The 142,500-nt window shown below is 43.4% G+C and overlaps 1 protein-coding gene and 1 pseudogene across 3 annotated transcripts; one reads left to right on the forward strand and one right to left on the reverse strand.

The window, feature by feature from the left end:
- Window positions 1-25,423: 25,423 nt before the first annotated feature.
- LOC308417456 (replication factor C subunit 5-like) lies at window positions 25,424-26,394 on the reverse strand (annotated as a pseudogene). The gene has a single exon. The product of its transcript is annotated as a replication factor C subunit 5-like (transcript).
- A 29,354-nt stretch (window positions 26,395-55,748) lies between these two features.
- Window positions 55,749-65,685, forward strand: DACT1 (dishevelled binding antagonist of beta catenin 1; the record flags this gene model as incomplete). 2 transcript variants are annotated; one of them, XM_080929130.1, is made up of 4 exons in its annotated part: window positions 55,749-56,072; window positions 58,443-58,572; window positions 59,344-59,499; window positions 62,832-65,685. In XM_080929130.1, the coding sequence occupies 4 exons, from the start codon at window positions 55,749-55,751 to the stop codon at window positions 64,649-64,651; spliced, it is 2,430 nt and encodes an 809-aa protein (XP_080785256.1). In that variant the 3' UTR covers window positions 64,652-65,685. The 2 variants fall into 2 exon arrangements, with proteins under 2 accessions (XP_080785256.1, XP_080785257.1); XM_080929131.1 differs by having other exon boundaries at window positions 62,928-65,685.
- Between the last annotated feature and the right edge of the window lie 76,815 nt (window positions 65,686-142,500).

Raw genomic sequence — 142,500 nt, forward strand, 5'->3', positions numbered from 1 at the left:
TTTATTTACTGTATTTTCCAAAGAACTTCATGTTGGTCTCGACCAAATGTAACAGTCTGTCTTGCTCTCTTAATGTTTTTATAAATCCTTCTTTGCATTGCTAAATATTCTCATAATTACATTGGAAGGATGAGTGTGGGTTGAATCCAGCCCTAGATGGTTTGTTTGTGGTACATAAAACAATGTATTCACAAAAGGCATATTTATCTCAGGTAGGCAGTGTTTATTGGTCCCTTTATCAATTATTGTGGTGGTTTGAATCAGAAGTGCCCCTGTAGGCTCAAATATTTGCTTGGTCCTCATTTGGTGGAACTGTTTGGGAAGGATTGGGAAGTATGGCTTTATGGAAGAGGTGTGTCATTGGGGTGGACTTTAAGGTTTAAAACACCTAGGCCATTCCCAGTTAGCTAGCTCTTTGTGTCTGTCTGTCTGTCTGTCTCTACTCTCTCTTTCTCTTGCTTATGAATCAGACATAAGATCTCAGCTACTATTCCAGCACCATCCCGGCCTGCCTGCTGCCATGTTTCCCTCCATAATGGCCATAGCCCCCCACCTCTGGAACTATTACCCCAAATTAAATGCTTTCTCTTATAAGTTGCCTTGGTCATGGTGTTTTGTCTGGGCAATAGAAAAGTAACCAAGTCCTGAGTGGTTTGGTGGAAAGGAAGCCATTCCTACCCATCCAACAGACCAGGCAAACTAAGCCCCCCGATTCCTTCTCAGTGTTGTACAGGACACAGAATTTCCTGTAAGTCTGAGAAAGCTAAGGAAGGGATTTATAATGAGTCCCAGGAATAGTTTCAACTGCATACATCTGGCCAGGACACAGGAAATAGTGAAATACACAGCTGGTGTGGCCAATCCATTCATCTGTTTACTTACAAGGCATCTACATTATTCAGGTGTGTAACTGCATGTACACACCATATTTGGAGCAGCAAGTAGCATGTGTGGAATGCTTCCTGTGTGTATGTAACCTTCGTGCCATGAACTTCATGACTTCTTTACTGTTCATAACCCTCCACAGTAAATACTATGCTCCTAATTTCAATGATGAGGAGCCCAAAAGAAACAAGAGACAAAGTAACCTACTCAATAGCACCCACCGAACAAGCTCCAAAGCCACTCTCACCCCTAACCTGTGAAAATTATACTCCACTTATCCCCCAGGGATCAGGTACCCAAAAGATTTTTTTTCCTTGAAGCCAGGTAGCTGATCAAATAACATCCCACCTTTCCTGCCAAATTGTAAAAACACTAAGATTATCACTATTTTCAAATGACTTCCAAAGGCCAGACAGCTTCATTCGATGAACTGGACAAACATTAGCTGGACACGGTCCAGAGCCCAGCGTGTAGGGGCTGAGTCCTCACTGACGCAAGAGGCAGGAGCGGCGGATGCAGTGGGGATTCGAGCCCGGGAGCGAAGCAGTTGGAAAGGTTGCGTTTCTCTCTCCACCTGGCATCAATTACTGACTTTCAGCAGAATATTCCAGATGGGCTAGTTTCTAGGAGGAATTCCAGGGTTTAGGTTCTGATGGGGGGAAGGGAGGAGAAGAATCTGGTAAAAGAGCTTGAAAAGGCTGTTAGACCCCATCGATCAGGTACAAAGTAAGAAACTGTGCCGGGTGCTTTCTGTTAATTGTCTATTTGTTTGCAAGCAGAGAGATGGGAGCCGGAAGACAGTAACCATTGCCACACGATCTGTTTACAGGATCAAAGCTCCAGGAGGCAGAAAGGGTATCCTAGAGTAGGTCCGCGTAGCTGATGGATTGTTTTGCATATTCAGGAGCTTGAACTGTACCACTGGGAAAACGCCAGCTCCCTCAAACTTAGTCACAGCGGCTTCTGGGCTGCTGGGTCTGTTCAGGGACGCCGACACTGTTCACAGGGTGAAGCTGCTGGAGACGGATCATGTCCCTCGTGTAGGCTGCAGGCGCCTCGTGTTTCTTAGGGGGAAAGTGACACATTCTTGGTCCCACTAAGTTGTGAGTAATATGAAAATGATTAACATTTTCTGGTGATACACTTTCTGAAGGGCTCTCTGTTAGCTAATGACATCTAAAAACAAAACAAAACAGAGTCTACAGTACAATGATCTTACTAGAAAATAAAGTTCCTTGAAATAGTTATATATGTAGAGTCAACAAGAAAGAAGGAAGTATCGAAACTGTGTCCCTCATCATGTCCCAGAAGGAAGACCAGTGAGGCCAGAGCCACTGGACTTGTGCTGTTTGAAACTGGGGTTGGTGGCACCCATCTGCAATCCTACTACAAGCAAAGCTCAAGCAGGAGGATTATGTTTGAGGCTAACCTGAGCTAACTAATAAAAGTCCCCACGTATGTAATCTGGTGAGCCAGGCATGATGATGGCACACACCTTTAATTCCAGCACTAGAGAGGCAGAAACAGGTGGATCTCTGTGAGTTCAAATCCAACCTGGTCACATATTTGATTTTAGAGCAGCCAGGGATACAGAATGGGACTCCTTTTGGGGGTGGGGGAGAAAAAGGTAATTAATTTAAAACTCCAAATATAAAACAAAATAATATTTTAAAAAGCCTATATTGTGCTACTTCAACAACTAAAATATTTTTTTTCTAAAAATATCATGTGTAGCACATAAGGTGCTTGACTTCAGTTATTTTAAAATATAGGATTCTCATTAATGCTTTAAAAGAACAACTCATACAGTGCTGTGTCTTTAAAAGAAAAAATTTAAATGACAGGGTAGTCTGGGATTAGAATCTCCATTAATGCTGTGGTTGTTCGCACTAGGAAACAGATAATACTTTGCAAACATCTCATGACTTTTTTTTTTTGTCTTCCACCTGCCCTGCAAACATTGACTACTTACTACCAATGCGGCATGTGCGCGAGCGTGCGCACACACACACACACATACACACACACACACACACACACACACACACACTGTTCCTGCCTTCAGGTGTACCAGAAGAGGGCATCAGATCCCATTACAGGTGGTTGTGAGCCACCATGTGGTTGATGGGAATTGGACTCAGGACCTATGGAAGAGCAGTTAGTCTTCTTAACTGCTGAGCCATCTCTCCAGCCCTGCCTACCGTTCTTAATTGTTTATGTTAGCATTTTCTTCAGCATTTTTCAGTAAGGCAGAAGGCAAAGGTGCTCAAAGTGAATGGCTCTTCTAGTCTTGTTAAGGAACTTACGGACCAAAGAAACCTTAAGATTTCTTCAAGAGATCCCGAGAGAAGGAAGCAAAATGACGATCTCAAAGAGACTTCCAGAAAGATTCCAAAAGGAGGTTCCCTACATCTAGGGGCAGGTCTATGGATCCTGTTTGAAACAAAATGGACCATACCCAGTTACCTAAAAAGCCAGTCCTGGGAAGGCACATTTTTCTCAAGAAAAGGCTCCAAGTAGTTTTACAAAGCTCAGCTAAACATACAGGTGCTCGAGATTACGGTTCATCACGCATAGTTTCAGGCCCAAACCCAGGAAGTCCTGCTGGCCAGAAAAGAAACCTCAGCATGTCTTTCCCACAGGAGTAGTGCACTCTGTAATCCACACACACACCGGCAGCCTCTTCTCTTCAGTTTCTTAGGTACTAGAATTTGAATCTGGAATGTTCCCAATGTCTCATGTGGAAGGCTTGGTCATTTGGTGATTTGGTGGTGACAGAAACATTAGGAAGTAGGGCTAGTGGAATGATGTCATCTCATCCTGGAGCATACCATTTTGTTTGAAGGAATGTGGACTTTGGGACTTTGGATTTGGAAAGCAGTGGAATGTTTTGAGTGGGGATTAATAGGCCATCCTAGTAGGAATAGTGAAGGCATTGGTGCTGAGGGTGGTTTGAACTGTGGGGGCCTGGCTCAAGAGGTTTCAGAGGAGAGGAATATTAGTATATGGCCTAGAGACCTGTGTGTGTGTGTGTGTGTGTGTGTGTGTGTGTGTGTGTGTGCGTGTGTGGTATTTTGGTGAAGAATAGCTGCTTTTTGTCCTTCCCTGATGAGTCTGCCTGAGACTAAGTCTAAGGTGAAGAGAGTCAGATTAATTGCACTGACAAAGAAAGTCTCAGAAAAGCTCAGCATAGATCATTTTTCTGTGGTTCACTTTCATGAAGAACATTTTGGTGAAGCGTAGCAAGCTTTAAAGCAAAAAAAAAAAATACAAAATATATGGTTCAAATAATAAAGGGCCACCAGAAAGAGAAATGGAGCTGAATCCAGTGTTTAAGGAAATAAAAGTAGTGGTGATCTCAGAGCAAGATCCCACCCAGCTAAGCTTATTGCTTGTGTGTGCAGTTTAACAAGGAATAATTCTGTCATGTTAGGTGTCGTTACTCAGTTATTGTTTTCATTTAGACTTTTAATCTGGAATGAACTACAATCCAGAAATGGAGATCACTCTTGTGGTCCAGATCTTGAGGCTGGAAAACACAGACTTTTGGTTCAGATCTTGAAGAATAGTGGCCATGAAAAGCTTAGGCCCAGCCATGGTGGTACTCACCGTTAACCCCAAGAGACAAAGGCAAGCAGATCTCTTAGTTTAAGGCCAGTATGGGACAGACCAAGTTCTAGGTGAAGAAAAGCTAAGTGTGGGTGTGGTGGTACATGCCTTTAATCCCAGCATTTGGGAGACAGAACCATGCAGATTTCTGAGTTCAAGATCAATATACAGAGCAAGTTCCAGGAGAGCCAAGCTTAGGCAGTAAAGGAGTTGGAAAATGGAATGCTAGTGATAATGCAATAAAACATGGGGGCCATGTTCCAGCCCCAGCAAACAGTAGAACTCAGCAGCTTTGGCCATGTGGCTCTGGCTTTAGAGTCCAGAGTAAAAGGGAATACTGGGAGAATTGATGCTGGTTATCTGGAGCTAAGAGATTAGTGGCGATTTAAAAGAGACCAGAATCACTGAAGTGAAATCTTCTTAGGAGCATTTTCTGCAGCTGGATTTGGTAATGTGTAAGAGTTACTCGGGTGGTACTGGTTTTGAAGGCATGAAGGGGTCATGAAGAGCAGCTGAGGCTTAGCACTGTGAGAGGCCATAGGCCATTGGTGAAAGTGCAGCCTCAGTTGTAGTTGATGACTCAGGACTGAAGGGATCATGCAAAGAAGCTGAGGCTTAGCACCATGAAGAGAGCCTATGAGAGGCTCTTGGTAAAACCTAGTTGCAATAGAAGACCCCAGTGTATTGGAGATGCCAGTACCATGGGATGATCATCAAGGACAGTAGTGACAGTGGAGTGGAGCCAACCAGAGCCTAAAGTGCTACAGAGGGCAGACCTGGAGAAGTGACCCAAGCGCTTTGGAGGAGCTCAGGAGATCATGTGTGGATCCCAGATGTTGGAACAAGAAGCTGTAAAGTTGAAATTGCCTTGGAGACCCCAAGATGCTAGAGATGCTGTGAGATACCTGCCGAGGAAAGCTGCTAACAGGAAGTGGAACCAGCCTAAGCAGCTGGGATTTGCCCAGCTAGCTTCTGATCTTGCTTTGGTTCAGTATCTCCTCACTATGATATTTTAGAATGGTAATGTATATCCTGTGATGTTGGAAGTACGTGATCTACTTTTTTATTTTATAAGGGATTACAGTTAAGAGATGCATGAATCTCAGAAGAGACTTTGAACTTTGAACTTTTAACATTGCTGAGACTGACTATGAAACTTTTCAAGTCTGACTAAATATATCTTGCATTATGCTATGCCTAGCTACGGCCCCATAGGCTCATGTGTTTGAACATGCCTATGGGGGGTCAGGGAGTACAACATGATGGTTTAAATATGCTTGTCCCTGGGAGTGGCACTATTAGGAGGTGTGACCTTGTTGGGGTATGTGTGACTTTGTTGGAGGAAATGTGTCACTGTGAGGTGGGCTTTGAGACCTTCCTCCTCCTAACTGCCTGAAGGTAGTCCCCTCCTGGCTGTAGTTGGATCCATATGTAGAACCCGCAGCTCCTTCTTCATCACTGTGTCTGCCTGGACTCTGCCAGCCATGATAATAATGGACTGAACCCCAGAACCTGTAAAGTCAGCCCCAATTAAATGTCCCTTATAAGAGTTGCCATGGGGCTGGAGAGATGGCTCAGTGGTTAAGAACACTGACCGCTCTTCCAGAGGTCCTAAGTTCAAATCCCAGCAAACACATGGTGACTCACAAGCATCTGTAATGGGATCAGGTGCCCTCTTCTGGTGTGTCTGAAGAGACAGCTACAGTGTACTTACATATAATAAATAAATAAAGCTTTTTTTTTTTTAAGAGTTGCTTTGGTCATGGTGTCTCTTCTCATAAATGGAAACCTCAACTAAGACAGTGAGAAAAGTAAATTTTGTCTTAAAAAACAGATAGCAAGAGGAAACAAGGACTTTACCCCATACTTGATACTTCACAAATTCATGCTGGATCCTTGCCCACACCCACTTCATGGTACTAGGATTCTGCATCTTTGGCTGGGGCCTCACTCTACTAGATGATGCTCTCTTCTATTCTTACTTCCCCTGCACCCAGGATCTTCTCCCTTGAGTCCCTGTTCTTAGCCATTCTGTATTCCGGTTAATTACTGTGCATACCGTGGCTTAGCATATGGCGAAGCCTCTATGGTAAATGGATCTGCATTTGAGCTCTGCTTCTATTCATTTCTGTCAGTGTGACTCTGGGTGTGCCATGCAACCCTGCACTTGTGAATTGTGTTTGTAAGCACAGTATGGACTATGTGTGAGATGCTGTGTCCTAGCATAGCTGTCACTCAGTGACGACTGTTATTACCTCTGGCCTTTACACCAGACTTGTCACAGAGTCAAGTTCCCAGTTGTTGTCATTTGCATTCCAACCAATTTGACTAGCATCCCTCCTGGCTCAAGCCAGGACACTCCTAGTTGGAACACTTGTCTCCCCATAGCCGTCTCTGCCACCTACACCCTGACCCTGCTTTATTCCCAGCGTGAAAACACATGCAGATGTATTTGTCTCGGGATACCTCAGCCTGGTGGTCCTGCCACACCCCCAGGTCTTCCTTTGACTTGGTTTAGAACATAATGGAGCCACATTTGCATTTTGAATTTTTAAATAATTTAGTGTCCATCTGGAGCGTTCTCATTGAAGTGTTATTTTCATATGCACGCATGTTTATCTGTTGAAGTTGGTTCAGTTTCCCCTCTGAAAAAACAACTGCTTCTTGGTTTGGAAAGAATTACCTACTGCTTTTGAGTACTAACCATTGACTTCTTAGGGGCCAATCTTAGGCTTAAAGAATGCCTTGGCGTTGTTTTATTTAAAAACCCATTTCCCAGTGCTGAGCACTGGAAAGACAGTTCCACAGGGATTTCTGTTCTGGGTACAAATCAACAAGTGTAGAATTGTTGTCCTTCTGGTGACATCATTGGCAGTCTTGCTTGTTCGTTTGCACTAAACCCCCTGCCAGGGCTGCAGAAGTTGTGGTGACAAGGATGGAACAATTTTTAAATCTTTTTATTATCATTCCAAGAGTGGTCCTCAAACGCAGACAGTAGAGGATGTCAGCAGGTCCACAGGTGTTCAGGTGACATCACATGTGTATACTTATAAGTGTACACATAAGTGTGGTGTGTGTGTGTGTGTGTGTGTCTGTGGTGTGCTTGCTGTGTGTGTGGTGTGTGTGTGTATGTGATATGCATGCTGTGTGTGTGATGTGTGTGTGTATGTGATATACATGCTGTGTGTGGGGTGTGTGTGTATGCTGTGTGGGTTGGGTTGTGCATGCTGTGTGTGGAGTGTGTGTGTGTGTGCTGTGTGGGTTGTGCATGCTGTGTGTGGGGTGTGTGTGTGTGCTGTGTGGGTTGTGCATGCTGTGTGTGGGGTGTGTGTGTGCTGTGTGGGTTGTGAATGCTGTGTGTGGGGTGTGTGTGCTGTATATGTGGTGGGGGTGATGTGTGTGTGCTGTATGTGTGGTGTATGTGTGGTATGCATGCTCTCTGTGTGTGCTGTGTGTGTTGTATATGTGTATGTGGTGTATGTGCTGTGTGTGTGTGTGGTGGGGATAGTGTGTATGTTGTGTGCGTGCTGTGTGTGTGGTACATGTGTTTGTGTGGTGTGTGTGTTTGAGGCTTTGTGTATATGTGGTGTGATATGATGTGTGTCAGTGTGTGTGTGGTGTGTGTGCAGTGTATGTGTGTTTATGTGTAGTGTGCATGTATGTCTGTGGTGTATATGGTTGTATATGTGTGTGTATGGTATATGCATAGTGTGCATGTGTGGTATATGTGTGATTTGTGTGTGTATGCATATGCATGCATGGATGTATACAGTGTGTGTGTGGTGTATATATGAGTGTGTGTGCTTGTGTATGTGTTTGTGCACGACTTTTCTCACCAAGATCATTTTGTCATTTCTAGGTCCATAGATAAAATTTTAACAGTTGAAAGCTGATGGTATCGAACATGAGCGCTTGTCCCTGAGCTTGTCCCTGAGCTTGTCCCTGAGCTTGTCCCTGAGCTTGTCCCTGAGCTTGTCCCTGAGCTTGTCCCTGAGCTTGTCCGTGAGCTTGTCCGTGAGCTTGTTTGTCCTCTAACCATACACCGGCTGGGTCTCGTGAGATTTTGCTCACCAGGGTCTAATTATTTAGAGCTCTTCCTTCTGTAAATGTATTGTTCAATAATTCCTTAGTAGTTACAGGCCACCACATAGCTACTATGTCTAGCAAAGGAAGAACTCAATTCAGAGAATTTACACATGGTAGTAGAAACATCACATCAGATTGAAGAAAGCAGTACATAACCTACAGGCGATCTGTTGGACCCTTCACGGCTGTGGCTCGCTTTTTTTTTTTTTTGAGAGAGAGGGTGGGAATCTCACTATGTAGCCTAGGCTGTCTTAGAATTCACTATGTGGACTAGGCTGGCCTTGAACTCACAGAGATCTGCCTGCCTCTGCCTTGAGAGCACTGAGTAGTAAAGGTGTGCACCGCTGTGTCTAGACTGACAACTGCTTGGGTTTTTTCCTATACTGATGATGGAACTTACAGCTTTAGACCAGGCAAGTGTGGTATCAGCTGAGCATGCACCCCACCCATCAATAATGTCTCTGTCTCTCTCCGTGTCTCTGTCTGTCTGTCTCTCTCCTTGTGTATATAACAGTGAATTAATTAGTTACTTATAGAAATATGAGAGAAGGTTTCTTTATGAAGTATGGACAACTTGTCAGTGGCTAAATGGCTACAGAAATATCTCTCCTTCCCCAGCAACCACTAAACCAACTACATAAATCCTCCAGGAGGGGTATGACCTTGTGAGCCCCCTCCCATTTTCATGGAAGACAGGTAAATGGCCCAACAGCATCTTCCCATCCAGCAACGTCTTCAAGACAAAGAGTTTTCTATTCTCCTGTCGATATCAAAAGTTTTTATCTGAATTACATAAAATATATGCCTACACTTTGAAAACAAACCGTTTTGTGAACATTACAAAATGACGTCAGGAGTTTGATTGCCCCATGGGAGCAGCCTTGCCCTGTGCTAAGGGTGTGAGCTTTAATTCTGCCGAGTGTGGGAAGATTATCGGTTATATTCCCAGAGAGAGAAAATGTCCAATTTCCTCCCCTCTTGAGTTTTGACAAATAGAATACAATAAAAAATGATATTTTTTTGCTGCCCAAATCTGGCTATAAGCCTTAAAATATTTGTTATAGTTTCTTGGAAAGTTGCTGAACTCACCAAACAAAACATGATGATTTCAACCAACCTGTGATAATTCTGGAATTAACATGTCGTGAAGAAGCCTAATCTAGCCTTATGGAGAGGCCGCGAAGAAAGAGAGGCCTGCTGAGTCCCAGTTCTGCCAGCTTTCTGGGTGGCTATTAGACTAGTGAAGGAAGAAGCCATCTTAGAGCTGAATGTGCTAGCAGATGCCTATCCCAGTGTTAAGGAGGAAGAGACAAGAAGATCAGATGTTCAAAGCCATTTTTAGTTATGTAACAAGACCAAGGCCCACCTGGACTACATGTCTCAAAGAAAGCAGAGAAGCCAGGGCAGGTGAAATGGCTCATTAGGTAAAAGCCCTTGTCCTACAGGCCTGAAACATCCAAGTTTTATCCTCAGAACCCATATAAAGGTGGAGAGGACCAGTTCCACAGTTACCTGTGACTTCCACACAAGTATGTGGTCTGAGTTTCAGTGAGCACACAAACACACATACACGTATACACACACACACAAACACATATACACATACATACACACACACATACTCATGTACACATCTACACATACACATCACATTCATACACAGGGACATACATACATTTCACACATTCATGCTCATGCACACATACACACATACACGCATATCATACACAACACATATCTACACATATACAAGCATGCCAATATCCATATAAAAAGGTGCCTTATATATAATTCATTAAGAAAAAAAATCCAAGTACCCAGAAACAAAACAAAGCAAAAATAAACAAAACAAAACAAAAACAAACCAACAAAAAAATCCAAATTGGCCAGATAGCTCAGAAAAGACGGACCAATGAAGAGTCAACCGAGACAGACAAAAACAAAAACAACATCATTAACAGCATTAGTCGTGTTAGAGGTGCAAATGAAAACACTGGCATGTTGCTTCACACCTATTTGCTTAAAGTGGCCAACATTGGACACAGCAGTGCTGGCAAGAAACAGCACCCCATACCCCATTACATACCCTCGAATACAAGAACAATAGGAGGACTTCGGCCATTTGTTTTGTAAAAATTAAAAATACATACCAGCCATTCCGTTCTAGGCATTTACTCGACAGAAGTGAAAGCAGATGTCCACAGGAAAACTCGCACATGAGTGTTCACAGCAGTGTTATTTGGAATCTGCAGCATCTGGAAGCGCGTCGGCAGCCCATCGCAGACAACGGGGAAGCAGCTGTGTTGGATCACACAGTGGAAGGCTGCCGGGCGGTGGGAAGGGATGAACTACTGACACTCGAAACAACACGCCTCGATCTCAGAGTAAATCATTCTGAGAGGCAGAGGCCGTGCGGGAGAGCATGGCTTCCTGCGTGTGAAATTCTGGAGAATGCAAACTAATTTAAAGTGATTAAAAAATGGATTAGCAGACATCCAAGAATGGTGTGTGTGTGTGTGTGTGTGTGTGAGAGAGAGAGAGAGAGAGAGAGAGAGAGAGAGAGAGTGTGTGTGTGTGTGTGTGTGTGTGTGTGAGAGAGAGAGAGAGAAAGAGAGAGAGAGAGAGAGAGAGGGAGAGAGGGAGAGAAAGATCAGTTGTAAAGGACACAATCTACAGCACAGCCTGGAGTGATGAAATTTTACTATTTATTGTAGTTATGATTTGAATGTGTACCTGTGGCAGACAAGTCTAAGGTAATGCTAATTAATAATCTCTACCTCCTGGTGTCTACTCTTTGTGTAATCCTCTTTCTCAGAGGAAGTAGGAACTGTGACCCAATTCTGACCAATGTAGTAAAGGTGGCTGGCTGTCACTCCTGTGACAGTATCACATTATTTAAAACATCATCTTTGCAGACTGTATTTTGTGACTTTGTGTGATTAATAAAGTGGCTATACTGGAAAACCCAGGATAGAAAGGAATTAAGGGTGTCCGTTAGGACCTGAAAGTGACTAGCCAATAGTTATAGAGAAGTTGGGACCAGAGGGCTAGAGAGGTGGCTCAGTAGTTAGGAGCACTGTGCTTTTACACACACACACACACAATAAATAAATAAATAGATAGATAGATAAATAAATATTGAAAAAGAAGTTGAGGGTTAGAGAGATGGCTCAGTGGTTAAAAGCACTGAGTGCTCTTCCACAGGTCCTGAGTTCAATTCCCAGCAACCACATGGTAGTTCACAACCTCTGTAATGGGATCTGATGCCCTCTTCTGGTGTGTCTGAAGACAGCTGCAGTGTACTCATATATAATAAATAAATCTTTAAAAAAAAAGAAAAGAAAAGAAAAAGAAGTTGAAAGAAGTAGTTGAGGCCAGCAATCTTTCATTCATAAGGAAGTGTGTTCTTTCAACAACTTAAATAAGTTTGGAGCATTTTATTCTCTAATTGGCCAACTAGATGAGACTCTAAGACAACAGATATTTTGACTGCAGTCTTTCGAGACTGAAGCAAGCTATGCCTGCAGTCCTGACCCAAACTCATCATGAGATGGCAATTTTAAATCACTACATGTCTTAGTTACTTTTCGATTGCTGTGAGGAGACACCATGACCAAGACAAGTTTCAGAAGAAAAGGCCTATTGAGGACTTGCTTGCAGTTTCAGAGGGTTAAACAGAGTCCACGACTGCATGGCTGGGAGCACAGCAGCAGGCAAGCAGGCATGGAGCTGGAGCAGTATCTGAGACAACAACCTTGAGGCAGAGATAGAAAAGAGCTAACTGGGAATGGCTTGTGTCATCTGCTAACCACCCGGAGGGAAAGGAGCAACCGGGACAAATAGGTTCCAAGGAGCTCTGATCCAGCCTGAAATGTTGACGTGTTACAAGTCTTGGAGGAGAAACAAGAAGGTTTGGGTGGCTTGTAACGGGCAGGTAGCTGGGATCCTAGGCTTTGTCAGCCCTGGTGGTGGTGACTGCAGTAGCGGCATGAGCCTGGGCAGCCAGGCTGATTCAAAGTCCAGTGGTGAATGCCCCAGGAGAGAGACCTTGTCTCCAAATGTTAGATCTCAGAAAAAACAGCCATTCTCAGATGATCCTTAGTGCAGTAATGTGTACACTTTATCCCATGTGGACAGGGAGTTTATAAACATTGAGGAGTGGGGTAGGATTTAGGAGTAGGTGTTTTCTATTGGCTCAGTTTGAGATGTTAGTGATGCTCTGTTTGCATGGGGAAGGACTCTGGGTATTTTTCTTACGTGCCTTGACTGCCATGGTCTTCTCAGTGTCATGGGTACATGTTCCACAGCAGGTACAGAAATGGGTAGGAAGTGGCTGGACTTCTCCCAGTCTCAATTCTCTGAGACTCCCAAGGTCTGAGCTTACTCAATCTTAAAAGTTCTTTTTAGTGGCATAGAGCTCACTCAATCTTAAGACTTCTTATTTTTTAGTGACATGGTTCACTTGCCCTACAGGCCTGGGCTTTTTAAACCTCAAAACCCACTCCACAGTGACACACCTCCTTCAAAAGGCCACACCTCCTAGTCCTTCCCAAACAGTTCCACTAACTGTGGACCAAGCAAACACATATATGGGAGTTATTCTTATTCAAATCACTGTATTATATTTGTGATAAATTTCTAGGTAAAACAAAATTGATATGTCAGATATGTTCGTGCTAATCAAACTGCTTATTTTGAGACACAGCCTAATGTAGCCTAGGCTAACCTCAAACTCCCTGCATTCAAGATGACCTTGAACTTCTGATCCTTCTGCCTTCACCTTCTGAATACTGGGATTATAGGCATGAGTCAGCAGGCCTAGTTTTATATACATATGAATGATTATATATATATATATATATATATATATATATATATATATATATATGAATGATTAGAACCCAGAGTTTTCTGCTCACCCACCAACTGAGCTAAATCCCCTATCTACTTTTCCCATCAAAAAGTTGCACCAAATATAGAAGTCTCAAGAGGCGAAATTTTGGCAGAATGCTCATGAAAGTCCCCCAGGGTGAACACAGAGAGAGTAGAAAAGACTGAATCATAAAACCATCTAGAGATATACAAAAGCAGGAACCCAGAAAAAAGTATGGTAGGGTGGATGGAAAAAATGCTTTCAAATTGGTGGTTTTTAAATTTTCTTAGTGTATGCGCAAGTGCCTTGTTCATGTGTGGAGGTCAGAGAACAACTTTTGGGCATTGGTTCTGTTTCTACTGTGGATCCCAGGGATCAAACTCAGGTCTCTGTGTAACAGTTTTTACCCACTGATCCATCTCGCAAAAGTGATATTTCTTTTTATAACATACAGGGTCTTTCTACATAGCCTAGGCTGACCCAAGACTTGCAATCCTCTCCCTTTAGCCTGCCAAGGACTGGGTTGACAGGTGCCTGCCGCTACTGGGTCATCAATTTTCGTCTATGAGTTGACAGTATATTTATCAAAACCTTGATAGAAAGACATTAACAAGTGTTGGTGCTAAATTGGCATTTGGAACACCAGTGGGGAGACTCTGGGGTAGATAAAGGAAATGCTGGGACCGGTGTGAGGCTCAAAGGCTCAGATTGTGCTTAGTGTGTGGGGAGTCTGGGTGTAAACACAGCACTGAAGAGAGAGAGGGATGAGGAGAGGGAGGGAGGAGAGGAAATGAGGGAAGAGGAGGGAAGGGGGGATAGAAAGAAGTGAACAGGATGGGGAGGGATATAATTTTGAAGAGAGTTCTGTCTTAGGGTTTTAAATGTTTGTGTATAAACACCTTGCTTGCATGCAAGTACACAATACATATGCCTGTCGCCTGCAGAGAGGAAAAGGTTTTGGACTCCCTGAAGTTGGAGTTAGGGGCAACTGCAAGCTCCTTTGTGGGTGCTGAGGACTCAACCCATGTCCTCTGCAAGAGCAGCAAATGCTTTTAACCATGGAAATGTCACTCTGTTCCTGAGAGGGCTTTCTCAGCAGCCAGCTCTGTGGCTCTCTGCCTGTGGGCTCACTTCCCGCGACAGTAGATCATACTTCTCTTCTAGTGTATCCTAGCTAGTAGAAGCAAGAACCCAAGCTCAGAATATGTCTCATCATAGAAAAAAAGGACAAAATATCAGATGTTGCCAGGAGCCTGCTGAGGCCGAAGAAGCCTGCAGATTCAGCCACAATCACGGGTAGGCTGAGGCCCAAAGACAGTGCATGTCCCAGACCGATGCATGGTGCCTGCTTCGTATCTTTCAGCCTAAACAGAGCGTAACAGTCTTCATAGCCTGGTGAAGATGTTGCCCTGGATACCTCCACCTCCAAACTTCTTGTCATCACAGGACTTAAGCATAGTTCAGAAGGGTCGGGTTAGGTGTTGTCATGGAGGGCGATGGAAAGGAAGCAGAATGTGGCAGGGAGGGTGCAGATAAAAGAAACTAGTGATACTTTGATAAGATAGTGGAAAAATTGGGGGAGGAAGCAATCTTAAGTGTGGTGTGACTCTTGCAAACATTTTTCCCCCATTTCGGAAAGTGCAGGATGGATAATGGTCTTTTTTGCCTGTCCAGTCTGCAAAACTCCATTTTGACAAACTGTCCTTTGTGTGTGGCCCTGCTTTCAACTGTGGAATCTGTAAGGAGGTCAGATTTCTCTCTTGCTGCCCACCGGAAGTTTGATGTGACCAGGGCCCAGCCTTTGGGTGTGCCTTCTCAAGCCTGAATCCCGAGCTGTGTCTGTGACTGGTGCACTCATGCTGGTGGCCTCCAAGGTTTAGAGGTGGCTGTGACAGGCTGCAGGGTAACAGGAGAGACTTCCCCCTCTGTTCCCATGAAGATGTGACTTTGGCAGCGGCTCCTGCTGCACAGCCTTGAGGTCTGGCCCAGCCCGATTCTCCAACTTTCCAGATTATCCTGTGATTTACTTAATTCCTGTTTGGGGATGTGCTTTTTTTTTTTTTATAACTTGTAAGGAAAAATCCACACTCAGTTAACAAACAGCCTCATGGAATATTATGGACAGAAAGTCATGAGAACATTTCTGGTTCAGAAACCATTTCTCTTCCCTCCCTCCCTCCCTCCCTCCCTCCCTCCCTCCCTCCCTCCCTTCCTTCCTTCCTTCTTTCCTTCCTTCCTTCCTTCCGTCCTCTGGGGTTGAACAGTCCTATGTATGCTAGGCAAGTGCTCTATCACTAAGCCACTGTCAGCCCAGAGTCCTCTGTTCTCTTTGTGTGGCATGGTCAAAGCAACACAGTAAAGATGCCTACACGAGTTTCAGCATATGAGAGGGTCCCTGCAAGTGTCACGGTGAGGTAAGAAGGAGATCTTGCTCGGCTCAGCACTTCTAGAGTCTGACCCCAGGCAGTTTATTTTAGACATATTTAAGTCCAGTACAGGTTTGGGGAAAACAAGTTTTCTGGTAACAATGATCTCAATCCCATGTAAAGCTTAAGGCATGACTGCATTGAAACTCTTCTGCAAAGTGCATGTGAGCTTTACTATGAAGATGGATGGGGTCTATAGTGTAAGGGTCTAGGACCCAGTGTGATCTCTGACCAAAATAGCTTGGAGGTCAGCAGGCTATGAAGTACATGTGACATCTTCCTAAGGACGGGTTCTATTGACTGAGAAACAAAGGTAAAAATCCCAAGAGGAAGTCTGGCTCCTAAGGCCTGTGCATGGTTTTAATACCACGAGCCTACCGTTGGGAGTTGGGTGTGGATTGGGTGAGTTCCTTCAGCATAACACTGGGCACAGACCTGGGACTCAAAAAACGGCTATGTGGAGAAGGTCCAGTTCCTTAGAAATACATGACAGACCTTGTGACCCTCCCCAAATTTTCCTTCTAAAAGGGTCTGGTTTGGTCTAAGCTCTTGGAAGCCTTAAGTGTTCATTGTTGAGTCAGTGAGAGGGAACCAACTCTTACAAGCTGTCCTCTGACACCTACACATGTACCCTGGTGTCTGGGCACACCAACACACACAAAATAAACACATATAAAGTTATTCTGAAATATGCACTACCATTTAGTGGGTACGGGTGGGAGAAGGAATGTGGGAATGTGTCTGAGCACTTTTTGTTTTAGCACAGTTCCCCAAATGCATCCTTAAGACAAGAAGCTTGTGTATTTAGGGTGGTTGATAAAAGGAGCTTACTGATGTGTACCCAGGAAGCACTCTTGTGGGGAGAAAAGCTCATATTTGGACAGGGAGCTTCCACTCACTTGTGATGGGTCCACAATTGGCCATTTCCTAGTAAGAACTGGAGCAGTACTAGGTCATAAAGAAGAAGGGAAGGGTGGACGCTGTAAAGACCGAGTGCAGCTGATGGGATAAAAATACAAAAGGACTTATACGATGTGCTTGCAACTATGTGTGGTGATTTTTTTTTCCTTTTATGAAGCTTGCTTTCCAACGTATGCCAAACAAGGCTCATATTAGTGGAGGAAAAGAGGATGGCAAAATGAATTTTAGAACTTAAAAGAAAAAAAAATTATATATTCAGTCTTCAAAGCAACTTGCCCAGCTGTGGAAGGCCACCCAATTAGTCAAGAAGAAAAGGCATTTGTCATTGTGGCTGGTTATTTCATGTGCTTTAAAATAGAGGAAATCGTTCCAGTTGTCTTGCCAAGGGTGTTCAACCCTCCCATAAGACTAAAAAAAGGCAACTTACACCATCCAACAGCACGAGAAGACGGAATGGCGGACTGCCTTGCTTTGCACATGTTAGGAACATCTGGCTCTGCTCTGAGCCCTGGTAACTTTGGCAGTTAGCCGGTGGCCCACAAATTTAAAAACCCTCAGAGCCTCCTGTCAGGCTCAGCTATGGAAGTTCCTGGTGGCAGGACCACAGGGAAGTCGGACACTTGCAGCTGCCACCTTGTGGTAACAACATCCCTCTCTGACTGTAGACTCCAGACACTGGCTTTTAGAGATGCAGGTACAAGCCCGAGAATGCAGGGTATCATAGGTGTGCCCCAGATGGCTCTTCATCAGAGCAGCAACAGATGCATGCATTTGTTATTATTTATTTATTTATTTATTTATTTATGGGCATGCACTGTCACTCTTTTCAGACACACCAGAAGAGGACATTGGGTCCCACCACAGATGGCCGTGAGCCACCATGTGGTTTCTTGGAATTGAACTCAAGACCTCTGGAAGAGTAGCCAGGGCTCTCAACCGCTGAGCCATCTCTCCAGCCCATAAATAATTTTTTAAAGGGAAAAGAGAGGGGGGAGGTGATGTGACAGGCTCTCCAACTCTAAACTCCTGCTTCATTTCATGTGGCACGGGGTCACGAAGAGACATGCCTTGTGGCTATGTCACTCTCCAATGCTGTGACCACAATGATGTCTCTCATCTGACATGTTCATCTGCAATGTGATTCCACCCTCCCCATCCAGAAGCAGACTCTTGAGTCCAGGCTAACCATAGTGATTTGCTTGCATCTAATACGATATAAGGTGGTGGTTCTCAACCTGTGGGTCAAAACTCCCCTGGCAAACCTTTATCTCCAAACATATTTACATTACGATTCATAAGATGACCAAACAGTTATGAAATACACACAAAAATAGTGTTATGGTGGGGGTCCCCACAACATGAGGAACTGTATTAAAGAAAGGCTGAGACCACTGCTGTGGGGTAATTTCCCCCATTAGGCTACCTGCCTTTCCTGGAAGGCTTGCTCCCACACATTTTCTCTCCTGAAAAGCTATCTCCCACAACCAGCATGAAACCTGAACCGTGAAGCCTAACCCATGTGGTAAGGGCTCTCAGGTACAGGTCTCTGTCAACAGACCTCATGGAATTTGGCTTTTGGGATATTTTGGCCTATGTACCAAACAGCCCTGCAGGCGATCCCAGCTCCCTAACACTGTCAGCTGGTTCTCAAACACCGAAGGCCTCATGAGAGGGTTTCCAAGCAGTTCTCCCTAGCTGGGCTGCTGTTCGCAGCTGAAGGCTGCAGGGTGAAGGGGTCATTTTTCATCAGAGGTGTGGCTCCTGGTAGGTTGCCTGTGCTCTAGGGGATTGCATGCAGGCAACACTAATTGGAGTAAGTAGAGGGGGTAAAGAGGTGTGTGTGTGTACATATGTGTGTACATGGGTGTGTACATATGTGCATGTGTGTGTGCATATATGAGTGTGTGCAGGAGTGTGGGTGTGTAGGAGAAGCTATAAAGGATCTGGGTGTGTGGGAGGGAGGGAAGCATGTGATCAAGATATTTTGCAAACATGTATGAAATTGTCAAAGAATAGGTTTAAAATATTACTTTAAAGCAACAACCTAGTGAGACAGTGAATCCGTGTCATGCCATGTCCAGATGCCTGACCACAGGGCCCGTGAACATTAGGGTGTGGTGGTTGTCTGTCATAGTCCATGCACTGGCCAAGCATGTTCACAGGAATGGCTTTTTCTTCCTTCCTTCCTTCCTTCCTTCCTTCCTCCCTCCCTCCCTCCCTCCCTCCCTCCCTCCCTCCTTTCTTTCTTTCTTTCTTTCTTTCTTTCTTTCTTTCTTCCCTTTCTTTCTTTCTTTCTTCCCTCCCTCTCTCTTTTCTTTTTTGAAGTGGGGGGGGGTGGTTTGGGTGTGTGTGTGTGTGTGTGTGTGTGTGTCTGTCTGTCTGTCTGTCTGTCTGTCTGTTTTGTTTGTTTGGTCAGTTGGTTTTTCCAGACAAGATTTCTCTGTGTAGCCTTGGGCATCCCGGAACTCACTCTGTAGACCAGACTTTCTCCAGCTCAGAGATCTGCCTGCCTTTGTCTCCAGAGGGTTAGGATTAAAGGATTAAAGGAATGTGCTACCATTGCCTGGCCAGCAGGGTTTCTTTAACCCTGATCCTGCTCCCTTCCTATGTGCCCTATACTGTCTTATATGATGTGAAATTGGTAAGAAGAATAAGGTTATCCCCAACACACACGCACGCACACATGTGAGCGCACACATGTACACACACACACACACACACACACACACACACACAGCCTCCAGCACTGGAGGAAACGCTGTCTGTCTGTGGGACCTAACTGTCCCACTTACAGCACTGTGCAGCCTGGCTACGAAGGCTCCATGAGTGACTTCCCTCTTACGCCCTCTTCTGGCCTCCTTGAGTACTGCAGGCACATGGCACACAGACACACACGTGCGGACAAAACATCCAAACACACAAAACAATAACATGTCTGTGTGGGGTGGGGTGGGGTGTGTTTTAGAGTTTAAGCTGTATTCCACCCCCAGTTAGCATGGCCTTTTCCAGTGCCAGGAAGCCTAGGGATAGGCTCTTGAACCTCAGTTTCTTCCACATCAGGTTGGTTTAACTGGTGCTTCAGAAATGTTTTCGTTATGATATCCTGTGGCGAGCAGATTGGAGAATGGCTGTCAAAGCTCACTGCTTTCAATATATCGCCTACAGACCCTAGTGGAAAGGCCATCTCTAACCCTGGTGTTTAAGGTAACATGACCCCTCTAACACGATCATTCTCTATGAGGGGTGGGTTAAAGATGGCCACAAATTCTAATAGCTGTCCTATCAAGACTGAGTCTGGGTCCACACAGAAGGTTCAGTGTTTGCTTTGAGCAAGAGAAAATTCCAAGTACTTCTTGAGGTTGGTGGTATGGTACACAGTCATAGCTACCTAGACCCTCAACCTGTAGTATTTTCTTTACCACCAGAAAAGGCCTGGATTTGATTCTTCCTCAATCATGAGAGCTGAATGGAGCATTTCCAGAAATTCTGTGAGTCGTTCATTAAACAAAGCCATTATTAAACCTATATCTTAGATAAATATATTACATAAAGATCTATGTTTTCATCCTTCCTAGGTGTGGACAGCGCCATCAGTGGGCTGGGAGGTGCTCAACCATTAGGCACCCATACAGAATTTGCCTTTTGATTATGTTCAGTTTATTCACATAACATTCCTTACATTGCCTTTTTAACATGGAGGTTAAACAGACATCTCAGCAAGCAGAAACATTTGTCTGAGCAGACAGTGCCACTGTAGGCTTCCACTGGGGAATCCGCTCCAGCTCGGATGCTTTTGGAACTTGCTGCCTAGGCGTGACTTCTGCTGCGTCAGGCCAGGACGATGGCACTTGGAGAGGTCCCAGAAGACCCTTGAGAGCCTCCAGCAGGTAGCACTGACAGAGCGGGCATGTGAGAACTCATCGATAGTTCTGGAAACTTGAAGGTCATGAAGCCAGAGTCACACAGTGCCCAGTGTCAAAGTCCCCCTTGCTGATGGGTATATGGTATCAGCCTGGAGTCTTGGTTTGCCCCGCCCTGGGAGCGCAGCAATGTGATGCCACAGACTACTTCCAAAGCTCCAGTTTTTGTACCTTTTCATTGAACTGAAGTTCGCACTCCAGGGCTCACAGCTTGGGGCTAGTTCACTAACATCAGTGCCACCTTGAGGTTAGTTCATTAACAGGAACGTCTGCCTTGGGTTTGGCTTGTGTTAGAGCTACCTTGTGGCTGATTTACTGACATACTGAGGTTGCTTTGGTGCAGGCTTCTGCTTTTACAAGCACAACATCATTCCAAATTCACAAGTACAGCAAGTCCCACAAAAATAATTTTTCAAATTACACAAAATGGTTTCACTTACGTTCCTCACACTAGCCATTAATGTTTTACTGTGTGTTGCTTTTCTATGCTCTTGGGGGTGTTTATCATGTGTAGAGGGATTTTATAATAGTACATAATGTACAATTCCCAACCCGATGTCCACCGATGGGAGTAGCTTTCAACTGGTTGTGAGCAAAACAGCTGCATAAAGGAACTTATCAACTGCCTCACAGAAAGCTGGTAGTTAAACATGGCCGACACACCACGGCCATGGACCACTGTACTTAAGGCCATTGGAGACATCACATCTGTATTTGTACATGCTTGTTAGTTTGTTTCCATGGTAAATGTAAATTTTCAAGAGGAGCTTTGCCTTTCATTCACAAGAAAGCCAGGCACAGAAGATGCGCTCCCTAAACCGTCTTTGGACAAAGATGGTAATACTTTTCCATAATGAACGAGCAGAGACCCCTGCGCTGTTTGACACTTCCTGTTCCCTGGAGACTGTTTCCTTCACCCCCAGCATTCTACTGGTGCAGAACAGCGGCCGCCCCTCCACTATTCACTGAGAATCAAAGTATAGAACTCAAGGAGATAATGGTGTGTGCACTCAGGATGCAGGGGCAGGAAGAGCTCCTGACATCCAGAAGGTGAGGCAGGGGGATTGTAAATGTGAGGCCCATAGCAGCTACATAGTGAAACCCTTAAACAAACAAACAAACAACTGACTGGCCCTCTCAAAGCTGCTATCAATTGTCAGTAAGTCCTCAGCTAAGGACTTCATGCCCATCTGCCCTCTCCAAGCTCTGGCTTGAGCTTGATTAGGCCAAGTGTGTGTTGTCACAACCTCTGTGAGCTCACAAGTACAACTGCCTTGAGTTTGGAAGACAGTTTTCTTGTAGTCATACACCGCCTCTGGCTCTTACCATCTCTCTTCCCCATCCTCCATAATGATCCTGAGCCTTGGGAGGTGGTCTGGGACACTTAGCCAAGTTGTCACACTTAGCTCTGGCCTCTCATTCTCTGCATCTCGACTAGGGGTGGGTCTCTATTGCCGTTCACCATCTACTGTAAAAATGAGCTTCTCGGGCAAGGGTTGAAACACTACAGTGTCACTAGGAGATAGTTTAATGCTATAGTTCTGTTTTTAAACATTTAAAACAGTTTTAGGGCTGGGCAGGAGTCATACATGCCTTTAATCACTGCACTTGGGAGGTAGAAGCAAGTGGATCTCTGTGAGTTCGTGGCCAGCCTGGTCTACAGAACAAGTTTCAGAACAGCCAGGGGTACACAGAGAAACCTTGTCTTGAAAAACCAAACCAAACCAAACCAAACCAACCAACCAACCAACCAACCAACCAACCAACCAACCAACCAACTAACCAACAAGAATAACTAGCTTTAGCTGGGTGTGGTGGTGCATGCCTTTAATCCATGCCTATTTGGGAAGCAGAGGCAAGTCGGATCTCTGAGTTCAAGGTGAATCTGGGATATTAGTGAGTTTCAGGACAGCCAGGGATAGATACATAGTGAGACCCCATCTCTAATCAGACACACCAATAAAACTGCAGCAGCTTTGGTTTCCTCAGTGGGAAGAATTTCTCTTTTATAGCATGTGACACCCGAAACTCACTGAAAGGCAGGGTTGGACTTCTTTCTTTTGTTTTCTTATCCATTGTCCCATTCTTAACAGAAATTTGTTATTTGATACAGTATCTCCTACTTTCCTTCAAAATCGGTGTAATTGTTTTAATAATGCTATCTAGCAACAGTGTGAAGTAAGTACGGAGAACATACTAACAAATGCATGTGGCTCCCACCAGGACTTCCTAAATCTTCCTCTTTTTCCATTATTGCTAGACCTTTTGTCTTTTTGTTTGTTTGGTTTTGTATTTCTAGACAGTATTGCTCTGTGTAGCCTTGGCTCTCTCCTTTGTAGACCAGGCTGGGCTCAAACTCATAGAGATCCACCTGCCTCTGTTTCCCAAGTGCTGGAACTAAAGGTGTGTGCCACTACTACCAGCCTGGTCCTTCCGTTCTTAAGGAAACCTCAGATCACACACACACACACACACACACACACACACACACACACACACACACACATACAATCAAGCCTCCTCTGTGGCTTCCTTTCCTGTTTGTCACCCTTCCCACTGGCTTCAAAGCACTACTTCAGGAGTGACAGCTTTGTTCCAGAAGGCTCTCTCACAGCAGAGATGACAAATAGTCCCATTTACATCTTCACAGGAGTGTAAACTCCATCTTAAATGAGCTTCTGGATCCAGAGTCTGTGCCCATAGGCTGGCAACTGCAGCCTCCCAACATACATACCCCACCAACAGTTATGGGGGTTGTCTCCCAACATACATACCCCACTAACAGCTATGGGGGTTGTCTCCCAACATACATACCCCACCAACAGTTATGGGGGTTGTCTCCCAACATACATACCCCACTAACAGCTATGGGGGTTGTCTCCCAACATACATACCCCACCAACAGTTATGGGGGTTGTCTCCCAACATACATACCCCACCAACAGTTATGGGGGTTGTCTCCCAACATACATACCCCACCAACAGTTATGGCGTTGGCTCTGTGCCGCCCTGCCCTTTGCCAGTGTGTTGTGGCACGGCCTTTAGGCTCTGGGATTCTATATTCTCCATTGTTTTACTTCTGCTCAGCGTATAGCCTCAGACCTTGTTGATTCTCAACCTCACCCCCCCAAAACTGTCCCCACACCCCAGAACTTTCACTATTTCTTCCCTAAGGAGACTCCAAGAGCCCTTTTGTTACAGCCACTGATCTGAGTCCCAGAGGTACCCACTGAGATTTCTAGGTTCTAGTGTTTTGAAACAAAGGACACATGGATAGTTGGTAGAAACACAGAGAGACTCACGATGGAAGTACAGTAAAGAGGTGAGAATCTGTAAAAAGTAAAATGTCTGAGGCTCCAAAAGCTCTGGGTGCTTAGTGTGGGGTGTTTATAGGTCATTATCATATACTTGTATTAATAAATTGTCACATACTGTTTAATCTCACTGAGAAGAAAGGTGAAATGTGCGTCCCCCTAACCCCCACCCTTCAGATCCAAGCATGCTTATTCCAAGTGTCTTCCCAACCCGGGATATGCTGTCCTTCTAACCCTGGTTCAGGGAGAAAGCCAAGAGTACAATTATTAAGTCTTTGAGAGCAGCTAGAAGGTGAACTGTCTCCAACAGACCTTATAGTGTTCATCCCATGGAGTGTGAGGAAATCCCTCTTAATAAAGGTCAAAGTCAACCATGACCAGCAGGGCTTCTTCTCCTCTGACCTTGGGTGGTGAGCTCAAACCTCCATACCCTCTAACTGGGGAGGGTCCTTGGCAGACCTACAACTTCAACTTCCTCTTTTCCCCTTCCTGCCTCTCCTTCAACATGCCCCCAATAAGACCCCGCCCAGCAAGTATCTGGGATTCCTGAAATGCTTCTCCATGCAAATGATGTATTCACAGAACTTTACAATTCTAACCAATGATTTTCATTGACCCTGAAAACTCCACTCTCCAAGGTCCATATATACCACTGGTTCACACCCCCACCCAATAAAGTGTATGGGCACAAACCCACCCCGAGTAAAGGTGTGCACACAAACTAAGATCTTCTCAGAGAGCTTTTTCATTGTAGATCATTGGTCAGAGAAGTCCTTCACCTAAAAGCTGTAATATCCTTGGAGAAGGCCAACTGTGTTGTAATTTCTTTCCTATTTTCACAATAGAATTTAAGACCTGCTCATAAGCCTTCTAAGAGTGGAAAAGACCACTGCTTTGCTTCTGAGACAGGGTCTGTCTTACTATCTTGACCTGCAACTGCCAACTGCCTGGTAATTCTGCCTCAGCCTCTTGAGTCCTGAGGTTATAGGCATGTTAGCCCTTTGGGCAGAAGAGATTGATTTTGAAATTCTGTAACAAAATATTTGATCAGAAACCTACGAGCACCCATGTAGAGTTGAAAGACACTGAAGCGTACTCAGTCTCAACATTCTTCTGCAGCTGATTTTTGTCATCCCATCGAGGGATGGGAAAGACTAAAGCAGTCCTCACCATGGGGGCGGGGCGTTTTCCCCTTTAAGAGACAAGCGGCAGGGATCATTACAGTTCACAGTTGCTCTGTAGCTCCCTGCCCCAAACAGCCACAGAGAGCACTTCCTAAATGCCAGGGGAGAGACTTCTGTGACTGGTTTTATCCAGTGGCCCAGGGTAGCAGGTCCTCTGTCCTCCAGTCACCGATGGGCCTGGAGCAGGGGCCAGGCCTTGGAGCTTCTAGGCCTCTGCAACTATCAGGTCTCTGGTAACTTGAAAAGCAGCAATGAGGGAGCTCGGCTGTATCTTCTCTCTGGTGTCAACAGAAAGTCTGTTCTCAGTGTCTGCCGTTTTGGTCAATAAATGTATCCGAATGGAAGATGGAGAGTCAACTCTGAACAGACAAGTAAACCTCAGCGCCAAGGATACCATGCAGCGCCAAGCTCTTCAGAGTCTCCAGCTCCATGATATTTTTGTAAGCAGTGGTGAAGTCTTGATTTAGCATCTAGTCCAGAATGTTGGCAATCCCCGTCTTGAGTGGATGCTCGGTGCAGGTGTAGAAGTCTCCTCTCTCACCTTCCCAAAGGCCATATTGGTACTCTGCAGAATGATCAGAGCCCTTCGCGTGTCCCCACTGGTCAGAGTGACAGGGCCTTCATTCCATCTTCTCTTCTATCCACATTCTCTTCTTGTACTACAAGTTCCAGACGAACATGAGCTCGTGTGTCAGAGGGCCAAGTCAGAACCTCGTGCACCGTGACTGCAAGGCAGGGATGATCTTGGACGGGTAGTTACAGATGGGGCAAAACCTGTTTTCTGTAAACGTCTCAGTCACTGTCTCAAGGCGTCAGCTTCGTCCAGGATCACAAGCTTAAACCCTTTCTTGAAGATCGTCCTTGTGCTGGCAAAGCTGAGGATTGACCCCCCGAATGATATCAACTCCTCTGTCGTCAGAAGCATTCAGCTCCAAACTACGGAGCCGACCTCTTGATCTTTGTACAGTTGCTTGGCACAGCCAGGATGGTGGATGTCTTTCCAGTCCCAGTAGAAAAGGAGATGTGACAGGCAGTCTTCACTGATGAACTTCTGAATGGTACTCAGAATGTCCTGGTGAGAAAGGAGATCGGCCAGGGTCTGTGGCCGGTACTTCTCAACCCAAGGTGAGTTCAGGACCGGGCTGCCAAGGGCAGCTGCTGCAAAGGCGCCGTCCATCGTCATGACTGACAGATGCTGCAGGCCCGAGCATGCGCTCTTTAAACTTTATGGGTAGCCCTTGTTGACAGGTGTTCCCAGTCTTTCTATGTTAATCTTGATGCCACCCCCACTCCCTCGACACACCTACCTTCCTACTGCACTTTGGTAATCCAGGTGATGGGGGAAGGGCAAATTTGTGTTTTCCTATGTTTGTAGGGACATGAATCCCCACATACACGAGGACTCACCTGTAGGTCTGAGCTGAAGCAGAGTAGCCTCCTTGCTGGCTTTGTAGAGTCTATTTAAGGTAAGTGGAGGTGGCCGGGCATGGTGGTATTCACCTTCAGTCCCAGCACTGGGGAGGCAGAGGCAGTATGACTTTCAATGCAGTGCGAGTTCAAAGCCAGCTTGATCCGTATAATGATTCCAATGTTGCGGTTTATAAAAAGGTAAGAGGGACAGTTAAGATTGGTGGATGTGTGGTAAGGTATAGGGAAAGGGGGGTACCTCCGCGGACCCATGCTGAGTCATCCCTTCCCTCTAGGGGACCAGCCACACAACAATATTGTATAGAGAGGGGAGAGTGTAGGAGAGACAGACAGAGAGAGAGAGAGAGAGAGAGAGAGAGAGAGAGAGAGAGAGAGAGAGTAGAGGAGTAGAGGCCAGCCATGAGCACATGAAGAGAGGGGGAAAGAAAATGGAGAGAGAGGGGGAAGAGAGAGACAGGAGGACCGAGCAAAGAGCTGGAAGGAAAGAGAGCAAGAGAGAGTGGAGGGGGCAAGCAGCCCCTTTTATAGTGAGTCAGGCACATCTGGCTGTTGCCAGGTAACTGAGGGGCGGAGCTTAGACAAAATGCTAACATCCAGGCCAGCGAAGGTTACATAATGAGACCACGTTTCAAAAAAAGGGAGAACAGAAAAAGAAAAAGTGGCGAATCTTGAAGAAAACTACAGATGATATAACATAGGAAATAACTTATCTCTGAGATGAAATTTATTAATTCTGAACCCAAAGCTATCAAATATGAAAAATGCATAGGAAATGTGGGAGTTAATTTAAGTGACATCTTCCAGGTTTCCAATATCTGAAGAAAAAAAAAAGAGCCTCATTTCTCTAGGACAGAAAGCTGGGTTTGGCTTTTGATTACATATATATATATATATATATATATATATGCTGTTATTATTATTATTATTATTATCATTATCATTATTATTATGTGTGTCTGTGTTTCTCTCTGTGTGTGTGTATAGTTCTCTCCTTCCACCAGGTAGATCCTGGGGGTCAAACTCAGGTCATCTGACTTGGCAGCAAACACCTTTACCCACTGAACCATCTTACCCACCTGGACTTGCCTTAGTGACAAAGGACAACTTTCCCTTTACCATGTGCCAGGTGGTATCCATACCCGGACATACTAAAGAACCCACTCACTTGTCATCTGTGTCTTTCTGGTCCATGCATACGGGCAGGGTGCCAGCCCTGGTGTAGCACCCAGGGACAGGAAGTCACAGCTGTACCTGAGTAGACTCCTTAGCAAGTGCCTGGTACTTCTGAGAGTCATCTGTGTGACTTATTCCTTGCCATTCCTATAACAACCCTCTTGGGCAGGTATTATCATTATCCTGGAAATCACGCAGGAGGAAGTTGGGAGTCCCAGAGACTGATAGGAAGGCGTAGGATTGCTCTGTTCCTTTCCCTTCGGATCCAGTTCAATTACCATAAAACCACTTCGGCAGCCAGACTCTGCTAATAGCTAACTGTCTAGCAAAGGCTGCATTGTCTTTGGAGCCTTAAACGCAACCCTTTTAATTGGAATTGCTTCCTAATTCAGCTTCATATATCTCCCTTCCCCTCACACAAAAGAATCCATTGTGTGGTCTCAGGAACAAGCTGGATGCTCCTTTGATATACTTTGCATGTAAATGTAGGGAACAAGACTCATTTGATTCATTATATCCTTTATTGATGCGCCTGCAGCATTTTATTGGAGGTTTTTGTGACCAGAATTCCTAACAAAGGAGGGAGCCAGCTTTTAGGCTGGCAGCTCGGCAAGGGAGGATTTACCACATCAGACTCCAAAGGGGCACACCCTCATCGCTATTGTCCTCTCCGGCTTTTCAAAGGGCTGGGCGGTCCAGTAGCTGGCTCTTTGCTGTGGTACTTGATGTGTTATCAAGATGAGAGACGGAAGCAAGGTAGCCCTCATGTATTGGGGTGGGCAGTTTGCTAAAGCTGCCAGGAAAGCATTCTGGCTGACACCTTGTGTCTGGGATCAATGTGCTGGGTGTCCAGGATTTAGAACAGTTTTGTGCATCTGCTCCATAGGAGGCTGGTATCTACCTGTCCACCTGTAGCGATAGGCTTCAAGGGCTATTGACAGGGGTTCATTATTCCCAATACTCTTCACTCTGCAGATGTGCCTTAGTTTGTGGTGGGGTTTTAGTCTTGAATGAAAACACAGTAACATCCGTAACCTGCAGAACATCATAGGCCGTCCTGGGTTACACTGTCATTTTCCCTCCTGTGCTCTTTGGCTGCTAAGCAAGGATCGTACTGAATCTTGGTAGCTTTGGGTGTGACCGGGCAGAATTCAAAACTCAAAGTTGGCAGCAGGGCTTCTATCAAATACACACTGGGTTTGCACCACGATGAAGTCAAACTGGTTTAAGTCGGAGGGCTGCGTAATTCTGAATGGCACTGAGGGTAAAGAGGCATAAAGCCACTGGGCTGGACGTGACAGGACATTCTGCACCTGGAGAACCCAACTCTAACACTGCTTGCTGGGGGCATGCTTGTCTTCTCCAGTATTAGCTTACTTCTCCCACGTGTAGCTCAGCTTTTAATAACCGGGTTGCCTAACTATGCACCCCACTCAAATCTAATCTGTTTTACAGCAGAACTTCTTCAGACGCCAAGCTTCCCAGGGCACTGACGATGAGCTTCAATTGATGACGAAGCTGCTTCACAGCCTTCTAAGAACTAAAGCATCGACAACCGTTTGCTTTAAGTCGATTCCTCCAATTACGTGCCTAAGTCTCTTATAGGACACTAAAAATTACTGAGGCGTTTTCAAAACCTCCATGTTAGTATTCTGACTAAGCTCCGCCCCACAGTTACCTGGCAACAGCCAGGTGTGCCTGACACTATAAAAGGGGCCACTTGCCCCCTCCTCACTCTCTTGCTTCTCTCCTGTTCTTGTTCTTGCCTTCCCTTCCCCCTTTCCCCCATCCTCTTCCCTGCTTCTCACTACGTGTTCATGGCGTCCGCTTCTCTGCTTCTTTTCGCTCTCTCCCTCTCTCTCCCCCACGCCCCCCTCTGTTTTTCTCTACCCCTACTACCCTCTTAACTCCCCTCCCCATGTCCTGAATAAACTTTGTTCTATACTATAGAATAGTGGCTGGTCCATCAGGGGGAAGGGATGCCTCAACATGGGCCTGCCAGAGGCACCCCTTCCCCCACACCTCACCACACTTCCATAGAACATACCCCCCTCTCTTTATCTTTTTATAAACACACTGTTCCACATGTCAGTGGAGCTCAGTTCTCTAAATGGAGTAGACACAGAAGTGTTCTGCCGTGAGCGCAGGACTGCTGGCTTTAATTATCTGAAAGATCTTCCTATGTGTTAACTGTTGGCACATTGGGTAGGAAAGGTGCAGTACAGTCTAAGTAGGATTATCCTTCGAAGTCGCTGCGGGAGAGCCAGAGCGGAAGGCCCTTGGACACAGACACGCTGGAAGATAATAGCTCCACAGTTGTGTTTGTTTTCTCTGTGTGCTGCAATAACAAGCCCGACTTGAGTGGCGAAGCAGCTCGGAGGCCTCTGAGCGTGCGTGAGATGATGATCTCACGAGAGGTGGGCTTTATTTCCCACATGAAAAGGTTTCCTTTATTGCCTGTCTCAGGTCTGTTTCCCTGTTGGGAGACCCAGGCTGTGACTCCTCCCACCTGTGCATTCCCAGTTCGCTGTAACTTAAATGCCACCTGGCCCAGCGCTTCACTGGCCAATGGATAGGTTTTCCTATTTAGCTATTTCTTTTTAATCATTATTCTGGGAGGGGGGTTAGTTTTTGAGACAGGGTCTTTTCCAGTAACTCATACTGGTTTCAAAATTGACATTCTCCCTCAGCCTTCTGAGTTATGGAATTACAGGCAGGTGCTACCATGCCAGGCATTGGTTCTATGACATTTTCTGTTGCTGAGCAGCAAATGACCTGAAAATCAGTCCTGGAAGGCAGCAAGCAGCACTGCTAAGCTGAAATCAAGGTGTTGGCAGCCAGGGTCTCCTTGGAACAAATGTAGTCACAGTGTCTGGTAGCTGCGGAGTTTATGGTAGCATGCTACTTCAAAACCATTATTTTGACAGGTGGTGGTACACACCTCTAACCCACTTGGAAGGCAGATACCAGTGGATCTGAATTTGAGGCCAGCCTGGTCTACAGAGTGAATTCCAGCACAGCAGTCAGGGCTACATAGAGAAAGTCTGTTGGGAAAACCAAACCAACCAACCAAACAAGCAAACAAACAAAAATTCGAAACAAACAGGCCTGCCCCTCCTCCTTCCCCTCCCCCATTATTTCTGCTTTTCAGTGCTCCCTTTGAAGGGTTCTGATTGGGTCAAGACTATCTATATAATCTCTCTTGATTAATTTAAAGTCAACTGTCATAGTTACTGTTTTATTGCTGGGAAGAGACACCATGATGAAAGCTGCTTATAAAAGACAGCACTGGGGGACCGCTTATAGTTTCCGAGAGTGAGTCCATGGCCGTCATGGTGGGAAGCACGGCAGCAGGCAGGGAGAAATGCTGATGAAGCAGAGGCTGAGAGCTTATTTCTGTAACTTATATCCCAATCCATAAATCGGAGTCAAAGCAAGTAAGACAAGACCTGATATGAGGTTGGTTTTTTATTTTGTTTTTGTTTCTAACAGGGGTCTCTCTCTGTGTTAAACTCCCCCTCCCCCCCTTTTCCTGGAGCTCTCTCTCTCTCTCTCTTTGGAGCAGGCTGTTTTAGTCAGGATTTCTATTCCTGCACAAAACACCATGACCAAGAAGCAAGTTGGGGAGGAAAGAGTTTATTCAGCTTACACTTCCACATTGCTGTTCATCACTAAAGGAAGTCAGGACAGGAAAACTCACAGGGCAGGAACTTGGAGGCAGGAACTGATGCAGAGGCCATGGAAGGGTGCTGCTTACTGGCTTGCTTCCCCTGGCTTGCTCAGCTTGCTTTCTTATACAGCCCAGGGCTATCAGCCCAGGAATGGCACCACTGGCAATGGGCCCTCCCCCTTGATCACTAGTTGAAAAAATGCTTTATAGCTATATCTCATGGAGGCATTTACTCAAGGGAGGCTCCTTTCTCTGTGATAACCCCAGCTTGTGTCAAGTTGACACACAAAACCAGCCAGTACACAGGCTGAACTCATAGAAATCCTCCCACTTCTCAAGTGTTGGGATTAAAGGTGTGTGCCAGCATATTCAACCTTTTGGCTAGGGCTTTTGAAATCTAAAGCCCACTTCCAGTGACACACCTTCTCTAACAAGGAGGTCACATTCCCTAATCTTTCCCAAAACAGTTCCACCCGTTAGAGACCAAGTATTCAAATATATAAGCCTGGGGGGGGGGGATTCTCATTCTAATCAGCAGATTTGGGACCTTATGTAAATCTGAAAAGTCCTATGTAATGTCACTAAATTATAAGGGTGATGTCATATTTTCCATATTCTGCTGGTTGGAAGCACCTTTCAGGTGTGGTTCAATGAGTCACTTTAGATTTCTCAGGTCAAGCATGCACCTGTTATCCCAGCACTTGGGAGGTATGGGGTGGAGGGGCTGGAGCTCAGATCACCCTTGGCTAGGACACCAAGGCCAGTTTGAGATTCAGCCTGAGACCCTATCTCAAAACAAGAACACTAACCTACTCGCCCCGCCTCCCAAAAAACCCAAACAAACAAACAAAAAGAATTCTGCCTTCTACATTTTCTTTCTGGATAAGAATTAGAAAACTAGGCTGGTGCGTCTCTCTCTTGTATTCCAGACCGCAACATGGGATGGGGTTAGTGTCCAAGAAACACGTGGCTTCATCTATCCACACCACATTCAAGTCCCAAAGTCAAATGTCCCTACCTTAAACATTTCCTGTCTTGGATAATAATGACGTCATTGTGACTTTGGATGTGAAATTAAAAAGCATGTGTGGGCCAGGGAGATTACTCAGTGAGTAAAGGCACATGATACCAAACCTGATTACTTTTGTTCCCCGGAACCCAGAACCCACCAAAGGAGAGAACTGTCTTCTGCAGATGGTTCTCTGGCTCCCACATTTGCACCCCCCTCCCCCACAGCAACCAATTAACCAACCAACCAAATAAAGAAATATTCTTAAAGAGAAAAACGTGTAGATATTTCATTATTCCTTGTGTGGGAGGGAAAGGATGTCCTGAGTGAAGTTCTGAGTGGATATGTATTATTTGAACATGGGTTTGGCCAAGTCTGGGACCATAGTCTCAGAGACAAGAGAAAATGGTAAAGCCTTCCCCGAGGAATTATGGAGAATCCAGCAGGGTGTGCAGATAATATCCACCATCACCTTCTCTCACAGATATGTTCAACCTAAAGACCTCCCTACATAGAAAGTATCTCCATCAGAGACCCTACGCTCCTAGATTAAATGGCCTCCTTGTTCAGCTGTATGCAATGACATGCCTCTCTGTTCACAGATAGACTTTATGAGGCTCCCTCCATCAGAGACCCTGGTTGATCCAGTCCCAACCTTTCTATGTGTCTATGTTTTCTTCATTACCTGGCTGCCCCAGTCAACTCCATCCCTGGAGCCATGCAAGAATGAGGCACTAGAGCATCAGTTCACAACCTGTGTGCCATGACCCCTTTTGGGAGGATGGAGGGGTTACACAAAGGAAGGTTGAGAACCACTGCACTAGAAGTATCTAAGAGCCATGAAAGTGTGGTCTATGAACAAGACTCTTCTTCACCCTCAAATAGGAAAGCACATGAGTCTTACAATAAGACACCTGGGCATTTGGCCTCCCTTGTGTTTAAAATGGGTGTTCTTTCTCCTCTTTGGTACCCTCAAAGGCAAAATGATCCCGATGATGATTGGTGCTCATCATGAGACAGGCCCCAGCTACTATATGTGCTACAAATCATTTCTCCATAAACACTTCAGAGTGGGATTGCCTTCATTAACATGTGCCCCTCCTACTTTCCAATTAGCACTTTCTTGTTAGTCTGGCTCTGGCAATGGTGGTAAAGCTCCAATAGTACTCACAGCATGAGCAACACACCTATAAATAAGAGCTAATAGATCTGGAGGCTCAGAATCCATGCATCCAGAGATGTGCTATTGTGAAGAAAGAACGGAAGGAGAACCAAAGCCATTCGTGTGCATTCATTGAGCATCTGCATGTTCTGTGTGCATTTTCTCATTGCTACTCCAAGCATGGTCCTGACATAGAACAGCCTACCACCTACTGAACACAACTGTGTGTGAGCAAGTTACACATACTGTTGCTATCAATAGATGTATGCCATCATCTGTTTATCTGTCTATCATCTATGATCTATTTTAGTTTAATGTAGACAGTTTTTGGGTTGGCTTTAAAAGTTGCATACAGTTGGCTTGAATGTGGAAGTCCTGTGTTGTCATGAAGACTGAGGCAAGCCCTTTGTGGTCACCGCAAGCTCTTGTTAGGTGTTCCCTCGGGATTCTTACACTTGATGTAACGGACCCTTTAGATCTCTCCCCTGTCTGTCCCGCATACCCACGGCAGCCATGGAGAATACAAACCCTGCTCCTGAAGTAGGACTGGTATACAAGATAAAAATAAGAAGTAAAAGTCCAAGATGGCTGAGGGCAGGTATTAAATCAACTTTGGGCCTTTTGAAGTTGGGAACATGTGTGTCTGCCTGGGGCTCTTCCAGAGTCTTCCTCCCAAGGAAGCAGTCAGGTGGGCTGACTGTACTGTGCCCGGGACAGCAGCAGCAGCAGCAGCAGAGAAGTGAGCCTGGGGTTACTGGTCTCTTGTCACGGACAGCTTCATATTACATAGTTCTTCATAATTCTATTCAAAGTATCTCAAATTTAGCTTTGATTCCAAGTTTTTCCCCCCCTGATATCTTTCCAAACCATGAGCCAAGCTCCGGGTTTGAGTATAGGGTGCCAATCAAAACATGTCACTGGGGAAAATTAGTTCCTGAAAGAAATTGTTTCCTTCCTTATAGATGGGAACAGGCATTATTCACTGTATTTTAATGAACAATTATCCAGTCTACTGCCAGTTCTCATCTACCAGAGAAGGAGTTCTGATCTTCAAGTGAACATAGCCGAGCTAGTGTTCAGTTTCAGCATTTACATTCTCTCTACTATGCGGGTCGCTGTCTAAATCTGGACAGGTTTCCACGATGCTTCAAGCTAGCCACAGGAGCTTTGTTAGGGCCGTAGCAGAGGCAGAGCACTTGGGTTGTATGGATTTGATTCCCAGAAGTCACAAAATGAAAACCCAGGGAATTAGCCAGAGAACATGCTAAAGATCCAGCTATGGCATAGCACCTGGGAGACAACTTTTAATGAGTCCATCAGCACTCGGCCGTCTGGACTGTTGGTGCCAGATTATCAGGCGAAGGAGGCTGGGATGAAAGGGGTATCATGGAAGGGAGTCGTGAATGTGTTTTTCCTCCTCAGGACAATGTTGGACTTAGGGTGCTTGATTTAAGTCTTTAAAGAATAGGAGGGGGCTGGAGAGATGGCTCAGCGGCTAAGAGCACTGACTGCTCTTCCAGAGGTCCTGAGTTCAATTCCCAGCAACCACATGGTGGCTCACAACCATCTGTAGTGGGATTCAACGCCCTCTTCTGGTGTTTCTGGGGATAGCAACAGTGTATACATTAAATAAATACACAAATAAATACATAAATATTATTTAAAAAAAAAAAAGAGAATAGGAGAGTTGGGCTAGAGAGATGGCTCAGTGGTTAAGAGCACCAACTGTTCTTCCACATGGTCCTGGGTTCAATTCCCAGCAACCACATGGTGGCTCACAACCATCTGTAATGAGATCCGATGCCCTCTTCTGGTGTCTGAAGATACATAAAATAAATAAATAAATCTTTTAAACAAAAGCAAAGAATGGGAAAGTTCTATGAATGTCTTTATGCTGTATAGGTGGCAGGAAGCATCTGTCCTCTCAGGGCTGACAGAGCTACGGACCCCTCATCCTTCCTCCTTCTCCATAAGGGAAGGGAGCTCTATGATACTTTTAACATTATTGTTAAAAATTATTCATTTTAATGGGAGTGTATCTTGTCTTCATGTATTTATGTGCACCATGGTTGCCCTCAGAGGTTAGAAGAGGGCATCAGACCTCCTGGAACTGGAATTATGGATGGTTTCAAACCACTGTGTGAGTGCTGGGAATTGAACCCTGTCCTCAGCAAGAATAACCTGTGTTCTTAAGCACTGAGCCACTTCTCCAGCCCTGTTCTGTAATATTTGGCAGACATGCTTAGAGACAGTTTGTCCAGTGTGGGAATGCTCATTACCCACTCAACCTAATCAAAGCCAGCTGACCCATCAGCTGTTTTGTGTAATCTGATTGCACATGTCCATGCCTCAGTCTAGTGCTTGTAATAAAGATCACTCTGAAAGGAATACCTAAAGCTCATCATCTAAATGTGGACACTTTGAAGAATAAAGAATACAGTATATCTGTACACATCAATATAGTTATGTATTATACATTATATGGCTAAGAGTAGAACTCAGTGTCAGAACTCCGCCTATGTGCAAAGCCTGGGCTATCCCTATTGCAGGGTGTGGTGATGTCAACACTCAGAGGCTAAGGTGGGAAGGTTGCTTGAACTCAAAGGAGCTTAAAACCAACCTAGGCAACAAAGCAAGAACCTGTCTCAATAGATAAAGAAGTACATAAAAATGCAATATAAGCTGGTGTGGTGTTACACCTGATCTTGAAAAACAAACAAAAAAAATGTAATATATGTATAACATAAAATGGAAAACAGCATCATCACAATTTTTGGGGGCTGGGGGAGTTCAAGATAGTGTCTCACTATGTAGCTCTGGCTGTCCTGGAATTCACCCTGTATACCAGGCTGTCCTTGAACTCACAGATATCTACCTGCCTCCACTCCTAAGAGCTGGGAGTAAAAACGTGTGCCATTATGTCTGACTTTGTTTTCCTTTTTAATTATCCTTGATATAATGTGATTTAATACTCTATCTAATATGTCACTTGGTGTTTCTCTTGTGAATATATTTTTCAATACGGTTCTATTGAGTTAAAGTTTTTGAAAAAATTTCTCATGTTGCCCAGGCTGGCCTCAAACCTGCTATTTAGCTGAGGCTGGCCTGGAGCTGATCTTTCCTACTTCCACCTCACAAGTACTGCATTTATAGGTGTGTATCCGTACCTGGACATGAAGACTCTGAGGAGGAGCCCCGGTGACTGCCGGTGGTAGGACGGGCTGTGGTGAATAGAGAATTTCACTTAGATTCAGTTAAAATTTTAATATTTACTGCAAAAAAAATTATGCTCAATAAAATATTTATCAATTTAATTTTACTTGAATTTTCAGAAATAATTCAATTTTCAGTGAAAGTAGAATATTTCAGATCAATTTGTTTTCACCAGGATCGTATTTCTCTATTCATAGAATTTCAGTAAGCGATTCTTTTTTAATTAAAAAAATTCTTTGAATAAATTTGTCTCCATGACAACTCCACTCCACCTTTGAGACAGGATCTTAGTACGCAGAATCAAGCTGGCCTTAACTCAGAGACCCTCCTGTCAGCATGCCTGCCCCCTCCCCTCTTGCCTCCTGAGTGCTGGGATTAACAGCCTGCACCGCCATGCCTGGCACCACAGAGCTTTTAAACGTTTTACCAAATGGACATGCTCCTAACCTGTTGACCTCCGATTGCTGTCCAGTTTCACCTTTGAGTGCTTTTGATTCAGTTGAGGGCATCTTGAGGTCAATCGCCAGCACCTAAAGGTCTAGTGTGACTAAGCATAAGATTGGATTGTTTGCAGTGAAGGTCTGACTTATTCACCACAGCCTGTCCTACCACCGGCAGTCACCGGGGCTCCTCCTCAGAGTCTTCATGTCCAGGTAAGGATACATGTAGACTCAGTGTGTTGTGAGCTTCTGCATTCCCCAAGGGGTCAGACCCAGAGGGGTATATCAGCTGCCTTCTCTTCTAATGCAAGTCCCTGCTGTTGCAGCTAAGAGTGTGTGCGAATCTCTCTATGTACTTCCTTCTGAGGGTTGGAGCAGACAGCTCTCCCGAGCATCTCGTCCTGGAACCAGATGGAGTCTGAGGATCTGGGAGTTCTTAGAGAGGCAGTGGAAGCTGTTTTTGCAGAAGCGTGTGGTCCTCAGTTGGCCTTCTTTCCCTTCATGGAACATTAAGTGGCGATTATTATAAACCATTTAATCAGTTGTAATGGAGAAGAGGCAAACTAATTGAGGGCAGAATTTCAGATTTTACAATAATTTTTGATAGCACGTTGGGGGTACTTTTCTGTATGAGCTGTTATTTCTCAGGAGCATGATTCTGTGAGTTTATTTATTTATTTACTTATTATTTGCCAAGTAGACTGGCATCAGAAACCAGCTTTTGCCTCTGAGCCCAGCAGTGACATCACCCACAGGCGAATGAGAACCATGTATCTGTTGCCATGGCAGTAGCCATACATTCCCAGTGTCCATTTGGTTTACCTCCCACCTCTACCTGAGAGCGGTAATGTCACAGTTTAAATAAAAAGCAGACCCTTCCTGACCTTCACCTCTTCTTTTTCTTCATCCTCTTCTTCTTCCCCTCCTTTTCCTCCTCCTTCTTCTTTTTCTCTCTTCTCCCCCCTTTCTGTCTCCATTGCCCCAATAAACCTTTCTCAGGTGGAACTGCATTGACCTGGTGTGGTCTGTTCAGACATGAGCACATCTATGACAACAACTATAGTCTTTAGTTGGGTTTGTTTTGTTTGATAGAGGAAGGTCTCTCTGTATAGCCTAAACTGGCCTTGATCTGGCATCGCCATGCCTGGCACCTTCTTCCTCTGCTCCACCCTACCCATCTGGAGTCCCCTATCTTTATGAGAATAATCCATCTCATCCCTCTCCTTCGTCCCTTCCTTACTGTGCTCCGAGGCAGCACTGGGAAAATGCCTTCTTAGACCATCATGATTTCATGGTTTCCTAAAAGAATAAGATATATACCAACTTCCTTCTCCCAAAAATGTCTTCCAAAAGGCCGAGGGTGCAGCAAGCTCTGCCCTCACCTTAAATCTCCCAAGCACTGCTACTCCCAGCCCGGAGTAGCCCAGCTGTGAAGAGGTGGACATTTCTAGCTCAAGGCCAGCCTGGGATGACTTTCCTTCAGTTTTTCCATGTTCTTGTCCACGGGCCTTTGCGCTGAATGGTTAATTCAGTTGTTGATAGGTCCTTTTAATTTTGTCAGCAGTTCTGACATGGGTCATTTGCAAGGAGCTTTAAGTCCCAAGTGTCAAAAGGTGTGCTGCACACAGCAGTGTAAAGGAAAGGCTTGCCCTAGCCTCAGAGTGCCAAGTCTAAGGAAAGATCCTCCCAACCACATCATCTTTGCCCAGTTGTATAGCATGAGGCAGGTGCAGGGAAGCAGGGGGTCATGGCAGGCCTGCATCTGCAGAGAAGGCCCAGGGAGGCTTCTAGAGAGACACGGGGCAGAACATAAGAAACCTTTGGGAATACTGAACTGTGTCAGAGGTGGGATGGGGGTGTGGGGACAAGGACTGGAGTTAAAAGCTACAAGTTTACGACTAGAGTTAAACACCCCAATCTTGGGCTGGAGAGATGGCTCAGCGGTTAAGAGCGCTGTCTGCTCTTGCAGAGGTCCTGAGTTCAAATCCCAGCAACCACATGGTGGCTCACAACCATCTGTAATGGGATCTGATGCCCTCTTCTGGTGTGTCTGAAGACAGCTACAGTGTATTCATGTAAATAAAATAAATAAATCTTTAAAGAAATAAAACAAACAAACAAACAAAACTCCACTACAATCTTACTCGTGCTAGGCAAGCACTGTACCAAGTGAACTGTATTCCACCATGTTCAGCAGGGCTTTTCTTCAGGGATAGGGAAGGCAGGGTGTCATTGTGTTGTCCAGACTATTTTTGGACGCCTAACCTCAAGGGATCCTCCTGCTCATTCTGGGAATTAGAAACCAAACCAAAAAAAAAAAAAAAAAAAAAAAAAAAAAAAAAAAAAAAAACAACAACAACAACCAACTTCCACTGAAATGGGATCGGCAAAATATGAGCTCAGAGGATAAGGACAAGAGGAGATCCAGAACTGCATACCTAAAGATGTCAAGGTATCGGTAGCCTGTCTACTCTCCTTGCTGGTGGAATGCAGCCAGGTGGGCCTGTAATTCCAGCACTTGAGGGTCTGAGGCCAGAGGGTCAAGAGTTCAAGGCCAGCCTGGACTATATAATAACTAGCTTGGGCTGCTCTGTCTCTGATGTGTGCTGAGGAACCAGTTATCAGTGTGACAACCCGTGCTGGGGACTTAATAATGCTACTTTTCATTGTCACTATTGGAAAAACATGATCTGTGCTTTCCCATAAAAATAAGGTCGAGTGATGTAAAAACACTAATATTTAATATATGCACAGATGATCTGTTGCCCAGTAACTACGAGTTTTAAAGTGAAAACCCCACTTCAATGTTTGCCTTTTAATTAAAATGGGCATTTCAGCTTTTCAAAATCATTTTTAAAGATTCCCACCCACTGAGTTGCAGCGCCTCAGACACAGCAGGGGCACACTACTGTCTTTAAAAAGCCAGCTAACTATTAACATCATAATTTTATATTTATCTTGCTAATTATGGTTAAGGCAAACCCCAGTTTGTCCACAACTAGCAAACAAACAAAGAAGCCTGCAAACCTACAGGCAACTTCCTTGCAAATTTGCATATTAATTACTGTTTACCGCCTTTGCCCCTGTGGCTGATTACTTCTAACAAAGATCTTGACACGAACAGCAGCCGGGATTGTCTGATAGACAGGAGACGACCTGAAATGTTACCCACCACTCTTTGAACTGGCAAAAAAAGGCTACCATGCTTGCTAGGAATGACTTGACCTGCAGACACAGTCCCGCCCAGGTTCAGGAGGACATTGCGTCAAAGTTTCTGCTGTGCATTTTAATAAAGAGCCTTCGGAGGAACTCTTCACGTTGGGAGATTCAGCCATAGTGTTCTTCTAACAAGTCGGTGAGGTAGATGGAATCACATACCGCGTTTTGAAAGGTTACTGGAATATTCAGAGTAAACTCTGGTCTCAGTACCTTGTCACAGAATTCCCAAAATGTTCCAGGATCCTTGTTTTCCTCAGTCTCGGTGCCAACTGCCCCAAAGTGGGAGGAGCTACTTATGACCAGCCCTCAGATCCCCCTCCCCCAGCGCCCCCATCCCCCCACCCCTGCCTCCGACGCCGGCAGGTGTTGAACATAATGACGCTCGTGCTCTACCTCGGGAAGTCTAAGGGACATAGCGGAATTTTAACTTGGTTGTCATTGGAGACAAAAATCCCAGCGGCTGATTTGAAGAGACCATCCCTGAATGAGTCTTTGTGCTCAGGAGCCCGAGAAAGCAAGAGCAACTTCCTCTAGAGACAAAACCCCTGATGGAAGGCGGGAGGCCAATCAATGGGAAAATTTCAACCTGACATAAGCAGAATGCATTATGCATGATAAGCTCCAGAGAGCCACTCACAGGCACTCCGGAAGCACGGAGGCGGGCCACGGGGTGACTGTGGCTCCCTGCAGTGGTGTGGAAATTTACCCAGTACAGGGTTAACCTGAGCAACACTTGCGTTTTCAGTCGGTGAAATAAGGAAAGGGATACTCTCCCAAACTGTCTGAATGGCCCCGTGTTGGGAAACTTCATAGTAACTTAACAACCGTGATCACGGACAGTTATAGAGTGCTTAGTTGGTTGCTGCGTCCTGGAGAGGCAGAATCTCACTGCGTTAATGACGAAGATCATTTTTATCTTCATGAAAAATAGTTCGAAGAGACAAAAGTTCGGAGAGAGAAGAATCTTGCCCAACTTCTCTGAGGTAGAAGACTGGTTGGTTAGGTGGGAGGGTTTCTGTTTGTTTGTTTGTTGTTTTTGGTTTGGAGATTCACCTTTTTCTTGGCAGGCAAATGTTCTACCACTGAGCAAAATCCCTTACCTCAGAGCTGAAATCCGAGCCCAGTGATCTGACTCTCCTCTTAGGAACTGTGGCTTAGTTTTCTAAAGCACTACAGCTTGAATTCCCTTTTGGGGATGAGGGGGGCGCTTATGGGAGTGGGGACCAAGACTGGACCTCCTGCACGAATTCTCTGCTGGGATGTACCAGTGAGCTACATCCTTGGTGTTTCCAAGTTGGCGTGCTCATCCAGAATTTGAGGCTCTAAAATGATTCTCTTTAGAGAGACAACAGAAAAAAAAGTCTTTTTTTTTTTTTTTAAATAGTCTTCAGCATTATCTCTCCCAGTTAAAACCAGACATTGGCTAAAGAAGGATATTTTACAGAAAAGGTCAGTGAATTATATAAGTCTGTCATCTGAGTCTGTTTTACTTGTTTTTATAAATAAAGTTTTATTGGAGCACAGGCATGCCTTTCTAAGTTCACTTGTTGGGGGGCTGCTTTTGAGCTAAAATGGCAGAGTTGAGTAGTGACAGTGGTGGAGTATCCGTGGCTAAACTATTTCCTCTCTGGACATTGAGTTTTCTGATTCCTGGCTTAGAAGAAACATTTCCTTGATTTTTTTTCCTAACTTGAGAGAGCTGATGCAGAGATGACTGATCTGGCCAACAGAGCCAATTTTAAAGCTTAGAGATTGAGTTGTCAAGACATGAATGGGAGGAGGCACTGCCCAGTGAGCTGAATGAAGGATACCTAGCAACCACAAGGTAGGAGAAGAGACCCGACCATTGAAAGTCGGCGTTAGACTTGTACATGCACACTGAGGCATGCATGTGTACGTACACACACACACACACACACACACACACACCCCAAGCAAATAAAATCAGTTAAAAGCTTGAAATCTATATGAAAATCCCAAGGAATACATTTTAAAAAAATTTATATTGATTCATGTTTTTAATCTGAGTGATTACGTGGAACCAGAAGTGGTCAAAGGTTGGGCATATTGTACTGGTCTCAGAGCTTTCCCAGAATCTCAAGAACTCTTCTGCTGTCCCTCAATATCCTTGACACTTCCTAAATACAGTGGGCACTCACAGGGCTATTGTTGATTGGCAAAAAGCTTACTGTATATTACCTTTTCCTTATATTCTTCTTTTTCAGTCTTCCCTCAGATGACAACCTCTACCAGGTCACCAAACTATTTCCTGGAATGATGTTTTCCTTGGGTACTCCCTCCAACCTACACCTCTAAGGACTACCTGCCCTCACGTCTTCCCAGCAGGGATTTCTAGCTCTGTGGGCTGCTTGTTCTGATCTCCCCAGCTCCTTCCCCCATCCCTGCATACAGCCACTTATTTGCCAAGGTAACACTTTCTATTTTTTTCAGATCCTGACTCCGGACCGTTTGACTGCTTAGGAGCCCAGGCTACAAAAGATCACAGATTGATTTTGAAGAGGGCTGTTGAGATCAAAACCACGAGGAAGACAAACCAAAGAGCCCCTGGCGGGGAAGCCAATTAGCAGTCCATTTGAGGTGCTAATTGTGTAGACCAGGGTCAGGAAAATAGAAAGGAAGGAACAACGTGGAGACATACCTGAAATATCTTTAGGAATGTGATGATTAATGACTTGAGGTAAAAATAAGAAAACAGAAAGTGCAATAAAAACACCAGTAGACCTTTGTTATTAGAAATAAAAAAGTTACTTTGGGTTTAGTAGCAGATAAAAGGGGGGGGGGGTTAGAGGAGGTGGAGGATGCCTAGAAAAATGTGGCTTCTCCTGGAACAGAACCTTTATAGCATCAGTGAACTAGCTGAGGTCAGGACTAGGTGGAAGTTGACACACAGACACATTGTTTCCTTCTTTCACTTAACAAAAGTTTGCCTGAGCAGGTATGGTGTGTCCAGCCTGGTTCTGGAGCCTTAAGTGCTTCAGTGAACGGAACAAAGCCTCTTGATTTGGTAGCGCTGGCACCTCAGGGAGGGAGATGGGCAGTAATAAGTAAATGACAGTTTGGTAAAGTGCATCTGGAAAAGACAGGGGAACGTGGCCACAGGCAGTGCTGTGGTGGAAAGGCGAGGCCGACACAGTCTCCAAACTGATGGCAAACAATGCTTTGTGTCTTCTGCTTCCCAAAACTGCTGGTGTGATGTCTCATCTTCCGAACAAGGTGGCAGAAGAAGAAATTATGGAGCGTTGGCTACTGTGTGATATTTTAATAAAGAGCTTTTTGCAGGACACATCTGGAAGCGATTTGCTAAAAAGAAAGCCGGGAGTGGGAGTGGATGGGGGAGGGGTGGGCCTGGTGGGGGGGGGGCTGGGAGAACCTCCTCCAAGGTTTCCTGAATGAGAAGCAGGGAGGTGAAATTCTGATCAGCTGAGGGTGATACTTTACAGCAGTTTCAATGTTGGTGCCTTTCCTAGAAGGGAGAGCCTTGTTTACAAACAGCCTGGTCAGTAGGTCCAAACTGAATCTTTGTGGTCACATGAAGAAAGGATAAAAGGGATTTTTAAAAAATTATTTCTTGGAAGGTATATCAAGAATGGATGAGTTTTGATAAAGAGCAAAACTTTGGACAATTCATACAGTCCTTGTCTGGTTGACATTGCTGTCGATTTTCTATGCTTCTGTGACAGGATATGGTATGCCAAAGATCCACTCAGTTTCCATGGTGTTCCATTGGCCAGTGATTATCTAGGGTCCCCTGGAACAGAGAGGTTCTTCAGAAGGAAAGGGAGTGGAAGGACTGGGATCATATCTGGAAGCCTACAAGTGCCCGGATATGATATGGGTGTTTGGTGTATTCCTAAGGTGGGCTTGGCTATACTGGAAACAAACAAAACTCATGTTTTGATGTGGGAATGAGCCAAAGGAGAAGGGGAAGGTGTGGCATGAGTTCTGGGGACTTTTCTCTGCACTGTTTTTTTTTTTTTTTTTTTAAACGAGTGAATCCCCAGGTGCTAGCAGAGCAGGGTGCAGAAATGAACATATTTCCTCTTTTTAATGTTCACTGAAGCAGCTGCAGTCACAGCAGCTGGCTGCAGGCGAGGTAAGACCTTAGCTCTCTGGAAAGGTGGGAAGAGAGCCGGCCCGATGAGAACTCTATACTTGGCTTAAGGCTGGGAGTGTTTTATGTAAATATTTCTGAGTTTAGAGAGGATTGTGTTGTGAGCCCTGGTCTTTGTGAAGGAACCATTTTCAATTAGAAGGCTCCCATCAAGATACTATCCTTCCTAGCAATGAAACATGTTTCTTATGACACTCGTGTGTTCTAATTGCCTTGCCCAATTCAACCAGTGATTAAATTCTTAGTAGGCAATGAGCCTTAGAGCTTAAGAAAGAGAGCAAACATGAGCTAGTGACTACACAAAATAAGCCACTGTTGAAGGTCTTAGGAATTAATCCCACTAATGTAATGAGAAAATATGCACATCAAATCAGTGATCCTCACACACACACACTCACACACACACACACACACACACACACACACACACACAGAGAGAGAGAGAGAGAGAGAGAGAGAGAGAGAGAGAGAGAGAGAGGAGTAGAGGCTGGCCATGAGCATGTGCAGAAAGAGGGGGAGGGGAATGGGGAGAGAAAGTGTAAGGAACAGGAGCAAGAGAAGAGAGCTTGAGGAATAGAGCAGAAGACTGTGGAGGGGGTAAGCAGCCCCTTTTATAGTGAGTCAGGCACACCTGGCTGTTGCCAGGTAACTGTGGGGCGGAGCCTAGGCGAAATGCCAACATTAAGCATGCACAAACATAGAGGCACACATAGAAGTGTATACAGAAGTGTATACACACAGGCACACATAGAACCTAGAGGCAAACACACACACACATACACCACACACACACACACACAGGGTGGGAGGTGGGGAGAACTAGCTGAGAGAGCTTGCTAGATGCTCTCTAAATGAGCTAAATGCTCAGTAGGTAGGTAACACTAGCTAGGGCTTTTCCAATAGAGCCTGGTGGTCCGGCCCTATCCCACAGGGCTGGCTGTCCCCATTGATGCCCTGCTGACTAAGCTGCCTGGCACTCCTTTTGGGCCCTGGGCCATTTTCTTCTTCTTGTCATCATCAAACAGGCTGAGAAGTCTGAGTTTGTTTTAACTCTACTGACCCTGAAACGTCTTTTGTCTTTATCAGACGTCATTCTTATCTTCTCAGAAATGGAACTGTTTCTCTTTTTCCTGTTTCCCCGTATTTTTCTAAAGGGCACAAACCGATGAGATGGTTCTCAGAGAGGAGCAGACAGGAAAAGCACCCCATTCTGGTTGTTCCTAATTATCTATTTATAGAACTTTCTGGTCGTTTCTTTGGGGACTGTACAGATGGGATTACTGGCTTTTGGGGGAGGCCTTCCTGGCTTTGTTTCGAGAGAGTTGGAGATGTGACAGGTTTCATTCCTGCCCTTGAGGAGTTTAAAATCTAATTGAGCAAGGGAGGCAACTCTAAATAAGCCAAGAATTCACTTCTCAGTTCTTGAGGTCATAGCTTTGGCTTCAGTGTTTCTCTATATATCCTTTAGTTTTAATTATGTGAAACAGTAAATTTACTTGTTCATGGAAAAAACATCTCCGAAACTGAAATAAAGGAAATTCAATCTAGAACTAATTTTCAAGCTAGTTTGGTGTACTTGGCTCTGGTCCTCACAGCCCTGCATCCCAGACCTGTGACTTGGAACCTTAGAGCCCTCACCCTATCCTGCCCCCCTTCGGAGGGGCTGGGGTGGACCCAGCAGTACAGAGGTGAGAGCTCTGGGGGGGGGGTGGAGCTTATGGACAAAAGCCATTGGTAGCAAGGGCAAGGACAGTAATCAGGCTCTAAGGCGAGATGACAAGGACACTTCACCTGCCAGGTTGTCTGCCTACCCTCCCCCACTCCAGCACACGCCGTGACATACTGAAAGAAGTGTGGGAGAATGCTGTGTGCTCTTTGGATAAAAGATAAACCATAAATAGACACACAGTTTTTTGATATGATTTTAGGGAACAATCATAAAGATGATGATAATGTAGTTTCTGTTAAATGTTTATTGTCTGCCTGGCACTGAACTAATGATGGAGATAAATCTTTTACCCATGTGTTTTATATTTACTGGTCCCAATTTTGCCCAGATAGTCACTTCTAAATGGAGCCAGTTTTAACCCTACTGGCAACTGTCAATTTGGCTGCTGGACCCATGGAGACAACAAACATCCTCTTTTCTATTTTTACATTGTTACAACTTCGTGGGAGGTTGTGCATAAAAGGAGAGTCTGAATAAAGCTTCACTCACCTAAATGATACCTCAGATAAGGTATTAAAAGAAGAAGTTAGGGAGTTATTGTTAGGAGAAAGGTGATGTGCGGGTTTCAACACCAATGCTAGGAAAGAGATGAAGAGAGTGGGGGTTGGGGGAGGGGAGATGAGGGCAAAGGGGATGCCTCTGGGGGAACCATGTTGGGAATCCCTTCCCTCTGAGGGACCAGCTACACGATGGGATGGTATAGTATAGAACAGAGTTTATTCAGGGCATGGAGAGGAGAGTTAAGAGGGATGTAGAGGCAGAGAGAGAGAAGAGAAAAAGAAGTAGAGGCCGCTATGAGTACGTGGAGAGAAGAGAGAGGAGGGGCAAGGTAAGAGGAGAGCAAGAGGACAAGAGAGAGAGAGGAGGGGGCAAACAGCCCCCTTCATAGTGCCAGGTAACTGGGGCAGAGCATACCTGGCTGTTGCCAGGTAACTGTTGGGTAGGGTTTACAGAATCCCAACAGTTATCATTTTCCACCATGAACTACATGCTAAACAGATCACCATGGCTATTTGTGAATGAAATGCATGCCTATTTTCACAAAGTGAGGCAACTGAGGACTGGGGAGTTTCCAGTTTCCATATATAAAATAATATAAAACACATATATGTGTATATATATTAGATGTATAGGTAAAGCTCATATTTCTGTATAAGCCCTCTCCAAACCTCGCTCCATTGGTCCATCTGGTGCTAAGAACCAGATATTAGAGCTTGGCCCTAACATCTCTGACAACTTTGCATCCTTGAGTAAGTGAGTCTACTTGTAGCTCAAAATTAAACAAAATATCTGAAAACTCCAGACACAGTGGCAAATGCCTTTAATTCCAGAACACAGAAGGTAGAAACTGGCAAATCTCTTGAGTCTGAGCACTCCTAGTCTACATAGTGAGTTCTTTTTGTAGTTGTTGTTTTGGTTATTTTGAGGCAGGGTTTCTCTGTGTAGCCCTGGTTGTCCTGGAACTTACTCTGTAGACCAGGCTAGCTCTAAATGCAAAGATATCTGTCTCTGCCTCCCAAGTGTGGAGATCAAAGGCACCACCACCACCTGTTTATATATTGAGTCTAAGCTAGCCAGGGCTGCATAGAGATATCCTGTCTCAAGTAAATAACTAGATTAAATAAAGAAAGAAATTGAAATAAAAACGTATACTTGATGAACATTTCAAGACATTTAGTGGTAATTCTCACCTTAACTGTACATTCTCTGTTGTGTAAAGTCTGAAGCTCATGGGTAAAACTATCTTTCTTTCATAAGTTTCCTGGAAGTTTACTCATAAACTCCATTTTACACATGAAACAAAGGGAGCCTGAGAAGGTCAAAGTCAGGAGCCAAATGAGTGCAGTGTGGCTGAAATTCAAACCGTTCCACCCGGAATCCAAACCCTCTACCATTTCTCCACTTTCGGAGTGCCTCGACAGAAGGAACCTGGGACTTTCACAGGGACAGCTTCTACTTAAAGCCAAGAGCGGCTCAGCCAAATTCCTCTGTGAAGTCTAGAAGAAGAGTTTGGTGTTGAAAAACAAAAACAAACAACCCTCCCCACCTCCACCGCCCAAAACAAAAACCAAAAATGTCCCGACAGTGTCTCTTTATTATTAGGCAATACTGTCTCCCTGGTTTGCATCGTCCTGTACCAAACTGAACAGTAGCGACTTCTCCCATCTGCTGTCCAAACCATCCTCATGGACTTCAAAGAATCCCAGCGGAGGAAGGCCTGCTCAGGGATGGGGGTGGGTGGAGAGATGGAGGCTGAGGTTTAGGCTTCCTAGGAACGCCGTGCTGCAAGTGACTGTCTCCTTTCCAGCTGGCTTCGCTTTGAATCTGAGGCTTTTCACAGCCCCCACCCCTCCTCGGTCCTTCCTGTCAGTCCAAACAGGCTCAAGGCCCAGCTCCCGTTTGAAGTAGAGCTGCTCCTCTTCACACGTGCTGGCCGACGTGCAAGGGATTAGGAAGCTGCTCTCCATGGGGCAGAGCCGGCCTAAGCCTCGGCGGGCAGTGTGAGCGTTCAGCCTCTCAGGTGATAATAGCACTCTGGGCTTTTCTACTGGGATCCCTAGGCCCCCAGAGGGTCTTAATTAAAGTGGATGTGTGAGTCCTGGAGGCAAACATAGTTCAAGAACTCTGCGTGGGTACTTCTTTGACTTCTGATTCCTTACTGCCTAGCCTCAGAGACCTCGGTGCAGAGAAGAAAAAGACAGAAAACAACCGAGCCAGTTGTATCTTTCTGCGAGTGTTTCTGCTTCGCTGTTAAAGACAGGGGCCCCTAGCAGCACAGCACCTCTCTGACCAAGTCTCCATGCTAGCTTAGAAAGGAGCGGAAATACCTCATTGCACCTTGAACGATGCGTTTTCTTTTTCCGTGAATTGTTTCACAGGAAAGGTGATGCATGCACGAATATAATTAAACTTCAGTTGATTAACACAATAGCTGGTATTTAGATGAGGATGTTGAACTGTTTTCTTATAAAGCAAGTATCTGCCTTTATAAATCCCAAATATGGGTTTAAAGGGTGAATATTTGGGGCCTAGGCAGGTGGTCAAGTGAGAAAACACCTGTTCTGGAAGCATGAGGACCTGAGTTCGAATCCCCAGCGCCCGCACCCATGGCCTTGCCTGTTTGTTGTTTCAACATTGATAGAACAGAGACACATAGATCCCCAGAGACAGCCAAAATTACAACTAGAGATCAACCCTTACATCAAGAGACTCTCAAGGTAGCAATGCAGGGAGCAACAAAGGCAAATACTTGCCCATTGTCTGGCCTCTACATTTGCTCGTGGGTACTTGAATCTACATGTTCATACACTGACACAGGTAAATATTTTTTAAAATGAAAAAATAAAAAGCAAAATGTTCTCTTCCAAGGCTGGAGTAGCAATTCAATAACAGAGCACTTCCCTAACAAATGCATGAGGACTTGGGCCTGACCCCAGTGTTGAAAAAAAAAGTTTTTTCTTGGAAGGAACTTGAACATTAAAAAGGTAGCAATACATTTTTGTGGGCAGAGGATGCTGCTCAGTGGTGAAGTACCCGCAAAATATATTCAAGGCCCTGGCTTTGATCCCCAGCCCTGGAGGGAAAAAGAAAAGACACAATAATACTCTTGTGATTTTATTTGAGTGTGACTTGTTTAATATATAATTAAGGCTTTATCTGCTTTAATAATTGAAGAGTTAAATGATACACAATAATCGTTTTATCTTTACAGGTTAAAGTACATATAAGTGTGAACATTTGACAATTATCTATGATATTTAACATAACCTCTATGCTTCCACAAAGGACAAAATCTCATTCTTTTTTTAATTTAATTTTTTTTACATCTAATATTCTCTTAGACACCACACTTTTCTCTATCCACTCATTTGTTCAAAGCCTTGGTTGACCCTGAACATCTGCTTTTGTCAATAGTTCTGCAGCAAACACGAGACTGCAAATATCTCCTTGACATGACACCTTTATTTCTTAATTTGGGGTTTAAATACAGGAGTGGAATAGTGGCTTCTTTTTGTTGTTGCTGTTTTAAGGGATTTCCATGCTCTTTTCCACAGTAGCTCTACTAATTTAATATTCTCATCCATAGTGTTTTAGTTTTCCCTTTTAATATTAATTTTGTACTTATTTACTCTCCTTTTCCTCAAGGATGCTTCACCTTCTAGACTCGAAGCCCATTAAGCTAGAAACTGTCTTGCTAAATTACAACTGTATCCTTTACGCTTGATGTATACTATGTACATCATAAATATTCACGGACTCAGCAAAGAACTATTTAAAAACATGTAATCTAGGGCTGGAGAGACGCTTAACCATCAAGAGCAGAGCTGTTCTTCCAGAGGATCCAGGTTCAAGTCCCAACACCCACATGGCCATTCACAACAGCTCTAACTCCAGTTCCAGGGGATCTGACATCTTCTTTTGGCCTCTACATATACTGTATGCATGTGGTGCTCAGACATACATGTAGGAAAAATACTCATATGCACAGCATAGAAACAAGTAAATCTGAAACAAAACAAAACGAGGGCTGGAGAGATGGCTCAGCAGTTAAGAGCACTACCTGCTCTTCCAGAGGTCCTGAGTTCAATTTCCAGCAACCACATGGTAGCTCACAACCATCTGTAATGGGATCCGATGCCATCTTCTGGTGTCTGAAGATAGCAACAGTGTACCCACATACATACAATAAATAAATAAATCTTAAAAAAAATAAAAATATAAAACAAAACAAAAACCAAACGCAACCCACAAAACTCAAAGAAATGTAATCTAATGGTGATGGACCCATGTATACTTTTATCCTATAAGAACCATCCTTTTTATATTCTTTTTTTTTTTTAAGATTTATTTATTATATGTAAGTACACTGTAGTTGTCTTCAGGCACACCAGAAGAGGGCATCAGATCCCATTACAGATGGTTGTGAGCCACCATGTGGTTGCTGGGATTTGAACTCAGGACCTCTGGAAGAGAAGTAAGTGCTCCTAACCACTGGGCCATCTCTTGAGCCCTATAGACTTTTTAAAAATGAAAGTACTCATGTTATACATCAGAGTTTGCCACTTTTAGAAGCCAGTCATGATTATTTACCGAGAAATAGTCTGTGGATCTTAAAATCAGGGAAGCAAAAGTTCATCAGTTTGTGAGGTTGATAATTTTAAATAAGTGGAGAACATTTGCATTAAATGAGGACAAAGCAAACTTGTATAACTGTTGGAAGAAGTGACCTGGGTTTGCCCGAAAGGAGAGACTCTTTATTGCTTCGTGGTATTAGTGCCAAGATGTGTTGTTGTAGAGTATGTGTATGCTTGGTACAACGTGTGTACACTCTGTAAGGGTGGCTGCTAGAAATGATAGTTAGCGTCCTGAAACCAGTGACTAGCATAGAGTCTTGGACATATGAGTGTCTCCAGAAGTCACACTGAGATTCTTCAACAGAAGTTTGGTTGTATGCAACCTCTTTAACACTGACCCTCAGCTAAATGACAACCTTTTCTTCCAGGGATGAGATGTATTTGGTCACGGAGCCCAGAGGATGGCAGAGACTATTTCAGAGTCTTTCACACAACAGGAGCATTGTCAGAGAGTGCCTTGCGCCTGCCCCATCCTTCACGATTCCTCTCTGCCCTCCAAAGATTTTTAAAGTGTTTAGTGCCATGATGTTGCCTCTCGTTTTGCTACCAACCTTCCTTCTTGATGGTCTTTTATTTCAATGTCGGCTTTCTTTCCCTATGTGCTCACTGACGTCTGATTGTGGGGTCAAGCTATAATTAGTCTGTATATGAAGTTTAGTTCACTGTGGCTCTTTTGGCACTAGACTCAAATGGGCTTTGATGTCTGGCTAGAGCTTTGATCCCAGACCCTCAAATGGTGGTCATCACCCAATCCAAAGGACCGCACTTTCCTCCCCCTCCCAATCTGGAGACAGCTTTCCTCAATTACATCAGTTGTGCCCGTTTGGCCATAAAAGCTGCAAGGCATCATTTGTTGCTTTTCTCTATTGCAAATCGTGAAACTGATACTCCTTGCTGTGTCTGCAGTGGACTATTCACTGCAGGAAAAGGAATTTACAGAATGATGCTCAGACTTTGATGGGGATGCTCTTTGGAATTGTTCTGTCCAAGGGTGCAGCTTCATACTATGATGCGGGGACCCTCTGGGCACTGCTTAGAAATTATCTTTAAGGATACGTTACACAGTTGCAGTGTGCTCAACCACCATGCTTTTTTGCTTGCACCTTTAGCTCATTCTCCAGGTCCAACAAGGCAGCAGGTCCGTCATTCTGTCTTTAATGTCACACTCTCGGGGGAGGGGTCTATCGAAGTATCCCCAAGATAAATAAACCTCCAGAGAGAGGAAAAGATGGGACTAGCACTGAACATCACTTGAAAGGAGAGAAATAAGTTGCACCATTAGAGGAAGAAGCACCGATGGCTGCTTAACAGAAAGGGGGAAATCCAAACCAGCAGGAAGTGAGACCCTGTTCATAATGGAAGGGAACTATGGGTGATTGCTGGCAACTGCCTTCTTGTTACCTACAAAGGACTTCAAGAATCAAGAAAATCCAGCAAACTAAACTAGAGAGGAGAATATTTGGCTGTTAGGTTTCAGAACAGGGGCAACCAGGCCAGTCACACTTAATTTGATGACATTGGGAATTTTCCTGGAAAAACAATCACAGCATTGAGCTCCTTGCTTCAAACTTCATTTGACAGCTGAAGTTTGTTTTAATTGGCATCTGAGTGAACAGCATTACTTATTAATGTGTAATGGATACTTTAGAAGGCATAACCTCCCTTCCCCCACCATTTGTGACCATTTTATTGGCAGAACCCTTTGCATACATTAGTTTTAATATTTAAACTTGTTGGGAACACTTTTTTACGGAGATGAACAAGCTGCTATGACAAATGGCTTGCTTTGGACTAAGACACCATCCTAAAGGGGCATTTGGTGGGGGAGCAGGGTGTGTGTCGGGGGGGAGGTGGGAAGGTGGAGAAGTTTGGAGACACAGGGACTTGTCTGTCAGCTGTAACAAGATTTATTAGCAGTGTGTAAAAACACATTTCAGCTTCCTCCACCCCTTCAACTATATAAATATAGTTGTCAGTGTGTGACACAGCACAGGCCACAATAACAGGGTCCACCCAGTCAGAAGGAACCTAATTCAGAACTAGAAAGCAAGAGGTGTGTTTAGAAATGGGTAGAACAAAACAATGCCGGAGGACTTGGGAGAGTGGCCTGTGTTGTGTAAAGCAGGAGACATCATTCTAAATTCATCTTCCTGAAACTAGGAAGCAAAGTTAGTTCCTGAATTACCGTATGTAGTGTTTGGGACACAGTAGGCATAAAGACTGTGTGTCTTGTAGACTTTGTACATGTGGGAACACCTGAATAGGATATCATGCTAATTATGAACCAAGGCTGTCTTCCCTTTTATGTCTGTGGGAGGTAGGAGACTGGGTGGGTGAAGTGGGGTGGGAGAGGACAACGGGTGTGAGTGGGTGGCAAGGAGGAGCTTGCTTTTGTTTGTGTCTTCTTGGTAAAGGTCAATTTAATTCTATTTGTTGTAGAGATTAAGTGGGAACTATTGAGTTTAAAGGGATGCTAATAGAAGAACAACTTATAACCAACCTGCATCCTCTGGAGTCTCCTCTGGTAATTATCACTTGCATGCTTCTAGGCCTCGTACTGAGGGAGCACAGGTACTATGAGGGTATTACAACAGTCCCTGCACTCAGAGAGCTTTTATGATGTAGTTGAAGATGTACAAGGAACACCTAAGTACACAGATTGTGTGTGCCCAGAAAGACAATCAGACAACAGTGTGTGAGAAGGACCAGACACCCAAGCAGTAAGTTGGTTGGCAAGGGTGTGGGGGTGGGTGGGGTGTATTGGGCATGGGCCATGAACAAATTGATCTTGGAAGATTAGACTACACAGAGGGTAAAAAGAGAAATCCTTGCTGGAGTAAGCAGCTGGACAAAGGTGTAAAATTCTGAAATCATGAGCTGACACGTGTTCCTTCAGATAACACTTTGTCTTAACTTTCCTTCAATTTCTGAGGTGCTTGGATACAACACTTTTTAAGAGGCACGAGGTGTAGCCTCATAAGCCAGCTGGTGGCATTTCCAGATGGATCCCTGTGCCATTTAAATACCCACTCAGTGGCATCACAAGGTTAAATCCCGAATGACACTTTAGGGAAAATTTTTTTTAAAGTTCTCCTGGAAACAAACAAACAAAACCATAAGAGACTAAAGGTAGGTACCACCTCCTCCTCTCTGAGAGTGGTAACTCTAAGATTTACGTGCTGGATTACCGAATACGTATTGTACGTCATTTGACACTATAATTTTTAGAATAGGCCAGCCTGTTCGCTTCATTTGACTATTGGGTAAATGGAGGCACAAAGAGAAGGCACTTAACTTCCTATTTGTGGATGAAACAGGAATAACATTCACTCTGGATTCAGGGTCAGGGATCTAGTGAACTGAAGCTAAGGAGCAAAAAACCAAAAGCAAGCAAGCAAACAAACAAAACCCCAAAAAAACTCCACAACCCCCCCAAAAACCCCAAACCCCAGCTGCTCACATGCCACCCCTTATAAAGTCTGGACTTTTACAGGAATTGATGTGACCGCTGGGCTCACAACAGCATCCTTCTGTCCGATTTTAAGTACCTCCTACAGCAAAGCTTCCGCTGAAAAGCTAAAACAAACAAAAAGAGTTTTAGAAAAATATCCTTGCCTTTTTTCCCCCCAGTTACAAAACAGAGTTTAAAACAAAGGCGACGTCCAAATCCAAATCCACAGAAATGGTGTTCTGAGTACCGAGTAAGACATTAGCTTGGGCTGGAGAAACCCAGGGCCGAGGGAGAGGACTCGGAACGTGGACGCCTGAGGAAGGGGTTAAGTTTCCGAAAGTTGTCCCGGGAGCCCAAAGCCACGGCGCCCGCGGACCGGCCCTCGGGGCTGCTGTAACAAGATGCTCGGCCCGCGCCCGCCACGGCCTCTGGAGATGGAGCCGAGCCAATCGGCGCCGAGGGGACCGCGGTGCCGTCGGGCCGAAAAAGGGGGCGCGGAGCCGGGGCGGGGCCGGGGCGGGGCTCGGGCGGCCCGGCGCCTGACAGGAGCTGATTGCCGCGAGCCGGCGGAGGAGGCGGCGGCGGGCGGGCGGGCGAGCGGGCGGGGTAGCGGGTGGCGGGGCCGGGAGTGACGTAGCGTGGCCGGGGCGTTATCAGCTGCGGGGCGGCAGATTGGGGCAGGGCGGGATGCGAGTGCGGGCGGCATGAGCTCGCGGCCCGGGCCCTAGCGCGTGCTGCTGTTCCCGGGCTGGCCGGGCCTCGGGGGGTCATGAAGCCCGACGCAGCGCGCGAGCCCGAGCCGCTGAGCCCCGGCCGGGGCCCGGAGGCCGAGGGGCGCTGGCGCGAGAGGGGCGAGGCGGACACGGAACGGCAGCGCACCCGCGAGCGCCAGGAGGCCACGCTGGCGGGGCTGGCGGAGCTGGGGTACCTGCGGCAACGCCAGGAGCTGCTGGTGCGCGGTGCGCTGCGCTGCTCCGGGGCCGTGGGGGCGGTCGCGCCGCGCGCCGGGGAGCTGCGGGGGGACGCGGCGCAGCGCAGCCGCCTGGAGGAGAAGTTCCTGGAGGAGAACATCTTGCTGCTGCGGAGGCAGTTGGTAGGTGGTGGCCGGTGGCCTGACTGGAGGGTGGGCTGGTAGCCCCTTTGGCCGTGGGATCTCTGGCCACGACGTGACCCCCGCCTCGATTTCCCCTGACCCCCTGGTGTCGTGGATGCCCGCCGCGCGTGACTTCCACGCGTTGTTGGCGGATGCCTGCTTTGTGTCACCTGAGGAGCTGGCGGATTGCGGGGAGGGGGGTGGCCGCTCTTCTATCCTGCATTTGGAATTCTTGGAGTCCCTTTGGTTCCAACGTGAAAGTTAAACTACTGCAAGTCCGCTTCCCCAGAGGTTTGCAACCCCCACTTAAAATGCCATTTCACCTTGTGGTCTCCCTGGTTATCACCCCCCCGGAGGTGGGGGGAGGCGCGCACAAAAGCTAGGAAGAGGCTTGTGGCTTGCCTAACTGTCCAACGTTGAGTTTTACGGTTACAGGGAAGCTCCTGCTGGGAGCTGTGCCCTACCCGGTGTTCTCTCTCTCTTTTTCTTGCAAGTCTCTTTCTCCTGGGCTGGGGCTTAGTTTTAAATAGAAGTCCTTTGTATAAGGCAGCTAAAACTAGATGCAAATACTGGCAATTTGGCCGGAGAGCCTGCCCCCTCCTCTTTTATCCGGTCCGCCAGCTGTGCTTGGTGGTGGAGGTGGGCGAAGAGAGAACCTGCTCGCTGGGAGTATTTATCTTATTGGATTTCTGTCACCGTCTCAGTCGTTCTGTGCAGTCTTCATTAGCAAGGAAGAAAAAGAACTTTGGACCTTCATGTGTGGAGAACAGCTTTTGATGCTGCCTCAAAATAATGGCGGCAGCTTTGTTTCAGTGACCTCAAAATGTAGTTTTGGAAACAGCAGAAAAAAAAAAAAAAAAAAGATTCTCATCCCAGCGTGTTATATTAGACTACTTAAGCCAGATAATGGCCCTTTGAAAGTGATGTTGTGGGTTGTCACGTGTTTTCTCGTATTGCCGTTTTTCAGATTATTTGTGTAGCTATTGAGCATCAAGGTGCTTTTACTTAATTCATTTTTTTTTTCTGATAAAATTCAGTTTTTAGCACACAAGCATATGGCTTGCGTCTGCAAGCTTTTAAAAGTCACAGGACATGAGCAAGGCCTAGATATTTCCGTGTATCTATTTTGTAAGGATGTGTTCTGTGGTTTGTGCAATAGCTCTGTTTTGGCATTTTTACTGTTTCTTTGATAATGGAACAGAATTGTATGTTCGAGAATTTGAGCCAGTTCTTTCTGGTTGTGACTGGTCGTTTACATTTCTGCTTTGTCTTGTACAATCGCACCTTTTTTGTCTTCGTGAATCTCAAGGTCGTGAGTTGGCGCATTCCTATTGTCCGCTTCTGGGACCAGGCAGTGTGTCAGGAGAATTCCACTCCAGTCGATGTTTATGGTATATTTTCATTTGTAGACTTGGCTCTCTTGATTTAAACCAGATGCCTTTTGCGTTCTTTCGATTTTTCCAGCATCGGGGAGCAGTAGATGGCAGTGTGAGTTAGGGCAACCAGTCTGTCACCGTGGGAAACCCAAGCTGAGTTCAAATCTTGATGGGCTTTCCCTGGAGGGTTTTGGATTCTGCCAGCTCACATTTTGCTTGGCGCTGGCCATTAGGATTAATTTCTCGCTTTCAAAGGCCTTAAGACTGATTAAGCCCCACTAAGCAACTAATAGAAAACAAAATTCTGTAGGCCATGACATTTGGCCAGAAAAATCTCACCTAAGAAAGATTAGAGTGTAATGTAGAAAATCTGTTACTTTGACTTCAAGAGCCTACTGTGAAGGATTTTCTTTAAACTGGCTGTACACCAGATGATTCAAAGTCTATACAAATCCCTTGCCCTTACCTATAAAAAGTCAGTTTGTATAGATTAGTAAAAGAAAAAACATCTTTTACATTCTTACAGTACCAGGCATTGAACACAGGCACAATAACCAAGCTTTCTACCAAGGATCTATGTAACTCAGCCACATATATGCTTTAAATTATTGTGTGTTTGGTGTATGTAAAAGAGTGCAGTTGTGTGGTCATCACTCCTGTGGAGGTCTGAGGACAGAATTCAGGAGTTGGTTCTCTCCTTCCAGTGTGGGTTCAGGGGACTGATTTCATATGACCAGGCTTGGACGGCAAGCGTTTTTACCTGAGCCATGCTATAGCCCTATTATTACTTTTAACAAACTTGGTTTTTTGTTAAACCCAAAACATTGAGAAAGATCTAAAGATAGAAGGCTTGCCTAGCATTCAGACGATCCAGTAGCATTTTGATCAAAAAGGGCTTAGTGACAGTTAGACAAGCGAATAGAGGACTTTCTGGTTTTGTCACTATGTGCCCATTTTTTTTTTTTTTTTTCTTTTCCCTGCTCCTTCCTAATAGAACTGTTTGAGGAGAAGAGATGCCGGTTTGTTGAATCAGTTGCAAGAACTTGACAAGCAGATAAGTGACCTGAGACTGGACGCTGAGAAGACCTCTGAAGACCTGGAGACTGACAGCCGGCCTAGCTCAGGTGAGCGAGCACTCCAGGGAGACGCCCTAGCAAATGGATCCGGTTTGCTTCCAGCGTGGACAGAGTGGAAAAGCAGCCCACTGTTCCTTTGCTCGAGGGGGAAGTAAACTCAGTCTGTATAAACCTTTCAATAACCGGGATGAGCTGCCTAGTGATCCTTGAGTTTAAAAACGACAGACTTCTGTTCAGATTTCTGGAAGAGTAAACAGACCTCCTTTGAAACCCGAGAAAGTCAGATCTGGGCTAGAAAATTAGTCACACTTCAGCTTCCTGAGATTGCTGCAGTTTCCCTTCCTGTAAGCCATTTGGCTCCTTAAGTTTGTTTTCTCTTATATTTACTATTTACTTCAGCGTTGTTTTTGTAGCCCAGGTTGGCCTTGAATCCATGCCCGTCCTCCTACTTCTGAGTGCTGGGGTTATAGGCATGAACCACCAGGGAAATTAGTAATTCCCCTGAAACATTCCTGATAAAGTTGAGAGTCTGGCAGATGTGGGTTCCTTTTTCTCACCTTTAAAGATGGGACAGAAAGGAGAAAGAAAAGAACTTTGAACTGTACTAGTGTTATGGGATTTTTGCCTTCTCTAAGGAATATTTGAAATAAAACCGTATATTTAATTTTATGTGTAAAAATCCACCATTTGTGTGACCCCCCAAACAAAGAACTTGAAATGAAGATGAGCTTTTCTTTGATGTGTCAGTCTTTCATCTTTGTAGCATTAATGCCTATTATCGCTTGATAGGATCCTAACTCCAACCGTCCTTTACTGCAGGGTTTTATGAGTTGAGTGATGGGGCCTCAGGATCCCTTTCTAACTCCTCTAACTCCGTGTTCAGCGAGTGTTTGTCCAGTTGCCATTCCAGCACCTGCTTCTGCAGCCCCTTGGAGGCAGCCTTGGCCATCTCAGACGGTTGCTCTAAATCTGCAGGTAAGCGTTTTTAGCATTGATAGAAGTTTTCATTGGAAGAGGTCGGGTCTTTGAAGTTATGTAGCTTCAGCTATCTCTGATAGGAAACCGTTTGGGCAGAGCACACACAGAGCCTACACTTTGGTCTAGATGAACATCTAGACTAACCAGCTCTTTGATACCATTTGGCTTTAAATTATAGAATTAGAAAGACGCCTTACTCTTGGAGGAATTGTCCCTGTATTAGAGACACAAGGTTTGGTTCTTTGCTGTTTAACATCTGCCCTTCCTTTCTCTGCCTCCCTTCCTCCCTCCTTACTTTTTCATTCATCCCTTTCTGATGCTGGTGATTGAAGCCAGGGCTTCACACTAAACACCTACTATCTCACCTACAACCCCATTTTTACATTCTTCGTGTCTCTGACCCTTGGCATGCTACCCCTGAGTTATATCTCCACCTTTTTGTTTTCCTTTGAAAACTATCCTGGAATTCTTTTATTCTTTAAAGTACACAGTAAGTTACATGTGCCCATCAGTCTAGCCAAGGGCTGTTGACACTTCAGGGAGCTGTGGCCCTTCCATGTTTCTCAGAATAGTCCACGTAATGAAATTGCCCATAGTCTATATATCAGAATTCGCCACCCCAGGCTTCCAAGATAGTCCTGATATTGCTGTTGATGGAAGGACTACATTTATCTTCTGTGCATTCTTCCAATAGGATTTCGGTGTACAATCGTTAACATTCAGGGTGCAGTTAAGAAAAAAAAAATGATGGGTAGGAGAGACAGCTTAGCAGTTAAAATGATTTACTGCTTTCTAGAGAACTTGGGTTCAGGTCTCAGCATAACCATCTGCAACCCTTGCTTCAAGGGATCTGACCGTTGTAGGCTCCTGCACACATGTGGTATATACACATGTGGTGTGTGTACACACCCTCAGGCACATACAATTAAATATAAAATGAAGCCTAGTGAGGTTATTTAAATGATTTTAAGGTTACATAGTTGGGCCATAGCAGGATTCAAACTCAGATCTAATTTATATTCTCCCACCACTTTAAGGGAATTAAGAAATGGTTATGTTCAGCCATCTTATCTGATTTTAAAAAAAGTGGCCTATTGCTACAGGTATTGTCAGAAGCCTCCACTTGCTAAATGAGAGTCATCCCTGAAAGTCAGAACTCTCCCTGATTACCGTTATATTCTGTTAACATAGAACAGCAGAGAAAACGAGGGTTGGAGCTGCTAGGGAGCAGGAATGAGCCACTGCATTCATGCTTTTCATCTGAGTGCAAGGCTGATATTTTTTTTTTCTTCTGAGTCTGATAAAGCAAACATCACACTGAGCAGCTGAGATTGCTAATTGGTCAAGCTTTGTATGTGTACCCTGTGTGTTGCTAGCAGCAGTGAACCGTTTGGAGAGTACCGGACCCTGGTATCTGTCTAGTATCTGGGCCTCGGGTTCATTGTTAATTGCTCCCTATCACTCTGCAGATCTGGTTTCAGTGGGAAACTTTATAAACCCATTAAAAGGCATTGTGGACAGGTTTTCCTCAAAGACAGACCCCTAGATTCCAAATGCCACATCCTTATGTACTTGAGACAGTTGGGCTGGGATTTGGGAGACTGCTTTGTCTGCTCTAAGAAAGGAGATAAATGGCAACTCAGGCAAATGTGACTTTAAGGAAAAAAGCGGGGTTTTAAGGTACTGGGGGAAGATGAGGGGAAATGTTGTAAGCTAGAGAGGTCTCACTACCTTCCTTCCTACCTGCCTCCTTTCTGCAACCCCACACACTCCTGCACTGCCCTATCTTCCTGCTGGGATTATAGGCGTTCACCACCACGTGGGCTTTTCTACCATTAACAAGTTCTTTATTAGAGACCAAGTAGGTATAGACATGGCACTTTCATTAAAAACCAAACTCTTTAGAAATGATATCATCCTGCATTCTAGATGATTTTTGTTTCTTTTCCTCTTAAGACTGCTAATTATTGAAGGTCAAAATGCTTTCTCCTAAAGAGTTACTACATCATAGATTCTCAATATTCAAATGGATAATAGAAAACTTTGAATTTCCCCAACTGAAGATTATAAAAATAATTTATTTTCCAAGGTAGAAACATTTAACCAAGAGCTTTATTTTGTTGTATTTTGACATGAAGTTTTGAAATGGAAGCAGCTTCTTTTAAAATAGAATTTTATGTGTATGAATGCATGTTCCTGTATGTATGTTAAAAATAAGTTTCCCACATGTGTACAGTGTCTACAGACCAGAAGAGGGCATCCTGTTCTCTAGAGTTGTCAGAGTGCTGCTAGTAGCCACATGATGCTGAGAACCGAATTCAGGTCTTTCCTAAGAGTAGCAAGTGCTCTTAACTGTTGAGCCTTGTCTCTAGTCCCAAAAAATTTAACCTTCAAAATTGCTCAGTTTTTACAAATCTTATCAAAAATTCCTTACCCATCCTTACCCTATTAAAATATTGTTTTTACTGTCACTATTAAAGATATACTGTGAATATTAAAATTTTATTAGTTGTTATTGTAATAAGATCTGGGGGGCTGGAGAGAAGATGTGATGGTTCAGAGCACACACTACTCTTGTAGAACACCCAGGTGTTCACCACTACTTGTAATTTCAGCTCCAGAGCATCTGGCGTCCTTTTCTTACCTCTGTGGGTAACTGCACTCATGCGCATTTACACATACACAAAATTTAAAATAAGAATACTCCTTTAAAAAAGAGCTTTGATCTGTTTTGTTGACCCCCCTCCAAAGGACAGTAATGTTTAAATAAATTCCACTAGGGAACACATTTTTTAAAAAATACAAAAATGAGGAGAAAGGCCACAGCAAGTGTCTTAAATATTTTAAGGAGAAACCAGAGAAGAGAGAGTAGACCAGAAAAAGAAAATAAAAAGTTCTCCGGTACAGTTACTGGAAACGAAAAGTAAACATTGCTTTTCACTTATGGAACTGGAAGGGTACTGTTAGCATTTTGATGTGCTTCCCTTCAGAGTTTGTTTGCATAGGTATCTTTACATTTTGTACTGATTTACATCATGATTTTCACTAAGCTTCATGAAGTGTTTCCTTACATTATTCAGAAGTTTCAATGCATTATGGCTAAACTTTTTGTTTTTGTTGCTAAAGACATGATATATTGTACTTTGTCAAAATTCTTGAATATTGTTTGCCTACATTCAGCCATCCATGACCTTCACGCAGAGGAGCTAGTGTGGAATAGTTCTCAATTCTTTGGATTCTCTCTCCACCAATTACCGTAGTAAACATTGGCCAGAGTCAAGGTGGCTCTACCAATTCATTCCTTCAGTGTATCTTTACATGTTTTTCAGATCTCATAGGATGGTTGGACTGTGAAGACCAGGCCTCAGGGACAATTTGCAGTTCCCCCTCCACACCACAATTTAATTCCCTTGATGTCATTGCAGATGTGAATCCTAAATACCAGTGTGACCTTGTGTCTAAAAACGGGAATGACGTATATCGCTATCCCAGTCCACTTCATGCTGTGGCTGTGCAGAGCCCGATGTTTCTTCTTTGTCTGACGGGCAACCCTCTGAGGGAAGAGGAGGGGCTTGGAAACCATGCCAGCGACATTTGCATTGGATCTGAACTGAGTGCCACCAAAACAGATAATTCCTTGCCATCTCCAAGCAGTTTGTGGTCGGCTTCCCATCCTGTATCCAGTAAGAAAATGGATGGGTATATTCTGAGCCTGGTCCAGAAGAAAACACACCCTGTAAGGACCAATAAACCTAGAACTAGTGTGAACGCTGACCCTACCAAGGGGCTTTTGAGGAATGGAAGTGTGTGTGTCAGGGCTCCTAGTGCTGTCCCACAGGGCAGTAGTGTGAACCTTAAGAATACGAAACAGATGTGTTTGCCCACTGGGGGAATACCCTCTTTGGAAAATGGGCCATTCTCCCCTCCTAAGCAGAAGTCAAAAGACTCAAAGACAGAACAGTTAGAAAGCAAGAGGTTGGCTCTGCCAGAGGGCTGTTCGGCACTCGCTGCCATGGAACCCCAAAGCAAGCATCTATCCAAAACCGCCAAGGCAGCCTCTCAAGAGCTTGCAAGGTGTCCAGCCGGGCTTGGGGAATCCATGAAGGAAAGCAATCAGGTCTCGGCTGTTTCTCCTAAAACAAGTCCCAGCAGAGGCCCAGTCGCTCCTACTGAGAGCAAAACCCTGCAGCTCCAGAAAAAGATGCCGCAGAAGAGCGGCCTCCAGGCTTTGCCTGCGGTGGACAGGCCATCCTTGGACTTCAAAAGCGAGGGCTCTTCTCAAAGCCTCGAGGAAGGACATCTGGTGAAAGCTCAGTTCATCCCAGGGCAGCAGGCAGGCGCCAGGCCGCGCCGTGCACACAGGAACCCGGGTGTCGCGAGGAGTGCCACCTTGAAGGCCCGCGGCCAGACAGCCACGGAGCATGGCCTGCCCACCGTCAGGGAGAAACCGCGGGTGGCGGGCAAGAAGTGCCGTTTCCCAGAAGACTCGGATACAAATAAGAAACTCAGGAAGGCCTCCTCCAAGGGCCGGCGCAGCGGCGGGCTGCCGGACCCTGGTCTTCCCGGCAGGCCCTTGGGCACCGGCGGCCATAGGGCGGGCAGCAGGGCGCACGCGCACGGACGAGAGCCGGTGGTGGCCAAACCTAAGCACAAGCGAACCGACTACCGGAGGTGGAAGTCGTCGGCCGAGGTCTCCTACGAAGAGGCTCTGCGGCGGGCACGGAGGGCTCGCAGGGAGCACGGGGGCGCCTACCCAGTGGCCGTGGCCCTGCCGTACGCCAGCCCCTACGCCTACGTGGCCAGCGACTCCGAGTACTCGGCCGAGTGCGAGTCGCTCTTCCACTCCACGGTGGTGGACACCAGCGAGGACGATCAGAGCAACTACACCACCAACTGCTTCGGTGACAGCGAGTCCAGTGTGAGTGAGGGCGACTTTGTGGGCGAGAGCACCACCACCAGCGACTCTGAGGAGAGCGGGGGTTTGATCTGGTCCCAGTTTGTCCAGACTCTCCCGATTCAAACGGTCACAGCCCCAGACCTTCACACCCGTCCCACAAAAACCTTTGTCAAAATTAAGGCCTCGCACAACCTCAAGAAGAAGATCCTCCGCTTCCGGTCTGGCTCTTTGAAACTGATGACCACCGTTTGAGTAGCTGATGTAGCGAGTGTCTTCCCCTCCCCGCTAGTCTCTGAAAAGAAAAAAGAAAAAGGTGGTGTCTTAATATTTGTCTCATACTTTCCTTTTACTAGGTTAAACCCAAGATAAACTATGTCTTGTTGTCATGTATGGACGCTAGTGCCTTTAACGGAAGGTGACGGATGTATCGCTAGTTAAAAGTGAATATTGAGGTCTTAGTGGTGGTGATAGTGAATTGATTTTGATTTTCAGATGTTTTGTCCGAGTGTCTGGCAAAGTACAGGTCTGTGATGTTCAAGTTTTATTTGGATGAGACCTTTTGTTTCCAAGGTCTGTGGATAAAGATTTTAAGCCGTGAACTTGCTCCTTGATTCTTTAGGGCTGTGTCCCTAAAAGGGCTTTCCGGTTGAGGGGCATTGCATAAGTTGTGTAGAATACGTAGGGAAAAATAAAAAAGGTCATTGCTTTCTGTAATTTTTAAAAACATAGTCAACACGTCTCAGATGTCTCTCCATCCTATTTTCTTCTTAGAAGTACACTTTTTACTGGATTTAGAACTTAGTAGACCATACTGTAAATTTGGAGGTAGTAAACCAGATAGGGAGACTGATAGAACCTTAAAAGGATTCACAAAAACCTTTGCCACGAGTAGTGCCTCAGACGTCGTTACAGTTACCCTTTCTTGGGCCATATATCCAGCAGTTTTTGATGCCTTTCTCTCTGCTCCTAACTTGTATCCAGTATAACTGTTTGTCCCTTGGAAGGCTTGCCTTTGGGATAAAATGCTGGTCCTATGGTGCAAAGAAATTCACCCTTATTGGGCATGACTCCAAGCCCAGGATTGCTCTCACCAAGCACTGTGCCAGCTAAGCACTGGCCTAAACAGAAGTGCAGTTCACTCCTCACTGGACCTCTGACTTATCTGGAAGGGCTTTACATTTTTAAAAAAGGCTTTGATAAACAGTATTGTGTAAAATAGAGTTTTAAAAATACTGATATATGCATGTTTTGTGCATGAGTAGTAGTTACTTGGATTCCTGTTTTGATATTCCTGTTGAATTACTGTATGATATAAACAGTATGTGTTTTATATATATCATTTTTGTAAATTTAATATAACACGTTATATGCTGTACTAAATGATTTGTTTTATTGCTGTTAACTTTGTTATTTGTTATAAAAACCAGATGTTTACACCTATAAATCTTGTGCTGGCTGTTGGTGTTATTTTTGAGATTTACATTAGACTTGTTCTAGAGAAGAATATTATTTGCAACAATGAAATAGGTTTTACAGAGCTCAGAGAGGATAATGAATGGGGGAAACCTTTTCAAAAAAATTAAATTAGGTTTATGGGTTTGTTTTGTGTGTGAGTGTTTTGCCTGCATCTGTGAATGTGGACTATGTATGGCTGGTGCTTATGGAGGTCAGAAGAATTTACTGGAGTTATTGATGGTTGTAAACTACTCTGGGTATTACAAATTGACTGAGGTCCTTTGCAAGAACAACATGTGCTCATAAGTAGTGAGCCATCTCTCCAGCCTCCCAAAACATTTCCTTAGTTAAAAGTTCAGGTAGTTTAAAAGTTAAGGGTAAGTCTTGCTATCTGATTTTGTTTTGTTTCTTCGTTTGTTTTCTGAGACAGGGTCTAAACTGTAGCCAGGCTGTCCTGAAATTCACTGTTTGGCCCAGGCTGGCCTGAAATTCACTATTTAGCCCAGCCTGGCCTTGAATTCTTTTTTTAAAGATTTATTTATTTATTATATATAAGTACACTGTAATCATCTTCAGACACACCAGAAGAGGGCATCAAATCTTATTATAGATGGTTGTAAGCCACCATGTAGTTGCTGGGATTTGAACTCGGGACCTCTGGAAGAGTAGTCAGTGCTCTTAATCACCGAGCCATCTCTACAGCCCTGGCCTTGAATTCTGACATGCAAGCTTCACTAATCACTTGAGTGAGTACTGGAATTACAGATGTGCACCACCATGTCCAGTTTTAGATGACTTAGGCAAATAGTTTGGGAAGAAGCCACCCCAAGCTTTTATTACATTTTTTAAATTTTGGAAAATTGAAACAACCATAAAGTACAGTAGACAAATGTGTAGTTAGCACCCGCTTCAAAAGTTACAGCGTTTTTTGCCTTGTTTGCTTTAACTCTGTGATGAGACCAGATTGCTGCTTTTGTAGGCCAAAGCCACATGGCAGTCATGCTGTCTCTCAGCTGCACACTGCTGCCTTTTTTATTAGATGGGCTCTCAGTCTGTAGCTCTGCTTGGCCTGAACCTCTCCATGTAGACTGGCCTTTAGTTCACAGAAATCCACCTGCCATTGCCTCCAGAGTTCTGGAATCAAAGGTGGGGCCACCATGCCCAGGCCGCTATGTTATTTTAAAGTATTTTAGGAGTAGTCTTTTAATCTCTTAAAAACTCAAGGATGCATTTCTCAAGAGCAAGAAAGTTATTCTGGCATATGATGCTATGACCACACGTTGAATCAACAGGAATTCATCAGTTTTATCTTATATTTTGCCATTTTGAGAGAAGATGTGATAACCCCTGGGCTGGCTTCAAACAGTACAACCCAGATTGGCTTTGAACTCAATTCTGCTTCTTGCCCTATCTCTTCTGGGATGACAGATGTGCACCACAACACCTGGCCTGTCTCAAGAACTTTTAAATAGCAAATTGGTACGCTCTTCCATTGCAGTCAGGAGTTAGCTGATTGTCACATGTTACAATTGACTGTAGGCTGTATAGGCTTCTAGTCTTGTCTGTTTAGAATAATATACCCCCATTTTTAAAAATGGCTGTAGCTTTTTAAAGGTTGGGATTACTGTCATAAAGAAGGAGCCTGCTCTCTAGACTTGGTGTTTTCTTCTATTGCCGTGTAGAATCTAGACCCCGTGCTTCCTATAAACAAACTGAGGCTCATATGTAAGTATTCTTGGCAAGATTTCGTCCAGGTGTTGTACTTGCATCAGCTCACGTCAGGAGACAACAGGGTGGTGATCCTTAGCTTAGATGGGCACACTCATGTCTCTGTTATAGAAGTATGCTTATGTTGTATGTGACTATCACTGATAGGAGATTCTTTATGTCCTTCAAATTCTACGTATGGGCTTTAGGGTACCTTGCTGATCCTTGCCTGAGTTGCTGCCTTGATTAAAAAAATGAAACTGGTTTTCTAAGAATCGTTTCTTCTTTCTTCAGTAACGTTCTAAGAAAAGAGCTTTTCCTTGTGCCTCTTTCTCTTTGAACATCACGATGGGCCTGTGAGTTTCTGCATGATAACATCTAATTGGTTGTTGTTGTTGTTATTGGTTGGTTGTTTTTAAATGTATGTGTTTGAATGTTTTGCCTGCATTTATGTCTGTGCACTATGTGTATACCTGGTGCCCTCAAGGCCAGAAGAGGATGTCAGACTACCTGGAGCTGGAGTTGCAGGTGGTTGTAAGCTACCATCGGGGAGCTTGCTGGGAGCCTCACCTTGGAGGTCAGGTGCTGGGAGCCTCACCTTGGAGGTCAGGTGCTGGGAGCCTCACCTTGGAGGTCAGGTGCTGGGAGCCTCACCTTGGAGGTCAGGTGCTGGGAGCCTCACCTTGGAGGTCAGGTGCTGGGAGCCTCACCTTGGAGGTCAGGTGCTGGGAGCCTCACCTTGGAGGTCAGGTGCTGGGAGCCTCACCTTGGAGGTCAGGTGCTGGGAGCCTCACCTTGGAGGTCAGGTGCTGGGAACCTCACCTTGGAGGTCAGGTGCTGGGAGCCTAACCTTGGAGGTCAGGTGCTGGGAACCTCACCTGGATCTTTTGGAAGAGCAGCTTAAGTGCACTTAGCTACTGAGAAATCTTTCCAGTCTATATTTATAGACACCTAAAATCATTTAACTTTGTTCTTGTTGATGCTTCACACTCCCCAGATTTGTCCAGTTAGTGGAAAATTCTGTTAAAAGGAAGTTATAGAACCAGCTCGGACCCATATTTTAACTATATATTGTATATATTACATCCAATTAAAATGAATTCTTTAAAATTTTAATTACTTGATAAATTTCACATTTGTGTGTGGGTTCACAAGTACCAGGGTATGTGTCTGAAGATCAGAGGACAACTTGCAGACGTTGATTCTCTTCTTTCACCAAGGGGACCACAGGGATCAAACTCAGGTCATCAGGTTTGGCAGCAAGCCCCTTTGCTCATGGAGCCATTTACTGCCCCAAAATTTATTTTGCAATTGCTAAATTTCAGATAACTAATTTTAATCAAAACAACAAAGATCCATGGACTGTCAAGTTTAAAAGTGTTTTTTTTTTTCTTTATCTTTAAAATTTGTCTCATCTTCCCACTCCCCCACCAGCAAGGCATAAGGTCTTCATCTTTGTGATACGGCAAATTTCTCTGTGGATCATAAAAGTCACAGCAAGGCATCTCTTCTCCACAAAGACTCTCTTTAAAATCAAATTCATAAAAATCTTTTAGGTTAGCATACAAAGTAGTAGGCTCTGTCATGGCATCTTCATAGACAAGTGAGCCAGACATTTTTTTATTTTCTTTTTTAGACATTTTAGATAATTCACCATTCTGCTTTGAATAGTGGTTCCTTGGATGCCTGAATAACCCTGAGCCAAGCCCCAGCCATGGGGTCAGTTCATTGTTTTTGATGCTCTGATCTAATCTCGGCACATGACCATAAGGTCTGCGACCTGCAGTCAGCTTTTCAGCCATTTCTAAGGTCTTCCCAATGAGCCTTACTCTCAGAGGGGACATTTTCTGGAAACCAACTTAGTAACTGTGTTTGAGATGACGGCCCCCAGACTGTGAGAAACATGAAATTCGAGGTCATCAAGGAACGCTGGATGAACTCTGTTCTCTTCGCCTACCACTCAGCTTCCACGTAGCCAGCAGCCTCCCCACACAAAGTGGGACTCGTCCATTGTTTTCAATAGCAAAATCTGCTATTTTTGAAAACGAGTTCTATAGAATATTTCTTTATTTTTAAAAGTTGTGCTCATTGTAAAAATAGAACTAGCCAAACAATACATAAATAGTAACAGAGACAAACTTCTTCAGTTCTTTCTCAATCCTACACTTGGGTAAATTGGGAGATGTGTCTTTATAAAAACTGTTATATGCGATATACACATGCAAATGCATGTATGTGTATAGTGCCCCTTTTCATTGAAGTTTCCAGCTTCATGTTTTATTGTATCAAGTGTATCTTTCATTTTGTGGATCTCTACAGATGTGCTGCTTGTTTCTAACGGTCTGGTGGTTTGAAGGTGTCCTGCACAGTCTCAAGCACTTGGATGCTTTGTCCCCAATTGGTGTCATTGGGTAGGTTTAGAGAGTGGGATCTTATAGAAGGAATTCACTGGCTTTGAGATTTCAAAGACTCCACACCATTCCAAATTTACTCTTTGCTTTTTGCTTGTAGTTTGAGGGGTGAGCTCTCGGCTCTTCCAACCACCATGAGGGTTGTTTTGGTCATGCTGATGGTGTTTTAGTACAGCTAGGAAATGTAACAAAGACAACGGGTTTCCAAATTTGTTTGTTTCCTCCCCCCTTTTTTTTCTTAGACAGGGTTTCTCTATGTAGCCCTAGCTATCTTGGAACCCACTCTGTAGACCGTCAACTGTCCTCTAACTCAGAGATCTGCCTGCTCTGGGACAGAGAAAAGGCTTGAGCCACCACCACCCAACTTCAAATACCTTTTCAGTGAAGAGAAAGGCATCAGATTTACCCAGCTTAGAAAACGTTAGTATTTAGTCACAAAGAACTACTCAAGCATTCTTTGTTTGCACATGAGGCCATTCTGGTTCTCAGGTAGAGTTGGTTATTTTGTATTTTGGGCTGTTTTTTAGTAACCAAAGGCATTCTATAAGGCTTGGGTAAGGCTTTTGACACACCAAGATACATATACATACATACATATACATACATATCACACACACATATATAAACACACATATATAGGTCAACAATCTCAGGGATGTTTATTTTATATACTTTGGAGTTCTCTGACAATAGGAATAAATTCAAATTCTACATCCATAGGCTAGGTTGTGGCTGTGTGGTCTCAAAATTATTTTCCCAAGGTAACCTATTTCCTCTGGGACCAGCAAGTGTGAGTTACTCTTTCTTTTTTCATTCTGGTCTTTTCACCAGCACAGCCTTTTAGCGATCTCAGGAATATGGGGACACCTCAGTCTTAGATTCTGAATGACTTCCTAAACCAAACACTTGACTGTAGAGAAGGCTTAGCCACTAAAACTACCATAGCGATCCGAGTTTGATTAGGGCTCACAGGATAAACCTGGGCATGGGGCTAGGCATTCATAACTCCAGTGCCTTGAACTTGTGATCCTCCTGACTCAGCCTCAGAAGTAGTGAGGACTGTAAACCTGTGGCAGCAGGCTCAGCACACACAGGTCTTCCCTGTAACTAGGTAGCTTTGTCTTATCGCAGTGTGTGCTGACATTCTTAGAAACTGCAGAAATGTGTTAGCTGATTGTGCCCCTACCAGCCAGTAGTAGTTGCTTTGCATCTTTGTCAGAACTGGGCATGCTCAGTCATTTAAATTTTAGCCAATTCAATAAATGTGCAGTGCCACTTTTTTATTACCTTAATTTGCGTATCCCTGATGATTAATAATGTTGATTATTTTTTCATGTTATACTTTGTCTATTTAAAAAACTGAGTTGCTTGGCTCCTATCCCTTGATACAACCCCCTTTGAGACATGATCTTGTTAGATCTGATATACTTTTTAAAAAATTTTTTTAGTAGACAATTTATTTTGATAAACTTGCTCAATAACAAAAATACAAGTGAAGAAAATTATGTTCACTTATACAGTTGTATTAACAATTTGTTTTGAAACTATTAATTGAAAAATGTTATAACCAATTAGAAAACAATTCTTAATAAAGTTTTGGATAATATACAGACCTTGACCACAAACTAAAATCAAGACAATACAACTAGATCTGATATACTTTTATTTTTACTATATAATGATTTTCTTTGGCAGTTGTGTAGGTTTTAGTGTAGAGGGGCTTGGATGTGTGTGTGTATGTGTGTGTGTGTGTGTGTGTGTGTGTGTGTATGTATGTATACATGAATTTTTTCTTTTTTCTTTCTCTCTTTTTTCCTTCCTCCTTCCTTCCTTCCTTCCTTCCTTCCTTCCTCCTTCTTCCTTTCTCCTTCCTTCCTTCCTTCCTTCCTCCTTCTCCCTCCCTTCTTCCTTCCTTCCTTCCTTCCTTCCTCCTTCCTCCCTCCCTCCCTTCTTCCTTTCTCCTTCCTTCCTTCCTTCCCTCCTTCCTTCCTTCCTCCTTCTCCCTCCCTTATTCCTTCCTTCCTTTCTTCCTTCCTTCCTCCTTCCTCCCTCCCTCCCTTCTTCCTTCCTCCTTCCTTCCTTCCCCCTTCCTTCTTCCTTCTTTCTTCCTCCTTCCTTCCTTCTTCCTTCCTCCTTCCTTCCTTTCTTCCCTTTTTTTTGAAGTAGGATCTCACCTATCCCAGAGTAGCCACTTAAGCTTGAGTAATTTTTATCAGTTGATCTTCACTTAATCGTTTCTTCTCTGAATTCAGATACTGGGCCTGTCCACTGAGCTCAGTCAGCAGAGTGCTCGCCCAGCCAGCTACCCTATGTTCAGTCTCCAGCATTGCAAAATGTGCCTTTGGCTTTATCAAAAGTTTCTTTGTTTGGTCTTAGGTCTGACACTGTTAATATTTTATGTGATGGTTTCGTCTCTGATTATAAAGTTCACTTTATATTATGCTTTTTTTTCTTTTTTTTTTAACTTCTTGGTCTACAGTGGTTCTTGGAGCTGTTACAGCCTATCTGTTAAACATAAGGACTAACAGCATGTAGTCCTAAGCTGACTTAGAGAATTGTCTTAATTTGAGAAGTGTTGCCCAGGTAACTGACAGCTGTTTTAGAATCATTACAGATGAAACATTATATGGATGACTTACTTTCATAGTTAACTATAACACACTAATAGTTCGGGGCTACCAAAGGATGTATTTGTTACATTTTAAAGGAAATACTACAAACAGGTGCAAATATGTGTATCACCAGGGGATTTCATAGGTGTGATTAATGACCAATACCATAAAAGTAGTCAAATGTGTTCTTGGCTCCAGTAATTCATCTTAAAATTTTTATTTGTTGAAATTTTATATTTTTCTTTAAAGGTCAATTAAAAAATATTTATTTCTACTTTAAGTACATTGGTCTTCTGCCTGCTTGTATGTGTGTGTGTGTGAGGGTGTCAGGTCCCCTGGAACTGGAGTTACAGACAGTCGGGAGCTATCATGTGGAACCGAACCCAGGTACTGTGGAAGAGTAGTCAGTGCTTTGAACCACGGAGCCACCTCTCCAACACCTATTTTAAGGTTTTTATTTTGAGAAGAAAATTTGCAAGAACCTTTTCTCATGAATGTTAAAAAACATTTCCTTCGTAGGTAGAGATAACCCCTACATTTCTTACTTTTCTCAACCTTCCTAATGATGCAATCCTTTAATACAGTTCCTCATGCTGTAGTGGCCCCTAACCATAAACTTATTTTTGTAGCTACTTTGTAACTGTAATTTTGCTACTGTTATGAATCTGTGTTTTTTAGATGATCTTAGGCTACTCCTGTGAAAGAGTCATTCAACCCTTCCAGGGGCTGCAACCCACGGTTGAACACTATTCTAGTGGGTTCTGCCATTTAATTCTGATCACTGTACTTTGTAAGGACCAGGAAACACAAAAGTATAACATACCAAGACTAAGGAAAATTTGTTAAATTGAAGAAATTCCTTTATCATTACAAATACATATATAAGTTACCTCTGCTCTGACATATTCAGAAACTGGCGTGCATTTCCTATAGATAAAAGAATTCTAGAATTCAAGGAATGTAACATTTCTTTTATTTCTGGCTTTATTTATTTATAAATTATGTTTGGACCTTTCCAGAAATGTCACCCCTTTAGGGGCTTTGGAAGCAGCAAGGGCAACTGTTGACCATTATGTGTAACCCTACGAATGAGTTCTGTCCTAAAATGATAGTTCACACTGGGTAAGAGTTAAAATTATTTTTAAAGAGTGAAAACTGGTCTACAGGAGGAAGATTCTCTCTCTGGAATCTCATGGATAGGTATTTAGAGGAAAGGATTAAGGAGGCTAAAAATAGGGCTTGCTGCCAGAGACGTAGATTTCATCCCCGAAACACAAATCTCTGTAGGAACAGTACCGTGACACTTGAGTAAAAGTGCTTAGGCCTCATTTTATCTCTGTACCAAAGTTTTGAAATATAAAAGTAACCCAAAACCTAGACATAAAATAAAATTTAGCCAACAGAAAAAATTCTATTACTTTTCTAAGCAAACAACTATTAGCATTTTGGTGGGATTCTTTGAAGTGTTTTTCCTGTGCATATATCACAGTTTAGCTATTCTGCAGATGTAAATGTATACATATACATATATATTGATATCTGTATAAAGCATGCTGTGTGGACTTCTGTATATAGAATCCTTAGCACAACACAGATTCTCTCGGTCATTCCAATTGTCACTTTGTGATGGTTACATATTTTGTTGCGGTATTCAATAATTTGCCAATGAAATTAATTTTGTTTTTATTCAGGATTCACCATCTCTGGCCCACCCATTGCCTGTATCTGAGGTCCTCTGCTGAGGCCTTCTGAGACTTGATTTGTACCTTGTACCTGAAACTTTTAAAGGATGCTCTTCAGTGATTCCATGAAAGGATTTGTCAATTCTAAGTGTATTAACTTAAGACTCGATGTTGATAATTATAAGGTTGTCTGTCATGTGAACTTCCTCTTTTTCTCCCCTCTCTTACTTTTGAGACAGTGTTTTTCTGTGTAGCCCTGAGCCCAATAGCACACTTTTGAAAAGCTTGTCAGTCATAATTCTTTTTTCCCTCCCCACTCGCTCTCAAATATTGTTCCAGGATTCCCTTTCTGGAATTTTCCCTCCTTGGGCATGATCCTAGAGGTTAAGTTTCATTTTGACTGTCTTGTTCTGCCCTACCCCAACGTTCCCTTCCATGTGTCTGTTTGTTTGTCAAGAATTTGGACTCTTCTAACTCTGTCTGCAACCTCCCCAATGGTAATAGATGTATAGATCTGCATCTTTCTGGATGGTACTGGATGTATAGATTTTAGCTTGTGCCAGAGTTCACCATTGGTGACAGGTAAAGGTCACAAAATTTTTTACTTTATAACCAGCACTGGAACAAACTTCTCTCTCTCTCTCTCTCTCTCTCTCTCTCTCTCTCTCTCTCTGCCTACCTTTATTTTCTTAAGCTAGAGTTCTAGAATTGGAATTACTGAGTTAAAAGGGGACTATTTTTAAAGCTAAAATTCATCAACTATTTCTGAGACATTTCCCGTTTAATTCTCAACAGGCTGTGTACATACTCGCGTAATGAATAAGGAAATGGAGGCATGGGGGCGGGGGTGCTCAGCAATACAACATATTGCATCTGCAAGCATTGGCCAGGGTAATTTAAAAGGCACCAGTGGGCTTTGCTGATGTGCTAGCAGTGATTTGGGCAGGGTATAATAACAGCAAAGGCTGACTGAAATGTTTTTCTTGGGCCCTGGAGAGATGGCTCAGTGGTTAGGAGCACCCACTGGCTGCCCTTCCCAGAGTTCCTAGCACCCCCGTGGCAGCCCACAACTGTCTGTAACTCCAGTTCTGGTGTCTTCATGGAGTCATGCATGCAGTCAAAAACCATAATGTATATAAAAATAAATCTTTAATTTTCTTTTTTGTTTAAAACATCTAAAGCATTTGTTGTGCAATGCTTCTCACACTTACACACACTGTGCCAAGTTTACAGCAAAGGATCTGAGCAGGAGGCTCGTTGTTGGATGCTTGTTAAACACCTCATTGCTGTAGTATGAATAGTGTGGATTCTGAAGGAGGACGCGGGCTCTGAGCAGGGAAGAGGAAGTCATCCACGTAGGTCACATGTGTGTCACACGTGTGTCACTCCTACAAAGCACGGACAATGCCGGGTAGAAGGCAAGACTCAGGAGACACTGGGAGAGTGAACGGCAGTGTGAAGACTGTTTTCACAAGTTACCTCTTAGAGTGAGAGGCGCCCAAACTATAACGGCTTAAAGGAAGTCTAGAGAAAGCAGTCTGGGTCATCGGGGACAAATGCCTAGTTTACTTTTGTCTCATTGTTTTCTTATCCTTGGCATATGCCCTTAACCCCAAGACCCGTCTCACTGCCTGAGCTCCAGGCCGTTGGCCTTGTTAGTATCCCATGGAAGTATAAAAGTGGCAGGAATTCGACCTTGCTTTTCTTCTTAGGAATTACATCTATAAGCTGTGTGAGGGTGGCTACACCTTTAATCCCAGCTCTTGGGAGGCAGAGATGGGTGGATCTCTGTGAGTTTGCAGTCAGCAAACTGGTCTACAAAATGATTTCCAGGACAGCCAGGGCTGTTACACAGAGAAGTTCTGTCTTCAGCAATCCAAAACAACCAAACAAACAGCCCCCCAACCCAAAAAACAAAAACCCCTTATTTAGTGTGTGTGTGTGTGTGTGTGTGTGTGTGTGTGTGTGTGTGATGCATACCACCAAACATATGAGGAGGCTAGAAGACAACTTTGTAGAGTCAGTTCTCTTTTTCCTTTATGTGACTCCCAGGAATGGAACTTAGGTCCTCTGGCTTGGTGGCAAGCCCCTTTACCCATTGAGCCATTTCACTGGCCCATGTTTCTTCTCATTAAAAGTACTTCTTGGAGACTGCACATAACCCTTCTCCTTAAGTCACATTGGCCAGAGTTTAGTCACACTATCTCCACTTGAGTCCAGAAGGGCAAGAAAAATAGGTTTTTGTTATGAGTCATCAAGTCACCATGTGAAGTTCCAGTACTCGGGAAGAAGGGACCATGGGGCATTTAACAGATCTCTTGGTAATGAGCTTAGATCGTCTTAGGAGGAAAATTCTGCAAACATCAATGTTAAAATAAACACAGAAAATTAGATACAGACCCCCCCTTTTTTTTAAACAAGGTGATGGCAGACCACTCAATACTATATTTTCATTTTCTGGATAATAGATTAGGCAGAATATTCCAGAAAATGTGAGCAGACCACAGAAAAGCAAGTTGAAATAGAATAACACCCTTTATTGCGTGTATTTACTTTTTTCGGGTGTGCACATGCCATACGGCTCATGTGCACATCAGAGGGCAGCCTGGGGGCGTTGTTGATTCTCCCTTTCCACCACGTGGTCCCGTAGATTGAACTCAGGAGGTCAAGTTTGGTGACCTGTCTTTACCCAGTGACTTTAGGACATCCCAAAGCTGGGTAGTTCTGAAGCCAGAAGATTAAGAAGAGACTTGGGTCTCCAGTGTTGTTAACTGAGAGAGCACAGTGTCATCTGTGACTGGGTACAACATACTAGTGGAGGGTGTTGAGGAATGGGAGGCTTGCCCAGAGACAACAGATGGTTTATATTAGTAAAAGTTTCAAAAATATACCATAATATTATAAATAAAATTCTACAAGCTTTTGATCACTGAGAAAGGGTCATGGTAATACTTTCAAAATCAATCTATTTTCTCTAAAGGGTACTTTTTCTTCCTTTAAACAAATCCTTGAAGCCACACTGCTTGGACGGCCCAGTCCAGTCCTGCCACGGTCCTTCTGTGTTTAATTAGTGGTTCTCTAAGGCCTCGATTTTTTACATAAGGCCCCTCTGTTCTCTTTAGGTCCCAGAGCACTCAAGGGACTCCTATGGCCTCTTGAGGTTTTTCCCCAGAGTCGAAACTGTAGCGTCCTGTTCATCAGAAAGAAAGGGGTGAAAAACCGACCCATATATTTTGAGAATGAATTTCTTTCTCTTTTGACTCGCTTCTTTGAAAATTACACATCTAGCATATATTCAAAGGATTGGAAAATAAAGGCTAACAAACGCTTTTCATGTTTTTTGAAAATCTTGGCAAATGAATGTTGGTTTTAAAAAAATAGCACTGTATAATTAACACTTATGGTTTGCATTTTAAAATGTAATCTTATGGAATTTGTTTGGGTCAAGAAATAGAATGGATGGTCATTTCAAAAGTGTGTTATTGGGAGAATGTAAAGCTCAGTTCTTGGAGGTAAGGAATCGTTTGCAGGGGTTCTTTCTACCTCACTGAGCTCAAAGGCAGCAGAAGGCTTGAAAGAGCATTGGAAGAGTCAGCTGTGCATCTGCCCCGGGCACGAGAGGCTAAATCTAATACCTGGACAACTGGTTGCCGCCTAAGGAGGTTGTCTGGAGACTTGGCTGTCAGCGATGTTAGAGGAGATTGCTGTCACTGAGAGCCAGGGGCTCCCTGGGAAGCCCAGGTGAGGGCCTCTTTGGAGGCAGATGGCTCTGGAGAAGTCATGTCAGGCCAGCTGGTGATCTGTAAACAACCGCATCTGCTGGATGCTGCCTTCTCTTCCATCAGTGCAGAAGCTCCGTCACATTGGGTGTAGTTTTAAACTTCCTTAGCTGCTACCTCATTCTGGTTACCTCACCCCTTCCCTCCCCAGCATCACCCACATTCTGCTACCAGTATCTGATGGGTATTGGAAACAGTTACTTCATGAGCTAGCTATGCGTAGTGCTTAAGGCTTCCCACTCAGGAGCCTTCAGAAAAAAAAAAAATTGAGATTAGGTAACAGCTAGGGCAGGATAATCAAGGACATTTTTTCACAGTGACATAATGACTTTTCTCAGTTATTTTTCCATTGTTTGAAGGGGATCATTATCTCTCTGTGAAACCACATCTGGCATGTAGGCTTAAATGAGTTTCTAAAATACTGGTTCTTTACCTCTGAATGGTAAGAGCCCACCTGCCTCCTCCTAATGGGCTTTACACCATCAGGGCACAGAATGGATGCTGGGCGCTTGCAGGTTGCCCCCGATGGCATGCATTAAGGGCACATATCTTACAATGTGAGAGATACATCGATATAGATTCTGCTCTGCAAGAACAAACTTGTTCTTTCTTGAGGATAAATGGCCTCGGGGATCACTGGCTTTTAAGTGTTATAAATTTTTATGACATTATAAAAGAAACAGGTGACAGCAAAGCACTTAGTATTATATCTCTGTTTTCTGAATACCAGATTAGGTGGGATGTTCCAGCAAGTGTGAGCTGTCTGCAGAGAGGCAGGTTGAAATTCAGTAGGAAGCTGTGTGCAACAAAACCAGCCAAGAAGGTCAAGTTAATTTCCCTCTGATATGATCAAATAGTAACATATAAAGCAAAGGTTTTAGGAAAGTGTAAATGATTGATTTAATTAAATAAAAAGGAAGTCAGATTCTTGGGGATGCTAAAATTTGATGCAAAAATAAGGGTAGTTAGGATAGTGGAGACCATAGCTAGTGTGAGAATTCCTTCACTGGGAAAAGGTAAGCAATTGTCTCTCCATAAAGCCCCAACAACAAGCCAAAACAAACAACCAAACAACCAAAAAACCCAATTGCACCAACGCCCAGCTTTGGAATCTTCTGAGTGTAGGGGGCTCACTCCTAGAGCTTGGGTGAGTGGTTACTTACAGGATGATGGGTAACTCCCAAAGGTGTGCATCACCAGAAAGCCACACCCAAGCATGGACTGCTATTTGCCCAAATCTGCTAGCCTTCACAGAGAGTTCACTGCTACTCTCCCCTCCTCCAATACAGCCCTCCCCCCAAGTTCCTAGACTAGGGCTAGCCTCTGGCAGCTCACAATCTCTTTACCCATTCACTGCCTTCTAACCTAGTGCCTATGGGGTCCAGTGGCACACCGTCTCCACAGCCATTTCTCACCAGAAGGACAGGTTATTTGGAAGGCTAACAAACCTCAGAGGCCTGAGTCTTAATAATTTACCCAAACCTGAAATAGAACAATAGAGCTAAATCACTAAGAATAGCAGTTGGGATTCTTATAACGTCGGATGTGAACTTTCTATCAGGAAAAAGGGGTTGGAAAGTTGGTGACCTGGGAGAGAAGACAGTTACCAGGAACACATGCTGGTGTCCACCCGGAAGCAAAGCAGTCTGTTAGTGTCAGAGAGTGTGCCGAACACAGATTTCATGTGCACTTATTCAGTACAGGCACTGTTTCTTTTTATTCAGAGAACTTATTTTTTGTGAGTGACAGTTTCATTTTATCAAAAAAGAGTCCCATTTGGCATTAAAAATACTTCTAGCTGCTTACGGATACAACTAACATGGAAAGGGGCATTCAAGTGACCCCCCCTCACATGCACGAACGCACACTTGGAAAGGGCTGGCAAAGAGGCAAGTGAATTCTAGTCTCATACTCATAACAACCTTTCTGCCATTTCATTATATTTTGGGGTGCAGGCATAGCATATTTTCCTGGAAAAGATCTGAATTCTTTTTATTTTTTTTCTGATTAAAAACTAGCTAAGGGTTTGGCTCATTTGGCTTTTTTTCTTGCACCAGAAAGTTTTCCTTTAACACATTAAAGACAGACCACACTTAGAAATCATTTTAAGGAAGCTGTTCCTATGAAGCATGCATGTAATCCCAGCACTTGGGAGATGGAGGCAGGTAAAACCAGGAGTTCAAGGCCAGCTCCAGCTTCTTATCAAGTTTGAGACTAGCCTGGGCTACGTGGGGTCAGTCCCATTATACCAACATAAAGCTGGCTTTCAGGACTCCACGGCACTGTCTCCCTGTTTTCCATGAGCTGAACAGTTCTTAGCACTTGAATCAGAGGCAGCCAACAAGGTGAGCGTTAAGCTTAATGCAATTAGGAAAGATTCATTCATTCCTTCTTTTGCAGTTGGGATATGTAGTATTTTTTATTTGAACAATCACTCGATTGAAAACCAAACAAGTAGGGCTCTTAGTCTCACATCTGTCAAGTGGTGTCAAGTGGCTCCCAAAATGCCTCGGAGGCACAGACAGCACCTTATTCAATCAGCATCTAGCTACCTAGCAAGCCATCCACCCTGTACGCACAAGTCCTGATCTTCAGCAACAAGAGCTGATGAACAGAAGGGGGGAGGTCATAGAGTCAGAGTAAAGCCCAGGAGCTTAAGAAGCCCCTGCAGACATGATTTGCTGAGGGTGCCTGGGTAGCATCTATGACTGAACTGCATCCCTCTGAAGCTTCGTTTTAGGACAGAGTGAGGGACCGAGATTCTGGCTGCTCACTCAGCACCTCCTGGGCAGCCCTTCCTGTCCTCTGTTGCTTGTAGTTTCAGAGACGCTGGCATATAGAGATGAAAAGCTGACGTGACAGGGAATTCTCATTAGATACTCTCAGTTATTTTAGATTGTCCCCTGTGTTTACTATCATTGAGGTTATTATTAGATTATCTCTGGGCACTCTCCTGTCCCTTAGCTGGAGAACCATTAAGTTTTAATTTTAAAAAATTTTTAAATTTTCTTTTAAAGAATTGTTTATTTATGTATATGAGTACACTGTAGCTGTTTTCAGACACACCAGAAGAGGGCATCAGATTCCATTACAGATGGTCGTGAGCTACCATATGGTTGCTGGGAATCGAACTCAGGACCTCTGGAAGAGCAATCAGTGCTCTTAACCACTGAGCCATCTCTCCAGTCCAAGTTTATTATTTTATTTTATTTTTTAATGATAAGATTCTATGACCCAGCACAATGTTTTTTTAACTAACAGCTCAAGGCAGGAGCTTAGCGTTGGGCCACAGTATTTTATTCAGCCCCAATACCTGGAATCTGAGAGCTGCTAAGATGTTCTCCTTTCTTCTTGTTCATCTTGGTGTGTTTTTGTAAATAAGGTCCTATGTGATTCCTAGTCCCATTAGAGTTATAATTTTCCATATTTGGTGAGTGGAAGGTACTTGGGTTCACTTCCACAGGCAGGCACTTGCTCCAGGACACTATAGATGGCACTTATTGATTAAAAGTAGAACCTATTTAGAGATGACTAATTGACTTTGTAATTAAAAAAAAAAAAAACAAGTAGAAACATATCTTGTCTTTCTTTTAACAGTGAAAATGAAGCAGGTGTTACCAAATGGAAAAGGTGTTACCAGCCATTGAATTGGTAATATGCTTCATTCAAATTGTCTGGTGACACATTGTTCAGGTCTTGCTACTGAGCCATATCTGTTCTGTTCACATTCCTTATCAGCTCTGGGAATGTGGGCCCACACGACACAGTGCAGGAGTATTGGCATGGGTCGGTGAAGGTGATCCCCAAATCCTGAATCCGATGATACCTTGCTGTTGCCTCTCCTTGAGGTCTGTTTTTGGATTTGCTAAAGATAGACGTGTCAGCAGGATGAGGTCAGATGACTTTGGGAATGTTAAGGATTTATTCCTGAAGGCAGGGGCGGTGTCTTCATGGCTCTTGTACGTGGGTGAGGAATGAGCTGGCCGGCCCAGGTATAAAGCAGATTAATGAACAAGGGTTTGTGGGGAATCTCAGGGGCTAGACTGACCCTCTTCCTAACCTCGCAGGGTGGTTCTGAGTAAGCGGGAGTGGGGTGGTGGGAGTGGGGGGAGGGGTCGGGGGAGGGGGGCCTCGAGTTTCAAGTGGCTGACAGTAGGGACTCCTGATAGGAGCTGGGGAGACATGAATTTGCCAACAGAGGAGCTCAGAAGTGAGCTTTGCCTCCTCTAATAGCGATAGCCAAGAAGCAGGAGGGAGCCTTCAGGGTTTGAGTCACGACCCTTGTTACATCTCTGCTCTTGGCAGGCTGCAGGAGAGACGTGTGACAGGCTCACCTTTCAGCACTGCAGTCTTACTGAAGGAGTGGGGAGGAAAGAGAGAAGAGAGCTTCACCCTGCTTCCTAAACCCACCCTTGCCGGGTCAGGACCAGGTCACAGAGGTCAGCAGCCTTGTGGGAACATCCAGATCTCTTTCCTAATCCCTCAAGAATGCGATGTCACCTGAGCCACTGTCCATCACGCCCTGGTCTTCTAGTCGCTTGGCAGAATCCAGGCATTTACAGAAGAGCACCCTTGAATTTTAATTAGGTACAAAATAATTTATTTCTCCCCCCCTTTTTTTTTCCAAAAATGATAAACGACTTGGGAGAAACAGGCACAAGGGAATCCTTTCAGGATTTAAGGTGTAGAAGTGAAACTCTGACGGATGGGGTTTGAATTCGGTTAGCTCTGACTAAGATAAATTGTCACTAAAACACAAGGTTGTGCATTTTCATACGGAAGCCTGTCTGGCTTTTAAACCAGCTACTCCCCAGGGGCCTTTGCCAGCAGCAGAAAAGGAATGGATAATGATGATCAGATTAGGAGAAAGTCGTTACAGTCACGAAGGCTGGTGATTTGCTGGGCTGGATGTTTGTCTACGTGGCTCATCATTTCCTGCAGTGGCCCCAGAGTGATGGGATGTTGGCGGCTCATCATCTACAGCCACCACTAGAAAGACTGCAATGTGTCCCTTGTCTTAGCAGGCGGCACAGTGCCCTTCAACAGATCGGAAGTGACTCCCTGCTTACATTTTATATGTGTGTGTGTTGTATTTGGAACTTAATGTGTATATATGTATACACATAATTTATTTTTATAATACACAGGAAAAAAGCAATAGACAGACTCTAGGCAAACTTTCCCAAAGATTATATATCTGTAATTACTTTAATCTAAGAGCTGCCTCTGAAATAATGCAGAAAGAACTGATAATTCTGGTTCCCTCTGAGGATGATTGTAGTAGGCTATTAGTATTTTTAAAACTATTTTCTAGAATATTACCTACAAATATTAAGTATAAAATCACATTCCTCCTTCCTTAGCCTCCCAAATGCTGGGGTTCCAGGAATACACTTTTACACTTGGCCTAATTATTATTATTATTATCATTATTATTTGCAAAGGACAAACCATGCTGGCTAAAAATTGCTTCTTTAGTTAATGTGCATAGTTAATTCATTGCATCCATTTTCTAACCTTAGCAAGTGTTGAAGGTGAACCACCATTTACTAACAGGATTAATAGGAAGTAACGTTCATCAGGGAAACAGTCTCATCAGATCTCACCTGAAACTCTGTGTTCTCGCCTGCCTAGAGAAAGCCAATGAGAGCAAGTTAAGCTTGGATTTCAAGATAAGCCACCAGGTACTTACTTTACTAATGTATTGTGTGTTCACAGTAGAAAACACCGTATGCTGATAAGTAACCCAGAGTCTATGTAGCCAAGGTTTTTCTTGTAACCTTTCAAGCCATATCCTTATCTGTGTAGTCTCTCGTTTTAATCTTCGTTTTCTTCTGCCTTCAGTTGCATCTGCATGTAGGCATGTGTGATGTCACCAACTAAGTCCCCAAGAGCCAGGGAGATAACATACATGTGTGAAGTCAGCTGGATAGAAGGCAAATTGGAGGCTGAAAAGGATTAAGCTGAACTGGAGGGTTCATACTTAGCCTAAGATAACTAGAAGTTGCAGTGATGCGTGACCACACAGAATAAGGGAGGCTGGAGCCAGCGCACGGGCTGCAGATAAATTTCACGGGAGGTAACCGGGGTTACTCTTCTCTTCCGTATTTACTGAGACAGTCAGTGCATACGTTTGTATGCGAGTATGAATGTATGAATGTCAAACACATGCATGCATCCCCCTCTCCCTTTTCTGTTAGGGAAATGATAGTTTGCCTGTGCAACTTCATCACTTGGCCAACAGTCCTATGTCCTGTCTGCATTAGCACTTGTAACTTCTCTCCGGATTAGCTTTTGGTCCTGTTCCAGGGAGGCCAGAGTTCTTCCCTGCCATGGTATGTCTGTATTTAACTTTTAATGGAAACAGCCTCTCTCTACTTTGGACCTTCTTTGCCTCTCCACACTCCTTCCCTTCAACCTCGTCAACTTCCTTTTGCTCTCTCTCCTCTGTCTCTCTGGTATTGCTCTCACCTATCAGTACTAATTAGCTTCCAATTCCCCTGGCAATTGTTCTATGCCGTTGTAAGACTCATAAGAGACGTTAAGCAGGACAGAGCCTATGCTTGACCCTTGGGTCATCCTATTAGACGCAACTGTCTTCCCCGAGTTGAATACTGTGTCATCCATCACCGTGCCAACAGCTTCGAGCTAGAAGGAGCCACTCAGTATCTACCATCTGCTCCCAAGCCCCTCCTAGCAATATAGCAAAATTTAATGAAGATTCTCCTTGAATTAATAAGATTATTAGGCATGATTCTATTGACCGAGTACATACCCGCAGCCTTTTCATTTCCCGGCAGGGCCTAACACCATGCACTGAAGGGAACAGGGTTTTTGGTTTTGACGTTATGGGAGTATGATCTTGGCCAGCACCAAATCGCTGAGATTTGGTTCCCTCCTCTATAGAACCAGGCTAGTGAGTTCTGTCCCATGGTTACGCCATGAAGCTATTGGGATGAAGTTACAAAATGTGTATGAAAATGTCTTCGTGAATGATCCGAGCACAGAGTCCACGCTACACCAGGTTGTTTGACCACTGGTTGAGAGCGAACACACGCAGATGCTGTTCTGAGAGCGGAGGCTAGCGGAAGACACGCAGACGCTGTTCTGAGAGCGGAGGCTAGCGGAAGACACGCTGTTCTGAGCCACAATTCATCCCAAACTGCTCTGGTCTCCTTCCTTTAACAAGCCTCATTTGATTTTAGCCTGGTTTCTCGGGGACTCCAGATGTCTACCCTCGAGACGATGGCCTCCTCGCTTCATCCAGGGCCACTTGCATCTGCCCTGCGTTTTTGTCATCTCCTCTCTGACTGTTCCTTCTCTAGGGTACGTTTAAAATAAAAAGTTTCTCAGTCAGCCCCTCTCCTACCAGGGGCTCCCCCAAGTACAGCTATCTTTGCAAGGCTACCTTGCTTCCGCTCTGCCCTCCTCACCCTTAAATCCTTTCCCTCTTAGCTTCTCGGCTGTCCCATCCCCCAGCACTACTACTCTGATGACCCTACGGCCTGGAAGCCACATGCTAATAACCAAATCCTCAGTGCTCACTCAGCCCTCCTCCTCCTTGGATTCTTTATCACATTTACCACTATTATTAATAAAGCACAATCCTGTTTCTTTTTTTCTTTCTTTCTTTTTTTTTTTCTTTTTTTACTTTTCCCTAAAAAAAAAAAAAAAAAAAAAAGATCTCATTCTTTAAATAACGTTTGTATGAATTCTTCGAGAATTTTCTCTTTTAGAGTAGGGTTGGACTTTACTAAATAGATTTTAATGTAGATTTAAGTACAAGGCTAACACACAGGTGCTTAGGAACAGGGCACTGCACACCCATGTATGAATGTGTGCTCCTAATGAGAGGTACTTAGATGTCCTCACTTTATCATGTACGCAATTGCAGTGGCTTCTGAAGTTACATCTCAAGGGGTTGCTGGGTAAGGATAGGGGTGGTGGAGAGATGGCTTAGACGTTTTTAAGAGCGCTTCTTGCTTTTGCAGAGGACCAGAGTTTGATTCAGGCACCTCCAGGGTTGCTCACAACTGTCTATAGCCCTCGTTCTACAGGATCTGCCACTCAAAACACTCATACACATTAGATCAATTAATTAATTAAAATTGAAAAGGGTTTCTAAGGGTCTTAAGTAAGATCACAGGGTGGCTTCTCAGTTACGTTGGCTAGAATTACAGCTAAGGTAAAAAGCAGGATACAGAGAGGTAACAGCTAAATATGACCTGGAACTTTCATCCTCCTGCCTCTACCTCCAAACGCTGGGATTATAGGCAAGGATTGAACCTGGGGCCTTCTGAATGCTTTGAGGCAGGTACCCTACCAGCTGAGCATACACCCCACGCTTTCTGTTGGAATTCTTGCTTCTGGTTGGTAAGAGACTTCAGCCATATTCTGGAATAAGGGGTTTCTTACCCTCCCCTTCATCCCTTAGCTTTCCCCTTTTTCTCTCCTGCCTCAGTCTTAATTTTATTTTGTACTTCCAAAGACTGGTGGGCAGTAGGCGTTTTACTATCTAGAGTTGATTTGGGATATTTACATATCTTAGCATGTATGTATATGTGTGTATATATTTTCTTGTTCTTTTCTCTCTTTATCTCTCTTTCTCCATCCACTTTACATTCTGATTGAAGCCCCCTCTCCTACCTTTTCTTGCTTCTTAGATGTAAATGTTCTTCAAGTTCTGTCCCCAAACATGGAATCTCACATCTATGGATTGTCACCATATTCACAGATCTTATTCTCCATGTCTTTCCTGGGTTTCCTACCCCACCCCCACGTCTCCCCAGGAAGCTTAGCACTAAGCCCTTCAGTGTCAGTGTTCCTACGTCAATCTTGTCTTCTCTCAGCTAATTTTTACATCTGATTTTCTCATTTCTCTTCAAATTTTCCTATAAATTGACAGTTACTCCCAAAGCTGAAAGCTAATCCGGAGCACAGATGGTCAGGCTGGTGAGGAGCTAAGTGGGAAGCAAAGCAGGAAAAACAGTTGAGCATCAGTCAGAGGGAAACGTCCATGGGTCGCACGTGAAAGCTAGCTTCTTGAGGGAGCTGGAAGAGTACATCAGGGTTAGCACGGTGTCAGGAGACCAGGACTAGTGGGCAAACTGCAGTGCGTATTTCTTTTCTTCTAAGTTCCTGACCAGCAAGATCATTGATTTAAGACTCAGTTTTGTTTAATGCTGTTTAATGGAACTATCAGATCTTGCTTTGAAATCTGCATATCCCTCATTTCTTTCCCCTTACTATGACGTATTTGAGACACACGGAGACTATCGACAGGTAATGGACCCTTATTACATGCTTCTGTCATGTTTAGCCGTTTGTAGACTATTTCATCCTAATATGACTCTAGACCTGAAGCGTTGTACAAAGAATGTAAATATGCTGTGGCTCTAATGTAAATATGCTGTGGCTCTTCTGTTGGCTTCACCAACTATTAATGTATAGCCATAGCACCATTGTTGTAGTTAGGCAACTATTAATGTATAGCCATAGCACCGTTGTCAAAGTCAGGCAACTATTAATGTATAGCCATAGCACCGTTGTCGAAGTCAGGAAGTTAACTTCAAGTTCCTTTTCCGACTCAGCCTACCCAGTGCTGGGATTGAACCTGTGTTACCTTCACATCCAGCAATACTCCCGACTAACGTAGAACTTTTATACAAATGACACCAACTGTCCTCCTCCTTTTTCACTGTGTTTCCTATGGACCGACATAGGTCCAGCTTCCTATGTTGCTTCTGGGACAGTTCCTTAATCGTCACGGACTTTTATTACAGGATATTTGTGGGAAGGCATTGGGACTCAATTTCATGAACTGTGTCTCAGTGTGTATTTGCCTGGTGTTTTTCTTTGTTTAGATTCAGGTCTTGCATTTTTAGTAACACCACAGAAGTGCTTTGTGCTTCTGTCCATACATCTATGTCAGGAGATACTCAGTGTGGATCTAGCACCTTCCTGGGCAGAGTGTGGTCCCTTCTGGATCATTTTGATTCCCTGGCTCAAGAGATGGTTTTCTGGTTTTCCTACCAGGAAGTTACTAATCCACTGTTTGTAATTAGTATCTGTTAAGAAATATCTCTGGGGATGCAGATATCCTATTTATAAGCTGTATAATTGTATCTCCATGATTAGCATCATTGTTGGCTCATGCTTGCCACAGTAGTAATTGCCCCATCAATCAGAAATTCAAGGTCATGTTAGGATACATAGTCAGTCTGGGATACAGGATACAGGAGACTCTGTCCAAAATAAAAATAAAGTCTTTGTAGAAAGGGAGAGAGACCCTGCCTCAAACACATAAACAAACAGCACAAACAAATGAAAATAAAAGTCTCCTCAAAGGAGTAGCTTTGGTGTTTGCCAAGGAGTGTTTTGTTTTTTCTTTTTAAATTTTCATTATGTCCCCTATTTCTTCATATCAACAGATACTTGTGGAACTTGCTTCTTAAGCTATAGCGTGTTATCATTATTCAGCTGTTTAAGTTGTCCCAGCTGTGGCCTTTGGTAGCTCCTTGCGAGCTCCCTGTGTTTGTTTTAGTATTTGAGTCCTTCCTACTGGGTCAGCTGCAGGGCATCTCGGACCATTCCTACCATATCTCTAACCCTTCTTAGTTACCTACCACGGTACCACAGAATTCTCCCGTCCCATCTGAGTGAATCTTTTTATTTTTTTAATTTTAGTTTCGAGATGGAGCCCTCTGTACATAGCCCAAGCAGGCCACAAACTCACGATCCTCCTGCCTCAACCACCCATGTTCTGGGATGGTAGGTGGGTAGCATCACATCTGACTCTGTGAACCCTTTAGTAATTCAGAATTGTTAGTTTCTCCCATCAGATGTCTACTCTCCTAATATGGGACATATTAATTCTATATACATTTCCATCCATGGCTTCATACATTAACTACATGTTTATAAACAAACGAGGTTTGGTTGATGTTTTCCTGTATTTTACAATAGTAAGTAAGTGACATAATATTATAAATACATGTAATTAGATGTTTACAGTCTGTCATTGGTAACACATAACTGAAAAGCGTATCCATGTTGAGTACTACATAATGTGCTGTTGTGGAATTATACAAACTTATTTATTCTTTCATGACTCAAGGCATTTTGACCATGCCCAGTTTTACTGTTATAAACACAGTCTCGTAAGCTATCTGACCTAGCTGTTAGGTTAGGGTTTCACCTGGTTATGTATCCAGAAGTGTAGTTACTAAGTAACAGTGTGTCTGTTTTCATAGTCATCCTAAGTTGTCTTCAGAGGGATTGTGTTTGCCCTTCTGTCAATGACGCGTGGATTTTTGCCTAAGTGGTAGGGATGAATGAATGATACTTGTTCTTTCATTTCCATGCCTTTGACTCTCAGTGAGGCCGAGCGCCCTGCAGTCCTTGGCACATCTCTCCCCAGGATGCTGTTCACTCATACTCTGGCCTCTCTTTTAGCTTGTCCTTTTCGTGTGGCTTTACAGCTACTTTTATAAAGTCCAGCTGTTGAAGCATCGTTTGGGGTCTCTGAAGGGAGTGTTGCCTCTCAGTGAGCAGTTTGGCTTCTAACATTCCTTGATGCATCTTTCCAGCTTTGTTTCGAGCTAGCTCTCTGAGCGGGTGCTGATCGGCCACACCAGTGAAGGAGCCTTCGCCTAGCCACACTGAAGTCAATTGCTTTAAACTAAACCTGTTCATCGGGACTTTGAAGCAACTGGATGTATCTAAAATGAAGTTTTAGATGTCGGCATCAGAGATCCAGTCAGATAATGGGAGAGAGAGAGAGAGAGAGAGAGAGAGAGAGAGAGAGAGAGAGAGAGAAGAAAGGCATCAGAAAGGAACTTTGATCCTTTCACAAAGGAGGTGTAACCTTCATCTATTTCTTTGAAATAGAATCTGAGAGTCAGAGGCTAGAAGGAGGTGCTTAGATATCTGTAATATCCAATTTAGAATTCACTGGTTCTAGATCTAGAGACCTGGAAGGAGCCACAGGGACCGTCTGGCTCAAGCCTCTCATTTTACAGGAAATAGAAGCTCAAAGAGATGAAATAAAACATTCGCCGTTGAGACTTACTTTCAGTTTCTCAAGATTCCAGGTCCTAAAGGGATGGACGGGCTTCAGTGTTCATTCTTCGGAGGAAATGTGACTCCGCTGACCCGGTGCAGAGGCACATAATCTTCAAGGATTTCCTCTCTGCTCTGAGACATCCCTTCCTCCCACTGCCCACACTTCTGCGAGTTTATATAAATACTGGTTAAATGCTTTGGACACATAGCAGCCACTGTTCCTTCAAACCTGGTGGGCATTATACATTAGTCTGCAGGAAAGATAGGGGACTCCTGTTTCTGTGCCTCCACCTCTGTCTGTCTGTTTCTGTCTCTCTTCTCTCTGTCTGTCTCTCCCCCTTCCCTCTCTGAGAGAAAACATAGTAGTATTTTTTCTTAGACTTTGGAACCTTTAGTGGGAAGCAGACTCCTCCAAGTGGTCAGGTAAGAGCACTTTGAGCAAGTCCAAATGACCTTGGCATTCTTTCCTTACTGATTTTTTTTTCATGTACGAGATCTATGTTTAAGTGACTCAAAAGTTTATTTTGATAAAATCAGTTTTTCTTACCAAATAAAGTGCCAAATAAGGGGTTATATTTCTAGTTAGAGTCCTCTCAGGCCCTACCTTGTCTGTGAGTCCAGGAGAAGACACATCAAACACACTCTGAGAGAAAGCAGAACGAGCAACTGAATTAGCCAAATCCCTTGGGTCCTCTCCTAACGATCAGCTACCTCCGCTGCCTCTGCAGTTGGTAAATCACCAGCTCCCCCTTAGGCTTCTTCTCCCAGCCCTTACTTTACAAAGCAGCCTTCTGCAGTCCACAGCTCAGTGCGCTGAGGGCAGATGGTTAGTTGCTGGAGGACATGCTGGCCCTGTTTATTCTGCCGCTGATGATAATGATGGTGGAGATAGTGATAAAAATAAAAACAAAAGAATTATGCTTATTACATGCCGGGCAGTGCTCAAAGTATTTCACGCATAAGGATACCACGCTTAATCGTCCCATGTCTAGGAAGAAAATGACTATCATTAGGCCCATTTAACAAGTGGAGGCAGACAGAGGTCAAACCATCCATCCAGACTCAAACTGTTTACCAGAGAGGCCAAGCAGAGCACAGAAGAGACATAAAGATGGGCCATTTGGGAGATTATTTACAAAACCTGGGCCTCAAGAGGCATTGGGGGACCTGGGGCCAGGGCAATTCTTACACGTTGGGTTATGGATGAGACAGGAGCGGTCAGAGTTTAAGAATTCTTCGTGAGGCCAATTGAACCCTGCCTTTTGCATGGAGTCATCTTTGGCCAGGGATTCTGTCAGTGCGCGGCATTCTTTCATGGAAGGAAGAAGGAGATTAAACACTCTCACATTTGTCTGCACGTTAACAATCGCCATCATCACCATCATATGCATGCACGTGTGTGGATATGCGCACGTGAGTGCCGGCACCCGAGCTGGGTCTCTGGAGTTTGAGTTACAGACGTGCGGGGAATTAGGTCGTATGCATGAACAGTGTGTGCTCTTAACCACTCACTGAGCATCTCTCCAGCCCGTTTACACTTTGGACAGAACCCTTGAGTGCTGAGTGTGGTAGAGCTTTTAAGTGTTCCAGTGTATGTTCATGACATGGCTACAGGCTAGCACCAGGGCAGAGAGCAGTGTCCTGGCACACACCAGATCCTATGTAATAGAGCTGGATTTGAACTCAGGCGGTCGGCCTCACTCCAAAGTTCTTATTCCTAAGCACCGTGCTATATGTATTGGCTGTGGAAGGTAGCGTGACTAGCATGAGGCTGGAACATGCCAGATAGCTGATGGAAGAGCTGTGATTTGCACGTGTTGCCCATGTAGGTCCTGATGCAGAAGAACTAGAAGAAGCAAGTTGATTTTGTCATTCGTTTATATGTAGGTACCTCCCTTGCTCTAGAAAGTACTAGAAGCTGTTGAACTCCCTATCACTGACCATGTATCCGTCTTTGTATTTTAGGTAGAACAATTTTTTACCGATCCCCTGGCCCCCAGCGATTCATCTTTTCTCATTGCTGTATCCTTTCTCCGATTATTCCAAAATGAGTTGGCTTGTACCTATTTTTCAGAGTTACTAAAGATTGGAATACCACCTTTTGGATTGCTATTGCAGAGGAGTTTACATGAATTTATCTGAAGCCAAAATTGAATTTTACAAGCAATAACTGATTCATTCAAGAATCAACCACCACCAACTGGTACAGAACAATGGTTTGATGTTTCTCTCTCTTTCCACTTAGCCTCTTTTGACAGAGGAAAAAGCCCTGGGGCACTTAGGCTATTGTTTGAGAGGAAGAACAGCGCCTGAGGTATTTTAGGTTTTGTATTGAAAGCAACAGGGAAAGGGGAGTGAGTCCCTCCCTGGGAAATCAGCCTAAAGGCAGGTTTCCTATCAGAGGCCTCATCAAGGATGTGGCCCTAGGGGAGTGTGTAGACTGAGGGAGGACAATTACGAGGACTGGCAGCACAGAGTTAGCTGTGTGCCTTTCCTTTCTCTTCTTGCCTTTTGCACTTGCAAAATTGCCAGTGGGAATAAAAATTTCCCATCAAAGGGGATCATTTATTTCGGAAGTTCTAAAGACTGAGCGTGAGGGCAGAGAGGTGGGCCTACCTTCTCTGTTGCTTCAAGTTGTGCATCGTAGAAACGCTTCCCCGAAGCCCCAGAGGCATAAAGTCCCTTGAGATTGAAAGGGCAGAAAATTTTCTCTCAGTAGAACGGTTCACGGAATGGGGAAAGAATGGCAACGGAGTTGAACTCGAAGACCCTTCCTGTTAGAATCAGGAAGCACAGGAGTGGAGGGTCCGTGCTCACTTCTGGGCTGTGAGCTACACCGAATTGTTGACGAGCACAGGGAAATGTGGCCTTAGGGACAAGAACCACAAAACTCTTGTAAGTATTGCTGGGGAGCTTGAATAGCATTGTTCAGCAAAGCATTGTAAGGAAGGGCAGGGCGGCTGATACTTGATGTGATTATCTTAACCTGCTGCGGCTCCACGGGGCTGTTGGCACAGAGGGGTTTCAGGCAAGGGGTTATATTTTTATATTACCGTTTTGCCTTCTTCCACGATAAAGGAGAAGCTACCACATGCCTCTGATACGGGCAAAGACAGAGGGTGACTCTGAAGCCTGTTTTTCTTGTCCTTTAGGACTTCAGTCTTGTGGAGAAGGAGGGGAAACCATCCCTGAACAGCTGCGGCTGACATTCCCCACCCTAACTTTTGAGTTAGTTTTCCAGGTTCCGGTCACATCGCTTGCTCCTTTCCCACGTATCCTCTCTTCCAAACTTCTACATTTTTACTCTGTTGGAACTGACTTAGAGAGGCTGCTCACTGGCCCAGCAGGGCTGGATTCCTAGTGGGTGTGGAGCTATGTAAGAAAATGAAAAAGAAAAAGAAAAAACAAAACCAAACTTTGCATTCCAAGTGTACTAGCTGGTTTGGCAAGAACCTCTCCACCAACCTTAAGTACAGGGAGACAGGGAGTGGGCAGCTCGGCCCTGAGGGGCGAGTCCTAGCTCAGTCTCTGTGGTTCCTAGGGGAACTGGAAGCGTCATTCAGCTTCTTTGCACCTGCGCAATGATTCACACAGAACAACGGGCCAAGTTCCTCCCAGAGGCTGGTGGGTGAGGTGGAGCGAGCTTGCTGGCCAACCCATACAAAACGGTGGACAGTTAGACGGTTACATTTTAGTGTACTAGTTCTACACCACAGCAGGGTGACTACAGTCAGCGCCAACTCATTACATTATTTCTGTTTGGAAATGAACAGAGAGAAGGTTTGGATGCCCCCAATATAAGAAGCAATGAATGTTTCAGATAGTGGCTATGCTAATTTCTGATTTGATCATTTGCATGCTCTGTACACGTGCTACACAATACTCCCAAGTATGGACGGGTACAATGTTATGTGAGGGGGGAAAAAGAACAATGTCCCTTGGCTTGATCTGTGTCCTGTGATGACATTCTGTATTGGAGCTGTATTCACATACCTGAAGGGTCTGAGAGATTTCAAGACACAGAACAAAGGGACAAGAGCTTGGGTAGGCAGCATTCTGTGACCACAGATCTGTTTCATCTCCAAGGAATTGCTAATGCTTGTTATTTATACTCCAAATTATATAGATCCTTATTTGTGAAGCATTTAGCTCCCACTCATTAAAAAAATTATTTGTTACAATGTTTGTGAGACATATAAAGAAAAGGTAGATAAATCATGCCATGTTAAGTGGTTTGAATGCCTAGGCAGAATGCATTAATAAGTTACTTTTAAACTAAAACTCTTTAGGACAGGGGTGAAAGGGGGCATTCGTTTTTTTGAGACAGGGTTTCCCTGTGTAGCCCGAGTGCTCCTAGAACTTGCTCTGTAGACCAGGCTAGCCTTGAACTCACAGAGATCCACCTGCCTTTGCCTCCCAGGTGCTGGGATCAAAGGTGCGCCACCACTGCCTGGTAAAGAGGGCATTAATAATACTGCTGTCTATGTAAATGATTCTCTTCTCTGACTTTTAAAACTGCCAAGCTTCCCTTGAAAAGTTTCTGGTCACCCTTGATGTTCCTCAGTCAATATTTATAGAGATCAGGGTGGCGTTGCTAGTAGGTTTTTGAAAATAGACACTATAAGGAACACATTGCTAACTGAACAGAGCAAGAGGCTGAAGCAAGCGTGGTTAGAAGCCCCACGGCTGGAGGGCCCTCTTTAAGGTTTGGGCCGAGAGCATAAAGCAGTTTGGGCAGGATGCGCAGGAAAGCTCTGAGCTTTCTTTTCAGTGCTAAATGCCTCTGCTTCATGGGGTTGTTGGTTTACCGAAAATGCTGGAGTCACAGACACCACGGACAAAGGCTGGATCGGGTTACCTCCATCCTATTTTAGGGAGGAAACCATGCCTTCCACACTGCTGTTCCCATCACTTGGGTGAAAATAAACTTGAGCTTCTTCTTTAGCTGTTTTCAAACTGGCTGCTGTGGGGGGAGGAGGTGCTGCGATCCAAAGATAGACACCCCACTTAAACCTTACTCCTCTGTGTCTCTTCGACAGTTTTGTCAGAGGTTACCCTTTTGCCTAGCTCAGACTGCGTGAAGCACTCTCTCTTTAGTAAAACAGAGATCTCCTGGGAAGTTGCTGGAGAGAAACAAGGAGTCACAAGGGGGATGGTGGAATGAGCTGTCTTTGCCTGCTGTTGGGGGAATACCTGGTCCATCCTAGGTCCTCTGTGAGAGTCTACTGGACTAGGACATACTTGCCCTATTCTCAAGGTGTTTGAAGCCTTTAGCTCTTATCTTACAACTGTTTTGAAGACTAGGAACCTATAGCTCATACGTTACAACCATTTTGAAGAGTAGTGCTGTACTTAGTCTCAGGCTTGAGTTAAGGTCCAGGTTCTTACTGGCCACTGGCCTTTAAGCTTGACTCCACTGTGTCTTCAATAATATTGTCAGAGGTTAGACAGAGAGACTTGAACCAGAGACAAGCCAGGATTAAAAAAACAATACACGAGCAAATTATGTGGGGTACTCTGGTTACCAGCCACACAGCAGTTGGTGGCTGAAGATGTCATCCTCAGAGCAAAAGTGCCTCACTTCTAAGGGGAAGCCAACCCTTTCACTGTTCCTGTTCCCTTGGCTTCCCAGTGTACAGTCTTCCTTTGCCTTACTAATTGGTTCTGAAATCTCACCATGTATTCATCCATTGTTTCTTTTTTTCCTTTGTAACTTCTACAAACACTAGTTTGTCACCTCTGAGTAATCAGCTCTGTTCATATGGAAATCAGTGCAGAGAGCAAGGCCTCAGGAGCCTGCTTCATAAGGAGAGACAGAGGCCACACATACACCTACCTACTGGTCATTGTATATAATCAGTTCAGTGAGTGGATACAAAATACACATGAGAGGAGCCAAGAAGCAAGGACTTGCCAGAGGGAGGGATGTGCGAGCTAGACCTTGAAGGGTGGGTAGGGATTAACTAGGTGAAGAAATAGGAGGAAGCATTTAAGTCAGAAGGAATGGCAAGTGTGAGGGGCTGGGGCAGCAGATCCTGAAAAGACTTGATGACTGTTAGGTTTGAGTCTTACTTTTTAAATGAGTGGCTAGACTTAAGTACCATTGGGATACATTTAATTAACATCTGAAGATGGTCAGGAGACTGTAGATGGGTCAGAAACAGAAGGTTATAGGTCAACAGGAATGGATGCAAGGTCCTGTTTAAAAGATGTCTGTATTTATTCTTTGAGAATTTTATCCAGTTTATTTTGAGCATATTCTTAACCCTCTTCCTAACTCCAAGATCAAAGGTTCTTAACCTTTGTAAAGGATAGGGAGGAAATGGGTAGAGGTGAGAGGTGAGGCAGGGTCTGGAGGTTGGTCGGTCTGGGGCTGAGAAACCAAGGGCTCACAGAAGCCAGGCTTTGGCTGGAGATCATGTTCTGTGGAGTCTCTGGGGAGATGGATGATGTGGTGAGAGCTGGACCTAAGGGCTTTGTGTACCTTTGTCCAGTTCTCAGTAGAGGTTGTTCAGTTGTCACAGCTTATTGGAAGTGCACTGCTAGATGAACAACCTAAGGCTTCATTCTAAAGTTTATTCTTTTAGGTAGGATTATAAGTGGAATATGTTTGCTGACTTCATTTGCAGCTCACTTGCCATCGGAGTGTACAGTTTAGAAATACAAACGATCTTTGCAAGTTGATATCACATTTTAAAACTTTGCTGAACTTGTTAATCAGTTCTAATTGTGTGTGTGTGTGTGTGTGTGTTAGCTTTTTGGAGATAGTCTTTTCTGTGTATCCCAGGCTGGTCTCAAACTTATAATCCTCCAGCCTTAGTTTCTAAAGTGACGGGCTCACAGACGTGTACCACTATCCCTAAATTTATTTTTTACAGTTGCCTCTCAGGGTAAATGGGATCTTCTTGACAACAAGGTCAATCACTTTATTCTTTTGTAACCTCAGAGCCATGAAAAATACTCATCACTTAAAAGATGCTCAGTAAAGAGGACATAAAAAGCTGTGTTTGAAATCTATCAATCTAGATTTGGTGTCCAATAATGGTGTGGAACAGATTAACAAGAGTGGGTGAAATGGGCCACTGACATAGTTTAAATAGTCTCAGAGCCATTTGGCATACAACATGTGAATGCACAGAGCATTCTTGTCCTCCTCTTTCTTAATTTCAAGCCACTGAGTCCCCGATTCAATTGGTTTCCTCCTTCTTATTTAATATATATATTAAATACTCTATCTATCTATCTATCTATCTATCATCTATCTATCTATCTATCTATCTATCTATCTATATATCTATGACAAGGCCTCTCTCTCTAGCTCTGGCTGTTCTGGAACCTGACGTGTAAATCAGGGTGGCTGAGAACTCAGACAGATATCCCTGCTTTACTCTCCTAAGTGCTGCTATCATGTTTGAGTAATTAATTACTTATATAGATAGGATCTGTGTGATGGAGAGTCGGTTACCTGATACACTTCTATCTCAGTTATCTACAAAATGAGTCTTCAAAGGCAACCACACAGGTCAATAGCATGTAAATAAAAGCCATAATATGTTGTCTGTGTATGTAGGGTTGCACACATGTTAAAACACTTACTCAGCTGTTAGAGAAATGATGCAACAAAAAAAAAAGCATCACTTTAACTTGCCAATTTTTGGTCAGCATTCCCCCCACTTCAGCAATACTATTAAGCACTGTGTAAATCTACCCTGGATCTAGGGCACCTACTACTTCTAGTAAACACAAAGTAGATTGGACGATATGGTTCTGCTTGCTTGCTGCTTGTTCACCTCTCCCTTCCACTCCACTCCGGGTCTTTAGAATTCTCTTGCTGCCCTTCCATGCCTGAGAGGTGAATCCTCTGAATGCTTTGTCACATACTCCCTAGCCGCTTTGCAGCTCGGTGTGTTTTACATCTGTGGTCACACATGTTGAGCAGCTAATCCCCAAATGTTTCACCGTGGATGCTGATTTTAGGTCCCCAGGGGATATGGAAAACAAAATGACACTGTTTCTCTTTTTCAGTCGCTTTCACTCCTTCCTTAGAAACTGTTTTGCTGCCTTCCCAGGGCTATCGAGTGTCAGCATTTAGAGGCAAACATGATTTATTTAATAAATAGGACTTCTCGGGGCTTCAGGTGGCCTTTGCAGGCTATGGGCACTGGCCAAGTATTTAATTACTAAGTGGCCAGTAAACCCTGCTGAGTCGTATATGTTGTCACAGGGTCAGAGGAAAACCAAGGTCACCAGAGTAAAATGCTTAACTGTCATTTGGATCTTATCTAATCAATAACCAAAGCAAACAGTTTACACACCAATCAAAGTATGACTGGCAGACATTTCTCAAGCACTGAGCACTGGACATCATGCTAGCCTCTGGGGACAGAGAGTTACACAAAAGATGACTCTTGTCTTTAAAAGACCACAGTATTTCTGGAGATGTGGAACCTATGTGTAATGCCAGGGACAGCATCAAGATTTGCAGAGTTTAGATGCCTTTGAATTCCAATCCATAACGTTGGGTACTGATTTCCTTTTCATTAGTCTCCAGCGCTAGTGGCTGCAGCCCCAACAAGCTATGTTCAACCACCTGTCCTCAATAAGCCAATTACAGGACCAACATTAACAGTGAAAATCAGAAAGGAGATTTAGTCAGTGCAGCCATGTTGGAAAGAAGGGAAAGAGATCCAGAGACTCCCCCTAAGTCTGTGTTCTCGTTCCGAATAGAGAGCAGGGTTTAAATAGAAATCAAGAGTTATGCATGACTAAACAGCCACCAAGGTGTGTTTACCTGCCAATCAAGTTCCTCAGACAAGTTCCTCTCCTGATGCCCAGAGCTTCCACCATTTCCCCTCTCAGCAGGAGATTCCAGGGAAAATACTTATTTCTTAGGGTCCATTCTTCCAACACTTAGGCAGCTAGTGGGGGCAGGGGGAGGGACTAGGGTGGGGTGGGATGGGGTAAGTGAGCACAATTATCTCTTTAGAATATACTCATTCCTGTTAGATGTGTTGGTTACAGTTCGTGTTTTGTTTTTGAGACAGGGTCTTCTATAGCCCAGGCTAATTTAATTCCTGCTATATCGTCAAAGATGCCTATCTTTCTGTCGTGTTTCATGCACATGAGTATCCAAGTATGTGCTGATGTGGTGGTTTGAAAGAGAATAGCTCTTATAGGCTCATGTATTTCAATTGATCCCTAATTGGTGGAACTGTTTTGGGAAGGATTAAGGGTCTTATTGGAGGAAGTGTGCTACTTTTTAAAAACATTTACTTATTTTCTTTATATGAGTACACTGTAGCTGTCCTCAGACACACCAGAAGAGAGCATTAGATCCCATTACAGATGGTTGTAAGCCACCATGTGGTTGCTAGGATTTGAACTCAGGACCTCTGGAAGAGCAGTCAGTGCTCTTAACCACTGAGCCATCTCTCCAGCCTGGCCTTGAGGTTTCAGGTTCTCTTTCTCTGCCTCCAGCTTGCAGATGTATGAGCTCTAGCTACTGTTCAGCACCATGCCTGCCTGCCTGCTGCCATGCTCCCTGCCAGGATAGTCATGGACTCACACTCTGAAACTGTAAGCAAGCCCCTGATTAAATGCTTTGTTTTATGTCACCTTAGTTATAGTGAATATTCACAGCAATAAACAGGTAACTAAGACAGCCCATGTGGGCACACGTACAGGTCAGAGAAGGGCGTCAAGTGTCTTTCTTTATTGTTCTTTGCTTATTTCCCTGATATAGAATCTCTTATTGAACCTGAAGCTCTCCATTTAATTAGACTGTCTAGCCAGCCTATTCCCAGGACCCATCTGTTTTTAGCCCTTCTTCCTCTCAATGTGAGAATTCTAGGCGTATGCAGCCATATTTATTTTTTAACACATATACTGGAGACTTGAACTCAGGTCCTCATGCTTGCATTAGAAAGCACTGTTACCTACTGAGCTATCTCTCCCAGACCCAAGGAATGACCTCGACTCCCTGTTCCCCTGCTCCCACATCCAGTATTGTGGATCTCTGATAAAGATGATGGAACTTACAAAGATACTTCTTAGCTGGAATATAAAAAGATTAACTGATTTAAAATTATCTATTTATTTAATATGTATGTTCATGTGTTGTATGTGGCTGTGTGCCTCACACATGCCACTGTGGGTGAGCATGTGGAGATGTAAAGAATCACTTTCTGATGTTGGTGCTCTTCTTCTACCTTGGGAACTCTTGGGATCCAACTCAGATGCTCAGGCATGGTGACAAGTGCTTTTACACCAAGACATGCTACTGGCCCTGTTAATGTTTTGAAGAAAAAACTAGAGTATCTGTGAGACTAGATAGGGAAAATGTTTAAGATATGTTTAACTACCATTTTAGTTGAATATATATAATCATATTATATACATTTATATATTCTATATATACAAAGTGTTCGCGCATGCGTGCGCGCGCGCGTGCGCGCGCGCGCGCGCGCACACACACACACACACACACACACACACACACACACACACACACACACAGTCTAAGGGACTCCAAGGACTCAGTGTCAGTATGCTATGTGTATCTCTGTACTTACAGAACAGAGACAGCCAGGTGCAGGGTCTAGTGAGGTATTAAGGGCTAGCCTTCTTCCTGAAAGTACTCAAAGTCACTGGGGAGAAAAGAATAAACAACAGAATTGTCAGAAAGAAGAAGGGAGAGGAAAAGGAGGAAATCTAGGGAAACAGGAAGGAGGTCGATAAATATTCTTCCCTTAAGTGGCAGTGTGAGAACAAAGCAGAAAGTCATCTTGGATATTTGGCTGAATTTTTTCTTTTGGCACTGGGCTCTGAACCCAGAGCTTTCCAGATGTTAGGCAAGTATGTGGCTACCGAGCTACAGCACAGGGCTTGACTTTCTCTTTTGATCTTTTGACCATGTTAATATATTTGTATGAAAGAAAATTAATTTTGAATTTTGTCTTTTTCTGGACTAGCAGTGAATGGTACAATTCAGGTGCACCAAGCCACAGCTTCTCCTTAGCAACGTGCTCAAAGGAATTGTGTCGGTGAACTGTGATGATGGGTTGCCAAGATGTATTTTCTGCATTTGACTTATCATATTTAAAAAATATTTTAAAAACATGTATTTATTCTCTTCCCCCTCCCTCTCTTTCTTTCCTTCCTTCCCTCTCTTTCTCCAACCCACCCCCACCCTGTGTGTGTGTATGTGTGTGTGTGTGTGTGTGTGTGTGTTGTCTTTCTTGCACCCATACACAGATGCGTCGAAAGAATAGTTTGTGCACAGAGGTCAGAAGGTACCTTGCTGTATTTAGTTCTATTTTTCACTGTTTGGGTCTTGCAAATTGCACTCCAGTGGCTGGGATTGAGAGCAAGCACCTTTGCCTACAGAGCTTCATCAGGATCTACCCTCATCCTAAACTAAAAGTATCCACATAAGACAACAAAGACACTGTGTGGCACATGACAAGGGTAGAGCCAGATGTGTTTGTCTCAGTTAAAAGTACTTAGGTGAAAGTTCAAGGTAGTAAAGAAAAACAGGAAGCGATTCTTAGTATGATTAATTTTTGATGTTTGTTTATTTAAGAAAATTCAACAGCCTTCTTCTTGTTCTGACTAGGAGGTAGGATGCTTGGAGTAAAGGATGTTCTTGCCAAACCCATGAAAGAACAGGGTGTTATCAGGACATTCCAAGTGTTTGGAAATTGGTAGAGCAAACAAAACTTAGAGATTAGTTGCCTACATAAGTGTGGCTTTTGCTGGGAGAGTTTTGTTTCTTATTTGCATTTGTATTAATTTTCGATGAGACAGTTAGATTTCTTGCAGAAATGCCTCTTCCCATTTATTAATTCTCATTGGAAATCATGCGTAAAGCCAGTGACTTAAGATTCAACCCTTCTTTTATTATTTCTCAGAGTTTTGAGAATTGTCTTTGATCAGCATGAAGAATTTTTTTTTTTTAGTCTTCTGACACTTCTTTATTTTTTATTTTTATTTCGAATACATTTTTTAAGGTTGTAATTAAGTATTTGTGGGTACATATACATACACATATACATATGTGTAACAATAATATAGGAAAAGAGGCTATTAATTTGAGGGGATAAGAGAGAGACTAGGAAGGGCTGTAGGGAGGAAAGGGGGATGTGATACAGTTCTATTGTAATTAAAATATATTCTTTTTTTTTTTTTTTTGTTGAGCTTCACACAGTCTGTGAGTTGTTTCTGGGGTGTTCAGAACTTTCTGGGTTAGTATCCCATTATCAGTGACTGCATATTATGTCTGTTCTTTTGTGACTGGGTTACCTCACTCAGGATGATATTCTCTAGATGCAACCATTTTCTTAAGAATTTCGTTAAGTCATTTTTTTCTGATAGCTGAGTAGTACTCCATTGTGTAAATGTACCACAATTTTGGTATCCATTCATCTACTGAAGGACATCTGGGTTCTTTCCAGCTTCTGGCTATTATAAATAGAGCTGCAATGAACATTGTGGTGCATGTATCTTTGTTGTGTGTTGGAGCATCTCTGGGGTAAATGCCCAGAAGTGGAATAACTGGGTCTTCAGGTAGTACTATGTCCATTTTTCTGAGGAACCGCCAGACTGATTTCCAGAGTGGTTGTATCAGTTTACAACCCCACCAGCAGTGGAGAAGTGTTCCTCTTTCTCTGCAGCCTCGCCAGCATCTGCTGTCATCTGAGTTTTGGATCTTGGCCAATCTGACTGGTGTGAGGTGGAATCTCAGGGTTGTTTTGATTTGCATTTCCCTGCAGCATGAAGATTCTTACTCAGGGCTTGTTACATGGCTGTCTTCAGAGGGTGGCTAGGATTGGAGACATTATGAGAGCTTCTCACCAGAGGTGCTTGATGAACTGTGGCGAAGACAGTCAGCTGGAACAGCATGTGACCTCTTCATGCAGTCAGCTGACCGCACAGGGACACTGTTGAATTCAAAGGGCAAGCATTGTGGGGACAGGAAGCAGAACTTTTGTTGTTTAAAACTTGGGCCTGGAACCTGATACTTTTATTGGCCAAGCAGTATTGTGGTCTGAGCCATTTGCCCTCAGAAGACATCTGACCCCTGACCCTCAGAGCACAAGTATACTCAGAGATTAGACATTCAGAGGTGATTTAGTTAAATGAAGTTGTTAGGGTAGACCCCAATCTAGAATGATCATTGTCTTTAAAAGAAAACTAATTAGGACATGGAGAGAAACAGCAGGCAGGTGCACATGGGTGGAAAAGTTTCTACTCAAGAACACAGAAACAAGGGTACCAGATAAAGCAATCCTCTCTCTACAGCTTTAGGGTGGATTTCCAGTCTTGAGAAACAGATTAACAAAAAAACAGAAACAGCTTTCTGATGGTGGAGTTTCCCAGTTTGTGGCATTTTATTATAGCAACATGAACAGACTAATGTATCACTGGAAAGATTTGGGTCTAAGGACTGTGCTCTGCCCATCCACCCTCTCATCTATCCATTGCCTGAGTAGCAATATGATGGTTGTGCTGAAACTAGCACCCAGGGGAAGGGAGTCCTACTCCGTGTTCCTTTTAGTAGTTAATCGAATGGGCTGCTGATGAACAGAAATTCTGGGAGAAACAGACAAGACGTACAGTTGTCAGTGTCCAGTGATCATATGCTGGCAGCCATGGTAGGGATGAGGTAGGGGTAGAAGTGTAGAGGGGTGTGATTCTGCAGAGGGAAAGGCCAATGAACACTAGCTGCAGAAGCACGAGACCCTGAAATAAGAAGGATTCAGTGGCAACATTCCAATGGTATCCTTATATGAAGGAATCAAAAAATGTAGGGAGGAATGGAAGGAACCCATGAGTGTGTGAAGGGCACTCACTTCAGGTTATTCTTTCTCAATACAGTGGGCAGAGGCTGTGTTTGAGTGAGATGCTTGGTGAAGGGTTTTGACAGCAGCTCCTTGCCAAGGATGATTGTGGACTTGGAAGGCTCTTGCAGAGGGGTTCCAGGCTCTTGTGTCCCACTAAGCAGAGAGACACAGTTACAGCAGAAAGAGTCGATTCGTTAAGCACAAGGGTACACTTCCAAGGAAGGAAGTGGGTAGGATAGAGAGAGTTTGGTAGGTCGACTGATCTGGTTCACTGAAGAGTTGAATGAAGGGATGGGGTTTTTACACTGTGCAGGGGTTGGAAGATAATGACAAATTCAAGAGGCCTGTGAGAATATAGTATTCTTAAAAAGCTTTATTTATATTCATTTTGTGTATTTGGGTGTTTCTGCCTGCATGCATAGGTATATGAAGCATGCATGAAGTACTGGTAGAGGCCAGAGGTGGCTCTGCTTCCCTGGAACTACAGTTAAAGAGGGTTGTAAACAGCTACATGGGTGCTGGGACTCATGCCCAGGTTCTCTGGAGAAGCAGTGGTGCTCTTGACTGATGAGTGGTCCAGCCCTCAAAGAAGTGCATAGTTCAGAAAGGGGCAGGTATAAAAACAAACCACAAACACAAAAATGGCTGATGCAATGATTTGGTGCAAGACTTTGATTTTGAATTTCTGTCTTCTCCTATAGGCTGTAAGTTGCTGTCTGTGGGTTGATGTCTATGTGCAGGTGAGGGCTGGCAGTAGTTAGGCCAAGGTGATACATGACTGGACCATAGATAGTGGGTTGGGGAAAAAGTTTTGATAAGGCGGGAAAGAAGGAGAAGGAAGCAGAATCAAGATGAAGCCAGAGGAGGAGGTTCTAGAACCAGTTGGTCTTAATTGGCGATAGGTAGATATAATGATTTCTAATGGTTTCTATGGGTCAACTTGTTTTATCTAGGTGTGGTTTACATCTTTGTCAACGGGTTGCAAGCTTATTGTATAGATGGTTTGTGGATTGAGAATTCAACATATAAGTCTATTTGATAAATTGATTGTTGAGTCATGATTTTACTGGGCTGTGGAGGACAGTGTGTGAAAGCAATGGCTGAGAGGCAGCTGGAGCGTGCGGATCGGCCTCTGTTGCCAGTGCTGAGTGAGAATGCTGAAGAACAAAATATGTGTGTGTCAGGTGTGATTACTACCCGCCTAGGGGACTGCATGGAGAGGGTGGCTAAAAGAGAGACAACCTGGAGAGGGTGGCTTGCAGACTGAGTAGCAGAGTATCAGCCAGGTCCACATAGGATAAAAGATTACGATTTAATTTTTACTGCAACAGCACTCTTCCTAGAATCCCTATCTCATTGGCCTAGGACACAAAGCCTCATCTAACTCCTAGAGTCTTGAACAAGCAGGTGACAACTGTAACTGATGCCCTTTGTGATGGTTTCTATATGCTTTTACCAGGGGTGGCACTATTAGAAGGTATGGCTCTGTTGGAGTAGGTGTGGCCTTGTTGGAGTGGGTGTATCACTGTGAGTGTGGCCTTTAAGACCAGCATTGTAGCTGCCTGGAAGCCAGTATTCTGCTAGCAGCCTCCAGATGATGTAGAATGCTCAGCTTCTCCTGTACCATGCTTGCATGGATGCTGCCATGGTCTTGCCTTGATAATAGACCGAACCTCTGAACCTGTAATTAAACCCAATTAAGTGTTGTCCTTTATAAGAGTTGCCTTGGTCATGGTGTCTGTTCACAGCAGTAAAACCCTAACCTGTATAAGCTTATCACATATTGAACAATCAGTAACAACCTGTTTCTTATTCAGGGTAGGCTTTTTGGCTCATTCATTTGCAAGGTGTGTGTTTTCTCAAGCATGGTCTATATGTTACATGATGTCTTAATACATAACTTCATTCATTGCATGTCTGTTTAGCTTCTTAAATTCTCACGGGGGTGGGGTGGGGGAGGAGGCATATTTTAGTGTCATAATGAGTCATAGATTGCTTTGAACCAACCACTCTTGAGTATCTCTGAGTCAGCCCTGGTGGCTGATTTTCTAGTTTTCTTTTTTCCAATTGCTTTTTTATCTTCGTGTGCAACTTTCATAAGGCTTTGTGAAAGGTCTTCTTGACTTCACTTTCTACCTATTTTCCTGCCTGGAAAATATGTTCAAGATCCCTGAACATTCTTCTTCTTTTTCTCTGTGGGAAAAGCTCAGGGTCCATGAGACTCAGCTTTGATCCCATACCCATGTCTAAGATCAGAGATAAAGGGTTCTAGGCCCATATTTCCTTCCCACCAAGTCTGCTCTGAGTACCTTGGACCTCTCCATCCTCCAGGGGTCCTGAATGACACCGATCTCAGGGTACAGATCAAGTAGTCTCTCAAAGCAGTTTGATGTGGTAAACCACATGTGTGAGACAAACATTTGATCAGGGAAAATGAGTTAATCTGGAATGTGTGATCATTCCCAACGAGAGATCTTTCACATTTACTTTACAGTACCAGTAAATAATCAAAAGAAGAGAAGAAAGCCGAGGACCCTAGATGAGTTTTCCAGAGGGTGTTTATCTCAAGGGAGGGAAGGAGGTGTCTGCATATAAACAAAGCTCTTTGTAGGCTGAGGCTGGTGTGATTCAAGCCCCACCCTCTCTGCATCTCAGTTCATTGTACAGCATTTTCCCTTCACTAAAGCAGCTGCACTTACCTTTTGTGTGACTGAAATGGAAAAAAAAATCACATCTCTTCATTCAGACACCAGTTCAGTCTTGCTCAATTTCAGTAGGTCTTTCCCCTCAAATACTGGAATACTTACTAGGGAGCATACAATAAGTGTAAAGAACTGATATAACTTTGGGTGTCCGTAAATATCTTCCGACCTGTCCTCACTACCACCCCTGCCTCTCTTAATTCTATTTACTTCTACTAGGGATCTGAACTCCAGGAACAAGTCCCTGCCTGGCAGGCAGAGCGCCCCTCTTCCTACATGGGCTCCCAGGCAAGTTACAGATCTACAGTCTTTTAATGCAGTCATTAAAAGGGACTTTTTCTTTTTCCCCTCAAGGCTGGGATATAGCCTACATGGTAGAAGGCTTTCCTAGTATGTACGAATCCCCTGAGGTCCAGTCCCAGGCATTGTGTAAATTAGGATTGGTGGTGCACACCTAAAATCCCAGCACTCAGGGGGTAGAGGTGAGAATTAGAAATCCGTTCATTCTTGGCTACAGTACATCCAAGGTCAGCAAGACCTTGTCTGGGGAGAGAGGAAGAAGAAGGGGGGAGGAGAGGGAAGCGGGAAGAAGGAGGGGGAAGAGGTATTTTGGTAGAAAGAAAATATGATGTGTTTTCACCTTAGAATTACAAAAGCCTCCCAGTCACTCTGTGCACATCCACAATGGCACCGCTCTTGCCACCTCCCCTGACCTTGGGACTGGGACTTGCCATCCATCAGTTCAATTCTAAGGTTTATGTGCAAGCACATGACAGTCCAACTCACTTGCTACTCTTGGCATATGCAGTCGGTAAGCTTGTTCCTAACGCTTTCCCCATTTTCTCAGATCCGTTTAAACATTTCAGCTCAGTATGCATCATCTGAAAAGGGCTCTGTTGCAATTACCTACAACGATGCTTCTCTGCTGACGCCTGTAATCCCCTCTTGATTAAGATGGAGAGATGCAAATAAACCGTGTCGTGGGGGCAGGTGTAGCCTTTCAGTGTGCCAGCGTCTGTGATTTGGGTTCAGCAGTCAGCTTTCTCCACCCATCTGGCTTGACCACGGCATTTCTATAGATTAAGAGCTGTCCATTAGGCTCAGTGGAAAACTATTGCCACTGAAAGTTCTCATCTGGAATCTCCGAGTCACGCCTATAGACCCCAGCCACCTCTGTTCTCATTTAAAGAGGTAATTGATGAGGAATGGGTTTTCCTCTCGGGCAGCCACTCGAAGGGTCTTTCCGATGAAAGAAGAGGAAAGGAGTGAGAAAAGAGCTTATGAGCACAGAATGACTGGGTTATCACTGAAGAGTCTGCACTGCATTTCCAGTCATGTACTGAAGAAGCTCTGGGTTTGACTGACAGAGCCTGCCTCAGAGTATGAGGCGGAGGAACGAAGACTCCTGGAATCAGAGTTCTTCATAAATGCGTTTGTGTGTAGGTATGACCACATGTGCACATACATAGTTTTGTACACACACAAGCAAATACACATACATGTCCATATCCATACACTTCTCACACAACACACACAGATTTTGCTGTTTTGGTGTCATTAAACACATATTCATGTGCTACTCCTCAACCACTGTTAGTATTTTGATGCATTTCCTTTTTGCTTTTTTTCCCCCTCTTCTTTGGCTTACCAAGTTCCCATGGCTGGTCATGCCACACCAACCCCACTCTTCCAAATTCCCGTGTCTAGTTGGGGTGCACTTCTCACAAACCCATACTTTGCTGCCGCACCGTTCTCTCTGGAAGCCAGTTGAGTTGACCCGTGAAGGAAAACACCACACAATCTTAGTTAAGAATCAAGAGGTAACACAATCGTTGGGCACAGCAGCTAGCATCCTAATTGAAAGCCATAAGTTATAAATTCTTTAGTAGCGAATCCCGGTGGATCCGCCACCCGAACCGGGAGCCTCCACTACCTACATTGTATTTTCCATCAACTTCCCTGTGCAAATGACCTATCTTTTACCTACCTTCCCACTTCCTCTCTCTGACCCGAAAGTCCCGCCTACTCCTTGCTCAGTGATTGGTCCCCTGAACAGAACAAAATGCATGTGCTACAGATTATGTTATTTAAGGTCATCACATTAAAGAAGTTATGAGTGTGTGTATGTGTATATCTGTGTTTGTGTGTATGTTTTGCTGGGGACTCAATCTAGGAACTTGCACGTCCTAAGAGAAGCCCTTTATGACTGAGCTAAACCCTCAGTCCCTAAATGTAACTTTTTATTATAATATTATTAAACTCTATTTTAAAACATTTATTTAGTGTATGTGTATTAGTGTTTTACCTGCATATATGTATGTATATTGTGTATATACCTATGAAGTTCAGAAGAAGGCATCAGATGCCCTGTAATTAGTGTGATGGATGGATGTAAACTACCATATGGTGCTGGGAACCAAACTAACACAGGAGCATATAACCATCTTTTCAGTCCCCAAAACATTATTTTTAACATTTGCATGATTTTCAGCTTAGTAGAAGGAATCTAGGTTGGTATTTAGTTATTATGCAGTAGTATGGCTTATAAATTGGCTATACATTCACATTGAATGGTTTTAGTCTCTTTTATGTTTGGTTGGTATCCCCTTTGATTGGTTGGCATACTGAATATAGTTGGGAGTTGGTTGTGCATCTCTAATGTTATTTGTTAATTATTTTGAATATCAACTGTGGTTATAGATCATAGAATTTAAATGGCCCCTTATTATTGGACTTATAATATTACATGGTTTATACTATTACATGTAAATCTACAAAAATCCAACCCCTCCAAAAGACCAAAAAAAAAAAAAAAAAAAAAAAAGAAAAAACAAATTTATGCGTTGATTTTCCCCCACCCCCAAAAACAGATAATTCTTTTGGTTATGTTTCTAGAAATGCAAGAATAAGCAAATATGTTACAACCATGAAGGCTGTGGTGTGACTGCCTTTTGGGAAGACTGAGTTTACACATATATGTCTGCAAGCAAGGCATATAGTTTCACTTGCTACAAGCTTGAATTCTGTCGTCAAAATATGATTTGAAATCTGACAGATCAAATCTTGCTTTAATTTGAGATTTTTGGGTTATCATTTCCATGTGAGCATACTAGTTTTTCTAAAATGTGCTTTGCCACTGGTCTCTGCTTACTCCTCTGCCCCGCATTTTGCTACTGTTTCTGGGCTCTGTCTTTACTCTCTGGATCTTGACAACCTTTCCCTCGTTGATTGCCAGCGTTGATTTGGCTCCTTTCCGGGGCAAGGCAGGTACCACTCTGACAAGCTTCCTGAAGCAGTCTTTTGTATTTGTGGCTGAGTTCTGTAGGGGCATTTATATTTTCCCCTGTGGGTGTGCAGCTAACCCAGGTTCTCTGAAGGAAAAGCCTTTTGATTTTTAATAGAAACAAAACAATTCTTCTGCATTGACTTTACCGGTGTGAACAAATCATCCCCACACTTGGAGATTTGCAACTGTTGACCTCTCTCTGAGAGGAAGAGAGGAAAGCCAGAGACAGCGGGGCATGAGGAGGGAAAGAAACCAGGATTGGAGATTTCTTATGTACTCATGGTAAGATGGTAATGAAGCTATAATTATTCAAAGGCCTGTTTGCCCATGTATTCAAGATGGCTTCTTGCTTGAGATTCCCAGGCCAGCTGAGGATTGCTACCATCTCTCTTTCTGCTTCATCACATAGTTAACTGAGCTTCAAAGTACAACTATCTCAGAACATTTGAACTTACCAGCTTCTTCCAGAGCAATGGCTCCAAGGAGAGAAAAGCCAAAATTGTTAGACCTTGATGCTAATGGCATCACTTCAGACACAGTCTGTTGGCCAAAAGAGCCACCCTCCATCAAAAGTGAAAGCTCCGGTTAAAGGGGAGGGGATGATTTGGTGTGTATCTGAGCTACACCAGTTGTCACCGAAACAAATTATCTGAGATGAGAAAGCAACTTAAGATGTGAAGGGTTTAATTTTAGTTCGCAGTTGTGGTAGGGGAAGGTATGGTGGCAGTAGTTTGAAGCACCTGGTCACATTGCATCTACAGTCATGAAGCAGAGAACAACAATGTCTGGGGGCAGGTGGCTTCTCCTTCTTACCTAGTCCCATACTTTCCTGTGGAATGGTAGCACCCACATTTAGGATGTTTTCCCACCTCAATTAACCTGATCCGTCTAACCCCACACAGTCAAGCCCAGAGCTTGTTTCCATGGTGATTCTAAATCCCATCAGGTTGACAATTGATTTACCATAACAGTCTAAACCCCATGGGCAGAGGGACATCTTCGGAGTCAGCGTTGATGCCCAGCATTGATTTTGTTGAGTCCATAATCAACGGTTGATACATTCCTTTTCAGTGAACAGCCTAGACACTGCAGACAAATTGTTTCCTGAAAAAGTCGTTTGATCTTTAATTTCCTCTGCTAGTGGGGAGGACCTAGAGAGTGAGCCATGAAAAACAAGATTTCAGCTTAGCTGCATTCTGATCTCAGAAGAGCAAATGACCCTGAAGAAATTCTCTTATGGGTGTAAATATCTCTTGCTGATTCCCGTGTATTTCATTCCAGGACTCTATTATCCCTCTGTACCTAAGCAATATTTTCCTATTCATCCATATTGCTTGTCTCTGAATAGGAGATGGCTGTGGTATGTCAGCTCTCTAGGCACTGCTGTTGTTATACAGTGGCAAATGTTATACAGTTACTTTGATGCCATTGCAGAGCCATTGTGGTCCTTATGGTGTTGATCATAGTGACCGTTTCACTTCTTTTCAAATATGTAGATCCATGCTTATTTCTACCTATGGAATGGTCTGGGGTCAGGAGCAATCATGGTGTCTCTGACTGATGGCCAGGGCTGTTTTCGGTTAAGTCTTCTCTGGGCTAAAGTGTAAATAGGACCCATTTATTTCCTGTGCAGCCATGGCTGACAACCTCCAGACTGAAAATATATGTTGCTTTAAGATTTAATTCATTTAAAAATTACTGTTCACTTAGTATATTTGAGATTATGTCACATTCTCCCCCAGATAAGACATACCAAGATACAAAACCAGGCAGCCTAGAATGAAGGCATTGTAAAAGATATGGATGCCAGAAACAGCCAGGGCTCGGAATAGGAGGAAGGACTTAGACTCGGGTGCTATTTGTTGGCTTCTGAATAGGCTTTGACACAGATAAATCTGTCCAATTTCAGAGCCGAAGGACCGTCTCAGTACAGACGCCAGCACAACTGGGGAAGAAACAGTTCTGCTTCTCTGGCAGCTTTTCCCAAGCATGTTTAGGCATCATGGGGAGACCAAAGAGGGTTAACACCATCAGTGCCTCAAAGCAGAAACCAGCCTACCAGCAGAGGAGCCTGCTGAGCAGCCAAGCACTCTCTGTTAACCTGAGCCAACACTCACAATAGCAGTAGGCACAGAGGGTTCTCCACTGTAAGCTTGCAGGTCCCCTGAAGGGTGGGAGGCTCTGCTGAGAAACAATCCCAGCACACACTGAGAGACAAATGTCCAAATATTCATTCCTTGGCCTTGAGTGGTGCACAGGGTTTTTGGTCCTGGAGGCATCAGGGCTCAGTAGGGAAGCAGTTAATGTGTCTTGGAGCACTTTCCAAGGAGAGGAAGGTTCTGGCTTCCCGCCTCCACCCTGGGCAGCTTCTCCCCAGGTTTAGAGGATTTGGAAGGGATTGGAGATGGGTATAGTGCTGGTGTCTCAGTTCCTAGGAAATAAAACAGCCCTCTTCCCTTAATTTTTTTTTTTTTTTTTTTTTTTTTGGTGTTTGGTAAGCATCTGGGGGGCAGGAAACTTGGGTTTCTCTGTCACTACAGCCTGAGCTTTGAGTGGGAAGCTGGGGGTTCAGGGTTCACCAGTCACTCTTGGCACTAGATGATGTCTGGAGAGGTCAAAACTGAGCTGACCATGACTCCTTGGGCAATTGCTTCTTCTTTCTTCTCTGCAAAGTAAGTGTGTGTGTGTGTGTGTGTGTGTGTCTTTCAACAGCTAGAAAATGACAAAATTGCAGGGCTCGAAGAAAGGACTTAGATCTAGTGATTGGATGGGCAGGAGACAGGCTTTGAAATCAGCACCTGACCTGAAATGGTCCAATGTGATCCCCAGGAGGAAATTGAAAAGCAACAATCAAAGAGACGGAGGACAAAGGACTGCAGTCTACTTCTGTCCCTTACAGAACAGGCATCTGCTGAGCCTGGTGTCAGTGTTATGCTGTTTCTTAGGCCTCACATGAGCCCTTTCCTCTTTTCTCCCATCCTGACAGGTTTTGGTTGTGTAATTTGCGGTTAACTAGCCGAGAAAGAACATATTTTTACATTCCACCAGAACAAAAGCTGGACGTTGGTTCAGTTCCCAGTGCCCACATGCCTCTTAACTCCAGTTCCAGAGGCTCTGATGCCCTCTTCTGGTCTCTATGGGTACATGGCACACATGTGGTATACAGATATATATGTAGGCAATCTTTTTACAAAAATAAGTAGTGACTAAAAAATCACGAAAATCATGGCACATGATAGCTCATCATGAGGTAATGCTATTATGGTAAAAATACACACAGACATGCTTGAGAACATGTGAGCCAACACTGGTACCAGTGTCTTCCTTACTTCTTCCTTTCTCCCCATTTACTGGACTTTTTAGTTCATGTCCAACTGAGGGTCTGTTAAGTAGCTTAGCTTGAACCCAAGGGAGATAACATTAGTATTTGAAGCACAGCAAACAAGCCCAGATGACATCATCTCTTGCGCTTCCGTTGACAAACGAGGAAAGCTGTATTTCTATGTGTTTGAATCAAGTCCTGGTTTTGTTGACGGTGCACTCTGAAGTGTGATGCTCCTCAGGATCAGTTATCCTTTCTATTGCTACAATAAGATACCTGAGATTGGCACTTTAAGAGTTGATTTGGCTCACAGTGTAACAGAATACTATGCATCAGTCAGAGAAAGAACTGCAGAGCTCCCCGGGGTTGGCAGTGGGACAAGACTGCCTGCCTAGGGGCTGGAGAGATGGCTCAGTGGTTAAGAGCACTGACTGCTTTTCCAGAGGTCCTGAGTTCAATTCCCAGCAACCACATGGTGGCTCACAACCATCTGTAATGGGATCTGATGCCCTCTTCTGATGTGTCTGAAGACAGCAAGAGTACAGTGTACTCATATATAAAACAAAACAAAGCTGCCAGCTTTAGTGGATCAGGAACCATGGACCTGAAGTGCTGATGGCCTATCCCACTTAGGCCCGACCTCACAGCAACTCAGTTTTTCCTACTAGACCCCTCCCCCATTTCTCCTTCAAAAGTCCTACAATCTCCTCTGAATAGTGCCTCCAGCCAGGGATTAATTGTTTAAACATATGAGCCTGGGGCTGTGTGTCTGTGTGTGTGTGTGTGTGTCTGTGTGTGTGTGTGTGTGTGTGTGTGAGAGAGAGAGAGAGAGAGAGAGAGAGAGAGAGAGAGAGAGAGAGAGAGAGAGAGAGAGAGAGAGAGTTTACATACAAACTACTGAACCTGTTCAGACAACATTCTGCCCTGTACTGAGAACCATTCTTTTGTTTTTTCTCCTTGGAGGTCACAGGCAATAGCATTTTGGCTGTGTAGCATGACTATGAATTAAACTGTCAATTTCTCATGTTTTTCCACTTTAGCTTTTATCCATAAACTTCCAGAGTTAGAAGGCAGACACCACAATCAAATGCTCATTAATACACATACTTGGATGCTCTGAGAGAGTAAGGCTGTCCTGCCTGAAGGGATTTTTTTCCTATATGAGAAAGCCACAGTGGACCATGTTTACTCTTCTTTTAGGCATTATTCCTGTCCAAACTTTGCATGAGCTGAAACCTACTTACCTTGGTATTTGAGTTCACAACAGCCAATGCATAAATGCCCTTCTCGAACCTTTTCAGTTTCAAAAAGTCTTTGCTACACTAGAATTTTTGTGTTTGAAAAGTCTATTAAATGTTTCTTCTTGCATGTTAAAAAAAAAAAAAAGAGGCAGGCTGTTTGCTTGTTGGTGAATTCTTAGTTCTTGCTGGGTGGCTTTGGTCTGTTTGGATGTCTGATTCTCAGACAAGAAAAGCAAACAAGGGTGAGGGTCTATGAAAAATCTTCCGGAACTGATGGAGATGCGTTTGCGATTTTGCTCCATTGCTAGTTTAAGTGGACACATCTTTTCTTTCTCTTTCCCCTCATTGTTCACCCAACTTGTTGAGTCACTGAGGGAAGCCCCAGCTTTGGTAAAATACATTCTATTGGGACCTCCTGCTGCCCAGGGCTCTGCTGCAGCTTTAAGTCTGAGATAAAAACAGTTAGGAGCAATTGTGATTGATAGGACATCTTTCTTAAAGCCATATGGTACTTTGAATCCCTGGGTTTCTGTAGATATTCTTGCCTGGGCATTTTACAGCCTCAAATATTTGAAAGAAAAGAAAGGGCTCTTGCCCTTTGAGGTATCTCATCTCCAATTAAGCACATCTCAATCCCCAGTTCTTCAATTGAGAAAGAGGTCACAATTTGCACAGCTAGAGCTGTGTAATTTGGGCAAATCTTTTAACCTCTGTGAGTCTGTTTCCTTATCTTTAACTAGAGAGAAATTGCATCGTGACCTTTAACCCTTCATCAGGTTCTGAGCTGGTGGAATTCTATAATTTCTTTTCCATCCATGTATAACCCTTTCAAGAAGTGAGGTTGAAGACCTTTAGCACATAACTCAAGTGAAATCTAGTTTGTAGACTGGGTAATATTTCAGTTCCTCTGTGCTTAATTGCTAAAGAATTTGACCTGGGCTTTTTTAAACCCAGTAAATAAGGGTACTATTATTACTTGGCTCCTAAAATTGTCATTAGGAGATTATTTGACAGTGAAATAGTGACAACATACAGTAAGTGGTCAATAAATAGACTTTTTCTTTGGGGTTTTGTAGTAAAAACTTCTTTATATACCTTGATCTCTCTTAGGTTAGTGATTTAGTCCTCATCAAATACTCACTGGTCTGGCACCCCTGCATTGTTAGAAAGGGTCAAGTGGGACATGGTGAAAGGGTGCTCAAAGGTCAGGCTGCAGCTTCAAGACAGCTTCCTCTCATGAAGAGCTCTGAGCAGCAAAAGCAAATTGAGTTTTCGAAGGAAAAAAAAAAAAAACAAAAAAACAAAACCAAACCCCCAAAACTACCAGCCAGATTGACTCCTGTCAAAGACTCTCGTCAACAAACTCTGACAGGACAGGAAACTTGATAACTTCTGGTCCCTTTCCAAGAAATGTGTGCCAGTGGCGGCTTCGTGCCTGGCTCTGATAGCAGAAAGATCTTTCCCTTTAAAAAAAAAATTTTTTTTAAACTTTTAATTTAGTGTTTGTGCATGTGTGGGGCGGTGTGTGCACATTAGGCTGTCAGGCTGGAGGTGTCCTATTGCCCCGGGGCTGGAGTTAAAGGCAGTCATGAGCCCCTCTATGTAGATGCTGGGGTTGGAATTCAGGTCTGTAAAAAGCAGGATGAGGCTATGGGGGATGTCTCTCATTCACATCACCATACCTGGTTCTCTTTAAAATAAAGTGACCTGCCATCTTTTTTGCTCTGACTTCCACCACTAAATCACTACTGCTGGGTGCACTTTGTTCTTTCTCAATCCCTGTTCACCTTTCCTTACCAATCACACCCACCAACAGTAAGAAGTGTGTTCTCAAGATGCCAGAGTTTTGTTTCCAGTGTTATGTGCACGACGGAGCACAGCTCTTCCCAGACTTATGGATATTTGCAACTTTGCACTAGAGAACCTCACTGTGATATCTTAAATATCCTGAAAGGGACAGAAAGGAAGAAGGATGGACAGTGGGACAGTCTTATTTTTTATTTAAAGTCAGGGGAGGTCACTTTAAAGAGGCTGGTCTTCCTTTTCCTCCCAGTAAGGTTGTGATAAAGTAGAATACTGAGCTAATACTACGTTGTAGTATGCAATATAAACAATAAAATCCAGAAATGGGTTTTCATATTATGTTCATAAAGATGGACTGGAAATGAATTTAAGATCAAATTGTAATATAAGACTCTCTCCCCTCATCTTCCATAACTGTTTTTCCATGAATTTAAATGAATTTCTTTCTAATAATTTTATGGCACTTAGAGTAAGTTTCAAAAAAGTTATAAAAGACTTTGTTAATACATTTTCTTTAAGCCATTTATGTTCTTACTTGTTTTAATAATGCTAATTCAAACTTTCTATAATAATGTTACAAGTTGTATATAGCACCACAAAAATTCAAAGAAGTATGGTTAAATATGGGTAAAACTTACACATGCGTTTCTGTTCTCTTTTCCTAGAAATACTAATGAGGTGAGATAATTAGTAGGAATTTAAAAAGTGTAAACCAGAGCCGGGTATGTCAATACATGCCTATAATCCTTGACAGGTAGACATAGAAAGATTGTTGCAAGTTCAATGTCAACAAAGGCCACAGAGTGAGTTCCAGGCCACCTTGAGCTGTCTAGGGAGACCTTATGATTAAAAAAAAAACACGCAATGAAGCAAACAACCCCTGCTCCCTGCTCCCAGCACCCACCCATGCTGTCTTAGTTAGGGTTTCATTGCTGTGAAGAGACACCATGACCATGACAACTCTTATAAAGGCAAACATTTAACTGGGGCTGGTTTACAGTCCAGAGATTCAGTCCATTATCATCATGGAGGAAGCATGGCAGCCTGCAGGTGAATATGGTACTGGAAAAGGGGCTGAGAGTTCCACATCTTGATCTGCAGGCAACAGGAGACTGGGCATAGCTTGAGCATAGGAGACCTCAAAGCCCACCACCACAGCGACATACTTCTTTCAAGTGGCAAGGCCACACCTACCCCCAAAGGCCACACCTCCTAATAATGCCACTCACTATTGGGCAAAGCATTCATGCTCATGAGTCTGTGGGGGACATTCCTGTTCAAACTACTATACATACCAAAGCCCAGAGATTTCCGGTGAGACTAAACATACCATGTAAGGACTATCACAGCACCGGGAAGGTGGAAGCAGAGGAATACACAGAAACTGACTTCACAAAGTGCAGGACAATGATCCCAGTGTGAGCAGAGGTGCTGCAGAACCCAGAAGGCTCCAGAACTGGAAGCACTGAAGGGTGAGGGGGTGGAGCTGAAATAGAAAACAGATCAGTTGAATCTCTACCAACTCCAACATCTGATGCCTCTTGGCTAAAAGCTTCCCTGCCATCTCCCCCTTTTCCTTGATAATGTTCAGATTCACTCCATATTCCACACAGGGCTGAGCCTCTCTGCTCCAATCCAGTGGGGGAACCCTTGGCTTTTGGAATTGGTCCCCTAGAGTGAGCACCTGACTGTCACTTGTGTTGAGTTCATACAAGGAGACTAAGCCAACTTTTTTTTTCTTTTCTGAGCCTCTAATTTCACCAGATATAGAAAGCCCAGGTAATTTAAATATGGTGAAATGCGTTAAATGGATCACAATCAAGTCTTGAGAGTCACAGAAGTCTCAGAGACAGGGTAGATTTCCTGGGTCGTGAAGGGTAAAGAATCAGGGGACATGAAACTTTTAAGGAACAATGGCTCAGAAGTCCCAAAGTGTGTCCTTGGGACCACTGAACCACCAGCATGTGACTGTTATTAGAGAGAAAGCATATCCAAGATTTCTGCCAGCCTCAGACACGTATTACACTGGATCCAGAGGCCAGCAAGCGATTCGGCTTTTAGCTTCTCATTCAATGCATTGTCTGAGCAGTGCTCTGATGAAAAGTTTCAGGGAAATGTCAGGACTTACATGGTCATTACAAGTGGACAGTTGCCATTCTCATTTAGTTAGGAGGCTTAAAGGGATCTTCTAGGATGAAGGCGGCTTGACAACCATAGATAACCTCTGTGAACGTTGCCCGCTGGATATCCAGGTCAGCATCGGAGAACAACTACACGAATGTGACTGTAGCCATCGTAAAAGTCTTAAGGAGATATCTTGGGGCACACAGGGCTTAGTGGGGCTCAGGGAGAGGAATACGTTTGGGTGGTCAGAGAGGTTCTCACTTCAAGACTTCTGTGCTGGTGATAGGAAAACCGGGACTGAGGGCGTTTCGACATCAATCAGGGAGGATCCGGAAAGCAAGAACGGTTTGGAGGGTTGAGGCTGCCACCAGCTCACGTGAAAACTGCCACATAGGAATGAGGAGAACTAAGTGCTCTTTTCACTAGAAGCTAGTTCGTGTTTGTGTTCATCAACCCAGCAACCTCTGAAGCAATTAATTAACTCAGAAATAATTACTGAATGGTAATGTGTGTTTTACGTGTTTACAAACCACACCTGCCCCGGTGGGTCTCGGGCCAGTGATGAGCCAGCCTGCTCCTAAACTGTCTTGATAAAAAAAAGACTCTGGATCCTGGAAAACACAAAAACGATATCACCATATTGTGTGGGGCAGATTTTATGATCTAAAAACTTATTATTTGACTGTTAGGTTCCGTATTTTATTGGCTATTTACGGTGATTTATATTCCATTTATTTACTTAACCATTTGGAATTTTAAGGGTTGTTTTATAAGCATCGTAACTTACTGGCTTAAGTATTGATTTTTTTTAAAAGTTCCTAGTGTAGGCCCAGTCCTCAAACTTGATGAGTCCAAGGTTTATTTTGAAAGCACAGCAGTGAGACGGCTTGGTCTTTAGTGTCCTTGAGGGGACAGATTTCCCCTCCATGCTGCACCACAATTTATTATTGTTTAAATCAATGCATGACTTCTTGCATACCAGCCTCTCCTTTGGGTCACACAGACTTAACCTCAGAACAAAATCACTTTGTTCAATGAAAACCAGGGCCTCTCCAGTCCTCTGGAATCTCCTTTCTACATATCCTAGAAGAAAAAAAAAGTTTATTTGACTGCATGATAACCTCCAGCATAATTCCTCATGGAAATAAACCCGACAAACATCCCATCTTCTCTGCCATCAAAGGGGACCTAATGTCAGCTGCTGTATTAACTCCTGCATGGCAGGGAGACAGGCCGCCAAGAAACAGGATAGAGGACCCACATGCTTAATAAGATGGTAATAACGTAAAAGCCTCATATGTGTTTATATCTAAAATATATATTCTCCACTTTATCCTTAAAAATATTATTTCAGTAGTGCCTAACTTTTTATGAGATAATGTTAAAAAATGTTTTCTAGAATTATGGAAATTACTTCAGGCTTTTGACACTGAAAAGCAGGGTAAAAGGAAGCAGGTAAGCCGTTTCTGTCCACTCTGTGGTTTGCCTACCTGTCTAGCTGCCATTTATTCCTGGTTTCAGTTTTTAGTGTCACCTGGGAATGGAGGGCATACTTCTTAAGGGGTCATGACATGGATTTGAGTCTACCTGGCATAATATTTTGTAATTTCATTTGGTTGAGGGAAGCTAAGACACTTAAAGGATTTTTTTTATTGAAACATTTAAACTGGCAGTTTGTAAATCTATGGGTCTGTTGTCTACAGTTCGAGACTTAATAATGTCTGGTACTTAGACATTACAAGATGGGAACAGCGCTACCCAATACTGCAATGAAGTCTCAATTTCCTCTCTACCTCCTTTTCCTCTGGTCAGTAGCTCAAGGTCTTCCCTGGCCAGGTGCTTTGCTCACTGCTCCCGCCCCTGTTACCCAAGGTCTTTGACCAATGGCATCTCAGTGGGCAGTTTGTCTACAGCACGCTGTACCCAACTGCTTCTACTGAGACATCGGCTCCCTTTGCCCCAGATGCGGTTCCGATGGCAGCCACCCTGCTCTTTTTCAGACACATGCCAAAGCCTCCATGGCCAGCGCTCATTGGCTTAAAAGTATTATTGCCCAAGTTTGGGCCAATCAGAGTGTTTCCTTTGGAACTTTGCAGACTGGAATTTGAAGAGGAGAACCAGCCCTTTCCTGGAAGTGCCAGTGGCTATGGCTCAGGAGAACTCTTGAAGTTCATTTGAGGCCAGGTGGGAGGACCCGAGGCAGGGAGGGATGCTGCTCTGTAGGGAGAAACCTCATCAGAGTCTGAAGTCTGGCTGCTTATTTCTAGGGCTCCTGCTGTTCGGTTTGGTTTTTACTTTTTTTTTTTGACTAATCAATCTCTCCTTCAATTATGCGGGTGTAAATTGCATTGCTGTTCCTAGCAGCCCAAGTAACAGAACCGATGAGGCCTGTCTAATGCCCCCCGTCCCTAAGGTCCTCCTTTCAAGTGTATGAATGATAACTCCTTTCCTCCTCATCTTTTTGGTGAGCCCTAAACATCGACAGTCTAATTTGATTAAGTAGCTAGTTACTCATTCTTTTGAGGACACATAGGTAAGCTATTGCCAGACCCTGGCAGCTCTTCCCTGTGTTGTAGTCTTGTTTTTGTTTGTTTGTTTTAACTCATCACAAGCTTTAGGGCAGAAACATTTTAGGTATTGTGGGAGATTATTAAGGGATGGGCGAAATGCCCCATCTCACGTAGATTATCGGGTTTCTATCATGCATTGAAGATGCTCTCAGAAAAATGGCTCTGGGTGAGGTTTTGCTAAATTGTATACACTTCTGTAATTTGCTTATCTGCTTTGATCTTGGGCATGGGGTGTTGCTAGGTTGTTCATGTTAGCCCTTAGCCTCAAATTCAAGACTGTGCTGGCTCAGCTACCGCAGAGGCCGACATTACATTAGTATACCTAACTTCCAATACAATTTCTTGACAGTGTTTGGGTTAAACTTTAAGAAATTTTATCTGGGGCTGGAGAGATGGCTCAGCGGTTAAGAGCACTGACTGCTCTTCCAGAGGTCCTGAGTTCAATTCCCAGAAACCACATGGTGGCTCACAACCATCTGTAATGGGATCTGATGCCCTCTTCTAGTGTCTGAAGATAACAACAGTGTACTCACATACATAAAATAAATAAATGAATCTTAAAATAAAGAGATATTTTATCTGATGATGGTCTCAATCAGGCCTATTTAGTGGGGAAGTATTTCCTTTATCTGAATTCTGTAAGTGTTCGGACTTCTGGGAGCCAAAACATTAATACTTCAGATGAAATTAAAAACTACAACAAGAGAATCAAGAAAAGAGAAATTGTAAAATGTTTTCATAAGAAAATAGAATAGAGAAAGCAGCAAAGGAGAAAGGACTAGATGAAAGAACTCCTGTTTTGCTCCCAGGAACCCAGCATTTCTTCTGCCATCAGCTACACGGTGTGTACTGTGCGTACAGGGCCCAGGCATCCCAGATCTCTTTCTGCCCATGTCTCTCTCTTCCTTCTCTCTCGAGTTCTTCTCTTGCACTTTCTGTCCTTCTATTCTCTCTCTCTCTCTCTCTCTCTCTCTCTCTCTCTCTCTCTCTCTCTCTCCTGTTCCCTCTGTCTGCCTGCCTGTCTGTCTGTCTCTATTCCTCCCTTATGTCCCCACCCCAAGACACTTCAATAAACCTCTTACACTAGATCAGTTGCATGGTGTAAATTTCAGGGGTACACCTTACCCCTCGATCACAGTTTATTCTATCAGTACCAAGCAAACAAATGAAGCAGTGACGGACGGGGTAGAAGGGAGACATCAATGAACCAGAGGGAACAAACATGGAGGGAAAGCTTGCACCTTCTTAGTCTCCAAGCAATGGCCAGAAGACAGAGGAGCCCAAAGTATAAGATAATTTTACAGTTCCCTGCCCAACTGGAGAAAGGTTTTAGCTGAGTGACTGCTGTCAGTAACCTCTCCCAACAGCCTGCAGCCTGGGTTAGTTCCAAGTGGGCTTTGGGTGTGGTGGCCTGAGCCTCTCGGACTAGATGCAGTTTCTCATCTGGACCCCTATACTTGGACAGCTGCTACTGGGAGCAGTTTGATAGCCCCCTGGGCTCTCTTGGTTGGAATGACTTGAGAGAGATCTGTACACCACCCTAGGAATAATTCCCAAGAACTCCAGCATCCATCTGCCCCTCTGGAAACACAGCTCCGAATTTAAGCCTGGAGTGAGCCATCTGAATCATTTATCTCTTGAAGGCGGTGTAACTGTCTTAAAACCTCATTTTCCTCTCTTGTTTTCTTTGCCATCAAGTATTGATTAGATGAGCGATTTTCTTGCATTTTTCACTTACTAGCTTGAAAAGCACAAAGAGATGGCTGATTCATCTAGAAACCAGCTCTGAGCTCCTTCCAACACTGTGGATTCAGCATAAAGCGCTTTAATCCTGTCATCTCGCAGACACGGCCAGCCTTTCAGTACTTTCCTGAAGAGAGAGCAGGAACAATGGGACCGTGTTCAATGGTTTCAGAACCACGAGGAGAAAGGACCCTACACATCCCGGAATACACAAAGTCATTGCCAGCCGATATGTTTGATAAATGTGTTTGTAAAAGAAATCCACACTTGGGCAGACACTCATTATCAACAGCTGCAAAGCTTAGAGAGGATATCCTGCGGGGCGATCATTCACAAACAAGGAAGCACATAAATAAATACCACAGAGGTTTCAGATGGACTTCATCACTGAAAACTCACTTTTTAGAGGAAGGGTGTCACTGTGAGAATCTCGGTACTTTAAGACTGACCTTGGCTTCGTCATTTACAGACTTGAATGGGTGACTTATTCGAGTCCGAAATAATGGGAGCCAAGGTGGTGGGGCGGAATTGTTTGTTTTGTGTTGTGATGGAGCACCAAGCCGATTCCAACTGCTCAGACAGCTGCATCGTAAATAACCCACGTGGAACAGATGAAGCCTGGGGGTGGGGGTCACTGGGAGTCTCTGGATGAGCTTGTAATTGGAGTTCTTCACAGCAGATTTACCATAAATACCGAGAGATAGCTGAAGTTGCTAATACATACTTTTTAAGAACTTGAGGTGGGGACTTAAATTCAGTGCTAATATATCGACCCGTCTTCATGTAACCCTTCAAAATTCTTTGAGAGTCACGCCTTTTATTATCATTATTTACTTCCGGAATTAGCATTCCATTCTGTGGTGTCAGTCTTCCAAGTTAGAAACCGAAGGAAGAAAAATCTCTTATTTCTTGCATCCTGAATCAGGTCCACTAATTCTATCTTCCCTGAGCCCAGTTCTGCCTTTTTAATCCCCACGATCAATGTCTGTAATTCCGACTTTTCAAGACCCTTTTCAATGATATTTCACTTTACTTCCTCATCGGATACACCTTCCATGCAGATCAACATTGATTTGGTGTAACTGTTTCATGTTTCTCCCTCTCTCCATGAAGAACAAACTTACACCCCTCTGTTTAGCATATAAAGTCCAGTGATCAGCTGATTTTTGGATATGTGTGTGTGTGTGTGTGTGTGAGAGAGAGAGAGAGAGATATGTATATATGTGCATGCTTGTATGTGAGGGTGCATTTGTACATATATGCACAGGTGGAGGTCAAGGGCCAATGGTAGGTATTGTCTTAGAGTGTTTCACTCTTACTGTGGTGAAACACCATGACCAAAGCAACTTGGGGAAGAAAGGGCTAATTTGACTTACATTCCTTCATCATCAACAATGGAAGTCTGGGTAGGAACTCAAGCAGGGTTAAGAACCTGAGGCAGAAGCTAATATAAAGCCCACGGAGGAGTGCTGCTTACTAGCTTGCTCTCCATGGCTTGCTTAGCTTGGTTTCTTATAGCATCTAAGACCAGCAGCCCAGTGATGGCCCCACCCACAATGGGCTTGGCCCTCTCACAGGAGCCGGCCTTAGTGCAGGATAAGAGATTTCCATTTTTTAATATTTATACAGCAGCAACCTAAGATTGAACAGTTTCATTTTGGCTCACTGAGGGCAGTCTATTTTAGGAGAGGACTCATTAAAGCAGAAGTGTGAGACAACTGGGCATATTACAAACAGGAAGCAGAGAGCAATCAATACTGATGCTCAGCTCACATTCACTTTTGATTCAGTTGAGGACACTGACTTATGGGATAATGCAGCCTGCTTTTAGGGTAGGTCTTCCTTCATTAGTTAAGCCTTTCCAGAAACATCCTTATAGACAGACACAGAGGTGTGTTTCCATGGTGATTCTAAACTAATCAAGTTGGCAGTTGATGATTAGCCATCTTACTCTGCCCACTCTTGGATAGTCTGTTGCTCTCTTCACAGCTTCTTTGTCCTGTCAAATTTCTACTCATCCTTTACAACTTGGTCCCCAAATCTCTTCTACTCCTCTCTGAAGCACCTCCATGAATGTCTGGGCTTTTTTGTTTGTTTGTTTGTTTGTTGACAGTACTACACAATCTATTTGGGGACCCACTTTTACTTTGATAGCAGCCTTCCTCATTTTCAGACTCCGAACTTCATGTTTTTGACTCAACCCTGGGCAGAAGAGGATAGACTATGTAACTAGGGTAAAACAAGCCAGTTAGTGTTGTATGTCTTTTTGGCTACAGTCATTGCTTACACATGAGTGTAAGCAATGTGTAATACAAAGGAGGTCAGTGAATGAAAGTGAAATCTATTTTGAATACTGCTATTTTAACTGTGGAGGAGGTCAAGTTTCTCTGTGTTAGTCTGGGGGTTGAGAAAGTATGAGTGGAATTAGCTAGGACTCTCCCTTTGGAGTGGTAGGTTGAAGCTTATCTACAGGAAGAGTTGGTAGAGGAGGAGCCTAAAGGCAGGATGACTGAAGCAAACTTCTCTGAATGGCAAGATCCAATATTGACATAGCAATTTCATGAACCATAAAATACTCATTTCTTAAGCTAGGTGGGGTTAGGGTTTCTGTCATTTTCAATACAAAGTATCTCAACTCTGTCTCAACTATTTTCTCGTTGCATACATCCAAGTTGAACTATACCTGGTATTTAGATGATCTGGATAATTTAAGGATTCCCTGTCTAAAGAAGGTGTATTATTTATTTATAAAAGAAAACATTTTATAGGGCTTATGATTTCAGAGTAGAGTCCATGATGATGGAGCAAAGGCCTGGTGAATGGAACAGCTAAGGGATCACATCTTGATCCACAATCATGAGGCAGAGTGTCGCGGCCGTCTCCGACCAGCAGAAAAGGAGCGACAACACAGCGTTCTTCTCAAAAACGGTTTATTCAGGAACCTTACAGCATGCTCATGAAAAATTTTTTGTCCCCTCTCTGTCTCTCTTTCCATCTCTCTCAAGTTTCTCTTTCTGTTTCTCTGTTTGTTCTCCTTTCGGTTTTTCTCCCCTCCCACCCCCAAGCACAGTCCCAGTGTCCTGATCTTGCGTCATGGGTGCGCCTGCGCAGCTCGCACAGTGGGAGTGGCTAATCTGGGGTGGGGGGGGGGCAGGAGGAAGTCAGGTGCTAGTCACAAGACCAGGCCAGAGTCCCAAGCATTATCTTGGGACTGCCACTACACCCACTCTCCACAGCAGAGAGAACACACTAGGAATGATGAATTGTTTGAAACCTCAAAGCCTACACTTGCCTATTCACCCCCTCCTGCTTAGTGGTGTATCTCCTCTGACAAAGCAATACTTCCTAATCCTTCCCTAGTTCTACAGTGTTGGAACCAATTATTCAAGCATATGGGTCTGGATGGGGGCGGTTATTCTCACTAAAAATACCTGTTTTAGATACTTTTCTACTGCTACGATAAAACACCATTATCAAAAGCAACCTGGGGAGGAAAGGGTTTATTTAGTTTACATATCCTGAATCACAATCCACTGAAGCAAACCAAGGTAGGAACTCAAACTGGGCAGGAACCTGGAGGCAGGAGCTGATACAGAAGCCATGGAAGAGTGCTGCTTACTGGCTTGCTCTTAATGGCTTGCTCAACCAGCTTTCTTATATTACTCTGCACCACCAGCCTAGGATTGGCACCACCCACAGTGGGCTAGGCCCTCTTAGATCAGTCACAGAATGTCCTACAGGCTTGCCTTATAGAGACATTTTCACAATGGAGGTTCTCTCCTCTCAGATGATTCTATTCTGTGTCAAGTTGATATAAAATCTAGACAGCACACCACCACGGGAGGTGTGGGAACTAAATACCACTAAGGGATTTTCTCAGTTTCAGTTGTTGAATGAGTCTGTATACCTGGAGGAAGAAAGGATTAAGATAGAGAAGGGAGGAAGGCAAACAAGAAAGGACTGAAAGAAAAGGACTGGATGTTCTGAAATTTGCTATGTAGACAAGGCTGGCTATGAACTTGTAGCGATGAGGCTGCCTCTGCCTCCTGAGTGTTGAGATTAAGGGTATGCACCACTACGCCTGACTTTTGTTTTATTTTATTTTTTTAAACATAGCAATCTGTCTGTATTTAGATAAAAATGAAGGAAAGGAATGAAATGGGAAGAGAAGGAATACAGAAATTGCTGTGTAAGCATCTCCTAGCGTGAGGCCTCCAGTGTTTGTTTGAAAGAAACACAGATGTGAGAGACAAACAACTTTCTTAGTCATGGTTTCCATGGAAGTTCATCACAGATATAAGTATTTTCATAACTTTTACAAGAAGAATTCTTGAACTTAGAATTTGAGAGTGACACCAACTCTCTGCCAATTGAAAACAGATTTTATTCTCATGTAATATATTGATTACATGATTATAGTTTCCCCTTCCTCTACTCTTCTCAGTCTTCCACCCCGCAAATCTGGATCTACTCCTTACTGGCTCACATTAGAAAACAAACAGGCAGGGCTGGAGAGATGGCTCAGTGGTTAAGAGCAATGACTTCTTTCAGAGGTCCTGAGTTCAATCCCCAGCAACCACATGGTGGCTCACAACCATCTGTAATGAGATCTGATGCTCTCTTCTGGTGTGTCTGAAGACAGCTACAGTATACTCACATAAAATAAATAAATAAATAAATCTTAAAAAAAGAAAACAAACAGGCTTCTAAGTTTTAATACTAAAATATAATAAGATAAAACAAAAACGAACACATCGGAATTGGACAAAACAAGCAAACAGAAGGAAAAGTGCCCAAGAAAAGGCACAAGAAAACAGATATAGGCACAGAGACACACTTGTCTTTGCACACTCAGAATTTAGTGTAGTGTATTAAGGTGACATTCTGTCTGCGAGGAGCTGATTTCATAGGTTCAGTTGAGAACATCTTACACAATGGAGCTCAAATGGGTCTTGGTGATTCTCTCACAAAACTAGGCTTGTTCCAGATCTCTTTAGAGGCTCTGTCCAATAACGTCTTAATACTGTTTAGAACTAAGCTCACAGCTTATTTACGTGAGAACTGTGAGTTTGAATGTGTAGATCATGTGGTGGAAGCTGGAATATCACATGCAGTGGAAGTATGTCATTTCAAAATTCCCCTGAGTTAAAGTACAGACCACAGCTGGGAGATAATTCAGTTAGGAAAGTGCTTGCTGGGTAGGCATGAGGGCCTGAAGTAAATCCCCAGATCTCAGGTTAAAAAAAAAATGACTGTGTATATTTGTGTTGTAGAATCAGGACACACAGATTCCTGGGACTTGATGCCCAGCTAGCCTAGTTTACTTGGAGAATCCTTCTCTCAAACAAAACAAAGCAAATACTGAAAAGTTCTAGATGGAGTGCTCCTAAAGAAAAATATTTAAGGCTAATCCCCAGCTTTCCCATGCACATACCTGCATATAAACACACTCACATATAATGCCCCCCAAGTCTGTTATATTCCAGTGTTAAAATATCTAACCAACATTTCTTTATCCTGTAAAAGGAAGCCACTATAGTCAGTAATAAATACATGACAGCAGCTACTCAAGTGCACACATGGACTCTTGAAAGATTTTTAGTTCCCCATGCTAGTTTGTGTGAGAATGGCCTCCGTGGCTCCTGTGTTTGATGGAACTGTTTGGAAAGGATAAGGAGGTGTGGCCTTATGGGAGGAGATGTGTCACTGGAGGTAGGTAGATTTTGAGGCCTCATAAGCCCATGCTGTTCTCAGTTCTCTCTTCTCTTCACTTCTCTTCTCTTCTCTTCTCTTCTCTTCTCTTCTCTTCTCTTCTCTTCTCTTCTCTTCTCTCCTCTCCTCTCCTCTCCTCTCCTCTCCTCTCCTCTCCTCTCCTCTCCTCTCCTCTCCTCTCCCTTTCTCTTCTCTTCTCATCCCTCCCTCCCTTCCTTCCTCCCTCCCTCCCTCCCTCCCTCCACACTCCCCCCTCTATCTTTTTTTCTCTCTCTCTATCTCATGTTTGTAGATCAGATGTAAGCTCTTAGCTATTGCTCCAGCATCCTGCCTGCCTGTTTTTTGCCATACTCCTTCATGATGGTCACAGACTAACTCTCTGGAACCAAGAACCTCCAAATTAAAAAATTCCTTTTATAAGTTGCCTTGTTCATGGTGTAACAATAGAGAAGAAAGTAAGACACCTATTACTTCAAATACTTATCCCAATGGTTTTTCACCATCCAAGTCTTCAGAGAGACAGAAACTAGACTGCTTTTGAGTTTTTCTCAAGCCTCTAGATTTTATTTTCAAACCCTTGGGGAATATTATATTGTGAATCTCAAATAACTCTTTTTCTCTTGACCCTTTATAGTCTTCCTCTTTCTTTGACAGCTTCATGGCGCTGTTGATTTATTTTTTTCCCTATCATCTTTCCAAGTTCATGCTTATTATCAGGAAGTGCTGTCTGTTAGTCTCTGCTTTACTAGAGGTAGGATCTAAAGTAAGATGGAGTCTTCAAGTCATACATTTAGGGAAGAATTGGAAAGTGTTATGTTTTTAAAAGGTAGTCACAGGGTAGAAATTTAATCATTAAATTAGTTTCCTTCTTAAACTTAAAAAAATTAGCATACAAAGAAGTGGGCCTGAGTACATCAAATAAGAATAAGGTATAGGGCTGGAGAGATAACTCAACATTTAAGAACAGTCACTACTCTTTCAGAGTTCAATTCCCAGCGCATAACCATCTGTAATGGGATTCGATGTCTGGTGTGTCTGAAGAGAGCGACGGAGAATTCATATACATAAAAGAAATTAATAAATCTTAAAAAGGTATAATAGTACATATATGCTCTATTATAAATTAAATGTGAGTATTCTTCTTGAACCTCCTGTTATACTATATTTAGAATTTTTGTTTTCTATTCTGCCTTGGGTCTCCTTACAGAACATTTTTAACCTCCATGGGTATAAGACTTTAAGAGAAAACATGGGTGCGATGTCTATATCAAGAACCAACTAGAACCCGAGCTGTGGGGTATTCCTATGAGGGATATTCTTTATCAGATTACTTGAAGCAGGAAGACCCATCGTAAGTCTCAGCCTTACTTCTGCATCAAAGGACATGGGAGGAGGAGACTTTGTTTTTGCCTGATCACCCTCATGTTTATTGGCAAGTTCAACCATCCTCTTGCTCCAGCCAGTATTAAATCCAACTTTTTCAGGATTCCAATGTAGACTGATAGAAGATCTGCAGGTCTCTAGGAATCCTCTGGGACTCCAGCATCAGATTGGAACTGCAGAGACAGCTAGGATGGTGGACTGGACAACCATCAGATTATTGCTTAACATTTCTGTCATGAAATAGCCAGTGTTGGACTACCCAAACCACACCCTGTAAGTTTTATCTATCTATCTATCTATCTATCTATCTATCTATCTATCTATCTATCTATCTGTCTGTCTGTCTGTCTGTCTGTCTGTCTGTCTATCTATCTCTATCTCTATCTATCTATCTATCTATCTATCTATCTATCTATCTATCTATCTATCATCTATCTATCTGCCTGCCTGCCTCCCTATCTGTCTGTCTGTCTGTCTGTCCGTCCATCCATCTGCCCACCTGCCTGCCTGTCCGTCTATCCTTCCATTCATCTATCCATCTTAGAGATCTCTGACTAATACAATAGGAGAGACCTGTCACCTAAGAAAAATAATTACACAAAAGGGTCCTATGTCCCCTGGGCATAGAGTACTGACCCTTACTGTTCCTTCAGGCTTTTAATTGATCACATGGCAATCTCCCTTTTCATGGCTATTGCACTGACTTTGGACACATCAGGGGCCCAGTGGCTGGTGTTTCCTGACTTCGGCTTTCAAACAGGGATGACTTTGGTGCTTTCCTACCATTTCCAAATGGCCTGTGCTCAGCTGCTTCTAGCTTTGCTAGAGAGAAAGAAAGCTGAATATTGAAATGCAGTGTATTTATCCCTCTACATTGCCATTACCTAGTTCTGTGACTTCTTTCCATCACGCTGTAACCTTACCTTTGCTTTGTCCCGGCGGTCCCCGACTTGTACAAGCCTGGTACATTTGTCTGTGGTCACATCTGTTCAATCAAATGGTGATATAACCAGAGGGCACAGAACATTGAACTTTTAGTTTGAAGTTTTGAAGTGCATGTGTGGTTCTTGGTTTTATTATGTGTGAGACATCAATATTGACAACTCTTTTTTCTTAAGGAGGCAGTGATAAAAAGAAAGAGGTTGAATAAGGTGAAGAACTAATCACTAACGTCATCACTCCTTAGATGAAAGCTGTGAATGGCAGCTTTTCCCAGACGGTATGCTTACTGCCTCTCAGTATTGCCTTTGTCCTGCTTAATTTCGTCTGTCCCTTGATCCTTTCTGCCTACAAATTATCAAATTTAATTTCTTTTTACTTTTAATTAAAGAAGGGCTTCTTTTCTGGTGATCATTTTTAGAGGAGGAAATGGCGATACCACAGGAGTGAGAGGGTTTGCTCCGTGGTCAGTTCCCAGAGAATCCCTGCATTTAGACCTTCCTTGACTTTTCAACTTCTTGGTTAAGGTTGGTCTGGGTGCTTTTCCCTGACCTGTTTTGCAGCAGATGAAAAAGAAACAGCAGTGAGAATAGAGACACATGAACTCGTTTTCAAAAAAAAAAAAACAAATGCAACTCAAAAATTATATTTTTGGTACATATAGTTTGTTAATATGACCACCAAAAAAAGTCCCTAGGGAGACACTAGTATGTGTTCACATTGTGCCCACACCAGTTCACCCGCAGAGATGCCTGCTGATTGTAAAACTGCTGTAAGATGTATATTTTATTTATTTATTTTTTAGACATGCACTATTGGCTTCCCTTTCAGTTTCCTCTCAGTGCCTTCTTGATGGGCGGCAGAATTATTTTGCTTGGCAAGTTCTGGAATGTATGCTTGGCAAACTCACAGGAAGAAAAGTTGAAGTGGAAAAGGCTTGGTTTGTGGACATTCACATTTCATTGCAAACCATGATGTAGTGAACTCTAATGTTGTTAAGGATTATTGACAACCAAATAGGCCTCCTGGACTGAATGGTTGCTAAAAGTATCTCAGCAGAGATTTCCCTCATCTCCCCTCCCCCAGCCTCTCTTTACCCCTCCTCACTCATCTTCATTCTCCCCTCAGGTTTTTCTTTTGTATCCAAAAATGTTACACATAATATGGAAGAACTCTTACCTGGTTTTTGGTTGGAGGACAATTGCACTTCTGCTTTCTTTTTTTGTAAACTTTATTTTAAAAATCAAAGATAAATGTACAAATTTTTAAGCATTTTTGCATAAAAGTATACAAATACATTTTTATAAGGTTGTAATTAAGTATTTCTGGGTACATATGCATACACATATGTATATATGTAACAATAATATAGAAAAAGAGGTTATTAATTTGAGGGGATAGGAGAGAAAGTGGGAGGGGCTATAGAAAGGAAAGGGGGATGTGATATAGTTCTATTTTAATTAAAATATATTCTTTTTTTTTCTTTTTTCTTGAACTTCACACAGTCTGTGAGTTGTTTCTGGTGTGTACAGAGCTTTCTGGGCTTAGTATCCTATTATCAGTGACTGCATATTATGTCTGTTCTTTTGTGACTGGGTTATCTCACTCAGGATGATATTCTCTAGATGCAACCATTTTCTTAAGAATTTGGTTAAGTCATTGTTTCTGATAGCTGAGTAGTACTACATTGTGTAAATGTACCACAATTTTTGTATCCATTCATCTATTGAAGGACATCTGGGTTCTTTCCAGCTTCTGGCTATTATAAATAGAGCTGCAATGAACATTGTGGTGCATGTATCTTTGTTGTGTGTTGGAGCATCTCTGGTGTAAATGCCCAGAAGTGGAATAACTGGGTCTTCAGGTAGTACTATGTCCATTTTTCTGAGGAACCGCCAGACTGATTTCCAGAGTGGTTGTATCAGTTTACAACCCCACCAGCAGGGGAGAAGTGTTCCTCTTTCTCCACATCCTTGCCAGCATCTATTGTCATCTGAGTTTTGGATCTTGGCCAATCTGACTGGTGTGAGGTGGAATCTCAGGGTTGTTTTGATTTGCATTTCCCTGATGGCTAAGGATGTTGAGCACTTCTTTAGATGTTTCTTAGCCATTCGATATTCCTTGATTGAGAACTTTTTGTATAAGTCTGTACCCCATTTTTTAATAGGGTTGTTTGATTCTCTGGTATCTCGCTTTTTGAGTTCTTTGTGTACCTTGGATATTAAGCCTCTATCTGATGTGGGGTTGGTAAATATCTTTTCCCACTCTGTTGGCTGTCGTTTTGTTTTCATGATAGTGTCTTTAGCCTTACAGAAACTTTGCAATCTCATTAAGTCCCATTTGTCAATTTTTGACTTTAGAGCTCGAGCTATTGGTGTTCTGTTTAGAAAATTTTCTCCTGTGCCTATGAGTTCTAAGGTTTTCCCTACTTTCTCATCTAATAGTTTCAGTGTACCTGGTTTAATGTAGAGATCTTTGATCCACTTGCACTTGAGCTTTGTACAAGGAGATACGAAAGGGTCTATTTTCATTCTTCTGCATGCTGAGTGCCAGTTGGACCAACACCATTTGTTGAATAGGCTGTCCTTTTCCCATTGAATGTTTACAGCTCCTTTGTTAAAAATCAGGTGACCATATACGTGAGGGCTCATTTCTGGATCTTCTATTTTATTCCATTGATCCATGTACCTATTTCTGTACCAGTTCCTTGAAGTTTTCAGCACAATTGCCTTGTAATATAGCTTGAGGACAGGGATAGTGATTCCCGCAGATGTTTTCTTGTTGTTGAGGATGGATTTCGCTATTCTAGGTCTTTTGTTATTCAAATGAAATTGCACATTGCTCTTTCCAACTCAGTGAAGAACTGGGTTGGAATTTTGATGGGAATTGCATTGACTCTGTAGATTGCTTTTGGTAAGATGGCCATTTTTAAAATGTTGAACCTTCCAATCCATGAGCATGGGAGATTTTTCCATTTTCTGAGGTCTTCCTCAATTTCCTTCTTTAGAGGCTTGAAGTTCTTGTCATACAAGTCCTTCACTTGCTTAGTTAGAGTCACACCAAGGTATTTCATAGTTTTTGTGACTATTGTGAAGGGTATATTTCCCCTAATTTCTTTCTCCACAAGTTTGACCTTTGAATATAGGAAGGCTTCTGATTTGTTTGAGTAAATTTTATATCGAGTCACTTTGCTGAACTTGATTATCAGTTGTAGGAGTTCTCTGGTGGAATTTGTGGGGTCGCTTAAGTACACGATCATGTCATCTGCAAATAGTGATGTTTTTACTTCTTCCTTTCCAATTTGTATCCCTTTGATTTCCTTTTGCTGTTTAATTGCTCCAGCCAGGACTCCCAGTACTATTTTGAATAGATAGGGGGAGGGTAGGCAGCCTTGTCGAGTCCCTGATCTTAGTGGGATTGCTTCAAGTTTCCCACCATTAAGTTTGATGTTGGCTGTTGGTTTGCTGTATATTACTTTTATTATGTTAAGGTATGGGCCTTGGATTTCTGTTCTTTCCAAGACTTTTAACAAGAAGGGGTGTTGAATTTTGTCAAATGCTTTCTCAGCATCTAGTGAGATGACCATGTGTTTTTTTTCTTTGAGTTTGTTTACATGGTGGATTACATTGATGGATTTCATTATATTAAACCATCCCTGCATGCCAGGGATGAAGCCTACTTGATCATGGTGAATGATCATTTTGATGTGTTCTTGGATTCGGTTTGCAAGGATTTTGTTGAGTATTTTTGCATCAATTTTCATAAGTTAGATTGGTCTGAGGTTCTCTTTCCTTGTAGGGTCTCTGTGTGGTTTAGGAATGAGGGTTATTGTAGCCTCAAAAAATGAGTTAGGTAGTGTTCCATCTGATTCTATTTTGTGGAATAGTTTGGAGAGTATTGGTATTATGTCGTTGATAAATGTCTGATAAAATTCTGCACTAAACCCATCTGGACCTGGACTTTTTTAGGTTGGGAGGCTTTTGATGACTGCCTGTATTTCTTTAGGTGTTATGGGATTATTTAGATGGTTTACCTGGTCCTGAGTTAACTTTAGTATCTTGTATCTCTCTAGGAATTCATCCATTTCCTCCAGATTTTCCAGCTTTGTTGAGTATAGGCTTTTGTAGTATTATCTGATGATTTCTTGAATTTCCTCAGTTTCAGTTGTTATTTCTCCACTTTCCTTTATGATTTTGTTAATTTGGATACTCTCTCTTTGATTTACTCAATCTTGTTGATTTTTCTCAAAGAACCAGCTCTTCGTTTTGTTGATTCTTTCAATGCTTCTTTCTGTTTCTATTTGGTCTATTTCTGCCCTAAGTTTGATTATTTCTTGCCATCTACTCCTCTTGGGTGTATCTGCTTCCTTTTGTTCTAGAACTTTCAGCTGTGCTGTCAAGTTGCTGATGTATACTCTCTCCAGTTTCTTTTTGGAAGCACTCAGAGCTATGAGTTTTCCTCTCAGTACTGCTTTCATTGCATCCCATAGGTTTGTGTATGTTGTGTTTTTGTTTTCCTTGAATTTTAGAAAATCCTTAATTTCTTTCTTTATTTCTTCTTTTACCCTGCTATAGTTTAATAGAGCATTGTTTAGTTTCCATGAGTATGTGTGTTTTTTGTTGTCTTTCTTGTTGTTAAAGACTAACCTTAGACCATGGTAATCTGAGAGGATGCATGGGAGTATTTCAATCTTCTTATATCTATTGAGGCTCGTTTTGTGACCAATTATGTGGTCAATTTTTGAGTATGTGCCATGAGGTGCTGAGAAGAAGGTGTATTCTTTTTTTTTTTTTTTTAGGATGAAATGTTTGGTAGATATCTATTAATTCCAGTTGGTTCATAGTCTCTGCTAGTTTTACAGTGTCCTTGTTCAGTTTCTGTTTCCCTGATCTGTCCATTGGTGAGAGTGTGATACTGAGGTCTCCTACTATTATTGTGTGGGGCACAATGTATTTTTTGAGCTGTAGTAGGGTTTCTTTTATGAATATCGGTGCTTTTGTGTTTGGAGCATATATGTTAAGGATTGAGAGTTCCTCCTGACAAATTTCCCCTGTGATGAGTAAAAAGTGTCCTTCCTTATCTTTTTTGATAACTTTTGGTTGAAAATCTACTTTATTTGATATTAGAATGGCCACTCCAGCTTGCTTCTTGGGACCATTTGCTTGGAAGGTTTTTTTCCACCCTTTTACTCTGAGATAGTGTCTGTCTTTGTCTCTGAGATGAGTTTCTTGTATGCAGCAAATTTCTGGGTTTTGTTTATATATCCAGTCTGATAGCCTATGTCTTTTTATTGGAGAATTGAGCCCATTTATATTAATAGATATCAAGGAATAGTGGTTGCTGTTTCCTGCTATTTTTGCTTTTGGAGGTTGAATTGTGCCTGTATGTCTTTCTTATTTTGGTTTTGTTGCTTGGGAGTTTTCTTGTTTTTATTAGGATGTAGTTCCCCTTGTTGTATTGGGTTTTTCACCTATAATTTGTTGAAGTGCTGGGTTTGTTGTCAGATATTGTGTACATTTAGTTTTGTCTTGGAATATTTTACTCTCTCCATCTATGTTGATTGAGAGTTTTGCTGGGTATAGCAGCTTTGGCTGGCACATGTGCTCTCTTAGGGTCTGCATGATGTCTGTCCAGGCTCTTCCAGCTGTCATAGTCTCTGTTGAGAAATCGGGTGTGATTCTGATTGGTCTGCCTTTATATGTTACATGGTCTTTTTCCCTTACTGCTTTTAATATTTTTTTTTTTTTTTTTTTTTTTTTTTTTTTTTTACTTTAGGCACTTGGTGTTTTGACTATTATATGTCGGGAGGAATTTCTTTTCTGATCCCATCTATTTGGAGTTCGGTAGGCTTGTTTTATGCTCATGGTCATCTCATTCTTAAGGACAGGGAAGTTTTCTTCTATGATTTTAAGACATTTACTGTTCCTCTTAGTTGATATTCCTCGTCCTCTTCTATTCCTATTATCCTTAGGTTTGGTATTCTCATTGTGTCCTGGATCTCCTGGACATTTTGGGTTAGGAGCCTTTTGGATTTTGCATCTCCTTTGACTGTTTTTTCTATGTTTTGAATGTTGGCTTCAGCCCCCGAGATTCTCTCTTCCATCTCTTGTAGTCTATTGGAAATGCTTGCATCTGTGACTCCTGATTTCTTTTTTAGGTTTTCTACCTCTAGGGTTGTCTCTTTTAGTGTTTTCTTTATTGTGTCAATTTTTTTTTTTAAATTCCTTTTTCCATTCCTTTATCTCTTTGGTTCTGTTTTTCTCTAGTCCTTTGAGTTCTTTGAGTGTTTTTCTTGTTTCCTCTTTAAAAGCTTCTAATTCTTTATGCTTTTCCTCCGGTTCTTGTCTAAGGATCTCTATCATCATCTTGAGGTATGATTTTAGGTCTGCATCTTCTTTTTCTGGAGTCTTTGGCATTCCATTGTTTGCTGTGATGGGAGAGCTGGGTACTGGTGTTGCCAGGTTGTCTTGGTTTCTCTGGGGTACGTTCTTTCCCTTTCCTCTTGCCATCTTGTGGTCAGTCTTGTGTCCCTGGATCACTGCTGGCTCACCACTGGCTCACTGCTGTTCCTGGTGTGCAATTTTGCTTTCATTCAGGAGATTTGGTGGCCCAGGCACTTCAGGCCACTTCTTTTAACTTGTCCTATGGCACTCATGTTTTGGGGAAATGGAGGTCCCATATAAGAAGCATCCAGAGTTCCATATTGTAATTACAGTGATTCTGGAGGGTTAGAATTGGGTATTGCAGGTGGAGTGGGGAGTGTTTTTATTTAGAGATGGGATGGAATATTAGTTATCTTTCCTGTTTGCTGAGATGATAAACGCCCAATAAAGCAACTTAAGGAAGACAGAGTTTATTTTGGCTCATAGTTTCACAGTACAGCCCATCATAGCGGTGGAATCCTGGCAGTGGCAGGAGCCTGAGGCAGCTGCTCACATTGCATTTGTAGTCAGGAAATGGAAAAATGAAAGCTCACGTTTCGTTACTTTCTTTTTCTTTCTTTTTAATTTTTTTATCTCCCCCCCCTTTAAAAATTGGATATTCTCTGCATTTACATTTCAGATGTTATTCCCTTTCTGCCAATTTCATCTCCCCTTCCATTGCCTCCATGAAGGTGCTCTATCTCTCAACCTTCCTCTCCCACCTCAGCATCTTGGCATTCCCCTACACTGGGAAAACAAATGCATCTTTGCTGGACCAAAGTCCTCTCCTCTCATTGATGCTAAAGAATGCTGTCTTCTGCTGCATTTGCACCTGGGGCCATGGGTCTCTCCATTCAAACACATTGGTTGGTGTTTTAGTCCTTGGGAGCTGTGGTGGGTTTGGTTAGTTCATAATTTTGTTCTTCCCATGGGGTTGCAGACCCTTTCAGCTCCTCCAGTCCTTTCTCTAGCTCCTTCATTGAAGTCCCCATGTTCAGTCCAATGGTTAGCTGCAAGCATCCTCCTCTGTATCAGTACGGCTCTGGCAGAGCCTTTGAAGAGGCATCTATATCAGGTTCCTGCCAGTAAGCACTACTTGGCATCAGTAATAGTGTGTGGGTTTAGTGGCTGCATATGGGATGGGTCCCCAGGTGAGGAAGTCTTTGGATTATCTTTTCTCCAATCCCTGCTCCTCTATTTGTCCCATTATTTCCTCCCATGAGTGTTTTGTTCTCCCTTCTAAGAAGGACTAAGACATCCACCTTCTGGCCTTCCTTCTCTTTGAGCTTCATAATTTCTGTGAGTTGTTTCTTGGGTATTCTGAGTTTTTTTGGGCTAGTATCCATTTATCTGTGAGTACATATCATGAGTGTTCTTTTGTGACTGGGTTACCTCACTCAGAATGATAGCTTCAAGTTCCAACCATTTGCCTAGAAATTTCATGAAGTCATTGTTTTTCTGTTTGTTTGCTTTTTGTTTTTTTAAAAGATGTATTGTTTTATTTATTTTTATGTGAGTACACTGTAGCTGTCTTCAGACACACCAGAAGAGGGCTTTAGATCCCATTACAGATGGTTGTGAGTCACGATGTGGTTGCTGGTTATTGAACTCAGGACCTCTGGAAGAGCAGTCAGTGCTCCTAACTGCTGAGCTATCTCTCCAGTCAGAAGTCATTGTTTTTAGTAGTGAGTAGTACTTCATTGTGTAAATGTACCACAATTTCTGTATCCATTCCTCTGTTGAAGGACATTTGGGTTCTTTTCAGCTTATAAGTAAGGCTGCTATGAACATGGTGGAACATGTATCCTTGTTACATGTTGGAGCTTTTTTTTTTTTTTTTTTTTTTTTTTTTTTTTTTTTTTTTTTTTGGTAAATGCCCAGAAGTGATATAGCTAGGTCCTCAGGTAGTACTATGTCCAATTTTCTGAGGAACCACCAGACTAATTTCCAGAGTGGTTGTACCAGCTTACAACCCCACCAACAGTGGAGGAGTGTTCCTCTTTCTCTGCATCCTCACCAGCATCTGCTGTCACCTGAGCTTTTGATCATTCTGACTGGTGTGAGGTGGTATCTCAGGGTTGGTTTGATTTGCATTTCCCTGATGACTAGGGATGTTGAACATTTCTTTAGGTGCTTCTCAGTCATTTGATGTTCCTCGGTTGAGAATTCTTTGTTTAGCTCTCTTTTTTATTCAGTCCTAGACTGGAGCTCCTAGCATGGGGATCCCAGAGTTCAGGTGAATTGTCCTGCTTCTGTTAACCTAATCCAGATACTCTCCCACAGGCTCACCTGGAAGAACCCAGGTGATTCTAGGAGGTTCAATGTGACAATCAATATTAACCATTACAGAGGATTGATAAAGTGATAAGACCCATTTCACTCCTAAGGTCAAGGTGGACTTGAAATTTTACATTTTAAGCCATTCATTACTATAAAAGGGCTTTATTTAATTGATACACACACACACACACACACACACACACACACACACATACATAATAAGATTGTTTAAAAAACTCTAGTGTTGAGGCTTGAACTCACACATGTTGGGTACACCTTTTATCCCCGAATTGTCTCCCTGCTCACTTTTATGTTTGGATAGGGGCCCACTATGTTGCCCAGGCTCATTATGAGCTCACCCTGTAACCCAGGCTGTTCTTGTGACCCTTGGTCTCAGTCTTCCCAGTGGTGGGATTACAGTGCTACACCACAGGAACCTATTCCAAAAAGAGTTTAAATTCCTAAAGGAGGAAAGACCTCTACTCATGGAGCCCAGTTTCATGTCCCTTTGTGGGTTTTGTGTTTTCTTAGATCAGAGTTTCAATAAAACAAATTCACCAGTGGCCTTCCTCTGTGGGTATCTGGTGAGAACAAAGGAATCAGAAAAGAGTTGCAGGCCCTTGTCTGAACAGGGCTGTAATCCTACAAAGTACGGCTCCCTTTGATAGAGGAAGCCATGAAGAAATATCCTTTATGATGAGGTTTCTTTGGAATTTCTGCAATGCATGTGGATCTGAAGCTGCCAAATGGATGTAAGTTATTAGAAATAAAATCAAGACCATGGAAATAAAGATGCCACTGAAGAAAACAAAAACTTTGTACTTCTCTGTGTGGCCTTTCATTTTAAAAGATAAATTTATTGTTGTCTTTTTTTTTTTTCTTTAAAGCTTTGACAAACAAAGTGGACTTTTCTGGGCTCTCTGTGATAGGGTAAAAAGGAAAAAGGCATGAAATCAGTAATGTGCACAGTGACCTGACCTAGTGCACTCCATTCCCAGATGGGAAACAAAGTCCTCTTAAGATGCCTATTAAAAGGTTTTTTAAGATATGATGTAGTCAACCTTTTTTATATCTACATTACTAATTTTACTTTAGAATTTTCTCTTGTTTGGTATTTTTTCATTCACTGCTGCTCTTTGCAAAGATATTTTAAAAGAATCTACTAAGTATGGATGTGGTTTAAATAGCTTGAACTTTCTCTCTCTCTCTCTCTCTCTCTCTCTCTCTCTCTCTCTGTCACTCTGTGTCTCTGTGTCTGTGTCTCTCTTGTTCTCTTCTTAAAAGTCACACCATAGGGCTGTGAAGATGGCTCAGTGGTTTAGAACAGTTGCTGCTCTCTCACAGAGAACTCAAGTTCAGTTCTCAAACTGAGCAGCTCACCACCACCTGTAACGTCAGCTCCAGAGGACCCGATGCCTTCTTTTTGATCTTCTATAAGTACCCTTAAACATGCACACACACACACACACACACACACACACACACACACACACACACACACACACACACACACACTAAAATAAATCTTTTTTTTTTAAAAAAAAAAATCAGCATACTTCTTGCTTCTTAAGAACTAGGAGAAGACTCTAGATCTGGCTGGTCTCAGGAGAATTTTGAACTTCTAAAAGGAAGGAATGGAAACTCTAGAAACTTCAGCTCCTCAGCTGTTCTTATCTGTGTGGCCAACTGGGGACTTTTAAACAGGATCTATTTTGGAAAACTGTTTCCATTGTCCAAAATTAAATCTCAGCATGTCTTAGCCAGAAAGGGCTCCCCCGTCCTGTTTCTCATGGCTCTCTAGAAATGTTCCTTCGTGAAGGAAAGGGCCTTTCTGAGGGTACTGGAACACTAGCAAAGTGATTTCACAGTTGATCTCTCAGTTTCTGCATCTCCTCATCTAACACATCCTTAGCCTAAAATAAATTCTATATTAAAATTGCAATTATGTCAGAATCCTTAAGAATAAATGTTGTGACTGTTCAGATAGGAGAACATGACTAAATTCACACTGGGTGTCAACAAGAGCTTTGTTCTTTTTGGTTTTTTCTTTTTCATTTTGATTCCCAGTTAAGGAAAAAGAAAAAAAAGGGGGAGGGGAGAGAAAACAAAACTAAACCATGGCATAGAATCAGTAATCCACCCTAGAGAACTTCCTGCTCAGACTGCTAACATTAACCATAGTGATGGCCTCTGGTTCATCACAGTCTGGTCTGGTGAAAAGATGGCAGAAGGCAGGGCAGTCTCTGTGTATAATATAGTGTGTCTGTTGTACCAGCTGAAGTGCAAGATTTCATGGAGGATAAACAGGACAGCACAGTGCTGTCTACAGACAACTGGAAGGACAATCAGAAGCGAAAAGGTGCTAGAATGTTCCAGAAGCAGAGACCTCAGTTGCAGGCTCAGTAGCAGCAGGGTAAAAGAGGAAGGCAAGCAAAAATACAGGGTCCTCAGAACAGGTTTGGAACTGCAAAGTATTAGAATTTTTCTTTGCTTGTGTGTCTCTTGTTTGTTTTTTATTTGTTTTACCTATAACACCTTCAATTTTATGTTTAGAATTACCAGCACTGTATTTCGCTTTTCAAATGACCATGGCTTCTTCTGTCACCAGATTCTGTCTCCCAAGGACCAGCAGTAAGAAACACCCTCCTAACTGGATAGCTCTGCTCTGGGCAGGGGAGGTGAGGGCAGAGAGAGATTATCATCATCAGTCATGATTGGCCATTTAGCTAGAGAGGAAGGCTTAGTGGCCTAATCCTGGGCTTTTCCCATCCAGTTGGGTTCTATTCCCTAGGGGCCCATGTAACCCCTTTGTCTCGCAAGCATCAAGTTTGCTATCTCTGTCCTTTAGTTAAGAATTTTTCTCTTCTTTTCAAATGTGTCTCAGCAGGACCCCTGACTTTGGATGAATAAGGGCTTGTACCTTCTTCAGGGCTGATACTAATACTGCCATCTGATTCCTCTTGTAGCCTCTGGTTCCCTGGTTTGATGTTTCTACAGAGACACTAAGGCCTAAGCAGCAACACA

This window comes from Micromys minutus (genome assembly GCF_963924665.1).
Source record: "Micromys minutus genome assembly, chromosome: 1".
In the NCBI taxonomy this organism is placed as follows: domain Eukaryota; kingdom Metazoa; phylum Chordata; class Mammalia; order Rodentia; family Muridae; genus Micromys; species Micromys minutus.